Source organism: Thermobia domestica, chromosome 12 (assembly GCF_964235325.1).
Source record: "Thermobia domestica chromosome 12, izTheDome1.hap1.1, whole genome shotgun sequence".
In the NCBI taxonomy this organism is placed as follows: domain Eukaryota; kingdom Metazoa; phylum Arthropoda; class Insecta; order Zygentoma; family Lepismatidae; genus Thermobia; species Thermobia domestica.
Genome location: NC_137465.1, coordinates 102,885,856 through 103,030,034, shown reverse-complemented (window position 1 = coordinate 103,030,034; position 144,179 = coordinate 102,885,856). Strand labels below are relative to the sequence as shown.

Here is a 144,179-nt window from a genome sequence, read left to right as displayed (position 1 = left end):
CTGACAAGTGATGTATAGAAAGAGACTTGCCACAATAGGGAACAAATGAAGGCCACCAGTGGGGTTAACAGTGTTGCCAACTGCAATGAAAAGTACATGTTTTGCAAAGAGCACTATATGAAGTGAGTACAATATTCAGTGTCAACCTGTCATGTAGAACATAAGATATGGCGTGTCTAATCAGTGGTACAATCTAACAAAAGAAAATAGAAAAAAAAACAGAAGTATGAAAAATACGGAAAAAACGGAGTTGGCCATAATGCGCCACATTTGATCAGGGGCTGTACATATTAGAATGAACAAAACAAGAAGCACCGAATATGCAGGAAACCGACGTACCTAGAGTCGAAAAGAAAAACGAGTTCCAAAGTTGGCAAGACTGGCCATGGACAAGTCTAATATAGTTAGGCCACTCGCTTCAGAAAAAGAAAATTCCGGCAACAGGCATCACTCGGAATGCATCAATGTTAGAGTGATTGAGGCAATGTCAAGTCGGGGAACATGAAATGGTTGGGTTGAGCCAACAACCGATAATAGAAGTAGTGAGCATTATGTCATGGTTGGGTCGTATGTGGGAATATGCAGGGTGTCCCATCAAACTTTGTGACCTGAAAGATTTGCGAAACGAACAAAAATGTGACGGATCCAGTTGTCCAGGAATGTACCAATGTCAGGGGGTGATAAAAGTCTGTGAGAAGCAAGTGCCCCCAGGATCCCCAACATAGGGCCCCAGGAGCCAACTTCAAATTTTCAAAAGGAAACATGGACCGAGTGTTACCTCTCTCGATTGATCATGGAATGTGCAACAACATATATAGGAAACATTTGCTATATGAAGCATGTTTTTCAAAATGGACGCCACAAATATGTGCTGCCTTAACATGGCATCGAACAATGTGATCTTGATCTCAAATTGCTGCGAAGCGAAAAGAGATGTTGCAAATCCAATTGCACAGGAATGTACTCATGTCGAGGGCCAAGAGAACTTTGTAAGAAGCAAGTCCCTCAGGGCCCCCATCATAAGGCTCAAGGGGGTCAACCGCAACATTTCAAATGGGAACAGGGGCGAATGATATTTCTCTGGATAGATACAACACCGTCTATATATATATATAAAAAAAAAAAAAAACATTTGCTATATGAATATGAAACAGATGTCAGGCAAGGACAACTAGCGGTGTTTCCCATATGATCAGACGATGACTTATTTATGGCACGAGCCATAGTAGAAGGCGGCTTAGTTGAAGAAACTACACCCTCTCAGTAACCTAAATTGCACGAAAATTTCCAAAGCAGGTTCATTGACCTGACTACCGCATGTTGCCCACTTTGTCCAAGAGCGGGATGGTTTGTTTCTAACTTTTCTACCGAAAAGCATTTGTCTGGAATGGTGTTTCGGAAACAATAAAATAAAGAAAATATACTAGGCAGAGAGAGAGCAGGAAGGAGGGAGTGTACCAATTATTCTTTCCTCTAAACCAGCGTTTCCCAACCTTTTTCAACTTGCAGCACACTATGGGTGTAACATGGATTCTCGCGGCACACTTATAGATATTATTATTTGTAAATATAAAACACACTGGTATTTTTTTTTCTTTGATTACTGATCTCCTTCGCACAGAGAAGAAAGCTCGATCACTGGGTTTTCCTCGTGGTAAATCACTATGCTTATTTTTCATTCTAATTTAAAAGGAGAAAACAACTGCAATGAAATGTTGGACTCAGGTTATTAAAAATACGCTTACTCTTTCGAAAACTGTATCCAACCTTTTACTAAGAATGAAGATCATTAAATAACGAACGAACAAATAAATCTATTTTACTTTTAAAACACAAATGTAAATAATTTATCGAAAGGATTGAATGATATTTTAAATTTTCAAGTTACGAAATAGTCTGTAACGATAAAGAAGCAATAATGGTCATAACAATAACAAATACTTTTTTCAACATTAGAAATGTACAGAAAAGTAACACGTCATGAAACTTAAAATTGTAGATTCATAGTAGAGGTTCATAGTAATGTGCAATACAAATATACATTTTCCCCTACGTTTTGCAATTTGATTGCTATAGAATTAATAATTTTGTTTTGATATCCTCGCGGTACATCAGTGGCCCATTCACGACACACACTTTGTCGCGGTATTTTCACTGCTAGCTTCTCATTTTAGACAGGTATATTTACAACAAAGGGGGTAGCGTGCACCTTTGCACCCCTTTAAATCTGGCCCTGTCCAGAAGTTATGTAGCCCTCTATCGTTCATGGAAATAAAAACACAATAGTTATAACTATGCTAAATTACTATAGACTGCCAATTGCTCATTCAGACAATTTATGATGTTCACTTTATTGCAATGTTCTTATACAGACTAGATATAGGCTACGGATAATAGTTTTATACAAACTAGATAATCAATTATTATTATTATTATTATTATTATTATTATTATTATTATTATTATTATATTTGAAGTAAATCAAATATCACGACATTAATTACTAGTTTTAATTAACTGAATTTGAGCTGAAAATTAGATCTTGATCTCGGAAGATTAACTATTAAATTTATACGTTCTGTACCTTTCTAAAGAAATAAATGCTGGAATTGGTTTCAAGGCTGTTCCTGAGTGAATAATTTCTTCATAATAATATTAAAAGTTTTAGAAAAATTTTCGAGACATTCGAGTCGAGTCGAGATTTTTATGAGCTGTCTCGACTCGACTCGTGTCTCGACTCGAAAATTCGAGTCGAGAAACACGTTTGTCTCGACTCGTCTCGAATTTTACGAAGTGTGTCTCGACTCGAATCTCGACTCGAATTCGAGTCGAGTCGAGTCGAGATTCGAGACATGTCTCGACTCGTGCGCATCCCTACTGAGGTGCCGGCTTCTTTAGATATTTCTTCGCTGTTTCTCGATTGTTGTTTTTGGACATTTGCCAAATTAACACCGCTACTGTCTTTTTTCCCGTTCTAGCCACTTTTCTGCAGCGTTTTTTGAGTCTTTCTCTGAATTAATACCTTGTTTAGATTTATCTCCGTCTTTTTTTTTTTTGTTGTTGTTTCTTTGCATATTTTTCTCACCGAAATTAACACAACTTTTTTCCACTTTAACTACTTCTGTAAAACGTTTTTCGACATTTTGCAATTGCAAACTAAGTTCTTATTTCTACACCCTAAACACATCTAACTCAACAAATGTTCTGAACTGCTCTAACTGACAAACATCCGAGATTGCTGTGACCTAGTCACACGCTACAAGTCTTTACTATTGTTTTCGACGCTCTCCTGTTAAAATTTTACCTCAATTATTTTTCATCGGAATGAAACCAAAGCAATAAACAAATATCTTTATTTTTAGCCTTTCTTTCTTTCTTTTTCTTTTTTGTAAGTTAAGGAAACTAAATTAGCTGCTGAACATTTACCCAAATAAATTGATCGCCGCTTTCTTTGATGCCAATTCAGTTAGAATTGAATGGTATGAAACCGAGGTTTCTTGTAGTTAATCCTATTGCAAACGGCGGTAAATGATTCAAAATAGACGATGATAGGTCACGTGTTTTGTTATTTTTATCGAGGTCAATGATTTCTTGGGTTCAAACATGTCCATTCCGTCTGGTAAAGTTTTTTTTTTAATTTTTCCTTTTATGATCAGAAAGAAATTAGGGTGGTTACAACTATAGTCGACCTACCTATAGTAATCGTCCACCCCAAAAAGAATTACTCGTAAGATCACTATTTATTACCGCTCAGTATCTAGCACTGCATTTTCGAACGCACCTAAGTATTGTGGTTATTCAGTTTTTTGCGTAGGATTACTATCCTTGCGATTTGGCGGAAATGTGATTGTTCGATGTTCGTGAAGTCGTATGCAATTGTAGCTGGAGAGCACAATAACGAGATATTTTTTGAGGATCTTACAAAAGGTAAGCAAGCTTTAGTTTTATTACATTAAAATGAACTGATCAATTTGAATTTCTGATGCGGTAATATATAATCATTAAAGATTGTATTAATTAATGTTTTATTCTTAAAACATTTTTCGTTATGTATATTAAGGGGTAGTTGAATACTGTATTGACGATGTGAATGCATATTTTGAAGTCGACCACCCTGATCGACTACTGTTTTCCGATAGCCATTAAATATTGATACGATTCTTGCCTCAAGGTTAAGCGAAAGAAATAATAAAGCATATAAAGTGGGAAATATTGTTAACTTTTGAATGAAAACAGTAATCGACCTAGGGTGGTCGACTTCTGTATCTTCGTGGTCGACTACTGTATTTGAGCTAATTATTGAAAGTCTAGTTTGAAAAATACTGCTAAATAATTTCCTAATCATCAACTGTTACTGGTTGTCGTTATGAATTGTCTCGTAAAGCATTTCATTAAACACTTTATTTCTTGATTTAATTATTTATTTTAGAAAAAAGGCGATTTAATGTAGAAACTTGGAAAGTAGTGAGATTGAAAGTATTTCTAGCGATAAACACATCATTAAATGAAAAAATATGAAATGAAATCTTTAAGCTTTACGTCCAACGATTATGCCGGTTACGATAAAGGAGACGGTGCTGATGAGAGAAATGGTGGAATGAAGAAAGTGGGAGGAAACGGGAGAACCCCGAGAATACCCACGAGCACGGTGTTTCTCCACCACAAAGTCCACACGGCGTGAGCTGGGATCGAATCAGGGACCCCAAGCACCGGAGGTGAACGCTCTACCACTGAGCCACCCGCGCCCCCCTACATCATTAAATGATGTTGTAGCTTAGTTCATACCCATCATTTCCATGATAGGCCCTACCTTTCCATTCATTTAAATTACAGGCAATACTCTCTAACGTAGCCAACTTTGAAGCCGATATGCAGTTTAGGTATGATCACGCATAGCTGCTAACTGAGTTCAAAAGTGTTAAGTGTTAGGCTCAAAAATTCATCCTATTTCTTTAGGCAGGAAACAATTTATTCCATTTTTCATTATGTTCGCTTGCCTGTTTCCCCTAAGTGATTATACACACCATTCGATTTTTGTCGTATGACTCATAAAAATTACATTTAATAAGCCAGATATAGTAATTACTTTGTTAGTTTCATTCGATTCCGAATCGTAATCCAATGAATGGGAACAACCTTATTTAAATCAATGTAGGATAACATTGTAGTACGATAATTAGAGTACGATAAAAATCGAATGGTGTGTACAGACACTAATAGTTTTCTTGCTGTGTAGTTGTACATACCATTCTTATCATGACCGAAAACCTAAAACAATCTCTCTCTTGTTTTCAGGGAAAGCGGTCTAAGTCAAAGCTCCCATGGCTCCAGTCAACAAGAAACGTTTGTTTAACTACACTGAAGATGCTGTGAAGAGTGCTTTGGAAGCCGTAAGGTCGAAGGGAATGAGTGGGCGAAAAGCCTATAGTACGTTTGGTGTGCCAAAAACAACACTTTTAGATAAATTACACAACAGGCGTCCAGAAGGAATAAAAATGTACCCCTCAACTATATTGTCAGAGAAAGAAGAGAAACAACTTGCAGACTGGTTGATTGCTGTGACGAAATTAGGGTTTCCTAGAAAAAAGGATGATCTAAACACGGTGCAAAAACCTATTACTTCTGGTGGTAGGCCTAGGCCATCCCCTTTCAAAAACGGACGTCCTGGTGTTGGCTGGTATAATGCGTTTTTTGAAAAGACATCCCGAACTGTCTGAGAGATCGCCTGAGATAGTGTCGAAAGAGCATGCTTGTGTATCTGAAACAGGGATAAGAAACTGGTTTAGTGAACTGAAATATTATCTGACTAAATCAGGATGTGAAAACACTTGGAAATCCTACACGTATACTAAATGTTGACGAAACGAACTTCCAAATGTGTCCAAAGAGTGGAGTTGTATTAGGCCCTAAAGGATGGAAAAATCTTTACGAAATTGCACCAGTTCAGAAAAAGATACTATCACAGTACTAGCTTGTTTTACTGCTGATGGGAAAGCTTTACCAACGATGGTTTTATTTCCATATGTAAAACCTCGTAAAAACATCGTGGAGTCGGTTCCGGCAGGATGGGGCTTAGGTCTATTCGATTCCTGATGGATGAAGTCTGAAACTTTTTACGAGTATGTTGCAAATTTACTTCTACCATGGTTGAAAGAACAACAAACCATGTTTCCCGTCTTGTTCCTTGTTGATGTGCATGACCCACTTACCTTTCACACAAGCCAGTTCTGCTCAGATAATGGTATTATCTTGTATGCCCTTTGCCCTAATGCTACACACATATTGCAACCTGCTGATGTAGGAGTTTTCAGAGGCTTGAAAACTGAGTGGAAACGAATTGTTCATGAATGGCAAGGACAGAATCCTAACCAGGTCCTATCTAAACAATATTTTTGTCCACTTCTCTCGGAAGTAATACCACGTAGAGCAACACCAGAAGTAATAAAAAAAAATGCCTTTAAAAATGCGGACTTTTCCCATTTGAGCCCAATAACGTTGATTATACGAAGTGTTTCAAATCAAGAAACGATGATTCCTTGCTCAGTAGTGTATCTGAAGATAGCAGTATATCTACAATTATTAATGAGAAATATAAGATTGCGCTCGAGGTTGTGAACTATGAACTTGGGTTGGATGTGACATAAAAGTTTCAAAAACTAGCGGAATCTTGTGAAGAAACGAACGTTTCTGATCACGAACTTCCTATATTTACACTGTGGCGAAAACTTGGGAAAAAGGTGTTGAAAACAGACCCGATGGTTTGTGTCAGTGTTGGGAAGTAACGTAACGCAAGTAACGCGTTCGCGTTACTTTTTAAGTAACGTTTCCTAGTAACGCGTTACATTTTTTCCAAAGTAACTGTAACGGTAACGCGTTACAAATTTTTAAGTAACGTACCTAGTTTGCGTTACTTTTTTCGCGTTACATTTCGGATGAGTAACTACAATATATGTATATTATTTTTTGGAAACAAACGCTTCTTTCCTGTAAGTGAATTTCTCGGAATGGAGCAATGGAGCATGAACGATGTCACTGACCGACAGTCAGTCACCGGCACTCAAAGAATCAGATAAGATCATAGTACCACTTGCTGTTTTTGGAAGATGAGGACAGCCTCAGGGAGATCACGTGTACTGATTGCAAGCGCCTGGGAAGTTTTGTCATAGATTTTGAAGCTCCAATCCATTCATTGAGTGAACTACGAGTCCAATTGTACCGATAGTCTATTTTACTTTGATTGGTGTTGTTTTTATAAAGATGGAGAACGAAAATATTTTACCATTCGAACATTTGAAAGATACTTCTTCTTAAAAGCTCAAGATGATGGTGGACAGAATTTAAAAGTAAAGTGATGCCCCGGCGGGAAATTTTGTCAACAACTAGGGTGCCATAATTAACGATATAGAGTAAGGGGATAATATGAATAAACTGTGTTCCGATGAGCAGGCTTACTTTATTACTAGAAAATAGTTTGTTGATCGGTTTGTAATATTGGAGTTCCTTCAGATCAGTTTGCGGATCCTAGAGTCCCGTGGAGGTGTAGAGTTTGGAACAACTAGCTTTAAAAAGCATGTATCGATTTTAGAATTACTGGCAAGTTTTGATTCACCTTCAGTTAATGTGTTTTCATTTTATTAGTTGTAGTGTAATTTTTCACCATATTCTGTATTTTCAATATTCCATAACAACATTGTTATTATTATATAATTAGTTTAGCAAAAGAATAATAAGCAATCATTTTTTCTAACGCATATTGATGGGCAAGAGTCGAGCTAAAACTCGACTCAGATTCGAGTTTTGAGTTGAGTCGAAAGTAATATTGTCGAGTCTAGTTCCGAGCCGACTCACTGTTTTTGGCGTCTAGTTTCGAGTCGAGTTGAGTTTGATAAATGGTTCGCTCGTTTTAACTCGTTTTGAAATCATGGCCTGATTACACTAGAAAGCGAAAACCATGAGAAATGTAAGCTAAGCAGTAATATGGAATACTTTTAGTGTTGCTCACGAGAGGGGACACTGCTCGCATCTCTTCTCGTCTCAACATCGAGACCACAAGAGATTTTTTTTATAACAAGCTCAGCTCGGCTCTTCTCAACTGAGCCGATGGCTCAAGCCGGCTTGCTTGGGGTGAACCATCGGCTCGAGCTGGCTTGGTTGGGATGAGCCATCTGCTCGGTTCGGCTCATCTGGGTCGAAGGCTCTAGCCGACTTGGTTGGGTGAGCTGTTGACTCGGCTCACTTCTCAGTTCGGGTCGATAGGGAATGAGCTGTGAGCCGAGCTGCTCAAGTCGTTGACAATTCTAAATCTGGGCCGAGCAGTTTTGAAGATATTTGGCCAGTGCCCTATAACTTTTAACAATGTTTGGCTCGAGCCCGAATACTCAAACTAGATCCTCAACCCAAATTCAGAAGCTCGTGAACAATGTCCTTGACTTCTAGACTTCACGACTACCGAGGTTGGCAATCAAATAGCTTTTTAGTATTCAAATACAAACCGCCTACCTTTCATTTTTAAACACAGTGTTGTTATAATTAATAATAATAATAATATAATAAAAGTAGTAGTAGTATCATTGATAACCTATATTGTCTATGCAAGATACTTGAAGAAAGTACTCGAAACTACACACCAGATTTGGCTCGATTCCACTTGAAACTCGATCCGAATTCGAGTCGAGTTGGAGGAAATTTTTCGAGCCGAGTTCTCGAGTCGAGCTCAAAGGTGTCTGTTTCTTGTCGAATCGAGATTCAAAGAAAACTCGCCCATTCTAGAGTGACCAGATTCTAACAAACAAAAAGTAGGACACAAGTATAATAGTATATGCAGTAGCGTACGCAGTAATTTATTTCGGGGGGAATCCAAACTCAAGTGGAGGCTATTTTATATTAAAATTCCTAAAATTGCCCCTAAAATTAGGCTATATTTACACAAAAGTCAAAATTTCGGGGGGGGGAGGTCCGGACCCCCAGGACAGACCCCCTGCGTACGTCCCTGAGTATATGGTAGTTTACTGCGTCGGCAATACGCATATTCTTATTTCATTAATGTTAACCTTAAGTTAATCAACATTTTTTTAAAAAAGAAGAAGAAGCACTGAACTAAAGTATTCCAGGAATTCAACACAACTCCAAATGCTTTGATGAATGACAAAATGGTTTATTTTTATGAACATACATGAAACTTCGTGTTGGGCTAAAAAAAAAAATGATTTTCGAATCGTGGTATTATTTTAAGAAATGCGAGAAAATTTAAACCGGCACAAGGGAACTTCTACAGATACTTAACTTGATCATCACTAACATAAGTTGAAAAATAAACTTTTCCTATCTTACCGATATCTCAACAAGCCTTTCTCAGTAAAAGCAATGTATTGTAAAAAAAAAAAAAAAAAAAAAAAAAAAAAAAAAGTTTGTTGATTGTTCTGCAACCCTAGTCTTTTGAGGAGTGTTAAAAAAACAGCGGTTCATCATTCAGGAAAAGAGTGCATCTGATTCAGAATGTTGTGAATAAAGAATGAAACATTAAGATATTGGAAATAAATTAACTCTGGACATTTCGTAGAACATTTAAAAGAAGGCTATTTCTCGATTTTCTAGGCATCTTCGCAACACGCAACACAGCTGTTTGAAAAACAGTACTGTACTGCGAAAATCAGTACCTCTGATCACCGTAGCCCATCCCTATGAGTAACGCAGTATGGCATTTTAGTCAATGTTACATTATATGAAAATATTCATATAGCTGTCAGTCAAATAAAAATTTACATAAAGCAATTCAGAACGTGCAATAATAATAATAATAATAATAATAATAATAATAATAATAATAATAATAATAATAATAATAATAATAAAATAGCTGTAGTAGTACGGAAAATTGAAGTATTAAGATTTTTTCACATATTCAAAGTTTCGGACCTAAAAGTAACAGTTACCTTTTTGGAGCAAGTAACGCGTTAGTAACGCGTTACATTTTAAGAGAAAGTAAAGTAACTTGTAACGCGTTATATTTTTACAAGTAACTTACCCAACACTGGTTTGTGTACGGGAGGAATGGAAGCTACAAAAGAAAATGCATTTAAAGTGCTACGTCGGAATTACTTGAAGTTGATGCTAGTGACCAAAATACTAGTCAAGTTGAAAATCTTGCTCAGACTTGTACATTTCAACCTAGCCCTACATCAAGTTCTTTTCAAGATCATTTGTGGTGGCCAAGCGAAGGAACATCAGCGAGGAAAAATAGCAACAGAAGATTTGAGAAACTTCCTTATGCCGTGTCTTCTTCTGAATGGATAAAGTACTACTCAGAGAAAGAGAAAGCTAAAGTCTTACAGGAGAGAAAGAAAGAAGAGCGTAAAAGTAAATCTACGGAAACAAAGGAAAAGAGAAAATCTAAAAGCAAGCCAGTTGCTTTGGAAGGAACGTCTACTTTGAACCGAGACAAAAGTAACCAAAATGAAGTTGAAGACAGTGCAAAACGTTTTGTCGAGGATGTGCAAGACAATGACGAAAATGTAATTCAAAATAACATAGGCCTAACAAATACCATTGGAACTTCTTTCAGTGTAACAGACCTGTGCGAAACAGATAGGGAGAAAAGCAGAAGCACAAATGATGTTAGAGATGATGCTGCAAATGGAAATATTGAGTGTATGCAATGTGAACAGTACGTTGACACTGAATTGAATAACCCGCTAAAGTGCGTTACGTGTAACCAATGTTCCGGAAAAATGCATTTGGTATGCATTCCCAAAATACACCGAGCATTTTATCCTGATTTAGAAGCATCAACTGCACACATGAAGAATTTCAGTGTTCTCGATGCTTTTATAGACAAAGTGACTCCAGTGATGAAGAATTTCTGTTGAACTGTAGTAGGATGTAAGCAAACGTATTACTAACATTAGTATTACAGTTCTTTGCACTATACTAGTTTATTAGAAGGGACAAGATACAAGAAAAATGTATTTAAAAAAAAACAGTTTTGTAATATATTGTGAAGTGTTTAGGCATATCTTTCATATTTTAAGCATATAACTGTCTCATATTTTTAGTGGTCGACTACTGTAACAAACACAGGTCGACCACTGATTTTGTGTAGTCGAGCACTATACGTTATAGTAGTTTTCACGAAATTTAAATTTAAAACAACATTAGAAGAATTTTACTCAACGTTTGATCCATTGTATTTTTGAAGAACATTGCACTCTATAAAATGCATGTACTTTTTTTCTTTTGTAATAAACCAGTCAGGACTAGCAAAGTTTCAAAGTAGATAGTTATCAAATTCGGTCGACTACTGTCGCATTTACCCTAATTCTTTTCAGTATTGGCTGCCTCAGTTTGCAAAGGCTTTGGGTCAAAGAGGATACGTGAAAACTGTGGTCATTGTTATGCCAAACAGTAGAGCAATAACTTCAAGGTTACCATAAAAATATAGGCCGTCCACTCTCTTGCTTTTCTTAACTTTGCACAGCAGGATTCCTAGAAAAAACGATCTCCACACTCCCGAAAATGCAGACATTTTTAAAGAATGAAGATGACGTTAGCTAATTTAGCTTTCTAGGAACTATTTAGTGACATATTTTGTTTTGAAATATAGTACATGAAAGAGAATTGTTGTTTCTTCAGAGAAAAATTACGAATATGAAAGTAGCAGAGTACATTGTTGGAACCTTTGGGGGAGGAAGCCCTCTGGGCCCACCCTTCCCTACGCCACTGGTTCTTAGGTAATTTCTCCATTTTGACATTCCTACCAGTGATTTCCTATTCAGTGTTCTTAAACGCATTTGCAGCATTGTAGTTTTATAGTCCTCATATATATATTTCGATTTTTTAGTTAACAAAATCTTAACCCTGAAAGAAGTTTTACGATGACACTTGATTTGATTGCGAATTTCGATTTTTTGTTTTTCATTCTTCTTCTGTATTCTTAATAAACTCAAAAGGTATATTATCTACCTTTTTGTTCGTCATTTCCTGTATGCTTTTGAACTTGTCCAATGATCCATCCTCGTTTACTTCGTTTTCCGTTTTAATGTTTCAAATGTACAGTTTATTCTTGGTGTCATCCGGCTCCTCAATATATTCTTTCCATCTTCCTCAAACTCAATTCGCTCATTTCTATATTTAGTTTCCTTATTGTCATAGTAGTTGTCCCTTGCTGCCCTTCTACAGTATTCACATGAAATATACTTTCATATATAATATTCAAATTTCTTTATCTTTTTAAATTCCTCTTGTCACCTTCGCTTCTATTCTAGCTATATTTTCCTGTCTTTGTAGATTTTCCTTCTTAATTCGCAGATAAACTTTCTATACATCCTTACCTTACCTTCTTCAGCCTACCTTTGTCATGGAAACCAATTGTTGCTGGTTAAGCAATGAAAAAATTTTGTGCCTGCAACCGAGACTACTTTGACTAATCAAGAAGCGTAACTAAAAAAAAAAAAAAATCCTTCTTTGAAAGTGACACACGTCAGGCGAACATTCTAATCACAATAACCTAATGTTTAAAAACAGACACAACTTTAATTTGTTCTGCCCATGTTTTTACTTCTTCCATATAGATCTAAATACTTTCAGCATTGATCCAGTTATCTCATACCACAAGTATTTGGGGGAACGCGTCTCCCATGTCCCCCGCCAGAGACGCCCGTGCTTAACATGTATTTATAAAAGTCACACTGATCAAAGTACTAAATATATTAAAAACACGTGTGTAACAGTTTTGGTAATGTACCATTTCATTCATTCATTTAGTAATATTATGTGGTTTTAAGATTACAGTCGAACACTTTGGTTAAGTCGACTATTACATACACTATTATTGAAATCTGTTGTGTTTGCTGTGCCAGTTGCTCAAATTTAGTATTCATTTGCTGTGATTGCAGTGTCAGTTGCTCAAATTTAGTATTCATTTGCTGGGTAATTTGTTCAAATTTGCTATCCATTTGCTGAAATCTAGTATCCATCTGTTGTGTTTCTTGTCAGTTGCTCAAATTTAGTATTCATTTGCTGTGACAAGGATTGACGTAGCAGTTTTATAAGGTCAGCCACATTCGTTGATGTATCCGATCCTGGTGTTTCAACATCTCCAACTTCATCATTATTACTTTCGACTGGGTAAATCCATTTTAATATTCCTATAAATTTTCCTTTTACCTCTTAATAAAGTGTACTCCGTGTTGACGGTTATTTATGAGATTGCTTATTTTACTTCACACAAATCTCAAGGTTCCTTGGCGGAAAACACCATCTAAAAATATGTAACGTTATTTATGACTCCTTTTGTTACATATATTTGCCCACAGTTCGAGTAAGTCAACACGATTCGGTACTTTAATTTATACTTAATTGCAAAAACTAACAATTGAAATTAGGTTCATCAAATACAGGGTGTTTATAAAAGAACTCCGGGGTTTTAAAAATTCATATCTTATTAACGATAAAAGAGAGCAAAATTTAGTTAATTTCTCTGAAACGACTAGCTCAAAAAGTTATAGTCATCCTAATTGGAAATGTTTTTATCAACAGGTGGCAGCGCTGCGGAGCGCTGACCCTGAGACGACGTAGCGGCTGCGGTAGTCAGTGAATCAGTGCTGTGCCGTGTGGATTGTTGCGCTTCGCGCTATGGTGACGCCACAAGAAAAGGCTCAATGTGTTATTCAAGAAATAGAGTACCGTTACGATGTGTGCCGTGCCACTCACGGGGCTCATATTGAACTTTATTAAATTGTTAAAAACAAAACTTGAAAATGTAAGCTTTCCAATCATGTAGAACACATGTATGTACGTTTTTTACTTAATTAAAATATTTTGCCTCAAAACCCCGGAGTTCTTTTATAGACACACTGTATATAGGACAACTAACTTTTTATTCTCAAAACTCCATGAATAATAATCTTTTTGTTGTCATAGCAACACGAAAACAAACAATTATCTCTAGTTATAGCCACTACCGTCAAGGTTCGTGACTACCATTACATGAATATCAATCTATCTCAACATGTCTTCTACATTTTTCTTCTTCTTCTTCATAACATATTGTGCACTTCTAAGCACCGTTGCCCAAAATAGCTACAATTAGAAATAAAAGTAATTCACAGATGTCAGATATACAATACCGTTGTAAGTTATCATCAATTAAGTCAGCCAATCGAAATGCAACTAAGTTCTGTTAAACAACAAGAGCAGAAAATAGCTAAACAGTGCCTTCTAAAAATACTTAATTCGGTTAGATTTTTAGGTAGGCAAGGTTTGGCAATAAGTGGTCATGAGTCAGATAGTGGTAACCTATATGGCTTATTAAAACTGCGATCAGAGGATGTTCCTGCTCCGAATGACTGGATAAACAAGCAGAGAGAAACGTTCACTTCTGGAACAATTCAGAATGAAATGCTTAGTATGATGTAAGTGAAATTGTTAGGTGTATTTGTGACAGTGTTCGTTCCCAAGATCCCCCTATTTTTCTGTTATTTGCGACGGTACCCGCGATGTAAGTGGTGTTGAACAATTAAGTATATGCATTTGGTAGGTGGACGAAGATCTTGAACCACATGAAAGTTTTCTTGGACTTCACAGTGCAACAGATGCAACAAGTCACTCTTTAGCATCTATTATATTGGATGTAATAGCTAGACTAAATTTGCCCATCAGTATGCTTCGGGGACAGGCGTACAATGGCGCTGCCAATATGAGTGGTATCTATAATGGAGTGCAACCTATAATTTAAACCAAACAGCCATTAGCATTATTTGTACATTGTGATGCTCATTGTGTCAATTTGGTGATGAAAGAAAGTTGCGAAGTTTCTGCCGTTTCGAAAAACGCAATACAATGGGCTCATGAGTTAGGTGTCTTGTTTTCTCAATCACTTATAGCACGAGGAAAGTTTGTTGCTGTAATTGAATGTAAATCTGAAGGTCCAATGGGCACTGTCACTATTGCGAAGAATGAAATGAGTACCAAGGAGGTACACAGGGCCGGTAGAAGATTGGGTTCCTGAAGATGTCAATGCATAATGCATATTATAGGAAAGAATATTATGTCATCATTGATGCAGCTGTGAAAGGCCTAGAATCAAGATTTACTCATTCGAATTTCCTGCGACTTCAGCAACTAGAAGATACGCTGCTATCAGGTGTGGTCGAACAAGTGACATACTTGAAAATTATCCAGAAATAGATGTCGCATCATTTTCTCTTAAGGTGAAAATGTTTCTCCAGAAGACTGGTGTGTCTTATGTCAGTGATGCTCGCAAAGTATTACGAGAAATGGAACCAGAAGTTCGGGCTATGTTTAAAAAGATTGAAAACTTATTGCGCCTTTTGATTGTTCTGCCAGCTTCTTCATGTGAAGCTGAACGGAGCTTTAGCTCCCTTCGAAGACTGAAAACGTATTTAAAAAGCACAATGACTGAATCATGTTATTATCTGTCACACACATATCCTGATTTACTGGACCATCTCAGCCTAGACGAGTTAACGGACAGATTTATTGAGCCAATGACCGTCGCAGGACGATCTTTGGTACGACCACCATTAAAAAATAGGTAAGTAAAATAGATTAAGATGATTCTGTATTTCTTACGTCATTGTATGTGTGACTTTGCTTTTTCGTGTTGTTTTTTTCTTTAATTTTATTGTTCAATATATTATTGAAGAGTTGCGAGATAATTTAATTTTGTTTAGTCTGTCACGGACATCTGTTTAATAAATCAATAAAAAATTCACGTGACATAATCTAAAATGCCATTGAGATACTAGCAGTTAAATCACTTCCTTTGATGTCCTCCCCAAATTTTACATGCCAGAGATGCCAATGAGTAATCCTACACTATTAAATATAAAACACAACTGTTTTAGTTACTATTGGAATAAGTCGTTTGCAAAAATTTGGTCTTAAGAACAGTAGTCGAACTGAGACGGTATGCGCTAGTATGCCATACCGCCTCTGGTTTTTTGATGATCAAGACATACCGTTACAGGAGAGTAGATGCAGGGCCGATTCATGATATTTCTTAAGTGTAAGCAAACAATATTTCGGCGCCCTCAGATAAATAATTATAAAAGAGTAGAAAGTTATAATGGACCAAAATTCTTCAAATTACAATTGCAAATTTCTTCAATATCTGTAATATCTCTGTGAATATTAACGAAAAATGGCTCAATTATAACTAACTGACTGTGGATGAATACTAAACAAAGATCCAATTTTAATAATTAATAGCATTTTTTATTAAATAAGCATAAGACACAACTAAGATATATACCTAAGATGTATTTTCACAAGTAGGTCTACAATCGAAACATAAAAGTCGAAACAGAATAAAACTCATGAGCTTCAAGTCTAACATTAACACAGGTTTGATTTTGACAAAGAGATATGCTCTTATCTTCATTAAAACCATATTTACTAACTATTCAAATTTTGAAATACATTCAGTAGCTTAGCTAGGATTTTTGTTTTGCGGGCCATAGTGTTGGTGCATATATATATATATATATATATATATATATATATATATATATATATATATATATATATATATATATATGCGTTTGTTGAGTCAGAGTGTTTAGTTATAATAATAATAATAATAATAATAATAATAATAATAATAATAATAATAATAATAATAATAATAATAACTCTTTCTCTGAAGTGCCGGCTTCTTTAGATATTTCTTCGCTGTTTCTCGATTGCTGTTTTTGGACATCTTCTTCGCCAAAATTAACACCATTACTGTCTTCTTTTTTTCGTCCTAGCCACTTTTCTAAGACGTATTTCGAGTCTTTCTCTAAATTAATATCGTGTTTAGATTTTCCTCCGTTTGTTTGTTTGTTTGTTTCTGCCAACGTTCTGAAAGGCTATGGATTCCATCCCAGTAGAACTTGATGGGCCGTGAAGCGAAGAAGGTATCATGTGTATTTTGCACCTTTACCAGTGAATTGAACTGGTGTTCGGGCCGATCGCCCTTCCTTGAAGATCTGGTCCTTAAATAGTATTTTTTCCTTCCTGCAGAAAGCTCAGGGGTTCACTTTTGTCAATCCTCGGAATTTCTTTCTTTTGGGCGGACAAGGGTATGTTTGAAAAGGAGCCGTTAGACCAGTGGCTTTTGTGTGTACGCGTCTCTATGATGTGAGCGTGTGGTCCTCTAGTGAGAGAGAGACGCGACAAGTGTTTCTTTGTAAGTGTTTTTACATCTTTCGAGTGAAAAATTATCTATCTAAAAACATTAAGAAACGCGAACAATTCAAAATTGAGAAGCAGACAATAGAGTATATCGTTTTACATATTCAACTTCTATTCTTTCTTTAGCTGTATAATTTTGCTTCTATTATTAATTAAAGCTTTAAAATGACAAACTGTCGTTTGGTGGGAAGCTTATACATGGTCCTACTTTAATCCCGGATTAAGCAAAAAGTGAAGCTTTTGTGAACTTTTGTGAGTGTTTGTTTTCTTTAGTGTGAGTGACATTCAAAATCAATGGAGAACATAAAAACATCAAAAAACGTACTTTGAAAGCAAAAATTACACGACAGAAAAAGGCAGTGAGCTTGCTGTCTCAGAACAATGTGAACGCCATATTGGTTCATAGCGGGAAGGTCCACGAGCTACAACAAGACTGTTCTCAGCTTTTGAACGAAATAGCTGTAGTTTCCAATGATGAAGAGTTTATCAAAGAAGAAGAAGAGCTCGCAGAAATGGAAAGTAGACTTGTAGCTCTAAGTGTGTCCCTAATGGATTTGCAAGCAACGACACAATCCCCTCCGAATAGTGAAGCTCAAGTGTGTAGTGAAATGAAATTACCGAAATTACAGTTGCTAACTTTTAGCGGGAACTTATTCGAGTGGCTATCATTTAAGAACTTGTTTACTGCACTGGTGCACAACAACGAGAAGCTGTCGGGAGCTCAAAACCTGCAGTTCTTGAAAACAAGTTTAAAAGGTGAACCCGCGCAACTATGCAAATTACTGACACTGGAGACTGCGAGTGCGCGCGATGATCTAAGAAGTCCGTTAAATCTTTAAATGAGGGTTGCTCATTTGATTTTTGCGCTAGGTCCCACTGCCGACGCGACTCACTATCGTGTTTTTCGGTAGTGTGGTAGACAAGAATAGCGTCCCAATGCTCTACGGCTTGTTCCATCACTTTTAACGAACGCGTACACTCGACCGTCGTATCGATTAATTTCCGCACTGCGGTAGCCGATTCTTGGTGAATGACCGGTTGCGTGATTAACCGCTTTAAAATCGAGTTCACTATTTCGCGCTTGTTTTGATAGCGAGAGTTCAGAATGTTCCACGTTCCCTAATTATCAGGGAACGTGGAACATTCTGAACTCTCGCTATCAAAACAAGCGCGAAATAGTGAACTCGATTTTAAAGCGGTTAATCACGCAACCGGTCATTCACCAAGAATCGGCTACCGCAGTGCGGAAATTAATCGATACGACGGTCGAGTGTACGCGTTCGTTAAAAGTGATGGAACAAGCCGTAGAGCATTGGGACGCTATTCTTGTCTACCACACTACCGAAAAACACGATAGTGAGTCGCGTCGGCAGTGGGACCTAGCGCAAAAATCAAATGAGCAACCCTCATTTAAAGATTTAACGGACTTCTTAGATCATCGCGCGCACTCGCAGTCTCCAGTGGCAGCAGAGGGAAGGCTATGCCATCGAGTGATACAATGAAGCAACGGGAAAAGAATCAAGCAGTGACACATCACACAGTGACCCAGAGTGAACAAAGCCCCTGTGAGTTATATAAACACTCTCTTCATAAGTGCCCTGATTTTCAAAAACGCTCTGCAGCAGATCGTGTGTCGTTTGTGAAGAGTAAATAGCTATGCTTTAATTGTTTACGCGGATCCCACAAAACTACCCAGTGTTCCTCATCTAGTTGTCGTGTGTGCCATAAGCGACACCACACATTACTCCACTATGATCGCAGTGAGCCTCAAAGCGCGTCGGTTTCATCTGACGGAGAACAAACTGTTTCTTCACATGTTGCAGCCGAGAGAAACGCTCCGCATGTGTTGTTATCAACAGCAATTATAAAGGTGAAAGATAGAAACGATGTTTGGCGCCCATTTCGTGTGATGCTCGATTCCGCTTCCGAGACGTCATTTGTCACGGAAAGTTGTGTGCAGAAGCTAGGACTAGCGAAACATAAGACAAAAATAGTGATTTCCGGAATAACGGGTGCAGGTGTGGGCACCTCTGGTGCAGTGACTGATTTAGAATTTCAAATAGTAGGCGATGCCAGCGAAACTTTCAGCACCAGGGCAGTGGTTGTGCCCAAGGTTACATCTAATCTACCTAAGGCATTGGTTCCTGACCCAAGCTTGTGGAATCACTTAAGCGGTATCAAACTCGCAGATCCAACGTTCAATGAGGTGGCCGTGGACATACTGCTAGGTGGAGACGCGCTTCCTTTATTATTATGTAGTGGAAAACGAGTGGGACCTATTGGGTCGCCCGTAGCGATAGAAACTGCCCTCGGTTGGATCGTCGCAGGGAGCATCGCTTCCACTGGACGTAGTGTTACCGTTACATCACACCATGTCTCTTGAGAGGTTGAAACCAGTCTGCAAAGGTTTTGGGAAATAGAAGAGCTTCCGCCCCAGAAATATCTCACACAAGAGGAGAAAAATGTGAGCAACATTTCAAAGATACACACTACCGGGACGAATACGGAAGATTCACGGTTAATCTACCCTTCAAAGATAGTACAAAGACTCTTGGTGCATCTAGAGACATTGCTGTTAGGAGACTTTTGCTGTTAGGGAAACCAGCTGACTTCGTCCTACTTGAGCGAAAAGGGCATAAGATGGCATTTCAATCCCCTCCTCTTTCCCTCTTTTGGTGGTTTGTGGGAGGCTGGTGTACGTAGTGTGAGACGTCATCTTTAAAGAATTATGGGTAATGCAACTGTGAGCTATGAGGAGATGAATACCATTTTGATCCAGATTGAATCGATTTTGAATTCACGTCCGAATATCCCCCTATCTGAAGAATCTAATGACCTATCTGCGCTAACACCGGCATATTTCCTTATAGGAGAACCAATGCTTGCTGTTCCGACACAAGATTTCCCCTTGTCGAAAATGTCTCACGTGAAGAGATAGCAATTAGTGCAGCGAATGGTACAACACTTCTGGCAGCGCTGGTCTCAAGAGTATTTAACCCGCCTACAGCAGAAGCCAAAGTGGTGAACCCAACGTGATAACCTCAAAGAAGGAGACTTGGTGCTATTAAAGGAACCTCATCTCCTCCTCTTCAATGGAGGCTGTGTCGTGTCGAGGACATCCATAGTGGTAGTGATGGACTTGTGCGAACTGTCCCCGAAGAACACCTGCTGGGGATTTAAGGCGAACCATTGCGAAGCTCTCTCGTTTACCGTTTGATGCGAATAGATATACTCGTGTCTTCAAGTATCAACTTTTCATATTGTACCACACCTTTCTCTCATTACAAAAACCAGGAAGAAAATTTAACCAACCCTAGCTGCTGTAGCCAATTTTGTAAACGCTCTTTCCCAGGAATGAGAAAATCTCGAAAACAAATCAAAATCCTGGATCGGATTGTCAATTTTGTAACGACCTTATTTTGGATTTAAAAAAAATCATGGATGTAGTCACCAATTTGTAGCACGTTTCATTTGTTATGTATCAACATAAAAAAATATAAATAAAAAAATAATAATTTCTGATTTACATGCGCAACGGAATTTTAAAAGCAATCGCAGATCCTTGCTAAAGTGGGAGACCAATAATGAGACTTTAGTTAGTGTGCCATCTAGCACATTCTCGACATGAACTTACAATGTACATTTTTATTCTCACCTAATCTATATTTAAATGTTTAATATGACTAATTGGAAATCGAATTATAGATACAAATGTGGAATTATTATTTATTGTTTCGATTCAAAGGTTAGATTACAACTTATGATGGTTGATGTGAAAATTTTTAATTGTAGTTTCAAATAAATTTTGTTTCAAGTATCTTGACTTTGCACTGTTCCAGTTCGTATATTCTGCCATTACATAGGTTCAATAACATATTATTATTATAGTAAGATGTGCCTATTAATAGCTTCCTGGTACAAAGAAGAAAAGATGAATATATACATGATACATTATTAGTAGCTTCTTTGGCAGGTCAACATAGATTACTACTCTTCAATGAAACAATCCTCATCAAAACACAATGTTTGTCTACTAATGTTTCTTATAATTATACATTGACCCATCCATCTTTCATTCAAGATTCTGGAAAGTGCGAGAAATAGATAAAAAAATGAGAAAGAGAAAAATGCACTTCCGTCACGCATTACGTATGTGCCCATATTTACGTACCACATTATTATTCCCCTTCGGAAATCATTTCATAAATTATATGTTTGTAACATATTGTAAATTGGCTTATATGCCATGGGATCACATTTTACTACATAACAAGCACTATATTAATTATTAATTATTAGTATTAATGAACATGTGATATATACAAATGAATATGAATGAAGCAAGAAAAAAAATATCATGTTTATCACTTTTCTGATTATACTTTAAAAATAACATTTAATTACATGGATCAATACATCGAACACTAATCAAAAGAGAGTGACAAGTTGATCTTAACTTAGCTAACCTAACGTTTCAAGTTACATGATGAAATCAAGTCACTAGAAATCTGTACCGGAAGCTAATCCTATAATCGTACCGGAACGTTGAATTGTGCTAAACATATGCATACTAAAATTTTGATACCAAGATTAGCGGAAGTATCACGATAAGACTGTGAGATGCGTAACGCAACACAAGATACTATTTGCACATGTTCGTCATACTGCTGTTACGTATGGATAAAAATTTTAAACAATTAATGTTTTCCAATGTTTCAAAGTTCACCACACGAATGGTACCATGTATTAGGTTGTTTTCAGTTTGAATGCTTCGATGAGGATAACTGTGAACTAGTTTACCTGCTTATACGTTGTTTGACGAGTCCAGACTCCCTTGGGTTCTACCTCTCCATCAAGCTGCAGCGGCCGGTCCCAAAACGTGTCTCGGCAAAGAAAACAACAGATTTACAATCTCCTTCGGTTCCTCACAGCGAAGCGATGATGGTAACCCATGGTGACGCTTCGTTTTCCGAACAAGGTTAATTATAATTTAGGTCAGAGCCTCCAATCTTTTCGTCCAATATAATATAGGTTATTCCGAATTAAAATTTTATAATGTTCTGCCTAAATAAGCAATTTGTGCTTTCGAATTTCAAATTTTCTTGGAGGTCTCTGACTGAGTCACCTACTTCATATCACTACACAATGGTGGAGCGTCATCCAATACCTGGCCACTACACACCTGGCTATAACACAATATCTCATATTGCAAAACCTAAATTTCCTTATCATATTTAATCTACCAAATTTGAAAACCCAACAAATTAGCAACAAATATAAAACTTTCAATGATTTTAATAATTCCGTAACTAAGAACGAAATATTTATATACTTCGCGATTACCTTTGTCCACCATTTCCGTATTCTTTTCTCCAATCCGCTGTCTACAACTCACCGTCAACTAACTGATTTTCGCCATGTTTAAATTTTTCCACTTTTCATGTAACAAAAAACTGATACTCCGCAATACTAAAAGTGAATGTTGCATGGCACGGGCGAGTCCTATTAAATAACATGATTTCCAAGACCATTCTAACCAGATCAACAATCCGAATGAATTACAAGCCTCAAGCCAAAATTCAGAGTCTGATATCAACCCCTATATATAGATCCACAAGGCAACCACATCCGTAACCAATCCTGATTCAACGCAGCACCACCCCTGATCATAGTGCTCAGACATAATACAACCTCACCATCTAGAGGCCTACATTATATTACAATTAACATTTCAATAAATAAACGTTACCAATCAACATTCAAAAAAAAAATAAATCAAATTGAATACATATCAAAACCAATGGCACGATTCTACCAAACGGGGGCCACTCAAACAAAACAACGGAAACAACAACAACAATGTGAGGTACCGTAAAAGGGTACGTCACATTTTTCCCAGCGGCCTCGAAGACATTTTTTCTCATTTGAAATCTTTCAATAACTCATTTCGTTTCTCTTCCGAACAATTAAATAATTTAACATTTATTAAATTTTAGACTGGCACTTCTCTCCCCCTTAAATATTTCAAAAATACTGAATTATGCTGTACTTTCGACACGAAATAAGGTCCAGTAAACACAGAAAAATATTTGTGTGTTATCTTTTTGAAAGCGTCCGAAAGAAAATGAGTTTTAACCATTACGAGACTCCCCTCCTTAATTTCGACTACATTCTTTTTCGATTTCCTCTTCCTTTTTGATAATAATCGAGGTTCCACTTGTATATACCTCTTTGAATTCTCTACATTTTGCAGTTCAAGAGGGCAAGGAAATTTCTCCCGAAATCGATCTACAGCTGAGAAAGAAATGAATACTTCTGCTGGCGTACAATTGATGGAACTATTGTAAGAATAATTTAACAGATCTTGGGCAACTTTCAAGACATTTTTCCATTTGGTATGGTTACTGCTACATAGTAATCTGATGATCCTATTCAATTCGCGATGCGATCTCTGAAGGATCCCATTCGCCCGAGCGTTGTAAGGAGAGATCAGAATATGCTGAATTTGATGATCATTACAATAATCTTTCCACCTCTGGGAAGCAAACTGTGGGCCCTAATCGGAGACGATATAATTTGGACAAGGAGAAAGATAGAAGTAATCTTTCTCCAAAGTTCGAATAATTTCAGCAGTGATCACTGTTCTTAACGGTAAGTAACAAAGGAATCTGGAGTAAAGATAAACAATTGATAGTACATAATAGAATCCGTGACTACATGGAAGCCTACCTACGAGATCAACGCACACCTTCTGATGTGGTTTATCTGCCTCAATATGCAAGTCTTCCCGAGCAATAATTCTATTTGAAAATTTTGTTCGAGCACATAATTCACAATTATTTACATGTTGCCGAAACGTTCGTTTTTGACCCTTCCAAAAGAATAATTTTTGTACTAATTTCATACATTTAGCAACGCCAAAATGTCCCGCCTCATGGATTTGTCTTACTGTTCTTTCAATTAGAGGTTCCGGAATTAGTAGCAGCCAATTCTTTGTTTTTGAATTTTTAAGATAAATCAAATTATTTATGATCCGAATTCTAGAATTCATAGGTTCCGAATTCATTTTAGCTCTCAATTCACGACAATATTTGTCAGATGCTTGCATCCGTTCCAACTCATTTACATCAAACAAAGTATTCGGATTATAATTAATGAAATTTACGTGATATTCTTCCGACTTAGCAGGGAGTTCAGGAGTGTTTCCACTCAATATATCTGCAATTTTATTATCTACTTCCTTGATATGCTCAAATCGGAGATCAAATCTTTGGAGTTTCAACAAAATTTTGGTAGTTCTAGGATCGAGATTTTGTAAAGTAAAGGCATACGTCACTGCACTATTATCGCAGTGTACCGTAACTTTTCTGCCTAATATGTAATACGAGAAATGCTCACATAAAAATGAAACAGCTAATAATTCCAATTGAAAGATCGAGTAAGACACTTCATAGAGTTTTAATTTTCGACTCGCATATTCGATAACCAAAAGATCTCCATCATCGTCATATTGAGCCAGATATCCCGCCAAACTTTCTAATGATGCGTCCGAAAATAGATGAAAAGGCTTGTTGAAATCCGGTTGACTAAGTGCAGGAGGTTCACTTAGCAACTCTCTTAATTGTTGAAATTTACTCATTAGTTCCTCTGTAAAGTACTTCCTATCTTTCTTCAGAAGATCAAAGAACGGAGGTGTTAATGTAGCGAATTGAGGAATAAATTTTCTCCTCCACGAGAGAATATCTAAAAAGGATCTTAATTTCTTTTTATTTTTAGGAACCGGAAAGCATTTGATGGCTTCATTCTGTTTAGGATTAGGTTTCAATTCCTTTCCATTCACAACATGCCCGAGAAATGAAATTTCAGTTTTTACAAATTGACATTTCTTAAAATTTAAAGCAAAGTTTCCAAATTCTAGAATTTTGAAAAGTTTTTCCAAATGGTTAAAATGTTCAGTCAGGTTCGAACTAAAACATAACAAATCATCGAGATAGACTACAACAAACCTTCTAGTGTCTAAACCGAAATAGGAATTCATAACATTTTGGAAAATACTAGGACTAGATTTAAGTCCCATTGGTAAGACGCATAAAACATAGTGTCGTCCTTAATAAATGAAGCTAGTGCATGGAAAGGAATCAGGTTGAAGCCTAACGCCATAATAGCCCATGGTGGCATCCATCGAGCTAAAAATTTTTGCTCCAGAAATTCGAGAAAGTATTTCTTTTATAACCTTAGAATTCAGGGATCGAAGATCGATCACTGGCCCCACACCCCCCGAAGACTTTCTCACGCAATGGATGTGGTTCCTGTAGCTACTCGCTTGTTCTTTAGCTATCCCTAACCTTATCCATTTATTAAGTTCTTCCTCAAATTCTTTATGCATGGCTTGAGGAATTGGATATATTTTTCCCACAACGGGTTCTTGATCGCTAAGCTGGATCCTATAAGGCTCACAATTTATCGGCTTAGGGTACTGACAAAATAAATGTTTATATTTTAATAACAAATCTTGTAGTTTTATTTTAGTATCTATATCCAAATCAACACGATTATCTATATATTCTTGAATTTCATTTTTCGAAATTTTACCAAAGTCGTTTTTTTGTTCCTCAGAGGGAGAAGGATCTTGATTTGATTCAATTAAAGTTTTAGCATTTTCTACGTGAATTAACAATATCTTCGGATACGAAATATGTAAAGTCACTTCTTTCCGATGATTATTTTTCAAAATTAATTTCCTATTGCTACTGTCCAAAGTGACTTGGAACTTAGCAAAGAAATGTGAACCCAATAACAACCCAGCTTTCATGTCTTTTACTACAAATACAGGGACGTCAAAAAGGTTATCCTGTATATTTAGAGTTAGTTCCAACAATCCTTTCACTGGAAAACTATCCTTTCCCGCAAATGCGTTTAAATGTACACTGGGCACAGGTTTCAGCTTAGCCGAACGAAAAGAATTTTGAAGGTTTTGCCAAATATTATATTATAATTTAGAAGATTCAGTTCAGCTCCTATGTCCAGGATACATTTTATTTGTATTTCCCCCCACCTTACAATTTAAAGAAGGGGAAGGAAATATTTCAAAATCTTGATTAGATATATTTCCTTCTTCTTCCTTCAGAACAAAGTATGTCAATAATTTTAAAGAAGGCAATCCAAGCTCATTTTGTTTCGGAGAGATTTCAGGTTCAATTCCAAAATCTTGATTTGGGGAGAGAAGTTCAGTCGAGCAGCCATAGCCTCCCCTTAATGACGACTGCTCAATATGTTTTCCGAATTAATAACAGGATTGCTAACGAACTGGGAAACATTATTGTTATTGTTGCCAATTGATTCCGCTGCAACCGAAGAATACGGCGGATTCAATGAAGATGTGACCGTAGTCACTATAAGTACATTTGAAGAAAACGGAGATGTCATCATTGGACCCGAAAGGAATTGACCAACAGGTGGTTTTATACTGTTAAAATTATACATTCCTGGTACCGCGTAGGATACCGGTACTTGTCCGTACATCATGGGGAATGGCGGCATAGGTCTACTTATATTACGATTTTCCCAACTGGGTTTGAGATTCCTAGTTTTCTTCCCATTTAAACGATTAAATTTTCGAGGTTTATTATTATTGTCAAAATTATTATCTTTTCCTAACCCTTCTCTTTTCATAGGCTCCGTTTGCACCGCATTATGTATTTTATTAGAGTGGGTTGGCGAGAGAAATATTTTCCTAATTTGTGGTTTTCTCTTTTGGAATTTCGCACCCCCATAACTTTCCGGAACAGAATTTGGACTACACTCTAACTCTGCAATTCTTAAGATGAGATCTTGTACTGTACTAACTGAACCTAACTTCAAGATTTTAGATTCCTCCCCAGGAAGACAATCTAAAATAAAATCTTTTAACTCCTGGTCAGATGGAGAAGTTACAATCGAATTATACTTTTCAACAATATGACGAACAAACCCAAGAAGCGAAGAATGTTTTGTGTTATCATATCGCAACGAATAGAGGTGACGTTTCTGCGCCCTCTCCATTCGTTCCGATACGTATTGCATCTTAAATAATTTTACGAAATCAGCAAAGGTTTTTATTTGCGATGCAATACTTCTATACCAGATCTTGGCTGATTTTTCTAAAAACCCGTCCTATTATATATAAACGATCCCTGTCGGTAAGGACATACATATTCATAGTTTGTAATAAATCATCCAAAAAATTTGTGCCACTCCCTGGGTCAGCTGTCCATCAAATTTCGGAAAGTGATGCAGTTCCTTCAAATAGGTCCCTGCACCCCTTTTATACGAAGGGATGTTGTCCCAGTGTCTACTCTCGCGATCTAATTTAGTCATTTCATCGGTTTCATGATCATTAGCAACAAGATCTAATGGAGGACATTGTTTAGTGCACGATTCACACTGCGATCCTTTCCCTTTTCTTTGTTGTTTCACTCTTTTATGTTTGCGAGAGGATTCATCCCCAATTTCTTCCACATCAGATGAGGAAGATACACCGGTCATATGTAGGATTTCCTCAAATCGAATTCTATCAAATTTTGGAACTGGTGGTTCCATACCATCCTGACAACTTCGGTTACTATCGGCCAAATTTCCTTCACGAGGAGAGTTTTCATTCTTTGTATATCTATCACCCGATTCGAGTATCTTTCTCAAATTCTCGGCTTTTCGTTCACATCTTTTCCGGTTCTGTCGATATGTATCGATCACATCGCGCTCCAGTACCTTTATCATGTTCACTGTTCATTCACTTCACGAAATTTTCTATAATCATCAACTTGTCGCTCTTTAACATTCTGTAACTCAGATTCAAATTTTGAGGTAATATTTCCAAATTCACTTTTTAACATTGTAACCTCTTTAGTAGTAACTTCTAACTTACAGTCTATATTCTCAGTAAATTCAGTGAAATTTCTAGTTACCTTATCTAAATCTAACCTAACGTTATCCATACCCTGATTTACATTGTTTATTTCCGTCATACAATTTTCACGTACACTTTCTAAAGTTTGACCTAAATTCTGTTTCGTTTCATCAATTTCATTTCTTAATTTAGATACTTCGGTTTTTAAATCCCCCTTTACGGATGCAAAAGGTTCTTTTAAAGATATAATTTCATTGCTCATCTTATTTAGTTCAGCTTTCATTTCTGACTTCAAATCATTCTTATTAACGGTCATTTGATTAATAAGTTCTATTCGCACAGCCGAAACCTCAGATTTTAGTTCCTTTCGCACCTCAGAAACCTCAGACGTTAATTCTTTAATTATATCTACCAATTTTTCTAAAAGTGGACCTCCCACAATTTCGATTTCCGGAACAACTTTCTTTGGTTTTTGTGCACGACTCACTTTCTCAACACCTGATTCTACAGACTGTTCACCTACACAGTTTGCACACAACCATTTTTCCTCCGATTGTTTTAGCACCTCTTGTTCCGCTTCAGAAACATTTAGACACTTCATATGGTACCATTTCTCACAACTTTCACAGCAAATTGCTAAAGTGTTCTCAACACTGTAAGCACCATAACAACAACTATATTCTTCAGATTCATTCATCATAGTTGTTTCATTCATCTCGCATGTATATTAATTGAGTCACGCATCTCTCACCTTCATACCAATACTTCCGCTAATTATTCTAAAATCTCATTTCAGTCTTACCTACTATAGCTAACATTTCACTTTTGAAAAAAAATGAATAATCCTGAACCAGAAGTGTCGCCAATTTTGTACCACACCTTTCTCTCATTACAAAAACAAGAAAGAAAATTTAACCAATCCTAGCTGCTGTAGCCAATTTTGTAAACGCCTTTTCCCAGGAATGAGAAAATCTCGAAAACAAATCAAAATCCGGGATCGGATTGTCAATTTTGTAACGACCTTATTTTGGATTTTTAAAAAATCATGGATGTAGTCACCAATTTGTAGCACGTTTCATTTGTTATGTATCAACATAAAAAAATATAAATAAAAAAATAATAATTTCTGATTTACATGCGCAACGGAATTTTAAAAGCAATCGCAGATCCTTGCTAAAGTGGGAGACCAATAATGAGACTTTAGTTAGTGTGCCATCTAGCACATTCTCGACATGAACTTACAATGTATATTTTTATTCCCACCTAATCTATATTTAAATGTTTAATATGACTAATTGGAAATCGAATTATAGATACAAATGTGGAATTATTATTTATTGTTTCGATTCAAAGGTTAGATTACAACTTATGATGGTTGATGTAAAAATTTTTAATTGTAGTTTCAAATAAATTTTGTTTCAAGTATCTTGACTTTGCACTGTTCCAGTTCGTATATTCTGTCATTACATAGGTTCAATAACATATTATTATTATAGTAAGATGTGCCTATTAATAGCTTCCTGGTACAAAGAAGAAAAGATGAATATATACATGATACATTATTAGTAGCTTCTTTGGCAGGTCAACATAGATTACTACTCTTCAATGAAACAATCCTCATCGAAACACAATGTTTGTCTACTAATGTTTCTTATAATTATACATTGACCCATCCATCTTTCATTCAAGATTCTGGAAAGTGCGAGAAATAGATAAAAAAAATGAGAAAGTGAAAAAATGCACTTCCGTCACGTATTACGTATGTGCCCATATTTACGTACTACATTATTATTCCCCTTTGGAAATCATTTCATAAATTATATGTTTGTAGCATATTGTAAATTGGCTTATATACCATGGGATCACATTTTACTACATAACAAGCACTATATTAATTATTAATTATTAGTATTAATGAACATGTGATATATACAAATGAATGTGAATGAAGGAAGAAAATAATCCATCATGTTTATCACTTTTCTGATTATACTTTAAACATAACATTTAATTACATGGATCAATACATCGAACACTAATCAAAAGAGAGTGACAAGTTGATCTTAACTTAGCTAACCTAACGTTTCAAGTTACATGATGAAATCAAGTCACTAGAAATCTGTACCGGAAGCTAATCCTATAATCGTACCGGAACGTTGAATTGTGCTAAACATATGCATACTAAAATTTTGATACCAAGATTAGCGGAAGTATCACGATAAGACTGTGAGATGCGTAACGCAACACAAGATACTATTTGCACATGTTCGTCATACTGCTGTTACGTATGGATAAAAATTTTAAACAATTAATGTTTTCCAATGTTTCAAAGTTCACCACACGAATGGTACCATGTATTAGGTTGTTTTCAGTTTGAATGCTTCGATGAGGATAACTGTGAACTAGTTTACCTGCTTATACGTTGTTTGACGAGTCCAGACTCCCTTGGGTTCTACCTCTCCATCAAACTGCAGGGGCCAGTCCCAAAACGTGTCTCGGCAAAGAAAACAACAGATTTACAATCTCCTTCGGTTCCTCACAGCGAAGCGATGATGGTAACCCATGGTGACGCTTCGTTTTCCGAACAAGGTTAATTATAATTTAGGTCAGAGCCTCCAATCTTTTCGTCCAATATAATATAGGTTATTCCGAATTAAAATTTTATAATGTTCTGTCTAAATAAGCAATTTGTGCTTTCGAACTTCAAATTTTCTTGGAGGTCTCTGACTGAGTCACCTACTTCATATCACTACACAATGGTGGAGCGTCATCCAATACCTGGCCACTACACACCTGGCTATAACACAATATCTCATATTGCAAAACCTAAATTTCCTTATCATATTTAATCTACCAAATTTGAAAACCCAACAAATTAGCAACAAATATAAAACTTTCAATGATTTTAATAATTCCGTAACTAAGAACGAAATATTTATATACTTCGCGATTACCTTTGTCCACCATTTCCGTATTCTTTTCTCCAATCCGCTGTCTACAACTCACCGTCAACTAACTGATTTTCGCCATGTTTAAATTTTTCCACTTTTCATGTAACAAAAAACTGATACTCCGCAATACTAAAAGTGAATGTTGCATGGCACGGGCGAGTCCTATTAAATAACATGATTTCCAAGACCATTCTAACCAGATCAACAATCCGAATGAATTACAAGCCTCAAGCCAAAATTCAGAGTCTGATATCAACCCCTATATATAGATCCACAAGGCAACCACATCCGTAACCAATCCTGATTCAACGCAGCACCACCCCTGATCATAGTGCTCAGACATAATACAACCTCACCATCTAGAGGCCTACATTATATTACAATTAACATTTCAATAAATAAACGTTACCAATCAACATTCAAAAAAAAAGAAATAAATCAAATTGAATACATATCAAAACCAATGGCACGATTCTACCAAACGGGGGCCACTCAAACAAAACAACGGAAACAACAACAACAATGTGAGGTACCGTAAAGGAGTACGTTACAATATTGTGTTTATGATACTCTTATTCATATTTAGTATCTCGATTTTTTTACTTGTTTATTTGTATATTATATTGGTGTTGTTTTCTATTTTGTTGCATTACATATCTCGTTTTAATATTCATGTTCTTGAAACGCGAGCATTTCAAGGTGGGGGCTATGTTCCGGCCGATCGCCCTTCCTTGAAGATCTGGTCCTTAAATAGTATTTTTTTCTCTCCTGCAGAGTGCTCAGGGGTTCACTTTTGTCAGCCCTCGGAATTTCTTTCTTTTGGGCGGACAAAGGGTATGTTTGAAAAGGAGCCGTTAGACCAGTGGCTTTTGTGTGTACGCGTCTCTATGATGTGAGCGTGTGGTCCTCTAGTGTGAGAGAGACGCGACAAGTGTTTTTCTTTGAGAGTGTTTTTAAATCTTAAAATTATCTATCTAAAAACATTAAGAAAACTTGCGAACAATTCAAAATTGAGAATAGAAGCCAATAGAGCATATCGTTTTACATATTCAGCTTGTATTTTTTCTTTAACTGTATAATTTTGTTTCTATTATTAATTACAGCTTTAAAATGACAAGCTATCGTTTGGTGAGAAGCTTATACAACTGGTGTTTTGTAAGGTGATTTCCAAGGAATAGAATAGGTGATAATCGGACGGTGCAATGGCCGGGGAGTATGGTGGATACAATAGTGTTTCCCATCCAGAATTAGAACGGTATCCCGGGTCATCCTAACCACGTTGGGTTTAGCGTTTTTATGTAACAGGAGGGTCCTTTTGTGATTCAGAAGTGCTGGTTCCAGATTTTGAGTTTTTCTTGAACACGGCTCAGCTACTGACACTACACAGTTGTATTGATGTTCTGACCAGGTGGTAGCAGTTCCCGATGCACGAGGCAGCGACCAGTCCATCAAACACGCAGGAGGATCTTCTCGTGCAATACTGGTTTCGACTGTTTTGGAACTAGTTCATTTAATGCTACCAATGATGACGGCGTCACGGAGCTTCGTACAGGACCCACTTCTCATCGCCTGCTAACACCCTGTCCAGAAAAGGTTCCTTCCTTAGGCGAGACGGCAAAGAAACAGGTATCGGTTCGCGTTGCCTTGTGGCCCGGAGGCAAATCATGTGGGATCTATGGACCCAACTTGTAGTGCTTCCCAAGTTGATGAAGATGCTACCAAATGGTTTCTCCACTCACATGGAATTGTAGTTCCAGTTCGTCACATGTCTAGTCACTGTTCGCCTCAATTGCTGTCTGAAGATCTTCATTTTGTACATGTGTTTGTCTTCCGGCACGTGGTGCGTCTTAGAGTGTTTCGTCACCGTCCTTAATCTTGTTAAATCACCACTGCATTGTCTGCGTAGTCACGACACCCTTATCAAAGCCTGACATATCTTCCGCCCCGCTGCAGTGGCGTTTGACCCCAGTTTGAATTCGTAAAGTATACACGCCTATATGACGCTCTGTGGAAGTCCCATGTTCATTCTGTCCTTACGCACGTTCACGGTGTAACTGAACTGCAACAACCAGGTAGTATGTTGGATATACCCACACCAAAAACTGACCTTCCCCTTATCTTCATTCGCATTCAACTCACGGTGTGAGGACCAATGTAACACAAAACTCCACAAAAAGCGACTGAAATTCCTTGGTTACCTTTATACTATAACTGATGAAACATCAGAGATTGCTGTGACATAATCACACGCTACAAGTCTTTACTGTTGTTTTCCATCCTCTCCTTTTAACAATTTTTCTTCAAATATTTTTCATCTGAATGAAAACAAACCAACAAAGGAAAATCTTTGGTTTTAGCCCGACTTTCTTTCTTGTAGGTTGAGGAAACTATATTAGCTGTTGAGGATTTACCGAAATCCGATTGATCACTGCTTTCGCAGGAAGTGAATGGTATTAAACCGAAGTTTTTTCTTTTTTGTTAATACTATCGGGAACAGTGATGAATGATTCAAAATAGACGACAGGTTACGTGTTTTTTTCTTATTTATTCATATCGACATCAAGAATTTCTTGGGTTCAAGCATGTCCATTCCCTCTTAACCGTGCAACTAAAGTTTTTTTTTTTTTAATTTTGCTTTTATGATCAGAAAGGAACTGATTCTTTTCAGTATTGCCTGGCTCAGTCTCGAAAGGCTTTGGGTCAAAGAGCACACGTGACAACATTGATCATTGCTATATCAAACAGTAGAACAATAACTTCAAGGTCTCCATATGTATATAGGCGAATCTCCTTCCTTCCTTTCCTTTGAACAGCAGGAATTCCTGGAAAACTCGATTTTTCCCCAAAATGTGAACATTTTTAAAGAATAAAGACGACCATGGTGAACACAGCTTGTCTAGGAACTGTTTAGTGACACATTTTGTTTTAAATAGAATACATGAAAGGCAATTGTTAATTCTTTCCAGAAAAAAAATACGGATATCAAATTACCATAGTACATTGTCGGAACCCTTTGGGGAGGCGACCCCCTGGGCCCACCCCTTCCCTACGCCACTGAATACATCAAATTTAACTCAGGCCCGTAACGGAAGAGGTCGTACGTATTCCATTTTAATTTAACAATTAAATAATTGTAATCAAGCAAAATAAATTTACAGTTTCAAAAGTGTATCGAATTGTAGATGCTTCGTTAACAGTAACTGGTATTGGCAACTTCCCAACCTCAACACTTGTATGATGATCACTTTCGAAATTTTGTTCAGAAGTCGAAAGAAATATTTTTTTAGAGCCTTCGCATGCCTCTCATCTTCTTTCAAGTTGCGTAGATTAAATGCTCCACTTGTTCTTTTTTTTTTTTTAAATCATCGGCTATTGTTATTACATGAAAAACAAAGTACTATTGAAAAGTAAAAGCGCACATCATTTAGGTAAATAAGAAGACTCAGAAGAGAAATGAAAATGAATGATAAATGGACTAATAGATATTAAGAAAGTGTCCATTAAGCAGTGGGCAGCGATTGTGAGCCAGTGATATTAGGAACTTAAAATCTCCCTCAGGAATGATCAATCATTTCATTTGCCCTGCCCGTCTTTTCTTACGTTAGTATTCGCCCCCGTTCTTGGACGAAGAACAACCAAAGTCTAATCGCTTGAATTTCGATATTGCGCATTTCATTCACGCTAACCTTTCTCAACCCCTAATTGTTGTCATTGAACTGAATCATTATGCGGAAACAATGTTTATGACAGTGGTGCCCACCCTCCCTTATGTCCATGACGCAACCCCCTAATTGTCTATCCGTAGGTATTCTTCCATGAAAAAAAAATCTTTTCGATTAATTTTTACACCCCCTCAAACATATTTATATATATTTTAACCCCCCCAAATATTTCAATGACGCAGTTTGCGTCATAGCCACCCTTTGTGGTCACCTCTGTTTATGACATGGCGGACCATCCTTGAAGACATTTCTTCTATTGTGATAATGTCACCCAATCCATAAGCAACACGTGCAGTTGATTTCCTTTTGTTTGTTGAACTATTCCCATTTCAAAGACATATTCTCTAGCAAGGTCGCAGAAGGATTGTTGGGAGAGGAATGAAGAGTCTGCTACATTTGTATTTTGCGCATAAGGTGGGATTGTGGAAAGAATGTCGCTGTCTTTAGTCGTACTACCGTAATGCTTACTATAACATCTATTAAAAACTAAATTTCCCTACATTTTATCCCATATTCGTAAAATCTCTCTTTTTGTCCTCTTTAAAAAGTCTTTCCTAAATCGATCTGCACCGTGGGAAGTTTCCCTCAAACTAGCATAGCTTGCGCCAGTTGATGTACAAGTCCATTTCAATTGAAAAGGAGTGTTTTACAACCAACTACGCAGAGATTATACTTTATTGTTCTTTTTATGTATTTTATTTGTATTATACCTCAGTCTGTACAATATTTGTTTGAAAATATTTGGAAAATTTTTCATCACAATATTTTTTCTAATAAAAACACATTTGAAACACAAAATTCCTTTTCCACTTTGACGCCCTCTTCAACTGGCGCCTCGTGCGAACGCGTAGTTCGCAGGATTCAAGATCCGGGCTTGAGTAGATGCTAAATACCTTTAATAAATCCATTTTTATACACAGTAGTTGACGAATAGTTTTGCACCTAAAAAGATTTTATTTCTTATGTAGAAATAATTTCTAAGCTGACAACTCCGACATTTTTGTTCTTTTTCCTACCTTCTGTTTTTAAAATGTGGTGTCTTCAAAGAAGCTCATCTAGTTTATATTTTGATGTGCCACATTGAATTGTTTCTTTCGTATGTATGTGTGTGTGTCTTCTTGTCTTAATTCATATAAATGTCGTGTTTTGAGCATAAGTGGATTTAGGGGATGTATGCTGTGGGGGCGATTCTTCCGGGGCTTGGAATAACCAAGCCGACTGGGGAGTCCGGGAGCTATGTCCCACAGGAAATTGTTAATATAAAAACTCGTTTCTTCAGCACTTTCATGTAATAATTCTCTATAATACAACATAAGAGGATATTTTTTTTCAGAAAGTTGTTGGCGAGGAATCAAAGGTTCTCCATGGCCCCTTGTAACTAAAGAGAAGCTCTCCAGCAGGGGCGGACCGAGGGGGACGATCGGCTTCCCCCAGAAGAGGAAATTCTCTTATTTTATATATAAATAAAACCCATCCCAGAGTTTGGAGCTCTTAAAAGTCCAAGTCCTGTAAGTAGCAGTATTACAACTTCCCGCCCACCGCAGAAGTCCATCTTGGATTCGTCTCTGTTTATTCAGTCTTATATGAATAGAAATCCAATCTTTTAGGGAACACACCTTCACTATATTTCAACATTTAGATAGCCGGTGTGCTGAGCTAAAATATAATAAAACATACCGTCTCTGCTTTTTTTTCACTTCGAACACTGCTTAAGAATATGTTTTCCTATGCAAACTGTTCAGTTTTTCTCTGTAAATTCTGCAAACGTAATGTATTAAACTCAACCTGCACCACTGTAGTGTCACTCCTAGCAAGTAAAAGCCCAAATTTATAATTATTTTATATATTGACACATACCATTATGGAATGCTGCCCTGTATTATTAAAAGAAAAACACTGCTCCGTATGAGAAAGAGGAAAGAGATTCCTTTTCTCCTCCGTATGTAGAAAAAGATGATAAATTCAGTAGCAGACAGTGGTTGTAGACATGGATGAAAGTTTTTGGATTTGCTTTCGCTTCGAATGGATGTACACCTGTGACAGGACTACAGCAGATTCCGAGTGATTGATTCAAAAATGTTACTTTTGTGGATTTATAGTGTACTTGACTTGTGTAGTGTTCTTCACCTTTTATTTTCTCTGTGTGTTGTGCATTAGTACAAGGTTCTTTTTTTCTCTTTCGTCGCTGCCTAACATGGCAGCCTCATCAGACGGACACGTGCTTCGATCCACTAATATGGATACTTCTCCGCCTACTAATTCTTCAAATTCTCATGTATCAAATGTGCCCTATGCACATACTAACAATAATAGTTATAAAGATCACCATCTTGGACCTTATGTTGTCCATGTTTCTTCCACTTCTGCTTTGAGCAAACAGAATCCTATGAAACTAGTAGACTCTTATACAATAATAATCTAACAGATATAACTGATATTCATACTCTTGGCCCTCAGGGCTTAAAGGTCTTTTTCGTACTGGCAAAGCCGCCAACGATTTCCTTCAACATCCTTTACTGATGGCCCATAATTGGCGTGCTTACATTCCGAACTATGTCGTTTCTTGTCAGGGCATATTACGAGGAGTCGATCCGTCCTTAACGGACGATAAACTCATCACTGCGTTTCAGTAGGAAATAAATGTATGTTCTAGCGCACTTTCACCCCCACCCCTCAATAACATAGCGCACCCCTGCTTCCAAATATCTTCTAATCTACCCCCTAATAATTTTTAACACTTCCTATGCCCCCAAATAACTTCTATCACATCTTAAATAACTTCTATCTTACTCATAATAACTTCTAATGCATTCTATCACTAAATCTAGTTACAAAAAAAATCATTAAATCTGGTTATAACCGGTTTTGACTTCAAAAATCACTAAATCTGGTTATAACCGGTTTTGACTTCAAAAAATCATTAAATTTGGTTACAAAAATAAAAAATCACTAAATTTAGTTATAAAAATCACTAAATTTAGTAAAATAAAATTACAAAAACACTTTTATGATTTTACCATAAAAGTTAACTAAATTCTACATAATTACATAATAGTTACAAATTAGTATATTGATAGTTACAAGTTCGGATACTCATAATGGAATCTTCTGCTAACCTCGTTCTCTATAGGAAACAATGACTTCTTAAACTCGTCCACTGATCATAATTCAAGCTGAATAGACAGCCGTTAATATCAAAAACAACTTGAATTTCGGTTTGCACATTTTTCACAATTACATAGAAATTATTAGTAAGTATAAATTTCTTTTGAGGATCCATTCTATCCACTCCATTTTTTACTTCTGACGACATATTTTTGGTCATTTTTATTATTTTTTGGATTCACAAAACCGATCATCATTTGAAATTTACATACAGAACTCAACAGTTGGATAATTATCTTTTAAACCAGTGTATTTGATTTTTATTCCATCTTTAACCATCTCATCAATCATTTTATCTGTTAAGTGTTTTGTAAATCTAGGTGGAAGAAATAACTTAAACTCCTCACACTCAACTAAAATACTCTTTCCAAACTTAGTTTTAGTCTTTTCCATTTTCACAATCTTATATTCTGTATTTAATTCTAATTCTCTTAATCAAATAACCTGTTTTTGTTCAAGACTTCCAAGTTTATTTAAAAAATCAACGTGTTTTGCCATATTTATTATATAGAATTTTTTTCTAAGTCTCGAATATCGTTAAGTATGTCATTGATTCTGTTAACAATATCTCTTACATTTTCATCTGTTAATTCACCATTCATGAGCTTAATTACATTAAGCTCATCTTTAAACAGCCCAATTCGATTCACCATATTTTTATAATATTCTTTCTTTGAAGCTATATTAGACCGTGTTGAGAGACCAGTGATAACAGCAGAAGCCGAAGCAAATGCAGTTGTAATAATTGAATACACTGTAACAGGAATAAATACATTGATGAACCCTGTAGTAGCTGATAATAGAATTGATAACGTAATAAGAGTAGTATAAACACATTTTATTCTCTTAAACTTCCTTTTGTTTTTCATTAATAACTTCTCAAGATTTAATATAGTATCTTCAATTAACGCAATTAAATTCTCACGTGGAATGTTATCTGGAATAGTCATTTTATTAAATAAGTTTTTATGATATTGTCATAGAAACACAAACTAAACAAATCTAATAAACATATAATTGATTTATATCTTCTCAATTATTTTTTCTTTCTCAACATTATACTCTTAATTTTTCTTACCAATCATAACAACATAGCAAATTGTTTTATCTGGTACATCGCTTTCAAAATTAACAGTCAGTTTCAAATTAGTTCTATCACTTACAGTTACTGATTTATGTTTGCATGTATTAATTACAAACATCGGTCTATTTTTTTATAAACTCTTTCGGGTAATAATACATCTCAGTGTTTCCAATTGTAGCTCGCTTATATACCGTATACATTTCATAAGTTTTCAAATACTTATGTTTTGCAAAATCTAAGTTTAAAGATTCTAATGGGAAAGATTCATTTCTAGAATTACGAAAATGGATATCCTGAACTTTACAATGATCAAAATAACTTGAATCTTTTTCTTGATTATCATTTCTATCAGTTTGGAAAAAGGCAATCACGAAATTAGGCATATCAAATTCACTTGAGTTAAATTGTGTGGTTAAATCGAATTCTAAATACTTCCCACTAACAGTCTTCTGCAAACATTGATACGTGTTGAATGAAATAGGAATCTTACCTTCTTTTAACATATTAGATCTTAACAAGGTGGCATAGTTAGGTTCATAATTAGCAATAGGCATTCTTAACTCCATATTTGTAATCTTAACTTTACCTGGATGCGGTTGATTGTCTTCATATGTTCCATCCTGCTTTTTTGTTTTCCAAATAACAAATGCATTATGATCAGAACCACTTCTTTTAAATGTATATTTCAAACCTCCTTTCCACATAATATCTTTAAAATCTGAACAAAATCCTGGCAAAAGTCTGAGCAAAAACACTATTTCTTCATCTGTTCTTGCCCACGTAATTCCTTCCCATCCACATTCATCATAGTGATTTGCCTCTGGTATTGAAATCGTACATGTGTTTACAGCTGTTGAAGTTAAACCAGGATAATCTATAATATCTAATATCTGTCCATGCTTACTAACTTGAATTTGAGAAAACAAATGTGGGAAGAAATTATTAATAAGTCTAATATTTTGACCAGCAGCATATTCTCCATCAGCGTCTCTACCTCTAATTTCAAAAGTTACATAAATATCACCATAATAAGGATGCATGAAGCCCTCACCTACGTCAATATCAAATTCAATAGACCTGTTTGGCTTATTTAAATTCTCGATTGTTTTTTGATTAGGTTTAAAGGATTGTAATTCATATGATTCTATCTTATCCATATTTATTATAAAAATATTTGTAATCGTTTTATGAATTAAGCTCATAAAATAAACCCATAAAACTTAAATATAACTTCTCCAAATATCCTTATTCCTATTCACCTGACTAATAATTTCTGAAAAACTATACCCATCTGTAAACATTTTTAACACTGTAATGCATAAATATCCACAAATTATCTTGTTAAAATGTTGTATACGGCTGCTATTGTACTCTATATTATGACCAAGATATTTTACGAGTGTTTTTGGTGGATTACCTCCAAATGAATCAAACACTTACTTTCTATTTCCTTTTTTCAATAACAAATCCAATGCGTTCCTATATTTTTAGACGTATCAAAATTAACAATACCACACTCATTCTTCCTTGGTTGTTTAGGCAATTCATCACTCATAAATACACCTCTAAAGTTTCTTATCTTAAGTTTTTTAACAAATTGTATTAGGTCTAAATTACTTAAAGGTTTAATTTCTTCTTTTTCTTTACTGTTTTGGAGTTTACGTTTTTTGAAAGCTTACCACCTTGTTTTTCTTCCATTGCTAAGTTATGTCGCTTTTGTTCCTCTAATTCCATTTTATTCTTTTTTGTATCATCTACAGTCTTAGCAATAGCAGCCACACCTCCAGCAACAGAACCTAGAGCACCTATTAAAGCTAAAATCGTTGGAATAGTAAATATAAAACCACCATAATGAACTTTATTATCATTTGCCTTCATTTCTTTGTTTATTTTTTTAAGTTGTGGTATAGAAAGAGATAGAGACATACATTACCCTTTACTTAGTTTTGCTTCCTTTTGTTTGAGTTGTTTGTTAGTTAAAATGTGATCTATATTTAATTTTTTAAGTTCCTGATTAGGAATCGTAAATGTAAAACCTTTTAACTGCATATTTATTATATAATTAAAAGCTTTTTATGAAAAATTTCCATAAAAAGTACATATAAACCTAAATCTAAAAAATACTTATAAACCTAAGCCAAATCTTCCTTTTGTTACTTATAAACCTAAACCAAATCTTACTTTTGTATTCATCACTAAAGCAATTCCAAGAGCATGTAGTTTTTCAGTTATTAAATTAGCATCTTTAGCAAAAACTCTTTCCCAAGCTTTATTTTCTAATTCCTTATCTGCAATATGTCTTGATTCTGTATCTTTATTATCCCTATAGTATATATCATGTTCTTTACAAGCCTCATCTAATGGGTTAATACCTTTATCACCTTTTTCTAATCTTTCTTGAAGTTTTGTACCCGGACCACAATATTGAAATCCTGGAATATGCAACTCAAATGGGAGTTTATTAATCAAATCATTTACTAATCCTTTTCCATACTTTTCACTATTCCAAAATTTTGGTGGCAGCGTATTCAATATCTTTATCAAATAACCTATACCTTTTGGATCATTAGGTATAAATTGTATGAGTTTAGAATTAATCATATCCATAATACCTACTTTCTCATTATAAAAGTTATCATTTCCAGATTTTTCTTCTCCATCAATAACAATCAAGCGATCAATCAGTTTTCTCACATCATCCATCCATATGTATTCTTTTGATAATTCGTTATATACCTTTATTCCTTCTCCAGATTTTGGTGTCTTTTTTGAAGGTTTTGTTGGTTTTATATATTCATCCCAAATAGGTTTGATAATCTCTTTATATTTTTTACCTTTACTAGATTTTTGTTTTCTTGTACTTGGATCATTATTATGAAATGCAACACTAGAATCAATTAGTATTTGTTTATATTTTTCTAGATCATCATCATTATAATTTGTTGGATTATGTTTTGTCAATAATTCCCATGAACCTTCTGTTCCTGTATAATGTCGATTATTAATAACTAAATCATCACCATGAATTTTAACCTCTGCATTTCCTATCATATGTATAATTTTCCCATCTTCATCATATGGTTGTATTCCAAAACTTTTATCATCTCTAGTTGCATAATATCTTGGGGCAATCTTACCAAAATGAGTTGTTGCTAAAGATTCTATTCCTTCTACATTATATTTAATTTGTTTTTTCATGTGTTTTATTTCTTCTGTTATAGGCGTATCACTTTCATTTATAGGACTATCATACATAGGTGGTGTTTCTAATAAGCTTGAATCCACTCTCGCACTTTTATGTACAACTGGAACAAACTCTTGAATTAGATTTTTATTTTCTTGTGCTACTTTTGATATATCTTGCCCTAAATCTTTAATTGCATCAATAACAGGCTGATCTTGTTCTTTAAATTTCTCATACTTATTTCGATTACTTTGTTTAATTTCCTTAAATCTTTTAATAAGTTCTTCTTTTAACTTAATATACTTTTTAGCTTTATTAACATCCATTTATTATATAAAGAAAAAATAAAAACATACCATAACATAACATAACATAACATATACGTTCACCTGCATTCATATACGTTTTGTTTACACTTTTAGAAATTCTTTAATTTTATTTCTCTATTTACCATTATTCACCTTCCTAGTCATATCTATTGTTAAGAAACCATGTTCTTCACTCCAACACTTGCTACATAATAATTGTAATTTTTCAAACGACATATCAGATGCAACAAATTCATCATATATATGTTTTAAATTTACATTGTCCTGTCTAAATATACAAAGAAAGTTTAAGTTGTCCCTAATTAATTGTTTTGGTACTTTAGAATATGTTTGTCCAAGATAGAAACAGTTCAAACCCTTATGACGACCTCGAGTAAAATATTCTCCAACGTGATTTTGTTCTTCTAATATGAAATCATCAAATACTACCACAGAATAGTCCTCACATTCATCTAATGGAATAATCTCTTCATTGTTTCCTTTTATTATTGCTATTGTGTCTTTAATATTACGTTCTATATCTCGAAAAAGTTGTATTAAGTGTTGGTATTTAGGTTGATTTAAACTTTTAGAATAGATATAAACATTTACATATTTTAACCATTTAGGTGCCAACAAAAATTATCAATCATTAACGTCGTTTTACCACAACCACTAGGTCGAACTATTAAACATCTTATATCATCAGGTAACAACTCACCATTCATCTTTCTCTTCGATGTTTCTTCTGTTAACCTTACTTTAATATCCCAATTATCCATATTAGTTATTTATTATATAATAAATGAAGGTATTTAATTTAAATGGTTATTCATCTGTATTAAACATGTCATTGCATTACCCATTTGAAAACGATTTAGAAGTAGCTGTTGCAGGATTTTACACAACATACTTAACTCCAAACATTACAGAAAAGAACAACAAATTAATATTTTGTAATAGTAACTCAAAATTTAGAAAACAACTCATAATTCAGCCTGGTCAATATAGTTTACAAGAATTAGAAGAATATATTAAATCAAACCTTCCATATACCAACGACCCTTTTAAAAATATTTAATTTACTGAGAATAGAAGGAAAAATAGAGTTAAAATATTTAGCCAGCAATGTGATATAACCTTAGATACCATTAATACTGTATTAGGTTTTAGTGAAAAGAACTTGACTGAAAAGATAGAACATGTTGGAGATAAGCCACCAAGGTTTCATCCGTTTGATACTATAAATATTCACTGTGATTTAGCAGAAGGTATCATTTTAAAACACGATGATACAACACACAACGAAACAGACTTAATTGCAACATTTAGAACAAATGAAAAGTTTAGAGAACCAATTATATATGAATCTAAAGAAAAGATATTTTTCCCAATACATCACAATAAATTTAATAATTTCAAAATTTCAATTAAAGATGGGAATGGTGATTTGATTGGTTTTGGTGGAGCTCGTATAACTGTTTTACTTGCTGTTAAATAATTCAAATTATTATATAATAAATATGGATATTTTTGGTAATGTTAAAAGTAAGGTAAATGATATTAGTGAAGAGCAGCTGAAACAGTTAAGGAATTTACATAATGTTGTTAAGAATGAAGAATTTGAAAAATATAAAAGAGAAAATTATTACACACATCAAAATTTAATGAGTCGTACAAATTTTAAATCTGAACTAAATAAAATTTTCACAACAAATTATAGATCCTGGATTGATTTTACACAAAAAAGAATAGTTAATATAACTAATGGTATTGATCAACAAGATGCTATTACGTTAAACCAGCTCGAGTCAGTGAAAATCGATATTAACAACCAATTAGAAAGTGATAGAAACAAATTTGAAGATGTATTAAAATCATTACAGGACACACACATAAAGAAAGATGATATTGAGGTTTTAAAAGGTGAATATATGGAAGAATTTAGAAAGACCAATAATAATGTTACTATTCTATTTAAAGCAAAAGTTCCTGTTTCAGAATTTAATCAATATAAGTCAGAAATATCATTCCTGTTAAATACACTTACAACAAAAAAGATTTCCAAATGATGAAGAATGAAACTTTTAATCTAATTATGCAAAAAGAAACTAAAAATTTATTATGTCGATTGAGAACTAGAAATGTTCCAAATCCAATCTTCAGAATATTTAATTTATCTAGTGATTATGAGTTTCTCTACAATGGAAAAATAATGCATATGGAATTAAGTTTGGATAGATACTTTTTAGATATATTTTTGAACAATACTTTAGTGGTAAATTTTCCTTTAAACATTAAAAAGGGTGATATAATCATGTTTCAAGCACAAAAAAGTTCAGCTATGGTAGGACAATCATTGCAAGTTATTATGAATATAGAAAGAGAACCTTAATGATTTTCTTTTAATAAATAATGATGTATTGTGTTAAGTGTAAGAAGTCAACAGGTGCAATGAAAGGTACCATTAGAGTAGAACAGACAAAGAATGGAAGATATATTAAGAAAGGTATATGTGTTGTATGTGGTACTAATAAATCCTAATTCATTAAAAAGCTCAATTGACTATATGAAGGTGAAGGTATTAGAGAAGACATGATAGAAGAAATTCATAAACCATCTAGAAAGAATTATTCTAGGTTAAGTGTTATTGTTAAAGGTATAGATGATTTATGGCAAGCAGATCTTGTGGAAATGGATAGTGGTGTGTTAAAAGGTGTTTCAAAATTAAATAAAGGCTATAAGTATCTGCTAACGATTATAGATGTGTTCTCAAAATATGCGTTTGCTGTTCCTGTTAAAGATAAGAGTGGTAAGAATGTTACAGAAGCATTTGAATCAGTGTTAAAAGTAAGAAAACCTAATAACTTACAAACTGATCAAGGTAAAGAGTTTTACAATAAAGAATTTAAGAAGTTGATGGAGGAAAATAGGATTAATCATTATTCAACCTATAGTGGTAAAAAAGCTTCCGTTGTTGAAAGATTTAATAGAACACTTAAACAAAATATGTGGAAGAAATTTACTGTTCAAGGTAATTATAAGTGTTTAAAAATATTGCAAGGTTTGGTTGATGAATATAATAACAAAGTACATAGAACAATTGGTGTGAAACGTGTAGAAGTGAATAACAAAAATGAGCATGTGATATTGAAAAAAGTGTATAAGAAAGAATATAAGTCTGTTAAGTTAAAGTATAAGATTGGTGATTATGTTCGTATAAGTAAAATTAAAGGTTTGTTTGAAAAAGGTTATACACCAAATTGGTCAGCAGAAGTGTTTGTTATTAATGAGGTTATACCATCTAATCCACCAACATATAAAATTAAATATTTAAACAATGAAGAAGTTAGAGGAAGATTTTATGAACCAGAATTATTGAAAACTAAATATAAGGATGAGTATTTGGTTCAAAAAATATTGAGAAAGAAAGGTAATAAAGTGTTTGTTAAATGGTTAGGGTTTGATGATTCACATAATAGTTGGGTAGATAAGAGTAATGTAATATTATAAATGTTATATTTTATGGTTTAATAATTCACATAATAATTAAATAAATAAAAGTAATATAATATTATAAATGTTATAATTACGGTATAATAATTCATATAATAATTAAATAATATACTATTATAAATGTTATATTTTATGGTTTAATAATTCACATAATAGTTTGATAAAATAAGGAAAATGTTGTAGTGTAAATTTAATGTGTTTAACTTTTATGAATATTTTCATAAAAGGTAATAAATTGTTTGTTAAATGGTTAGGGTTTGATGATTCACATAATAGTTGGATAGATAAGAGTAATGTAATATTATAAATGTTATATTTTATGGTTTAATAATTCACATAATAATTAAATAAATAAAAGTAATATAATATTATAAATGTTATTTCATTAAAGGTAATAATGTGTTTGTTAAATAACTAGGATTTATTAAATGGTTAAGGTTTAATAATTTGCATAATAATTAAATAAATAAAAGTAATATAATATTATAAATGTTATCTTTTATAGTTATTTCATTAAAGGTAAATAGGATAAGAAGGTGAATGATAATTATGATGATGAGTGAGTTTATGAAAATGATTCAGTTTTTATCATATTAATAATGAATTTGATGGGGTTATCCCATAAAAGCCCTATACTAACACAACACACTAATATATGTAGACAATGGCAGGAGTGTACAAGTATTAGCAGTTGTGTTAGGAAAAAAGTATGCTAATGTTGGTATATATAACATGAAAAATATATTATGAAAATGATCTAAAAAATTTGGTAAATATAAAAAAACGATACAGTATTTTTTCATATAAGGTGAGTATAAATAATGTTAATTTTACTGGTGAGAAGATGAAGGAGATGTTGATTACAAAACTAAAATTAATATGTAAAGTCAAGAAAATCCGTAACTATAGTTCTTTAAATAAGAGTGAATTAATCAAAAAAATCGAAAAATATCAAAATGAATCAGATGAATTGAAAGTTATATACACAATGAAAGTTGATGAATTAAAAAAACATTGTAAAAGGAAAGGAATAAAAGGTTATTCTAAATTAAGAAAGGCTGAACTTATTGACTGTATTAAAGATATGAAGATGAACAAAACAAATCACAAATTAGAAACATATTTCCATTTAAACAAGATGTTTTTGAAGAATCGAAACCACAACGAATACCAATTAAAGTAGAAACAAAGGAAACAGCAGTACAGAAACGATTACAAACTATCACAATTGAAAACATAGGAGGATATAAAGATCCGGTGAAGTTTTTAAATATAAGTGGGAAAGTAGTTATTAACAAAATCAAGGAAGAATTAAAGCACCACCCATTAAAAGTCAACCTTGTATTCATTTGTGATTATATTAAAGATAAAGAAGTACAGGAACATAATTTTAAAATTATGAATGAAAGAATATTACAATCAACTGACTTAGATGAATATATAACCTATGCTAAACAAAAACTATGTAGAGAGATGGAGGAATTTCAAGTTAGAGAATCAGGGTGGACATTACATCAAATTAAACATTTAGAAATCAGACTAAATAAATATGTACCATTACGAGCTTCTTCCTATATTGACCTTCCGAAACCAATTAAAGATAAGAAATCAGTAATTAATGCTCAAAATAAAGATAATAAATGTTTCTTATATTCTATTGCAAGTTATTTAAAACCAGCAGAAAAAGATCCTCAACGACCTTCACATTATACAGAAATTGTGGATGAATTACAAAAGAAATATTGGAATAGTATTGAATTTTCCGTACAGTTAAAAGATATAGTAAAGTTTGAAAGGAAAAGTAACATATCGATTAACGTGTATAGCTATGATGATGAATAAAATATATACCCACTTCAAATCACAAAAGATAAGCAGGACAAACACGTCAATTTATTATATGTAAAAGATAAAAATAATAGTCATTTTTGTTAGATAAAGGATTTATCGAGATTAATAAGAAGTCAAGTAACAAAACATAAGGAGAAATTGTACTTTTGTGATAGATGTTTGGTAAGACATTTTAGAAATGAGAAGCAATTACAACAACATGAACTATATTGTAAGGAGCATGAATCTGTTAGAATAGAACTTCCAAAACCATATGACAATCAAATACAATTCCAAAATTATAATAGATCATTAAGAGTACCATTTACGATATATGCCGATTTTGAATGTTTGTTATGTAAAATGAAAGTAGACCATAATTGTTCTAAAACTGTGAAGTATCAAAAGCATTTACCAATGAGTTTCTGTTATTACATCAAATACTCAAATGGTATGTATAAAAATCCTGTTAGTTATTTTGGTTTAGATGCTGCAAAGGTGTTTGTGAAGAAGTTAAAACAAGAAGCAATAGAAATAAAGAAAATATATAACAAAAAAATTGAAATGAATAATCTAACTAAAGATGAGAACGAGATATATAATAATTCCAATAGTTGTCATATATGTGAGTCGATTTACCACCAGCAATTGAAAAACAAATAAATATGTTAAATAAGAAAATACAATTCGCTAAAGATAATGATAGCATGATTGAAAAGTTAGAAGAATGGAAAATGAATTAGGAAAATGTTTAAAGAATATAAATAAAAATAAAGCAAAAGTAAAAGATCATGATCATTTAACTGGAAAGTTTAGAGGTGCAGCTCACAGTTATTGTAACTTAAGCTATCGAAATCCTAATTTTATTCCAGTATTTATTCACAACTTAAGTGGTTATGATACTCACCTGTTTGTTAAAGAACTTGCTTATGATAAGAATGAAATAAAACTAATTGCAAATAATGAGGAAAAATATATAACATACTCAAAATATGTGAAGGTTGATAAAAAGAATGGAATTAATTTACGATTTCTAGATTCATTTAGGTTTATGTCAAGGAGTTTAGCAGAACTAGCAAATAACCTTACAAAAGAACAATATAGAGAAACGTCAAAGTACTTCCCTAATGATTTGTTAGATTTAGTAATTAAAAAAGGTGTGTACCCATATGATTATATTGACTCAATTGAAAGATTAGAAGAAACAAAACTAACTTCAAAAGAAATGTTCTTTAATAAACTTACTAAAACCCACATCAGTGATAAAGATTATGAGCATGTGGAAAATGTTTGGAAGTTATTCAATATTAAAAATCTAGGTGAATATACAGAACTTTATAACAAGACAGATGTATTAATATTAGCTGATGTATTTGAAAGTTTTAGAGATGTGTGTTTAAAAGCATATGGTTTAGATCCTGCTTGGTATTTCACTGCTCCTGGTTTATCGTGAGATTCAATGATAAAGATAACTAAGATCAAACTAGAAATGTTAACTGACTATGACAAAATATTAATGATAGAGAAAGGTATAAGAGGTGGAATTTCACAATGTAGTAAGAGATATGTAAAAGCAAATAATAAGTATATGAAAAGTTATAACAAAGACAAACCTTCAAAGTATTTAGCTTATCTAGATGCAAATAATTTATATGGTTGGGCTATGAGTCAGTACATGCCTTACAAAGACTTCAAATGGGTTCAACCTTATATAAATATAATGAATATTCCAGATGATTCAGAAACTGGCTACATATTAGAAGTTGATTTAGAATATCCAGAACACTTACATGATAAACATTCAGATCTACCATTAGCTCCAGATAATGTGTCCACCAGGGTCAAAACATTCAAAATTATTAACAACGCTTTATAATAAAGAAAGATATGTTATTCACTACAGAAACTTAAAACTATGTATGTCACTTGGGATGATATTAAAGAAAATTCACAGAGTATTAGAGTTCAAGCAATCAAACTGGTTAAAGGAATATATTGATCTAAATACAAATATGAGAACAAGAGCTAAGAATAAATTTGAGGAAGATTTTTACAAGTTAATGAATAATAGCGTATTTGGTAAAACAATGGAAAACATTAGAAAGAGACCATCTATTACCTTAGAATGTGATCCAATGAGGATGGAAAAGTTAATAGCGAAACTGAACTTTGATTACAGAACAATATTTACGGAAGATTTGTGTGCGATACATATGAAAAAAGAAAAATTGACCTTCAACAAACCAATATATGTTGGTATGAGTGTGCTAGATTTCTCAAAACTATTAATGTATGACTTCCATTACAACATTATGAAACCTAAATATGATATTAATATAGGCTTATGTTATATGGATACTGATAGTTTTATATATGAAATTGAGGTAGATGACTTCTACAAAGACTTAAAAGAAATGGTTGATTTATTTGATACAAGTAAATATGGAAAGGATAATCAATATGGAATACCACTAGTAAACGAAAAAGTATTAGGAAAGATGAAGGATGAAAACAATGGTAATATAATGAAAGAAAATATTGGGTTAAGATCAAAGATGTATGCCTTTAGAAGATAAAGAGAAGAAAAAAGTAAAAGGAATAACGAAATGTGTAGTAGCAAAAGAGTTACAATTTGATGATTATAAGGAAACCCTATTCAATGTGAAAACATATAAAAATATAAATTTAATTCGAAGTTGTAAGCATGATGTGTATACCATAGCTGTAAATAAGTTAGCATTAGATTCAAATGATGATAAAAGATATATACTAGAGGGTGGTGTAAGTACATTAGCTTGGGGGCATTATAAGATATAGTTAAAATGTATTTATGTGTAGTTTAGTTTTAAGTCATATTTAATTAACTTTTATGTATATTTTAGTTTTAGGTAAAATTTAATTAACTTTTATGTGTGGTGTAGTTGATAGGTGTTAGTGAGTAATTATGTATAGTTTAGTTTTAAGTAAAATTTATATTTTTAAGTCATAAAAGTTGTTTTTGTAATTTTATCCTTAGACATAGGCAACCAGTAACGCGTTAGAAAAATTATAAGAAAATAGAAACCATTTACCGTTTGAATTTTGAAAATCGGTTACTATTTGATGGTTATAACAAATTCGAAATTTCGGGAATTTTTTACGGGTTTATTTTTGAGTTTTCGGGAAAATGTTATTCTTTAAAAAAGTCTTAAAATTTTATTTAAATTATGGAAGTATTTTTTATTTTTTCGATTTGTTGAAATTTTGTATAGATATTGAAAAAGGGAAAATATTCTGTGGGTTATGCAACCATTTATGCATTTTATAAAATTGGCTATGTTATTAGTATTCATTTGCCGTTTGAATTTTTGAAATCGGTTAAATAGGGGCCGAGCTATTGAATTTTAATGTTATTTAGGGGTAAGGCTGCAGTGTTGCCAACTCACTTTTAACAATTATCATATTTATTAGTAATGGGGTGTATTCATCCCTATATGTTTTAAAGCGATATCTTGAAAAATTAAAATCCCGGAACGTTCCGAAAAAAATATTGAGTTGGCAACACTGACTTTTTCTTTTTTGAACATTGGTGTTTTAACTAAATTTGCCGGTTATGTGACCATATTCAAACAGTTACTCACTTATTCAATATATGGTGTTGTATATTATTTAGTTTATCATTGATTGCTGATGGGAAGGAAAGAGAGAAAGAGACTCGAGAGATATTTCGTCACGGATTCAGTGACGTCATGTATTGCGTTGTCTCCCCAATGGAGACTGCGTCATTGATATACGGCGCCCTCTGTCCACTGCTAGCTAGAAGTTCTGTTGAAGGAAGAGAGGCTAATGTGTATATATGTATGCTGATGTGAGGAGAAGGAAAGAGAATTGGATTTAGACGGTCCTGTGCTGGTACTGGAATCGTTCAAATGAATCAGTGACAGGTCACCTATTCCAGTAAATGCCATTTTATTATACATTCCTTCTCATCAACTTTTTAAAGTTAATTTTTGACGGATTTTAATGATTCAAGTGTGAAATGAAAGCTTAAAAACTGGAGATTAAGATGCAGTAAATTTTTAGATGTAAATTGTTTATAGTTAAGTGCTATAAAGTTATATTTGATTCTTATGTAAATCCTTTTGTAACTAGATTTAATGATTTTTTTGTAATTTTTGTATCTAGATTTAGTGATTTTTTGTAATTTTTGTAACTAAATTTAGTGATTTTTGTAATTTTTGTAACTAGATTTAGTGATTTTTTAACCAGATTTAGTGATTTTTGAAGTCAAAACCGGTTATAACCAGATTTAGTGATTTCTTGTAACCAGATTTAGTGATTTTTGTAATTTTGTAACTAGATTTAGTGATTTATTTGTAATTTTGTAACTAGATTTAGTGATTTTTGTTTTTGTAACTAGATTTAATGATTTTTTTAACCAAATTTAATGATTTTTGAAGTCAAGACCGGTTATAACCAGATTTTTGTAAGCAGATTTAGTGATTTTTTGTTTTTGTAACTAGATTTAGTGATTTTTTGTAACCAGATTTAGTGATTTTTTGAAGTCAAAACCGGTTATAACCAGGTTTAGTTATTTTTGAAGTCAAAACCGGTTATATCCAAATTTAATGATTTTTTGTAACTAGATTTAGTGATAGAATGCATTAGAAGTTATTATGAGTAAGATAGAAGTTATTTAAGATGTGATAGAAGTTATTTGGGGGCATAGGAAGTGTTAAAAATTATTAGAGGGTAGATTAGAAGATATTTGGAAGCAGGGGTGCGCTATGTTATTGAGGGGTGGGGGTGAAAGTGCGCTAGAACATACATTTATCCCCTACTCGTTTCGATGTAGCGCTCCAATTTTACATGTTCGCCGCATGTTTCGTAAACGTTCTTCGTCTGATGATTCTTCTGTTCCCTCCACATCTGACTCTTCTTTACCTCCAACCTGCCACTCTCACCCTTCTGTTACGGATTCTACATCCTCTTCCATCCCCACCTGAACAATCGTAGTTGCTTTCGATGCCAATACTCTCCCCTACCATTGAACCTTTTTCTAATTTCACCTTCCCGTTGAAACATATATCCCCCGACTAAAGCAATGTACTAACTTCCTATTTTACGGCCATTTTAAGCAGGCCTGCCGTGGTAAACAATCTTGTGCCACGTGCGGCCTACCCGGCCACCCTTCCTCCTACTCTGCACCACCCAAGTGCAAGCACTGTGCTGGTGACCACGTGGCTACCTCACCTCAGTGTCCTGAACGCCTCATACAAATTCAAATTAATACCCTGATGGCTACAGAACATCTATCCTATACCGATGCTAAACGACGCTATTTGACCACGACCCCTTCACAACGCTTCTTAAAGGGAGATCCACCTCCCCATTCTACTTCGTCCTCTCTTGCCACTTCTAGCTTCACTCCGTCCTCTATCCCTACCTCTGCTTCCTTTTCACATTCAGCTGCTGTCTCTCGGCCTTCCACTTCTCATTCTCCTTCCTCTCCTTCCGGTGTTAGAAAAAAGCGCTCTCAAAGTCCTCACTATTCGCCTTCTATTTCTGCCCGGCCCCCATCTCTTCCAACTGAACGATCCCCTTTAGAATTTTCTCCCCTTCCCAGCACCGCTACAGCTTTTCAGAAACCGTCACATGCGGCAGATCCTACACCTCATTTTTTCTCCGATGTTTCTTCTTTCTATTTTATAAAATTCTCAAATAAATTTTCTCCCCCCGGCTATAAATCTTGCATCACCATACTGAAGCTATTACAATCACATTCACTATAACATCATCTGGTTCACTCTTTTCCAATATCTTACAAATGGAACATGAGGAGTTCTCTCAGTAAAATGTACGCCTTACATCACCTCATATCTTCATTCCATCCGTCTTTTCTCCTAATCCAAGAAACCTGGCTTACAGATTCCTACCGCTTTAACATCCCTCCCTACCATTAGCTTCATGATGTTCGCTCAGACGGTCGGGGGGACTTTCTCTCAGCATTCATAACACTTTCCCTTCCGTTCTACACCCTCCTCCCATCCAATACTCCGAAGTTCAATGCCAAATGGTCACCGTTCACTCTCTCACCCTGGTTAACCTTTATATTCCCCCTCACGTTTACCTTCCTGATCATCTCTGGCTCTATCTTTTTTATTTCCTTTCCCCTCCCTGGATTGTAGGCAGTGACGTAAATTGTAACCACTCGTTCTGGGGGCTCCCTTTTCCAACCCAGCTGGCTCTGCCCTGTATCGCCTACTTCCCACCTTACTCTGTACTCTTCTGAATACCGGCACTCCTACACGTCTTCCCCGTCCCCGCGAACTTCCTACCGCTCCTGATCTTACCTTTTGTTCTCCTGCTTACTCTAGCCACCTCACATGAACTGTTTCTTCCGGCCCCTACGGCAGTGATCACATTCCCATCATTTTACATAACTCTACTTCTCCTCCCTTTCCTTACTTATCTCCTACAGCTTGCCCTTATTCTACTAACCTCGATTGGTCCCTTTATTCTTCCTGCTTTGGTCATTTCTCTCCCTCTCCCTCGTCCCGCGATCCTTTACATCTCCACACTGCTTTATGTTCTCGCCTTTCCCAAGCAGTATCACACTCCCACACTGATCCCCCTCACTCAATTCGATTCTCCATTGTCCATTCTTCTTATCCTAAATGGTGGACTAGGGAATGTCAGCAATGGCTCTTCCGAAGGCGTCAAGCCCTTAAAAGATACCTCGCCACTCGCTCCTATTCTAATTTCTTAGTATATCAACAAACCCAAGCCATCATGACCCGCATTCTTCAACAAACCCGTCGTAATACCTGGCGACAATTTTGTTCAACCCTAAGTTATGGTTCCTCTTTCTCCTCCATTTGGAATTTTTACCGGTCCCTTCGTAACAAGACGTGTCGTCCTCCCTCCGGTGAATCTATTTCCTCTCCCTGGCTCCATCAATTCCATTCCCAATTAGCCCCATCCACGTGCCTCTTCCCTCCTCTCTGGCTCTATCGTCTTTATTCTCCATTAACCATCCACTCCTATCCATCTTCCTTTCACCATGTCTGAACTCACTCTCGTCTTATCCCGTCTACCCAACTCTTCATCTGGCAAAGACGGCATACATTATCGACAACTACAACATCTTCCTCCACTGTACCAGCAATTCTTACTCACCTTAGATAACACTGTATGGTCTTCTGAACGAATTCCCCCTCCGTGGAAAGACTACCTTATTATTCCCATCCTCAAACCCACAAAACAACATGGTATCGCTGAACATCACTGCCCTATTGCCCTCTCCTCATGTCTCTTAAAGGTCTTCGAACATCTGAAACAACGCCTCCAATGGTTCTTTGAACACCATCTTTTATTTTACAAACAACAATACGGTTGTCGACTTGGTTCCAGCGTTTCCAACTGTCTATCCGTTCTTATCTCCGATATTTGGCTTGCTTTATCCCGTACCCAGTTTGTTTTTGCCGTATTCATTGTCCTTTCTCAGGCTTATGACTCTGTTACCCTTTATGACCTCATAGACATACAGATAGCGATCAGAAAAATGGAAACACCTGTACTTGGCAACACGTCAGATGTATGGGTTGGCAGTGGTGTCGTGGCGCCCGCAGCGCCAAACCGCTGGTGGTGGTGTGTTAGGTCGGTCTCCATACTACGTCAGGCGCAGTGAAACAGCAGTGTCCAGTGGCTGCAGCAGACGGTTGTAATGTAAAATGGGAGACCTCTCAGATTTTCAAAGAGGGCAAATTGTTGGTGCGCGATTATGTGGAGTGAGTGTGACGGCAGTGGCTACTGTGTTAGGTGTGTCGCGTGGGACAGTGTCGAAGGTGATGACGGCCTACACAACACACGGGAAAACCACATCGGGGAAACGGAACAGTGGGCGGAAGAAAATAATGAGTGACAGGTCACGCCGGGTATTAAAGCGCATTGTCACGCAGAACCGTCGTGCCACTGCGGAGCAAGTGACGAAGGAACTCAATCAGCACCTCCCCACCCTTTTCGACAATCACAGTCCGCCGCGAATTACATGACATGAACTTACGGGGTCGTGTTGCACGGGCCAAACCGCTCATCAGGGACCATAACGTTTTCGCACGCCGCAAATTGTGCCGCGACCATGCAACTTGGACCGTTGAGGACTGGAAACGTGATATGGTCGGATGAGTCATCCTTCACCCTATTCCCAACCACGGGCCGTGTGGAGAACGCCCAAAGAAGCTTATGATCTGCAGTGTCCCTTTTATCCTTCTCAAAGAATAAATATATCCTTTCAAAATAAACCATTGACAATTAAATACTGTATATGTTCAATATGCAATGATACTGACAACGAATACGTAAGCACATGTAACAAAATATAGCTGACGTTTGCTTCTAAACATATGATTATAAGCCAATGCACGAAGAAGCTTTTTTAAACTTTGATACATTTTTATTTAATCTGCGAACAAAAACGATATAAATTAATGTTGTTAACCAGGTCCGGAATCGACCCTGTTTTACACATCTTAGAAATATTCAATAAACGAACTGACATTATACTCTTCGTAAAAGCAGATTCTGCAATTTCACAACAAACTCGTATGTGTAACAACGAGCAGAAATGTGTAATGTAACATAACATGTCCATGTTCTTTTCATACGTGAAATTGCTCACACCGAATGGGGCACGGTGGCTCAGCGCTTGTCTCTAATGTGTGAGGTCCCTGCTTCAATCCGCAAGCAAGTTCATGTTTTCTCCTGTTTCGTCCTATCATTTCTCATCATCGTTTCCCTTAGACTCAAGGGGACTTAACATTTCCTGAAACTAGCATCAAGGATCGAACTCGGACAACTGCAATGTCTATAACATAATAATCAGCATATGTAAGGTATCTCTGTTCATTACTGAGGTGGAACAAAATGGATCACGAAGTACATATCAAATTTAAGGAAATAATCTTCAGTACACCTCCAAATAATCATATAACGTAATAAGGCTCCAAAATCAATCATTGATAATCATCAAAGGAAACGGAATATACATACAACCTATAAGGTAAGAAAAGAAGATAGCAATCTCCAAAATTGTATACCCATAAAAGGAAACGAAATAAACTCCTCAGTGAAATTACCCCATAAAGGTGGAGCATAGCCTAACATCACGTGATCCCATGACGTAATCCTAAAGGTAATGCTAAGGTGTGCGCAGGGGCGTATCAAAGGGAACAAAAATAAGGTAGGCTATATATACAACCTATAAGGTAAAAAAAAGAAAATAAAGTTCTTCAAATTTATACCCATAAAAGGAAACAAAATAAACCCATAGGTGAGATTACCCCAGGAGTATAGGGCCCTTATCTCACGAGAATTGGAGAACAGTGCAAGATTCTTACGAGAATTGGTGTAAATTCCCCTCATTTTTTACGAAAATGCTGCAAATTTCCTTTATTTTTACGAGAATTAATGTATAGTACAAAATTCTCACGAAAATGGGTGTAATTCTTGAAAATTCATGCAGAGACCGAAAATTTCACGAAAATGGGTGTAAATTTTCTCTGATCTATTTTATCACATATTTTTGATACAATTTATGATGATTTTATACAATTTATGGTGATTGCTCACTGTTTTTTCCCCAAACCTTTAAGAAACTTGTTTTTTCCTTTCTTATTCCTCCCTCAAGTGGTGAACAATAGTTGAAAGAACTTCAGAAGTTCTCCACAGAGGTTTTTTCTTAATCTTAAATAGAATTGGTGTTAGTATTCAAAAAAACTAATTCAAAGAAAGAAGACACATATGGTGAAAGAATGAGAGGTCCTAAGGTGAAATAACCAGTGGGGGAAGAGCACAGGAAGAGGGGAGGCAGTAGTCATGATGCTATATTAGACCAAGCTACGCACCTATGTGGTCGTTTTAGACAATGGAGACCCATTGTATTCGAAATAATGGACCATTATTTAACTGTAACATAAATTTCACTGTTGTGGCTTTAATACAAAAGAAGCTATTGACACTTGAAATTGACAGATAGCTTTGGGTGAATGCTGTACCGTAGGAAGTCAAAAGTTAGCAGAATAACCTTTTATGTATTTGTCACATATGTTACTTGCTTGTATTTAGAAACAACATAAATGTAGATAATACAGCAATTGTTTAAAAGGACATAGAATGATAGCTAAGAGGTGGTGGGAGACACTGAGGAGATGTAGAAAAAAATCCTTTGACGGTATGTAAAGAAAGGAAAGACAGGCAGATGTTAGGTATTTTGGGTGGTCCAAAGGATTGGGGGCGAAGTGTGAAGTTGTTTTGTGAGTAAAGGACCGCTCTTTAATTGGGTTGTGACTTTACACCCAGTTGTTAACGACCCTGCCACCTAAAGGCAAAGGAAGACTGACCCTTTTTACCTGAGTTTCAATGGGATAAAGAATGAATGATATCTTTACGTAAGGTGACTTTCCTTTTTTTTGCTTTTGGAAGAAGTTTTCAAACAAGATTTCTTTAAGATATTTTTGCATAAATTAGTTTAATTTTTTTAAAAACTAGATTAATGAATTAATTATTTATGAATATTAATGAGCTGGGAATGAAAGGGTTAGAAAGAATGATTTTTCTTGTTTTTCGTATATTTTAGAGGTATATTGGGATATATGTAATATAGAGTAGTGCATATTGCACATAAATGTATGAGATATTGTGGGAGGAAACGGACGCAACCTTAAGAAACGTATTTTATGTATTGATATGGTATTTTTACTAGCTGATATGGGATTTTAGCATAGAATATCATCTTTTGGATGCTGTAGGAGTCTAATGGTGTACGAAAGGCAGATGAATGACAAATTAGATGTATATATGAATATATGTATATATGAATATATGATTAGTTTGTGAATGGGTGTATGTAGGTATATTGGTTCTGATATTTGGACAGGAATATATGTACCATATTAAAGACATATTATCTTTCGTTTTCATGTAAGTGTTTAAGCATGTGTTGTTGGGTTGCATAACTTTAGGCGATATGCTAGGATGGATAGCTTGTACCTCTTGGTTTGTATTGTATTAATATTGGATTGTATTGTAGACAGGGTGGGAAAAAATCATGATTTTTTAAAAAAAATCATTTTTGTTGATTTTTTGATTTAAATTGATTTTTTTTTATTTAAATCAAATCTTTCACCTCGTATAATACAAGTCGCGAACTGAAGAAAAAGCATTAGGAATTAGTATTAAATGTAGTGATGAAAATTTTCCGATTCATAAAAACATACTCCACTTATTCCTACATCGTTGTTCAGCAGTGATGTGAGGTGGAAATTTTTCTTCTATATTTTTCTGGAAAATTTTCCGTTCTTAACAAATATCAGTGATCAAGTAACAATTCCTCAGTATTCATAAAATCGACAGAATTCATGTATAGAAATGTTAAAAAGTGAAAGATCGTTTAAAGAATCTGAAAATTTTCATGGCTCAGTCAATTTTCAGTACTATGTAGGAACAAGTGAAACTATTTTTCATGAATCGAAGAATTGTCTATACTGTACAGTGATGAAAATTTTCCGGAAAATTTTGAAACGGAAAATTTTCCGATTCATAAAAACATACTCCACTTATTCCTACATCGCTGTTTAGCCGTGATGTGAGATGGAAAATTTTCTTCTATATTTTTCTGGAAAATTTTCCGTTCTTAACAAATGTCAGTGATCAAGTAACAATTCCTCAGTATTCATAAAATCGACAGAATTCATGTATAGAAATGTTAAAAAGTGAAAGATCGTTTAAAGAATCTGAAAATTTTCATGGCTCAGACAATTTTCAGTACTATGTAGGAACAAGTGAAACTATTTTTCATGAATCGAATAATTGTCTATCCTGTACAGTGATAAAAATTTTCCGGAAAATTTTGAAACGGAAAATTTTCCGATTCATAAAAACATACTCCACTTATTCCTACATCGTTGTTTAGCCGTGATGTCAGGTGGAAAATTTTCTTTTATATTTTTCTGGAAAATTTTCCGTTCTTAACAAATATCAGTGATCAAGTAACAATTCCTTAATATTCGTAAAATCGACTGAATTTATGTATAGAAATGTTAAAAAGTGAGAGATCGTTTAAAGAATCTGAAAATTTTCATTGCTCAGACAATTTTCCGTACTATGTAGGAACAAGTGAAACTATTTTTCATGAATTGAAAAATTGTCTATTCTGTACAGTGAAAATTTTCCGGAAAATTTTGAAACGGAAAATTTTCCGATTCATAAAAACATACTCCACTTATTCCTACATCGCTGTTTAGCCGTGATGTGAGATGGAAAATTTTCTTCTATATTTTCCGGAAAATTTTCTGTTCTTAACAAATATCAGTGATCAAGTAACAATTCCCCAGTATTCATAAAATTGATTGAAATTATGTGTAAAAATATTAAAAAGTGAAAGATCTTTTAAAGAATCTGAAAATTTTCATGGCTCAGACAATTTTCAGTACTATGTAGAAACAAGTGAAACAACCTTTCATAAATCGAAATATTTTCTCTCTTGTATGAAAAAATTAAAGAACTCTTTATGAGTCGGAAAATTTTCATCAGTTTGAAGCAAACTTTTTGTGAATCGGAATGTTTTATTTCTCTGTAGAAACAAGTAAAAGGAATTTTCATAGATAGGAAAATTTTCATGACGATGTAGAAACAAGTGGAAAAAACTTTTCATAATCCGGAGAATTTTGGATATTATGTATAGTGATGTTAGGTGGAAAGTTTTCCACTATATTTAACTGCACATTCAGCTATAAAAATCAACGCCTGTAAAAGGTAAGTTAGACAGCAACAAATTATCATTTTCCAATTAGCTTTCGGAAACCAGAAAATTTTCTATTTCAAGTTGGAAAGTAAAAATATACAGTTTCTCTCTCTTTCTCTCTCTCTCTCTCTCTCTCTCTCGCTGTGTGTGTGTGTGAGAGAGAGAGAGAGAGAGAGAGAGGTAGAGAAGTTGAATTGAGTTGATTTTGAGTTTAATGTCCCTCTCAGCAGCGAGACTATATAAGACGGGACCAACTAATTAATTTTGAATCCGAACTACATGAGCTCCCGCTGGGAATCGAAGCCAGGTCTTACTTGCCAAAGGCGCGTATGCTAGCCGCTTAGCAACGAAGGAGCTCACAGAGGATGAGAGAGAGAGAAACACTGTGTAAACTTTTACTTCTCTGCTTGTAATATTAGAAAATTTTCCGGTTCCAGAAAGCTAATTGGAAAATGATAATTTGTTGCTGACTAACTTTCCTCTACAGAAATTCAATTTTGTAGCTCTATGTGCAGTTAAATATAGTGGAAAATTTTCCACCTAACATCACTATACATAATATCCAAAATTCTCCGGATTATGAAAAGTTTTTCCACTTGTTTCTACATCGTGATGAAAATTTTCCTATCTATGAAAATTCCTTTCACTTGTTTCTACAGAGAAATAAAACTTTCCGATTCACAGAAAGTTGTTTTACTTTTTGCTTCAAAATGAAGAAAATTTTCCGACTTATAAAAAGTTATTCAATTTTTCCATATAAGAGAAAATATTTCGATTCATGAAAAACTATTTCATTTGCTCTTATATAGTCCTGAAAATTTTCTGAGCCATGAAAATTTTCAGATTCTTTAAACGATCTTTCACTTTTTAACATTTCTGTACATGAATTCAACCAATTTTATGATTGCCTTGGAAATGTTACTTGAGTACTGATATTTTATTAGAACGGAAAATATTCCGGAAAAATATAGCGGAAAATTTTCCGAAATGGAAAATTTTCCGCGGAAAATTTTCCACCTCACATCACTAATTAAATGCTAATTATGCCATTTAAATGAAAGTATTGGGGTTGAATTTTGAATTATCCCCTATCGTTAATCTATATCAATTCGAAACAATGTTTCTTATCCCTTTTAAATTATGGCTCTTTTAATGGTAAATTATAGACTTTCAGTCAAGCTGCTACAGCATCATCCCTATTTATCCTAGGATCATGGTACATACATCACTCTCTCTAGAATAGAATAGCTTTAGAAACGGTAACATTTACATTACCGTATCATGTCCCTGAAGCGAGAAATTTTGAGAGTAATCGGCATTTTTTTAAAAATAATTTTGATTCCATCTGGATTCCTTTGTGTTAACGTACAGATTTCAAAATCAACTGGGAAATACTAAGGGGTGTACTAAATGTGTGTACAAAATTTCAAGCTTCTATCTTGAGTAGTAAGGGTGAGGAAACTATTTAACAATGAGCTAAGAACATTCCCACAATACCCCAGATGACCCGGATGTAATATAAAAATTTCCTCAGACATCCCTATTTATCCTAGGATCATGATTTGTACATTATTATCTTCAGAATAAAACATATTTTCAAACGGTATTCTTCAGATGTCTCCATCATGTATCTGGGACGGGACGGAAAAATGGTATTTTCTGTTAAAAGTATTTTTTTAAAATTTTTACCTCTGTGGACCCTCTCGCTGTTTCAAGGCAGAGATCTGAAACAAATCTGGAAAATACTGAGTGCACTGAGTAAATGTGCAAAATTTTAATCTTGTAGGTGCAAAAGTAACCCCGCGAAAAATAGTATTCCCCAAATACCCCAGAATCCCGTATAAAACAGGATCTTAGGTAACAGTTTCCTAAAACAACCCTATTTATCTTAGGAGCATAGTACATACATCATTTTCTTCAGAATAGAACAGCCTTTCAAATGGTACCATTCATATGTCTCCATCTGAGACGGAAAAATCACGAAAAAAGCTATTTTTTGTTAAAAAAATCTTCTTTTTTTTTTTTAAATATTTTCCTCCTCTGGACCCCGCTGTTTTCACGCAGAGACCTGAAAACATCTGAAAATTAAGAGATGCACTGAACGAGTGTGCAAAATTTCCGTCTTCTTAATGCCAAATGTAACCCGCCAAAAAATTATAATACGCATAACAAAAAATATCTTTTTAAAATTATGACGTCATCACACACTACGCCTCAACGCAGAAAGGCGTGAAAGCATGTGTAACGTGTTTTAAAATGCCCCCAGTCTTGAAGAAAACGAAGTAAAAAGCCTTATTGGCACTTTTTAAATCGAATAATGAAGACCACCCTATCACCTACAAATAGGTGATATATTTTAAAAGGTTAAGCATTAAGGAAAGAGTACAGCAACGTTTATTAAAATGACACTTTTTATCACAAAAGTTACTGATATTTGGCAGGGGCCTATTTTTAAAAACTCGGAACTAGCTTGCGGCATGAAATACATAAATTTCGCCTAAAGTTATAAAATTAACAAAAAACTGGATAGGGAATAGGACCCCTCTAAATACGCCCTATTATCCGGGAAGAAACAGACATGCACAAAAAAGAATTTTCGTCTTAAATATCGATGGTGATTTCCCCGTTGAAATAGTTAACGATTTTAAAACCGAAACCCAGTGTTACGAAAAGAAGAAAGTAGGATTGCTCCGTTACTTGTTCAAAACGGGATTTTCCCTAATCATCCTCTGCATGACACTTGTTTTCATACTATACCGTACATTTGGGTCTCATTGTATTATGATTATTAACTTCCGTAATCGAAATAACAGAACAGAAACCGGATTTTACTTATTCTCACTTTAAATTAATTTATTTCGGAATTCGATTTAAATCAATGATTTTTATTTAAAAAATCAAGTGATTTAAATCTTGATTTTTATCGTGATTTGAATCAGACTGATTTAAATCAATCCACCCTGATTGTAGAGTTATATATTGTGACTTTTTATGCATGTAGCCTTATTTTAACGTAATGTAGAGCTGTATATTTTGTTTTGGTGATATGCTAGGTTGCATAACCTCCAACTTTTCGATTATATTGTATGGTTATATATTGTGACTCCTTATGTATATAAGTGTTTTAACATCACCTTGAATACAATGTTACGATATATATATTGTGATTTTTACGTACGTAGATACTTGTTAGACATGTCCTAGTGGTATTTGAAGCACAAAGGATATCACTCTTGTATAAACCATTTACTTATTGATATCTTTTAACTAAAGTATTCTAATGAAAATATTGGTACCTTTACTTACTTATAAGATGCTTGTTCACCTTGTAGAAGACATTATGCCGTCAACATGGTTTCCAACTTAGGATGATTTATTGTAGGAACATAAAATATTATAAATACGTATAAATAGCCTTATATGAAGCATACGTATTCTTCCTTTATCTTATATAAAATACACATACTTGGTAATATATCAATATTTGTTTGGATATAGGTATAGGAATAAAACATATTATTGTAAATTGTAACGCTTTATTGTGTTTATATAGTCTACAATATTTTATTTCCAATATTGGCATATATATATATATATATATATATATATATATATATATATATATATATATTTAAATAAGATATATACTATACTTAGAATATTCTTTAATAACTTATTCCCATATTTACGTTATATATACGTAGAAGTACCAACTGATAGGTCTTGTGAAAAAACTTATGGACATATTTGATGATATTATGACTATGTTACGACATCATGGTACCTTTAGACAGTCTACTATTTACATATTTACTTATATACACAGAATACCAATCATTTAACACACTTAATATTTTGATAACCATATGGCAATGTCCTATAGTCAGTAATACTGTTATGATTTAATCGTCGTCTTTTATTTTGAACTTTGTGATGTCTTTTAGTTTCAGACTTGGATACGATGACAAACCCTGGCTTACGTACAATTCTTCCTGGATTGTGTAACTGTTTTTTTTTCAACTTTATCCCGAACTAGTTGATAAAAATGTTCAAAGTTAATTTCTTGTCGTGTACGATGATTTAAAGTTATTCCTCTAATTTTAAATACATAATCTACTTTCCCTGTTTGAACTTCTTTCATTCTATAGGCATAATTTTTTGGCCCTAAGCCTATAAATGCATCAATTTCCGAGCCACCAGGAACTTCATTAGTTAATTCCCCCAGATAGGAACCCAAAGAAAATGGAGGCTTTTCATTACGTCTCTGTACAACCTTAATACTATCAGTGTCACAGTACAATACACGATCAGGATGTACAGCTGTTAGTAACTCGTAAAGTTTTAGACGCGCCCACGAAGTGATGAATGCTGCAAGGACAACATTGGAAAATTTCCATGGTTTGTTTTTGTTCTCAATTTTTTTATATGATACAATGAGATGTTGCTCTCCAATAGGTAATACAGTTTGTACCTCATATTGTGGTTCCCATAGATAACTCAAAATTTTTTCTGGAGTATCTACAATTACAGATTGAGATAAATCTGTTCGCTGTCCCCATTTTCCGTATGAGGAATTGAGGAATATTTTGGAAATATACCTTAGACCAAGATTTGATTCAATGCTATTTTCCGTTAACTGAATGCATTCATGAACATAATAGTCTTCAATATATTTCTTTTGGTCTTGTTTAGTTTTGCACCAGCTAGGAAACCCTGAAGACTTGTTTCATTTTTAAGAAGGAATTGACATAATCTTTAAATAGGTTATTTTCTGATCCGGATAATTTGAATTCCCAAATTTCGATAATTTGTAGAATTTTGTATCCGAGATCTAAAGCTACATGAAGTTCAGGAGTACAGTATGTACCAGTAAGGACACACTCGGTATCATTATGCACGCATTTGTTATTACTTTGTTCCATACGTACGACATAACCCAAACAAAAGGCGTTCATTACATGTATATGGTAAAATTGGAAAATATAAGTCTTTGGGAGGTAAGATACTACATTTAACTAATCCATGAATACTTTGCACTTGTGGAAAGTGAGGCCCCTTGTATATTTTAGGTTTACCTATAGGCAATGGCTTACGTGCCATCACCCAAGGATATAATGAAGTTACATCATAATATGCCTCAAACTCTTCGCTGGTACATTCGTACAATGCATTAAAACATTCGGTACGTCCACCATGAAAACTATCTTTAGGTACCAGATGATCGATAAGATCATGACACTGTGTCTGAATAAACTGCTGTAATTTTTTGTCATTTTTTACCATGTGGTCCCATTCACATTCCCACATTTCTACGACATTAAGATTTAATTTTTTAAGAAATGCTATTTTTGTGATGGTGTTTTCATACCGATCTTGTAGTGATGTACCTTGCTTAGAGGTGGAATCTAGGGACACGTGTCGTAGTGTAGGATAACAGTTTAAACACCCGGGATAGTAATACCCATGAAATTCGTAAACTGTATTTGTTTTACTTTCAAATCCATCGACCTTATACCTCCCAAATCGTTTTTCCAAGCCATTTCCAGAATGAAGAATTTTATAACCAGTAGTACGTTCTAAGTATCGCAGCCAGTACATTGCCTTTAGACTTTGACGATCACGATGGTCAAACCCATAGGGTGGAATAATTGGAATAATTTCTTTGGGTAAATATAAGGTACGATACGTTAGTATTACCAAACTAGCAATAGTTGGCGCGACGATAAAACATTGGATACCATTTGTTTTGTCTTCAATTAAGTTTGAAAATTTAATGACAGCCTCCGCTAAAATTTTAACATCATTTCGACAATATTCCATCATTTCCTTTTGGAGATTATACTCCTCATTACTTGCAACACGTTTTTCGTGCCAGATGATAAGTTGGTCTCGACCTTCAGTGCTCCTTGAATCAGGATCAAAATACTTTAGCTCAGGAATTTTGCCTATATAATTTTGGTTTTCTAATGTATTAAACAAGTACGGGAAATCTCCCTTTCGTAAATTTGCAGAAAGACCTAACGTCTTAGGTAATTTTGATAATTTAACTCCCATATACAAATATGTCGCGGAAGTAAATCTTTTGTCCTAAACGCATTTCAACAATTTTTTGCCCCGACATTATTACTTCAGGTGTAAAATGATGGTTTATTATCAAAGTTTTAGCACAGAATTGCATATCATAATTACTGCCGTTATGGGAAAGTACAATGATTTTTTAAACATTGGTCGAGTTATTAATACATGATTAACAAATTCATCAATGTTGTGGAAATCAAACAAACGGAGTCCATTTTTATCGCCGCATACAAAGCATGTATCAATAAGTTTCATGTCCTTACACTTGTAACAGGCATGAATACAATTTACAAAATTCACGTGATGTTCTTGTTCTCCCTGTTCATTTTTAGGAAGCAGCATTGTTTCTACATCAAAGATAATGTACAAAAAGGTATTTACATGCTGCATCATAGCCGTTTGAACAAAACAAATATGGTCATCGCTTACATATGTATAACATGTTTTACAATAACGTTCACCACATTCATGTTCAGACTTGCGTGAACGCATGTCAACCATATTACCACATTGGACACAAATTTTCTTTGTTTCGCATAAACTTTTCCGCAAACATTTATGGTTTTATGATTAGCAAAACATTCTTCTGAAGAAAACAGTCTATAACAATCAATGCACTCGACTTTAATATTATTATTATTACAAACATTGTGATATTTTTCACACATTGTGCATTTGAAGTTACACTTATGATTTTCTGTATGATGATAACCTTCCAAGCAATACTGACAATATCTCCGTTTGTTTAATAGTGTTGTAATGTTGGTAATTAATTCGTAGTGTCGTTCACTGTACAAAATCAAAATTTTCTTTGATGCATGTATTCCAGGATAAATTACAGTATAGTTTCGAGTCAAACCATTCTTTTCGTAAACAACAATTTGATATTGAGGTGCTAGTTTATTTTGAAACTTTTTTTACATCATTAATAGTACATCCATTATGGATTTCAATGTCAACTTTAGCACTGACACACAAATGCTTTGCTTGTTTCATCAATCGTTCAGGATGATTTTTCAACTCATACGTAGTTATAACGATGATCAGCCCTACCCATTCCAAGAATAATACTCTTGGGAAGACAATATACATCCTTTTCTATTGGGATAATACATTGTTGCATGTGTGTTACAAGATTAACAAATTTTGATGAACCCCTAGTTCGTCCCCTATCTTTACGTGAATCAACAATATGAATTTTGAAATTTACTTTATCACCTAATAAATAATTTTCATTACTATTTAAAACATTTTCAATATTACGAAATAAAATGTCGGAGCTTAAATCTGACTTTTGATGCCACGAAATGTATATTGGTTTATTAATCGTGGAAGCAGAACTTTCTATTGTTATACCAACATACATATCATCATCGGCATCATTTAACACATGGTCCTTTACAAACTCAAATAATAACTGAATATATTTTTCAGGATCATCTATTCCGCTAGTTTGCATACGTTCAATTGTAACTTCCTTTCCTGTAAGTCCAAAATAAGTATAATGTTTGGTTGTACTATTAACAATACGAAAATATTCATTTGTTTTACCACTCCCATACATGGCAGGTTGTGATACAGAATTAGTATTAGGACTTGGAAAGTTTATAAAATTTTCCATGAACACGCTAAAGTTAAACTGTTAGTTTTTCCTTCAGACACAAGTTCCATAAACTTTTCACGAGCTAAATTCCTTATATTATTTTGGCGAAAGAAGCCTACATGATATAAATCAATAATATATTTTGCAGACTTACATTTTTTCAAAAGAACATGAGGATCACAAGCAAAATGCATAAACAACGCTTGCAATAGCTTGGAATAAGCTTCATTGCTTACCCTTGCACCCGTAGCATGACATTGTGTTAACACTTCCCACCTAAATAAAACTTCATTTGGATTTTCATATCCACGCGCTTCTTGTGCTGACAGCATCGTAGAGATCACAGAGTGTCCTTCCATTGTATTACTGTTGCAAAAAATATGTAATTGCAGTTTGAATTATTGGATCTTAAACAGTAAATATTTTACACAATGATGTACTATAAATAAATTATTAAGGATATTTACTGTACACATAGAAATTTTATAATTGTTTTTGTAGTTTTGAAATGAGAAGCTTTCGTAACTAGACTTTTATGGCATGATTCACAATGTGCTGACAAAAGATACACTTTTTAAGAATTCTTTTACACTTACCAGTAACTATAATAATAATAATAAAACTTCCCCGAACTTGTTTCAGTTCACAACAGATTTAGTTCTAAGTTTACCGACAGTACACTCCAAAACGCTTGTCGGCAATTGCACTAACACTTGCCGTTAACTATAATAATAAAACTTCCCGTAACTTTTTTAGTTTAGTATCGGTGCACTAACACTTGCCACTCACTAACTATATTTTTAGTTCACCGAAGATATACTTTTAAGTTTATCGGATAATCCTTCACTACTTTCCGATAATTGTAATTTAGAAATTGCCGTAATAAAATTCTCTTTATGCTAATTGCACCACTCAGTGTAAACTAGAATCTTGTTTACTTTTTCATTGATTGGTTATTATCAACACTAATAAATGGAAGTTCCAAGAACTCCACACGAAGATTTCCGAAGATTGATGAAGTTTCCCGAAGCTTGCTGAAGTTTTCCAACATTGTCGAACTTAACCGAAGATGAATATAAGATTTTATCCACAATTCCAGTACATGTTGGTAAATGTACCACACGAATAGTTCCGAAAACTGCCGAACTTAACCGAAGATGTACATAAGAATGTATCAACAATTCCTGTACACGTTTAGTAAATGTAACTTCCAAAAGACTTGTAACTTTAAAGATCACCAAAGATATACTTCAAAGTTTATTATTAGATGTACGTGTACTTTGCAATAATTGTAACTTTGTAACAAAATTGGTATTTTAAAATAATTCATCTAAGAACACAGACTATAACGATAAACAGCTTTACTTTAACACTACTAATTCTATAGTGCGCCGCGCGGCTTGCTGCGCTGGATTTATACTTTCAAAATTTAATCTCGTACCCAAAAGCAATTAGTTTGTAGTCTCGTACGCAGGTGCTTCAAAATATATAGAAATATTTTAAATTAGTAACATTAATATTACAAAATGTGTCATAATTTATTCAAACAATTTGTAATTGTAGTATTAAAGTTTGTGATTTTTTTGCTTTATCACGCAGGCTTTTTAGTGTATTAGAATTATTGTTGCTTGTATTTTGTAAGTTTTTTTCGTGTCTCACTGGTTTTAAAAATTCCTTTAGTAATGCTAGGAATTTCTTTTGTTTGCCTTGCTGCAGGTGTTTAAACTGGTTTAAACTAGTTTTATTGTTTTTTGTGAAAGACCCATTTGCTGTGCAAACTCGGAAGAAAAACGGCGTTTCGAAAATATTAAAAGTTGTGTGAACCTACAAATAATTCCGATAGAAACTCAAAGTATCATAGTTGCAAACTGTAAAAAAAATTCGGAATACTAATTAAGAAAAGTAACTTGAACATAAGAAAGTTATTTTTAACACAACATACGTCGGTTAAACTTAAAATTTATTACATGAAGCTCTTTGATTGTTAAATGGAGAAGTAAAATTTAAGTCAGTGTTGCAATTCAATATACAAACTAACAGTTACAGTACAAGTTAAGAAATAAAAGTGCAGAAACATAACTTAAAACACAATGCTGCAATCCAAATTGCAAAAAGAAAATTAAAAGTACAAGTTCCGAAAGAAAAAAACGTAAACTGGAAATAAAAAGTGCAGAAACAAATTAGAAATACTGTTGCAATCCAAAATACAGAAACGAAAAGTAAAAATACAGAAAGGAAAATATAAAAAATGCAGAAACAAAATTAAAATTACTAGAAATAAAAAATGCAAAACCAAAAATAAAAAATACATAAACAAAATTAAAAACAACGTTGCAATCCAAATTGCAAAAAATAAAAAATAAAAGTACAAGTTAAAAAATTGAAACATTCAAAGCTAAAATAAAAATACAGAACCAAAACTTAAAACGTAATTTTGCAATCGAGAATGCAAAGCAAAAAATACAGAACCAAAACTTAAAACAGTGTTGCAATCAAAAATACAGAAACAAAAATTTAAAAACACAATGTTGCAGTCCAAATTGCAAAAAAAGAAAAAATTAAAAGTACAAGTTATGAAATAAAATGTTGAACTAAAAATAAAAAATACAGAAACAAAACACAATGTGGCAATCCAAATTGCAAAAAGAGAAATTAAAAGTACAAGTTAAAAATTAAAACATGCAAAGCTAAAAATAAAAATACAGAACCCAAATTTTAAACGTAATGTTGCAATCGAGAATGCAAAGCTAAAAATACAGAAACAAAAAATTTAAAAACACAATGTTGCAATCCAAATTGCAAAAAAGAAAATATTAAAAGTACAAGTTATGAAATAAAATGTTGAACTAAGAATAAAAATACAGAAAAAACACAATGTTGCAATGAAAATTGCAAAAAGAGTATTAAAAATGCAACTTAAAACAGAATGTCACATTTCAAATTTTGAAACAAAATAAAAATTACAAGTTAAAAAATGCAAAACTGATAAAAAATGGAGAAGCAAAATTAAAAATAATGCTGCAAGCAAAATACAAAAAACGAAAAAATAAAAATACAACATGAATCATACGAACATTACGTAGTAGTATAGAGCCCTTATCTTCCGAAAATGTGTTGCAAACTCATGTCATTAAAATAATGACGGTAAAAGTCCAGGCCTCTATACTACTACGTAATGTTTGTATGATTCATGTTTGTATTTTTATTTTTTTCCTTTTTTGTATTGAAATGTAACAATCTGTTTTAAGTTGTATTTTTATATTTTTTTGCAATTTGCACTGCAATATTGTATTTTGTTTTTGTATTTTTTATTTTTAGTTCAACTTTTTATTTCATAACTTGTACTTTTAATATTTTCTTTTTTGCAATTTGGATTGCAACATTGTGTTTTTAAATTTTTTATTTCTGTCTTTTTAGCTTTGCATTCTCGATTGCAACATTACGTTTTAAATTTTGGTTCTGTATTCTTATTTTTAGTTTTGCATGTTTCAATTTTTAACTTGTACTTTTAATTTTTCTCTTTGCAATTCGGATTGCAACATTATTTTGAATTTCCTTTCTGTATTTTTTTTCACTTTTCATTTATATTTCTTAACTTTCAGTTTTAATTTCGATTCTACATTTTTATTTTTCCTTGTGCAATTTTATTTTCCTTTTGTATTTTGGATTGTAACATTGTTTTTAATTTTGTTTCTGCACTTTTTATTTTATTTTCCATATTAATTTTAACTTGTACTTTTAACTTTGCTTCTGCATTTTTTTATTTTCAGTTTTGCCTTTTTTACTTTTAACTTGTAATTTTTATTTTGTTTTGGAATTTGAAATATAACATTTTGTTTTAAAGATGTACTTTTAATATTCTTTTGCAATTTCGATTGCAACATTGTGTTTTGTTTCTGTGTTTTTTATTTTTAGTTCAACATTTTATTTCATAACTTGTACTTTTAATTTTTTCTTTTTTGCAATTTGGACTGCAACATTGTGTTTTTAAATTTTTGTTTCTGTATTTTTGATTGCAACACTGTTTTAAGTTTTGGTTCTGTATTTTTAGCTTTGCATTCTCGATTGCAAAATTACGTTTTAAGTTTTGGTTCTGTATTTTTATTTTAGCTTTGAATGTTTCAATTTTTTAACTTGTACTTTTATTTTTTATTTTTTGCAATTTGGATTGCAACGTTGTTTTTAATTTTCTTTATGTATTTTTTATTTTCGGTTTTGCATTTTTTATTTCTTAACTTGTAATTTTAATTTTGTTTCTGCATTTTTTATATTTTCCTTTCTGTATTTTTACTTTTCGTTTCTGTATTTTGGATTGCAACAGTGTTTCTAATTTGTTTCTGCACTTTTTATTTCCAGTTTACGTTTTTTTCTTTCGGAACTTGTACTTTTAATTTTCTTTTTGCAATTTGGATTGCAGCATTGTGTTTTAAGTTATGTTTCTGCACTTTTATTTCTTAACTTGTACTGTAACTGTTAGTTTGTATATTGAATTGCAACACTGACTTAAATTTTACTTCTCCATTTAACAATCAAAGAGCTTCATGTAATAAATTTTAAGTTTAACCGACGTATGTTGTGTTAAAAATAACTTTCTTATGTTCAAGTTACTTTTCTTAATTAGTATTCCGAATTTTTTTTACAGTTTGCAACTATGATACTTTGAGTTTCTATCGGAATTATTTGTAGGTTCACACAACTTTTAATATTTTCGAAACGCCGTTTTTCTTCCGAGTTTGCACAGCAAATGGGTCTTTCACAAAAAACAATAAAACTAGTTTAAACCAGTTTAAACACCTGCAGCAAGGCAAACAAAAGAAATTCCTAGCATTACTAAGAAAGGAATTTTTAAAACCAGTGAGACACGAAAAAAAACTTACAAAATACAAGCAACAATAATTCTAATACACTAAAAAGCCTGCGTGATAAAGCAAAAAAATCACAAACTTTAATACTACAATTACAAATTGTTTGAATAAATTATGACACATTTTGTAATATTAATGTTACTAATTTAAAATATTTCTATATATTTTGAAGCACCTGCGTACGAGACTACAAACTAATTGCTTTTGGGTACGAGATTAAATTTTGAAAGTATAAATCCAGCGCAGCAAGCCGCGCGGCGCACTATAGAATTAGTAGTGTTAAAGTAAAGCTGTTTATCGTTATAGTCTGTGTTCTTAGATGAATTATTTTAAAATACCAATTTTGTTACAAAGTTACAATTATTGCAAAGTACACGTACATCTAATAATAAACTTTGAAGTATATCTTTGGTGATCTTTAAAGTTACAAGTCTTTTGGAAGTTACATTTACTAAACGTGTACAGGAATTGTTGATACATTCTTATGTACATCTTCGGTTAAGTTCGGCAGTTTTCGGAACTATTCGTGTGGTACATTTACCAACATGTACTGGAATTGTGGATAAAATCTTATATTCATCTTCGGTTAAGTTCGACAATGTTGGAAAACTTCAGCAAGCTTCGGGAAACTTCATCAATCTTCGGAAATCTTCGTGTGGAGTTCTTGGAACTTCCATTTATTAGTGTTGATAATAACCAATCAATGAAAAAGTAAACAAGATTCTAGTTTACACTGAGTGGTGCAATTAGCATAAAGAGAATTTTATTACGGCAATTTCTAAATTACAATTATCGGAAAGTAGTGAAGGATTATCCGATAAACTTAAAAGTATATCTTCGGTGAACTAAAAATATAGTTAGTGAGTGGCAAGTGTTAGTGCACCGATACTAAACTAAAAAAGTTACGGGAAGTTTTATTATTATAGTTAACGGCAAGTGTTAGTGCAATTGCCGACAAGCGTTTTGGAGTGTACTGTCGGTAAACTTAGAACTAAATCTGTTGTGAACTGAAACAAGTTCGGGGAAGTTTTATTATTATTATTATAGTTACTGGTAAGTGTAAAAGAATTCTTAAAAAGTGTATCTTTTGTCAGCACATTGTGAATCATACCATAAAAGTCTAGTTACGAAAGCTTCTCATTTCAAAACTACAAAAACAATTATAAAATTTCTATGTGTACAGTAAATATCCTTAATAATTTATTTATAGTACATCATTGTGTAAAATATTTACTGTTTAAGATCCAATAATTCAAACTGCAATTACATATTTTTTGCAACAGTAATACAATGGAAGGACACTCTGTGATCTCTACGATGCTGTCAGCACAAGAAGCGCATGGATATGAAAATCCAAATGAAGTTTTATTTACGTGGGAAGTGTTAACACAATGTCATGCTACGGGTGCAAGGGTAAGCAATGAAGCTTATTCCAAGCTATTGCAAGCGTTGTTTATGCATTTTGCTTGTGATCCTCATGTTCTTTTGAAAAAATGTAAGTCTGCAAAATATATTATTGATTTATATCATGTAGGCTTCTTTCGCCAAAATAATATAAGGAATTTAGCTCGTGAAAAGTTTATGGAACTTGTGTCTGAAGGAAAAACTAACAGTTTAACTTTAGCGTGTTCATGGAAAATTTTATAAACTTTCCAAGTCCTAATACTAATTCTGTATCACAACCTGCCATGTATGGGAGTGGTAAAACAAATGAATATTTTCGTATTGTTAATAGTACAACCAAACATTATACTTATTTTGGACTTACAGGAAAGGAAGTTACAATTGAACGTATGCAAACTAGCGGAATAGATGATCCTGAAAAATATATTCAGTTATTATTTGAGTTTGTAAAGGACCATGTGTTAAATGATGCCGATGATGATATGTATGTTGGTATAACAATAGAAAGTTCTGCTTCCACGATTAATAAACCAATATACATTTCGTGGCATCAAAAGTCAGATTTAAGCTCCGACATTTTATTTCGTAATATTGAAAATGTTTTAAATAGTAATGAAAATTATTTATTAGGTGATAAAGTAAATTTCAAAATTCATATTGTTGATTCACGTAAAGATAGGGGACGAACTAGGGGTTCATCAAAATTTGTTAATCTTGTAACACACATGCAACAATGTATTATCCCAATAGAAAAGGATGTATATTGTCTTCCCAAGAGTATTATTCTTGGAATGGGTAGGGCTGATCATCGTTATAACTACGTATGAGTTGAAAAATCATCCTGAACGATTGATGAAACAAGCAAAGCATTTGTGTGTCAGTGCTAAAGTTGACATTGAAATCCATAATGGATGTACTATTAATGATGTAAAAAAGTTTCAAAATAAACTAGCACCTCAATATCAAATTGTTGTTTACGAAAAGAATGGTTTGACTCGAAACTATACTGTAATTTATCCTGGAATACATGCATCAAAGAAAATTTTGATTTTGTACAGTGAACGACACTACGAATTAATTACCAACATTACAACACTATTAAACAAACGGAGATATTGTCAGTATTGCTTGGAAGGTTATCATCATACAGAAAATCATAAGTGTAACTTCAAATGCACAATGTGTGAAAAGTATCACAATGTTTGTAATAATAATAATATTAAAGTCGAGTGCATTGATTGTCATAGACTGTTTTCTTCAGAAGAATGTTTTGCTAATCATAAAACGATAAATGTTTGCGGAAAAGTTTATGCGAAACAAAGAAAATTTGTGTCCAATGTGGTAATATGGTTGACATGCGTTCACGCAAGTCTGAACATGAATGTGGTGAACGTTATTGTAAAACATGTTATACATATGTAAGCGATGACCATATTTGTTTTGTTCAAACGGCTATGATGCAGCATGTAAATACCTTTTTGTACATTATCTTTGATGTAGAAACAATGCTGCTTCCTAAAAATGAACAGGGAGAACAAGAACATCACGTGAATTTTGTAAATTGTATTCATGCCTGTTACAAGTGTAAGGACATGAAACTTATTGATACATGCTTTGTATGCGGCGATAAAAATGGACTCCGTTTGTTTGATTTCCACAACATTGATGAATTTGTTAATCATGTATTAATAACTCGACCAATGTTTAAAAAAATCATTGTACTTTCCCATAACGGCAGTAATTATGATATGCAATTCTGTGCTAAAACTTTGATAATAAACCATCATTTTACACCTGAAGTAATAATGTCGGGGCAAAAAATTGTTGAAATGCGTTTAGGACAAAAGATTTACTTCCGTGACATATTTGTATATGGGAGTTAAATTATCAAAATTACCTAAGACGTTAGGTCTTTCTGCAAATTTACGAAAGGGAGATTTCCCGTACTTGTTTAATACATTAGAAAACCAAAATTATATAGGCAAAATTCCTGAGCTAAAGTATTTTGATCCTGATTCAAGGAGCACTGAAGATCGAGACCAACTTATCATCTGGCACGAAAAACGTGTTGCAAGTAATGAGGAGTATAATCTCCAAAAGGAAATGATGGAATATTGTCGAAATGATGTTAAACTTTTAGCGGAGGCTGTCATTAAATTTTCAAACTTAATTGAAGACAAAACAAATGGTATCCAATGTTTTATCGTCGCGCCAACTATTGCTAGTTTGGTAATACTAACGTATCGTACCTTATATTTACCCAAAGAAATTATTCCAATTATTCCACCCTATGGGTTTGACCATCGTAATCGTCAAAGTCTAAAGGCAATGTACTGGCTGCGATACTTAGAACGTACTACTGGTTATAAAATTCTTCATTCTGGAAATGGCTTGGAAAAACGATTTGGGAGGTATAAGGTCGATGGATTTGAAAGTAAAACAAATACAGTTAACGAATTTCATGGGTATTACTATCACGGGTGTTTAAACTGTTATCCTACACTACGACACGTGTCCCTAGGTTCCGCCTCTAAGCAAGGTACATCACTACAAGATCGGTATGAAAACACCATCACAAAAATAGCATTTCTTAAAAAATTAAATCTTAATGTCGTAGAAATGTGGGAATGTGAATGGGACCACATGGTAAAAAATGACAAAAAATTACAGCAGTTTATTCAGACACAGTGTCATGATCTTATCGATCATCTGGTACCTAAAGATAGTTTTCATGGTGGACGTACCGAATGTTTTAATGCATTGTACGAATGTACCAGCGAAGAGTTTGAGGCATATTATGATGTAACTTCATTATATCCTTGGGTGATGGCACGTAAGCCATTGCCTATAGGTAAACCTAAAATATACAAGGGGCCTCACTTTCCACAAGTGCAAAGTATTCATGGATTAGTTAAATGTAGTATCTTACCTCCCAAAGACTTATATTTTCCAATTTTACCATATACATGTAATGAACGCCTTTTGTTTGGGTTATGTCGTACGTATGGAACAAAGTAATAACAAATGCGTGCATAATGATACCGAGTGTGTCCTTACTGGTACATACTGTACTCCTGAACTTCATGTAGCTTTAGATCTCGGATACAAAATTCTACAAATTATCGAAATTTGGGAATTCAAATTATCCGGATCAGAAAATAACCTATTTAAAGATTATGTCAATTCCTTCTTAAAAATGAAACAAGTCTTCAGGGTTTCCTAGCTGGTGCAAAACTAAACAAGACCAAAAGAAATATATTGAAGACTATTATGTTCATGAATGCATTCAGTTAACGGAAAATAGCATTGAATCAAATCTTGGTCTAAGGTATATTTCCAAAATATTCCTCAATTCCTCATACGGAAAATGGGGACAGCGAACAGGTTTATCTCAATCTGTAATTGTAGATACTCCAGAAAAATTTTTTAAGTTATGTATGGGAACCACAATATGAGGTACAAACTGTATTACCTATTGGAGAGCAACATCTCATTGTATCATATAAAAAATTGAGAACAAAAACAAACCATGGAAATTTTCCAATGTTGTCCTTGCAGCATTCATCACTTCGTGGGCGCGTCTAAAACTTTACGAGTTACTAACAGCTGTACATCCTGATCGTGTATTGTACTGTGACACTGATAGTATTATGTTTGTACAGAGACGTAATGAAAAGCCTCCACTTTCTTTGGGTTCCTATCTGGGGGAATTAACTAATGAAGTTCCTGATGGCTCGGAAATTGATGCATTTATAGGCTTAGGGCCAAAAAATTATGCCTATAGAATGAAAGAAGTTCAAACAGGGAAAGTAGATTATGTATTTAAAATTAGAGGAATAACTTTAAATCATCGTACACGACAAGAAATTAACTTTGAACATTTTTATCAACTAGTTCGGGATAAAGTTGACAAAAAACAGTTACACAATCCAGGAAGAATTGTACGTAAGCCAGGGTTTGTCATCGTATCCAAGTCTGAAACTAAAACACATCACAAAGTTCAAAATAAAAGACGACGATTAAATCATAACAGTATTACTGACTATAGGACATTGCCATATGGTTATCAAAGTATTAAGTGTGTTAAATGATTGGTATTCTGTGTATATAAGTAAATATGTAAATAGTAGACTGTCTAAAGGTACCATGATGTCATAATCATAATATCATCAAATATGTCCATAAGTTTTTTCATAAGACCTATCAGTTGGTACTTCTACGTATATATAACGTAAATATGGGAATAAGTTATTAAAGAATATTCTAAGTATAATAAATATCTTATTTAAATATATATATATATATATATATATATATATATATATGCCAATATTGGAAATAAAATATTGTAGACTATATAAACACAATAAAGCGTTACAATTTACAATAATATGTTTTATTCCTATACCTATATCCAAACAAATATTGATATATTACCAAGTATGTGTATTCTATATAAGATAAAGGAAGAATACGTATGCTTCATATAAGGCTATTTATACGTATTTATAATATTTTATGTTCCTACAATAAATCATCTTAAGTTGGAAACCATGTTGACGGCATAATGTCTTCTACAAGGTGAGCAAGCATCTTATAAGTAAGTAAAGGTACCAATATTTTCATTAGAATACTTTAATAGTAAGACTATTCATGGCTTTGGATTAATTGTTTTAACAAAAGAGACACTGACCAAAGCTTCAAACTTTACTTTATTTTAAAGTATAATTTGTAACTGTTTCGGATATCTAGCATATCCTTCTTCAGACACGATCGAAATTAATGAAAATACAGACATATATATAAATGTTGTTATAACAGAGTTTAAATTCTTTAACCGTCATATATATATATTCATTGTTATAAAAAATTTTAAATTCTTTTAACAGTCATATATAGAGTCATTGTACTTTTTTATTTTTATTTATTTATTTATTTTTCTTATTTACCGAGGCCTTCAGCCCATCCTATAAGTCTTCGTTTTTACTTTCCAATTAATCACTTCCTTTATTTTTGGTTCTTATAAGGGTCTTCTATTTTATTATTTTTTATTTTTATTTATTTATTTATTTATTTATTTTTCTCTATATTATTCAAACTTCCTTGCCATGATTCATTAATTGGTAAGCCCCCTGTCCAGTTCATCAGTTTATCTCTTCCTACCTTCTTTATCCAATCCGCTTCTTTCCACTTCCTTATTATCATTCTTTTCTCCATCTCCAATACTTCCGTCTTATCCCAATTAATTGCGTGATTCGTCTCCTTAACATGTTTGTATATGGCATTGGTATCTTTTTTCTTCCTAATATCATCTTCATGTTGTTTTATCCTTTCTTTCATTCTCTTTCCTGTCTCTCCTATATATGACATATCGCAGTCCTCACTCCGTACCCTGTAAATGACCCCTTCTTCCTCTTCATTAATCTTTTAGTTCCTTTTTTATTCTTCTTCTTTATTGATCTTAATAAAGTTTCTCCACTCTTTCTATAAGTTCTGACCCCTCCTTTCTTCAATAAATTCTTCAGTTTCTCCGTTTCTTCTCCCATACTTTCTATGCCATGCCATTTTCCACTCTCATCCTCTTCATTCTTCTTTCTCCCTCTCTTCCTCTTCCTGCTGTTAAAAGAATTTAATTTTTTTATAACAATGAATATATATATATATGACGGTTAAAGAATTAATCTATGTTATAACAACATTTATATATATGTCTGTATTTTCGTTAATTTCGATCGTGTCTGAAGAAGGATATGCTAGATTTCCGAAACAGTTACAAATTTTACTTTAAAATAAAGTAAAGTTTTAAGCTTTGGTCAGTGTCTCTTTTGTTAAAATAGAATACTTTAGTTAAAAGATATCAATAAGTAAATGGTTTATACAAGAGTGATATCCTTTGTGCTTCAAATACCACTAGGACACCTCTAACAAGCATCTACGTACGTAAAAATCACAATATATATCCTAACATTGTATTCAAGGTGATGTTAAAACACTTATATACATAAGGAGTCACAATATATAACCATACAATATAAGTGAAAAGTTAGAGGTTATGCAACCTAGCATATCACCAAAACAAAATATCCAGCTCTAAATTACGTTAAAATAAGGCTACATGCATAAAAAGTCACAATATATAACTCTACAATACAATCCAATATTAATACAATACAAACCAAGAGGTACAGGCTATCCATCCAAGCATAACGCCTAAAGTTATGCAACCCAACAACATATGCTTAAACACTTACATGAAAACGAAAGATAATATGTCTACAATATGGTACATATATTCCCGTCCAAATATCAGAACCAATATACCTACATACACCCATTCACAAACTAATCATATATTCATATATACATATATTCATATATACATCTAATTTGTCATTCATCTGCCTTTCGTACACCATTAGACCCCTACAGCATCCAAAAGATGATATTCTATGCTAAAATCCCATATCAGCTAGTAAAAATACCATATCAATACATAAAATACGTTTCTTAAGGTTGCGTCCGTTTCCTCCCGCAATTTCTCATACATTTATGTGCAATATGTACTACTCTATATTACATATATCCTAATATACCTCTAAAATATACGTAAAACAAGAAAAATTATTGCCTTTCATTCCCAGCTCATTAATATTCATAAATAATTAATTCATTAATCTAGTTTTTAAAAAAATTAAACAAATTTATGCAAAAATATCTTAAAGAAATCTTGTTTGAAGACTTCTTTCAAAAGCAAAAAAAAAAAAAGGAAGGTCACCTTACGTAAAGATTTCATTCATTCTTTATCCCATTGAAACTCAGGTAAAAAGGGTCAGTCTTCCTTTGCTTTTAGGTGGCAGGGTCGTTAACAACTGGGTGTAAAGTCACAACCCAATTAAAGAGCGGTCCTTTACTCACAAAACAACTTCACACTTCGCCCCCAATCCTTTGGACCACCCAAAATACCTAACATCTGCCTGTCTTTCCTTTCTTTACATACCGTCAAAGGATTTTTTTTCTACATCTCCTCAGTGTCTCCCACCACCTCTTAGCTATCATTCTATGTCCTTTTAAACAATTGCTGTATTATCTACATTTATGGTGTTTCTAAATACAAGCAAGTAACATATGTGACAAATACATAAAAGGTTATTCTGCTAACTTTTGACTTCCTTCGGTACAGCATTCACCCAAAGCTATCTGTCAATTTCAAGTGTCAATAGCTTCTTTTGTATTAAAGCCACAACAGTGAAATTTATGTTACAGTTAAATAATGGTCTATTATTTCGAATACAATGGGTCTCCATTGTCTAAAACGACCACATAGGTGCGTAGCTTGGTCTGATATAGCACCATGACTACTTACCTCATAAAGGCGGAGCGTAAAACTATGTAAACTAGAGGGGCCGGGGGCGCAAAATTTCAGCGGGCGTCACACTCGAGGGGCGCAAGACTTAAAATCAGGTAACACAAAATAAGCTAAACATACACCTGTACTTCATCATAAGGTAACAATCCCTTAATTTTATGCCGTAAAAGGGAACAAAATAAACAACCTACCCCATAAAGGCGGACGGGGAATGGCATAGGGGCGCCGGGGGCGCAAAAGTTAAAATTAAATCTGCAAGGTATACTATACATACACCTGTATTCCATCAAAAGGTTACAATCTCCAAAATTTTATGCCGTAAAAGGGAACAAAATCAACAACCTACCCCATAAAAGCGTGACCTAACACCACGTAACCCAAAAAGGCGTGGGCTAACACCTAGTGATGGGTAAATTCCCGGGAAGATATTTTTCGGGAATATTCCCTGGGAATATTCCCGGGAAGATTCCCAAAATGGGAATTTATCCGGGAATTTATGTTCAATCAGAAAGAAAATTGCATTCTATTGCTATATTATGATTTCAAAGTTGAATTAATTTTTATATCACAGCATATGATTACTGTTGTCCACAAAGGATTCTTTAAAATGTATATACTGAACTGTACTATGTTACTTTATTAACACTTTATTATATTTAGAGAGTACGCATAAATGTATATTTATTTACAATATGTTCTATCAATTAAATATGTGTGAAAAAATTATATAGTGACTGTTTAAATTTATATGTAAGTGCATTTGCTCAACTTGACTCTCTTAATGATATTATAAACACATTAAATTTATAAATGTTATAAACCAATTAGATTGAGTAAATGCTAGAAGATACATGTCTCACCAATTTATCAACATTTGCGCCTACATATTTATGTTCACAAAATTTGCAAGATACTTACTTATCTTTATATTTTAGCACGTAACATTGCCATACACGACCTTTCGTTCTACCTATTTCTCGAAATTCTATACATTAATTCACATGCAAAAGAAGTCCGAGTACTTCTTCAGAAATTCGAGTCAGAGAGAGGAGACAGACCGAAGTCCATTACTAATGGTGGTTCAGGGGTTTATTAATAGTACTTCATCTCTATTTCTACATAATTCTAAATTACTTTACAAAATGGTTCCTTTTCGTCATTTGTAAATTAGTACTTTGCTAATTTTGGCTGTTCTTTAGCTTTGGCGGCCAGCTTTTGCACCTACTTTTTTGCGATATTCTATTCCGATGCTGTTATTTTATGGTTTCATACGTTAAATTACGATACCAACATTAAATTAAGACAGGATTGCAGAGCGAGCGTTAGCGAAAGAAGGCGGGCACGTTGTTTTCTATCTTCGTTACCACCAATTCACTTTCTTTTCTCACATAAATCACTTCCACTTACCTTTACGGTTTGTATTTGGTCTAGGAATTAATTCGTGCGGGTGGACAAGAGATGGCGCAACGAACGGAGCGTCCCACAGTTCCGTGTATCCACACATGTGTTGCAAACCCCTGTCATCGCGTATAGTTCGTAGTATAGGGCAGTGGATTAAAGCGTCAACAACACCAGTTTGTAGTTAAGTGAACATGGCGCAATTTGTGCCTGATAAAGTGTTTTTGCGGGGTGTCCTGCTGCATTACTTTAACATGCAGAATAGTGCGACTGAAAGTCATCGTATTTTGGTGGAAGTGTATGGTGACCATGCTCTAGCTGAGCGAACGTGTCAGAAGTGGTTTGCACGGTTTAGAAGTGGTGATTTCGGCTTGGCAGACCAAGAGCGAGCTGGACAGCCAAAAAAATTTCAAGACGAAGAATTGACAGCATTGCTCGAGCAGGATTCGTGTCAAACGCAGGAACAACTTGCAGCAGCATTAGGCGTTGATCAAACAACAGTCTCCAAACGCTTGAAAGCCATGGGAATGATTCAAAAGATGTCACATTGGGTTCCACATGAATTGAAAGACAGAGACGTTGAAAGACGAAAAACCATTTGCAAATTGCTGCTTCAACGACAGAGCAGAAAGGGGTTTCTGCATCGAATTATTACGGGTGATGAGAAGTGGATCCATTACGAGAACCCTAAACGAAAAAAGGCCTGGGTGAAACCAGGTGAACCAGGTCCATCACAACCAAAACGAGATATTCACTGTGCAAAGGTTATGCTGTGCATATGGTGGGATATGAAAGGTGTGGTGTACTATGAGCTGCTGCAACCGGGTGAAACTATGAATGGAGAACGTTATCGACGACAATTAATGCGTTTGAAGCAAGCTCTGGCCAGAACACGACCAGAATGGGAGAACAGACATGATAAACTTATTGTTCAACATGATAACGCTCGCCCACATGTCGCAAAACCGGTCAAAACCTATTTAGAAAATGTCGGATGGGAAGTTTTACCCCACCCGCCGTATTCACCAAACGTTGCTCCTTCGGACTACTACTTGTTCGATTGCATGAACAACGATTTGATTGGACAGCGGTTTACTTCTTCAGAAGATATCGATACATGGGTCTCTGACTGGATCGCTTCCAAGGATGAGGACTTCTTTCGCCACGGAATCCGTACATTGCCTGACAGATGGGCGAAAGTGGTGGCTAGCGATGGACAATATTTTTCTTAAGGTATTTATGTATTTTGTGTTTGTACTACAGCTTCAATGTGTGCGTACCAACCGCACGAATTAATTCCTAGACCAAATATAAATCGCCTACTGCCCTAAAAAAATGTGTTCGATACTTTCTTGACTACTTGAACATCACTATCAACTCATTTCTTCCGTAAATTATCCTACTTTTTGCTAGGATCAAAATTGGATCATAATGGAACAAAAAAATTATATTATTAGTTATATGAAGCAGAGTCAAAGAATTTTAAATTTTTTTCCTCCAAATTCTTTAAAACCTAGAATTAAATCATAATATATTAAAATAAAGTAATTAGTCATATGGGTCTTATAATTTGGAAGATAAAATAAAGAAATGGAAATAAATTCCTTCCCGGGAATTTATAGGTCAGGGAAAAAACCCGGGAATATTCCCATTTTTAAATTCCTTCCCACCGGGAATATTCCCACTGCCCATCACTAGTCATATGGTTCTTATAATTTGGAAGATAAAGTAAAGAAATGGAAATAAATTCCTTCCCGGGAATTTATAGGCCAGGGAAAAAACCCGGGAATATTCCCATTTTTAAATTCCTTCCCACCGGGAATATTCCCACTGCCCATCACTACTAACACCACGTGCCCCAAAAAAGGCATGGCCTAACTTCACGTGACCCTATGACGTCATACCACATTACCCCCAAAAATGGGCGCCGGACGCCCGGGGCGCAAAATTTTTTCGGCGGCGGTGGGCGCCATGCTCCAGGGGGGCGGAAAAATTTGCCTCAGGTGGGGCGTGTACTACTACTATCTGTATCGCCACTGTTTCTAAATCTCTCCTGCAATCCCTACAATCTTCCCCCTGGACTTCGAAATCCTCCTGGATTCTTTATGAAATCCGTCTTCTATACCGTCGGACTTCCCTCAACTGTACTACTTGCTTAATTTGGTCCACAGGTCATGTAGGCATCCTCGCGAATTTTCTAGCTGATGCCGCAGGCCGTTTCGGAGCTCTGTATGGCACTCCCATAGATCTTTCAGTCTCGGCTACTGACCTTTTTCCACGACTTCATACACTTCATTATCAACGCTGGATTGCTTAAATGCCTCATGTACAAAGGCACATTGGTACTGGTAATATCCTTGTTCTCTCCGGTCTCCATCTTGGTTCATTCAACATACTTTCTCTCCCTCCTACCTCCATTTTCTGCTCCGTAACAGACTTCACATTTTGTATATTCCCCAACGCTTATATCTTTTCCAAAAACGCACTACTCGACTTTGAAGCTGTGGTCTCAATACTGGCTCCATCAATCATCTCATTTTCTCTTGTCTTCTCTACCAAAAATATCGCCAGCCATTTCTCTCTATTCTTCATAAATTTCACGGTTCTGGTCCATTTAATGTAGATTCGTTAATTTTCACCTTATCCCACCTGTTCTTACTGCCTATTATCTTTATTTACAAAGATCTGCGTAAATAAGATGCTTATTTAGCATCTTATAAGCATCTCTAAGATTCTTCTCATTTCATCATCTGTTTCATTTGAAAACACCGTCTATAATTGCCAGGAGAGCGATTTGCTAAGCAAATAGCATCTGTAGAAGAAGAAGAAGAAGAAGAAGAAGGAAAAGAAGAAGGAGAAGAATGTTTTTGACATTATGACGTATTGCTGTTGTTTTTAGGAAAGAATATGTAAAATCAGAGATGAATTATGTAACGAATTTCAATTATACAAATTTGATATACTTAATAGTATTATTTTTCTCTTACATAACGTGGAAGTTGCTATAATCAATGCAAGTTACGTTAGTGTAAACTAAGTTACCAGAAGGTGAGTAGAATAGTGAGCAAGAGAGGCAGGTAATTGTAAAGATAGGACTAAATATAATTGGTTCACTAATTATTACCTACTCATTTTTATGTAGGCGATGAACAACTGATAGGACATTAGCACACCTCGCAAAGGTGAAGTTAGTGGAATTTCCAGGGATATAGTATACGTAAAGCCGCGTCAGTTCCCGAAGGAGCTGGACGCTCATACTTTCAGGGATTATTGATTGAGTATCTACGAACTTACCAAGGGGGTAACAAAGCGACTTTGACTTACTTATCGTCTGATACGAAAATAATACAAAACGTACCTGTACTTCATATCTGCATGTGTAGTGCCCTTGTACTTTATCTATGACTATGTGTGTGTAAGGGGGGGGGGGGGAATTTAACGCATATCGCATGTCTTGTGCACATAGATACTTCTTACTATTGCACTACGTAGAAAATTTATGGTATTTCATGTAGAAGTGGTAATAGAACACAGAAGAAACGCACATCACGACGTTCTCATGTATACTATTACCATTTCCAGAAATATTGCCATAAATAGCTTTCGTCCAAGTAAATTTTTTTTAAGATAAACTATACAACAAAACTGGGATATAGTATACGTAAGACCGCAAGTATCCTGGAGCACCGAAAACAAGGGCGGTCTCATGTATACTATTACCCAAAACGGAACGGTTCAAAAGATCCTGGTTAAATTTAGGAACACATTTAGTTAAATTTAGAGGAAAAATTGGGTGCAGGCTTACAATACTTCGTCAAAAGATATGTGAATTTCACGGTTAAAATGAAAGAGGACTATATTAGTTATTAATGTCAGTAACACTGTTTCCAGTAGGAGTCATATTCGTAAAATTGACAGAAGTATGTAAGGCGCAGGGCCAGAATTGGGACGCTATATAAATTTGTAATATATTTACTTCTTCTCTCAAGAAATGTTCTCTTTTACCTTTAAATATTCGGCTAAAGTCTTGCAGAAGTAACCTAAAGTAACTAAACCTACTATATTCGGCTCTAACACACCTCTACTAACTTTTAATTCGGTGATAAAAAGTAAATATTTAACATTATTTACAGTCCCCCTTCTGTAGCGGAATAGCCAAACATTCTTTCTTACGTAAGGAGTTGCGGCTTAAGTTTAGAGTTGCCCCTCCAGTCTGAAGGTGCCCTTGGACTTTGCAACACACAAAAAACAGTGCTTAAAGTATTAAAAATTGTTACGTTTTACTTAACTTCAGTACTCCGTGGCCTTCACAAAAATTTAAAAGGTTTTCTTCATTATTTTTGCGTATCCGTTACACCTGTTCGCCATATTTTACAACTATCATGCTGGTGAAACCTTCCGCGAATGCTTCCGCATCCGGCAAATAGTACTAACTTTCACATATCTTTTCTCGTATTAAACATAACTCTCCTGCCGAACTTACATTCCTAAACATCAAATAAAAACTTCAAATTATCATTTCTTACCTCATTTCTTCTGTAAATTTTCCTGATTTTTATAAAAAGCGGAGGGGTGACTCTAAACTTAACCCGGAGTTGCATTCCCAAATGCACATTCACGTGAGGAGTGCTTAACTGTCATGGGTATTAATATATCTTTCGGATAAAACACCATTACCCCATAGAAACAACCCACTAAGTTACGCTAACTGACCAATAAAGGCAAGGAAGTTATTGAATGGAGTTAGGGCATGGTGAAGTTGGTGGGTCAGCATGGGGTACGTCCGTAGAGAACACGCGCAGCGACAGTGGGTATGCGCTTAGTGGAAGACTGAAAAAGAAGAAATTTACGTATTGTTGTGTAGATTCTAAACAGCTTTCGTCGTCTGACAAAAAATCATGATTAAAAAAAATTCATTTTTGATGATTTTTTGATTTAAATCAAATCTTTCTCCTCGTATAATACAAGTCGCGAACTGAAGAAAAAGCATTACTAATTAGTATTAAATGCCAATTATGCCATTTAAGTGAAAGTATTGGGGTTGAATTTTGAATTAATCCCCAATCGTTAATCTATATCAATACCAAACAATGTTTCTTAACAATTTTAAATTATGGCTCTTTTTTTTTTTTTTTTTTTTTTTTTTTTTTTTTTTTTTTTTTTTTTAGTGAATTATAGACTTTCAGTCAAGCATCATCTTTATTTATCCTAGGATCATGGTTCATACCTCATTCTCTTCAGAACAGGGTTGGCTGGTTTAAACCAGCTTTTTTTTTTTTTTTTTAAAGCTTTAAATCGTGTGAACTTTATGGTGAACTTCTTCATTTTTCTGTAAAACATACCCGAACCACCAATTTCCTTCATAGACAGCGGTGACAACCTGATGTGTCTTCTAATTGAAGGTTAATTGGAGATTGTGACGTACTTCCTTTTCCCAACCCTGCAAACCATCTGAAAAGTATTTCACCAATAATGTTGATGTAGTTTTGGGAATGAATGCATGATATTGCTTGTTCCTTTGATAGTCAATGCTTGATCGAAGCGACTTTCCAGGAACATTTCAGCTTAAGTATATTCCTCTTGGGTTGAGTAGGCAAAATTTACTTTGGTAATGTTTTCTACTACCCACTTAAAAAGTTATCTTGAGGTTTGAGTTTGATTGTCATAGGGTCCCTTTACTGAACCACCTACTCCCTTGCAAGGCTCTTTTCCATGTATAGCCGAGAAGTATCACCCGTTTTTCACTTTAAAAGCTGCCTCATGAAAGCAGAGGTTCAAAAAGTTTTTCTTATTTTTGTATTGAGCGGTAGACCTGTCGGGAAAATAAAAAACCTTGTTTGGAAGTTTTTGAAATTCGGATGTCAGAAATGATATGAGTTTTTTGAAAGATGTAAACAGCAACTGTATTGTGCTCCAGGCAATCGGAAACAACTACATATTTAACATATTGAATTTCGTTTTCCTGTTTGAAACACGAAACAAAAGGATGGATTGTGACCTGTTAGCTTGTCCAGTGGTAGCTCTGTGCTTCATCTTGTAGCGTTGTGCTATAATTTTCAGAAAAATCACAGATGACAGCAAATTCTGATTCTTTAACATTTTCTTTTGCGTAGTTAAGGAAGGCTCCCTGTTGCTTGGCAATGAACTCATGCCTATTTCCTAAAGCTGCTTCAATTCGTTTCGTTTGTTTAGGCTTAACTCCTTATGTAACGACGAGGTTATGAAGGATTGGTCATATTACTTGAAGTGGCATCTGAACCACTACTCGGTTTCCACCTGGGAGAAATTTTGTGGGCTCATCGGGACTTCTTAATTACAAAGGGAATATTAGATTCAACTATCACAGATGATTCGACATATGTGAAAACGTCACTATGAAATTCACGTGACATTTGTGATTACGATTTGTGGCATTCTCTGCATTGTTTTTTTTACACCAATTGTTTTTTCTATATAAAAAGAACACCTGGTTTAAACCAACCAACCCTGCTGTCTTACCAGTGCTGTATGTATACTTTTTACAAACCACGTTTAGTTACAGTAACATTTTTAATTGTGAAACTTGTATTAATTCAAAGATATCAGCACTTTAACTTGCTTTAAGTTAGTTTTTAAAGTATGAGGTAATAAGTATAGCCAGCAGATTACAAGTCGGTATGATATGTTTTAGACCCATTACTGTACTCTTTATGTTGTTGTTCAGATTTATTCCCACAAGTTCAAAAAAAAAAAAAAATAAAAAAATCGTGTTTTTCTTTTCTGCTAGGTACAGGGTATTAATGAAAACTATAGTGTTAGTTTTATTTTTATTTTTTTTAAGAATGAACCCATTATCACTCCAAATTCATATTTTGCCAGGTGCTGTACAACAATACTATCTATTCATGGAATTAATTTCAAAATTTTAGAATATGTACTTTTTGAAAAATTTTGAAAATAAACATTTGTATTAGCCTATATACTTTTGTATACCACAGGAAAGGGCATTAAAAATGCTGTAAAATGACACCTCAACCAGCTCGCTAGCTCAATTAGGAGAGCTGCAATTCCAATTTCAAAATACATTGAACATACTATTTTGGGCATTTTTTTCAAACTTTACATAACCCTATCTTCAATACCGTTCGGTATATAAAGTTGAAATTTGGCATTTTTCTTAGTCTATATGAATAGTACCTCTGTGCAAAATTTCACACAATGTGAGATGATAAGGTAAATTTTGTTCTCAAATTGTGTTGATTTGACCTGGTATGGCTCTCACATTAAAAGAAACAGTCAATCTAACTCAAATTTGGCATGCTATCTGACTCAAATTTGGCATGGAGGTAAGCGTAAGCAAGTAAAATATTACGATATAAAGAGTTGTGCACAAAGCTCTAAATCAATACGTTGAGCGTAATGAAAATTTTATAAACATTATTTCAACTGCAGTTAAAGGCAAGTCTTGAGCAGAAAAGAATAATAAATTCTGTTTATCAACCTTGGACAGAAAAAAAAATCAAATGAAGGACTATTTTTTTTTTTTTTTTTTTTTTTTTTTTTACGACTATGTGTATTCATTTGTATTAATTTTGTATTTACTTACTTCGTTCAGCAAATCTGAACTTATATTAGACCTAAGGCCTTTCTTCCTTTTTCTCAGACATATAAACATCTGTCGTATTTTTTCCAGGTTCAAAATGAATGTTCATAGTTGTTCGGACACGAGTGATGCTGTAGAATTGTTTCATCCGCATTTATTCCTGAAACCCATTGCAAGATTAAATATTTCGGTTCAACTTCCTCAGTTGAAATTTCCTGGAAAAACAATTTCCAACTGGGAAGTCATGGAGAAACTAAAAACTATTATAAAACCAGAAGAATTTACTGTAATAAAAGTATCCAAGAGCACTTTAGAGTTTATTCGATTTGAAGCAGAAATAGAGAACAAATGCAAGCTACCTATGATAATTTCTCGACTTGATATGGCAACGATAAAGCTTAGTGGTTTTGCTGATGTATTGAAAGTGCGTGCTGCGGAAGCTAAGGTTGCTTTCCCATCGAGGCATGATTGGGACTCGTATTTTCGTGATGCTAAAAACATGAACGAAATGAAACCAGGAGAAAGGCCAGACACTATTCATCTAAGTAATGTTCCCTGTAAGTGGTTTGCTGTGAAACAAAGCAAACAAAAGGACCAACCCAGTGAATATTTGTTAAGAAAAGTATTTGAGACATTTGGTGAAGTAAGGTGTGTGGACATTCCAATTATAGACCCATACCGCAATAAAATGAAAGACAGTATTTCTGGAATCCGAACGTTCACTTTTGGTGATGATGTAGCGTTCGAAGGATATGTTCAGTTTAAAGAGTATGTGTGTTTCGTTAAAGCAATGAATGCATTGCGTGGAATGAAGCTGTTGTACAAAGAAGGTGACAAAGCGTGGACTGCACATATCAAGGTAAAGTATAATCTTGATTACACACTACTATTCTCACGATCCTTAGGATTGCTAATGTTAATTACGGAATCCAATATTCGACAGCTATATGCAAAAATCATGGCTTGAAGGTTAGAGGGAAAATGTGTAATATTATTGTGTAGAAAGCTAACAAAGTGATAGTTGCGTAGAATGATAATAAAATTAAATTATAATAAGAAGTAAGTTACAGACACTTAGTTTAGACTACAGCTCTGACCAATCCAAAACAAACAAGAATAGTAGAACATGATGCAATTTTTTTACGCCTCATATTTTCCTGCCTTTTTTGTTCTTTTAAGTGCAGCAGAAACGAAACACTGCACACACGCCAGCAGATCAGGGTAGGTGCAAACTCACCTCATCTGAAAGAAGATACCACTGATCATCAACTTTCCAGACTTTCACCCACCAGCCACATGTAAGTCTGACAGTTGTATTCGTGGCTGAAAGGACAGACAAGGAACATGCAGATGAAAGAGTAATAAATCCATGAAAATGAATCCATCCACTCACTCCTTCACAATAAGAGTTTGTTGCTTGAAGGAGGTTTTATTTTCAGGTAGTGGCAGTGATCATTTTCCCGTCATCACTGTTATCGATCCATCTTACCTTTCACAGTGAGTGGAGAACGTTTCGGGAGCTCAGTGAGTTTGATCCTCGTAATGCTTTCCCTATATGTGCCGCTGTAGAGCTACTGGAGTGGACAGTTATCATTGCTGCTTGTGGTTCCATTCCAAATATGGAAGCGATGGTCTACGACGAGTTCCATGGTGATCCGTAAAAATCCGGTCTGACTCGAAAACTTGTTCTTATCACTTTTAATCGGTATATAATTGCCGAGAATCTCAAACAGTGTTGCATTATTTTTGTGTGTATTTGAGCTGTCTAAGAATTTAATAATAGTTTCCTTAATCTAAAAAAAAAGGTATAATTTTATTTTACATTTATATATATATATATATATATATATATATATATATCAAAATCTGGTTATCAAAAGATAAATTTCAAGACTTATCTAATTCTTGAGTAGCAAAGAAGTGGAATTTTATGTTTTATATTTTCCTGCATAACAACAGGCTTCATAAAAAGTGATAAGTTAGAGTCTAACTGTGGAAATTTAATTTAGTGGGAAAAAAAAAGGAAAAAAGAGAACTGAATAAGAAAGAAACAAAAAAGAGATGATTAAATTTATGGTTGAGCGAACGAAAAAGAGATCAAATAATTTTATGGCTCAATCTTTTTAACGAAAATTTTCCAGTACAAAAGCAGATAAAACGAGCTTATTCTTCCTCTTACCCTCCTATGAAGTCAATTGGCATTTACCAGTTTACGTATACCTGTTTTCTTTATCAATTCTGAAAAAGCGTGAAGGTTCACGTTAAATATAGTTACATTTTTAAACTGAATCGACGCAGTATAGTCTTATTCTTTTTTAGACTTTCCAACTATGCTATGCATAAGTGTCGGAAGTCTTATAGAACGGCGTTGTCTGTCCGTCGACAGGTATCAGAGTAAAATCGGTAAGAGTTATCAAGATTCGATTTTTTGCAATCGATTCAGCGTCCCAGAATGGGCTCCATATTCCCCACTAACTGTTTTCAAACCGGAAGTGGTTCTAAATAGTCCTTCCCGGTTTCAACATTTCTCGCCATAGAGCGAAAACAGTAACTGATAGCTATTCTTTGCAAACGATTCAGTGTCTCAAGGTAACGTACCATGACTATCCCAAACACACTATCAAAACCGGAAGAGGATCAAATGTAATATTACTTTCAGTTTCAATATTGATTTCCACAGTAAAAAGCGGTAAGAGATACGAAATTCGATTTTGTGCAATCCATTCATTGTCCCAAAAATAGGTCCGATCTTCTTCATTAACCCTCTATTCAATCCGGAAGTGGTTTAAATTAATTATTTGCGGTTTAAAAACTAAGATCAAAATGGTAATAGATTAGCGGGAATTGGTTTTCTGCAATCGATTCAGTGTTTCAAAAGAGCATATCATCACATCCAGCAACACACAACCAAAACCGGAAGTGGTTGAAACAACTACTTCCGATTTCAATACTGATTTCCATTGGGCAAAACGTGAGAGATTGCGAGATGCTGTTTTCTGCAATTGTTTCATCGTCCTAATAGATTCCATCATCTCCGTTAACCCTCTTTTTAAACCGGGAGTGGTTCAGATTAACGATTTCGGGCTTCAATATTCATTGCTATAGAACAAAAATGGTAATATATAGTGAAAAACTGTTTTCTGAAATCGATTCAGTCTGTCAAGAGAACTACCATGACAACCTGCAACATTACCAAAACCTTAAATTTTTGAAATTGGAAGTGAAAGAAATATTTCTACAAATTAATACTTATAATCTTTAGAACATTTTTTCTGAAGGTTGTATTGAAAGAGAAGAGAAAATGGCTAAGTTGCGGTAAAACATTTATTCTGAAGGTTGTATTGAAAGAGAAGAGAAAATGGCTAAGTTGCGGTAAATTGTAGCTGCAGTAAGTGTATAACTACGATGGATAGAAATTTATGTGACGTAGCCTATCCGTTTCATAGTTAGAAAGTTAAAAAAATCTCTCTCTTTTTCTTTCAAAAAAAAGTTCGAAGCTATGTGAGAAGTAACAGCAGCATGCTATCTTTCCGTAGAATTGAATATGTATCAGAAAAAGCTGAAGAGGAATGACGTAAAAATCGATATTTGTAAGAGGATGTAAACTTTAAAATTTGGTACTCTTATTTTTAGGTTTTTAATAATATTTTTTCTATTTCGAGGTACTTTTTTCAGATTGAGATGCCAATTAATTTTCCAATTTCGCAGGACCGAGGCGGTCTTTCATTGATATACAGTATGTTCAATTTACTACAAGGTTAGTCACAAGTATTGCAATATTCTGCTATACAATCTACCTGTATTTATTACAGTACAATGAATGCAGCATAATATTCAAAGTATATCCCCTCGTGTTGGACTCTCTGTAGCCGCTATTGTGCTAGTCCTCGATTCCACGTCGATCTGCTTACGTCTTGTCCTTAGAAAACAAAGAAATCAGTCTCTCCTGTTTCCATCTCCTGCTGATTGATGGAGCATCGTGATTTCACGAAATGTGCCATGGACCGAAACAGATAGTAATCCGAAGGGGCATGATGAGAACTATATGCTGCGTGTGGCATCAATTAGTGCCATCAAATTCGTGAATTTTCTTCTTAGGTTTTTCAAACCGAGTGTGGTTTTGTGTTATCCTCTCGCAGCAGAGTGCACTTTTGGTTCACCAATGCTGGATATTTTTGGCGCAGTGCAGCAGACATCCGCTCCAACTGTTCGGAATAAAGGTTGGTATTGATGGTACTACCGTTAGGAACGAACTCGAAGTGACTACCTCCTCATAGTTCCACTACAGTGAGCATGACTTTATATTCTAAATGGCCTTGTTTGGTGACCGGTTCCGGAAGTTGGTGTTTGCTCACAACCACTGTTTTTACACACTTGGATTTCAGAAAAAACACCAACATTTCTTCGCATGTGACAATCCATTTCAGGAAACGCACGTCACACGGATTTCGCAGCAGTTGTCGACATACATCCACTCTCCTCTGGGTCAGAGCTGGGATCAACTCATACACACAATGCGACAGCTCCTGATGATTTTCTCCGAGTTCATGAAAGTGGTACACTATAGTGAATTGGGATAGTTCGTTTGGCAATTGTCGTGTACTGGTGGATAGATTTTCGTCAACGTTGTGTCGTATGTCCCTGGAATCTGTTACCCTTGGGTGGCTGGACCTTGGTTGTTTTTCGGCATTTTACAATCTGCACGAGAATTCAGGAACCAGGAGTTGCTGTGCTGTTGTTCACTGCATCTTTCCCTTTCGCGAGACAAATGTACCCGAGTTATACGCAAAGCGTTATACCCGAGTTCGAACTCATACAATAACAGTTCATGTATTAGAGTTGTTGAGCACTCATCCTCACTGTCACTAAAAATAGGCTGAAGATATTGATGGAATGGTGGCCTCTGTGCTAAATAGTCCACTTCACGTACTACTTCTTGTGTCAGTTTGACCTCACACTTACGGTCGATCACGGTGTATATACTCGCCTGCTATTTGGGTTCTGGAAATATTGCAAGACTTATGACTTATCCTTGTATGAACGTAACAATTAGATGTTGCCAGAATTCATAAGTTCAGATTAAAAATTCTTCACTGTCTGATATAGTGCAACTACATATGATTTGGATTTTTCGTCGTTGATTAAACATTTATAATATGAGTTTTTTTTTCTAGTTTGTTTTAATTTATGATTGAATTGTATTTTTATGCTTGTAAAGCGAAATAAATAAATAAATAAACAATAATAATTTTATTATTATTATTATTATTATTATTATGTACGTTCTTCCATTTCAAACACTATCAAAACTCAAAGGAAAAAGAGCCTATGGCTTAAGAAATTGGAAGAAAGCTTAGAGTGATAACTGAGGAACATGTAGTAAAGCACCATATTTTCTTTCTGAGTCAAGTGATAGTGCTGTCAGAGTTCAGTGGATGTCTATAAAAGTTCTTGAGATGGACGAACATACAAAGATCAGCATATTCCCTACATCGACACATTCTGTGATGCGAATTTCTCTTGAATCGGATGATGGAATTTTCTAAATCGATTTCCACCATAGAAGGACTATACATCGTTCACTTTGAACGAAATTTGCACCACAGAATGTGTGGCTCTAAAGAACATGCTGCTAATAGTTGTCGGATGACACGACAAATGCAGGTATGTGTGCTAATTTGTTATGTGTGAATCACAATTTGTGTCTATAATGCTATGATAAAGGCAGTGAAAACGTATGAACGATGTACTCGGTTCTCCCAACTTAGCGATCGAAATTATATTTAAGTACGTGTCTAAAGAAACTTGGAAGAAGTATTGTCAACCTGTCATCATCCTTTCTCTATTCTTAGTCTGTTCATTCAAACAATTGGATGTTCACACTGACATATTTATACATGTTATTTGCTACTTTATATAAGCTTCTTCGACACCTCCAGTGATCCTCACATTGTTACTGCCTTGCCCAATAATCCTTCCCAAGACAGTTTCCTCCCGGAGATCCGAAGGGGGGGGGGGGTATTTTACTTCCGAAACTATATTTCGACTTGCGAAGTCATTACATTATATATATATATATATATATATAATATAACATTTTATATAAAATGTTCTGTTTCTCCTGTGAGCAAACCAGGGAAGAATAGTGGTGGTTTCCTGGTGTTTTTCACCCTGCAGCATTCCATCCTGTGACTATGATTTTCGCTAACTTGACTACTGGAGAACTGTTGCCTTCTCTCAAGACACACTTCATCTGGCTACTTCATTCAAACCAATTCAGTAAGGATGGTTCGTCTGGTACTGAAGTACTGCCTATAAAACTCTAAATTTCACTCTAGCACGCCAGACACGTGTTCGTAAAGGTGATATCTGAAAAGAAAATCGAAAAAAAAAAAAAATCTTTGAGTTTTACGTCCCACGTTTATGCCGGTGAGGCTAAAGGAGACGGTGAAGATGAGAAATGAATGAAATGGTGGAATGGAAAAAGTAAAAAGAAAGCGGAGAACTCCGAGAAAACCCACGAGCACGGTGTTTGTCTATCACAAAAAAAGAAAATCGATAAGATGTTATAAAACGTGAGAAAGGGCTGTGAAGAATATGGTATGAAAATAAATGTTTGAAAAACAAAAGCCATAGTAATTGGAACAAAGCAATCACTGTCAAATATACAAGTAGGAGGAGGGAAAATAGAAGATTAGTTTTCTATACGTGTATAGTATTATTAGTGATAATATGAAGTGCGAACGTGAAATAAGAGAAAGAATAGAAATAGCGAAAGATGCATTTAAGAGGAAGAAAAGTGTATCCTTGAATAAAGAGTTGAGAAGAAGACTCATAGAATGCTTCGTGTGGAGTATTGTACTATATGAGGCAGAAATATGAACATTACGCAAAAGCGATGAAAAAAAGACTAGAACCCTTCGAAATGTGGATTTGGAGAAGAATGAAAAGAATTAGCTCAGTGGAACGGAAAATAAATGAGATATTAGAAATAGTGAGGGAGAAAAGAACAATTTTAAGTGTAATTGAAAAGGGAAAAAGAAACTGGTTGTGACGTTGGCTGAAAACGAACAGTATTATGAGAGACGTGCTAGACGGTATTGTGGCAGAGAAGAAGGGGAGGGGTGAAGGAGGCTGCAGTTGATGGACAGTATCAAAACAAAAATTGTACGTGAAGGCAGTAAGGCTACCTGAAGACCGTGGTGCATAGAAGCCTCTCAGTTGAGGCAAGTGATCTGGCAATAATGTAGGATAATAATGATGATCATCTTCGACACCAGAGTTCTCTCGATGCTAAATGGTAGTGTACACGTCTTCGGCGCAGGAAATCTAAGTTCAATTTCTGGCCGAAGTTATCTAGTTCGGATCCCACGCTAAGCAGTAGGCCCATGTCTCACAGCCTTGGTGCTAAAAGGGATGCTAGACTCTAATATGAACCATATTTTCGTAGCTGTGCAAGGATTTTTCCATTTCATCAGCTTCCATTAGTACATCTAATGAATTCAACCATCTTCTGGCGATTTGCCTCGTTTCGATACTCCTTAGAGCGTATGCAACCTCTTCGTGCAACCCGAAGTATACCTATTTCCTCTTCTTTGTCACTTTGTTCCACTTCTGTTTCATCGCGTGAATAGAACTTTCTGTAAAATTGTTGAATTTGCTTCATATGTTTTTTCGCGGTTTTCAGTGATTGTGCTATCCTCTTTTTTCAGAGCTACTATCTGCTTCCATCTTTTGCTTAGGTTCTGCTTTGCCTTCGTAAGGTATATGTTTCATCAGTTGTTTCTCTTACGAGGTTGCATTGAATTTTCTTATCTTCTGTAACGATTTTATATATTGTCTTGCAGATTTCCACATATTCCATTTTGAATGTCACTTTGTCACTATTAGTATTCCATTCTCTCTGTCTTTTTTTTTTTTTTTTCATTCATCATCAGATTGCATGTTTCTTTGGCATGGCATCTTTTATCTTCCTTCTGTCTTACTTTAGTAACTGCATCCATCAAATTTTTTGTGATATCCTTGTTAGCTTCGTGAATGTCCATATCATCCTCGAATGCAAAAAACCGGTTCTTGAGTTCTAGTTGAAGTATGTTACACTGCTCTTGAAAAATTTTTCTTTCAGTTCGTTCCTATCATCCTTATAAAAGTCCTTCTGTCAGATGCAGTTTATATCTTACCATTCGACAACGACTTTCTGTGTTAAACCTTTTCAGAATATTACAGTCTTCAATAACATATTTTCTGTTCGATATGATGTAGTCAATTTCGTTTGTTCTTTCAAGTGATGTGCCATGTTAATTTTCTGTCAGACTTTTTCTTGAAAACAACATATATACATGTTTTCGACATTACAAATTTTACTAAGAGATTTCCACATTTATCTCTTTCGTTATATCTGAAATTTCCAATTGATTTTGTGTTTGGCTTTGTGCTTGGCTCTTGTCTTGATTTCTTCGTGGAATCTTTTCACTTCCTCTTCTGAATGGCTTGTTTGTGGGATTCCATGGTTGAATAACTCCTGTCATAATGGTGAAGGAAATGGTATATTTGGACAAAAACTGACTGTGGTGGCCAAGCATGTTGGTGGTCAACCCACTTCTCCTTTCCTATTGGTAATGAAACATGTAAGATTTACCATGAGGAGGAACGAGATAAGGATAGTCTGCACGAACGAGATAAGGATAGGGTGACGCAAATTACCTATCTTCCTTCGTTAAATACCTGGTATTCTTCAATTATTGCACTTTTTTAAAACTTTTTTTTTTGGTCTTTTTAGTTCTTTCGTTGTCTATCTGATATGCCAGCAAAAACATGTACAGCATTACTTTCCTTCATGTTTTCTGATAATGTTTTAACTATTTTTGATACTTAAAATGACATTCAAAAAAGTAATATCAAAAGAAATATATAAATAAAATGAAATTGTACTGGCAATGTGACATTCCTGCCATAAATAGAGCCTTGTGGGTGATCTCGCTGACACTTCTCGGAACAGAAGACTTATCAGAAAAGTGTCATGATGCTTCAGTCCAGAGCAGCATACTGCAATGAGAGTGTCGCGGGCAAAGGAGCAACATGCCTTGAAGTGTCATTGGACCTTGAAGTTTACAGGTATCATTACGTTGCGTTAACAGGAACTGTTAGGGTTTTCATTTGAACGTGAAGTTGGTATCCATCTTAGCGATGGGGTGAGGATGCTGACGATGCATAAAAGTCTGACTGTTTGAAATCGTCTCCATAGGGTTTAGTTGGCCTGAGAGTGTCATGGACCAAGTATCGATTGTACCACACTGGAATAGGGTTAGTTACCAATGTGAAACGACAACCTAATATCGAGCGTTGTCTCCTATGGATTGAGTGTATTAATCGGCTTCACTTTAAAACAAGACTAAGAACAAATACTAGGTGCTCTCCGTGTAAAATGAATCTTCTGTCACTATTTGTATTTATTCACTACATATTATTATGTACGAGTAATCTTCCTCGAAGACCCGATAAACATACTCCTAACATTCGCATATTAAATTACTATTTGCTTACATACTTTCTGTCAAATTCCAATCAAAACTCCCTCGTGGCTAAGCGGTTAGCGTACGCGCTTTTGGCGTGGAAGACCCGGCTTCGATTTCCGGCGGGAGCTCATGTGGTTGGGATTCCACGTTAAGCTATAGGTCCACGTCTCATATAGATCGCTGCTGGATGGGACGCTAAACTAAAAATCAAATCAAATGAAATCGAATTCTAATCAACAGTTATAACAGTGTATATTAAGTTCTAACATTAACAATAACTATTGGTTAACTGTATATATATATTACTTTTTCTTTCTTTTCGTCATTTTCATAATCACAGATCAGTTCATTTTTAAGTAACACTTTCAGCAACTAAGTCTATTATTCGATATTATATTATTCAATAAAATTCTCTTCATTTTTAAATGATTACTTTAATATTTTCTTCCATCAGTGAACCTAGCTGATTTAAATTTCATTTTAATCTTTTTCTAGACGCAGCTCCAACTCTTGGTTTTGGCCAAAATAACCACACACAAGATTATTGCAGCGCTCTTTGTGTGCCATGTACCACTAATCTTCCTTTTCCTTAAACAGAGTAGTATCAGTCCTAGTGAGCAAATAAGTTTAACCTTGAAGGGCTTAACTGCTTTTCTAATGTGTCGTATTCTTAGTTTGGTCTTCATTCAAGTTTCTGTGTTGACCTTATCTTCCTCGCAGACAAAGATTGGTTACAAGTAAGTTCTCCGAGCTTTGCGGATACCGTCGTTTGGATTGCTGCATCTTCCAGTATGAATTAACTAAGCAGCTTTGTCTTTTGATTTTCCTGGATCTCATTAATGCTTAGATCCCCACTTTCTTGTGCCAGGGTATCCGTAAATGCATTGTGTGGTTTCCCAGAACTTGTTTGAATACTTCACAGAAATGCCTGGTGGTGTAGGGTTTGACTGTGTTTCCTGGTATTACTCGGAAAATTTATTGGGGCTTTCTATTCCTATTAAAGGGCAAACGTAGTTTTTTTTTTTTTTTTTTTTTTTTTAACATTTGTAGCGACTTTATTGCTAGCAGGTTCTCACCATGACTGAGAAGACAATATTCGCATCGAATAACACTGAAGTATGACTTACGGTAATATTTATAACATTTATAAGCTTGTATTTACTCGCGAAATATTACATTCTTCAGACAATGTACAGTCTTGACTAGACAGCGAATGAGTACATCCCTGTTTTGATGACACACTGTCACCTTGTACCCGTTTTGTCCTTGCAATACTCTCTGCTGTTGATTTTTTTAAGCCGTTAGAATTCATCTTTGTTATTCCTCTGTGAGTTTCAGAAAACACGTCGCCAGTTGTACTACCGTTGACAGAGTAATCAATATCGAACCACAACGCAATATCGATTTCCGTCTCCCATGAATTGAATTAATTACTTCGTAATCGGCGTTACTTATTTAAAACATGATTAAGAACAAGTATTAAGTACTCTCCATGTAAAGTAAACCTTCTGTCACTGCATACATTAATACATAATTGTCTTCTTCGAATAGTCGATCCACATACTCCTAACATGTGCACTTTAAATCACTTCATATATTGCTTACATACTTTCTGTCGATTTCTAGTTTACGATTATACCGGCTTCTATATTAAATTCTAACATAAACGACAGCTATTGATTGTCAACTTTTTATATCGCTCTGTTCTTTTCCTTCATTATACAGTTCAGTTTATTCTTGATACTTCTACCCACTAGATCTATTATCCCAGCATCAGTGAGCACCTAGAATCGAATAGAAAACAATATGGCCTCGGATTCTCTTTACCGATGAATGTTGGATGTGTGACATCTGATCATCGAGTGATTGTGGATGAACCGAAGTACGATCTCAAAGAATCCCGGGAACTCATGGATCCGATAGGAGGGCCATGAAATTCGAACGCATTACAGTGATTCTGATTCCACCGTAAACTGCAAGTCCACATCTCGTATAGCCTTGATGCTGAAAAGGAACGCTAAACTCCAACTAACTAACTAAAAAAAGTCCGTTGGATGAATCCAATAGAGTGGCTGTGCTGTAACACTTTGGGCTACCTTAACGTGAGGACGTCGGATGTCGCACATCACCTTCCATTGTACTTTTATATGAGTTCTCTGCATTACTGGGAGAGGATCCAAAACCTTGTTTGTAATACTTTTTAATAACTTGTTTTTTAAACCTTATTTTTAATATCACCGGATTTGTTCTTTGAGAGGAAATGCGTAGGAAATACGTAAACTCGGATGTCCTGGTGGTGCAAAACTTTTTCTTGTTTTATGCTTGTATCATGAATAGTCAACAGAACACACAACATAAATGTGTCAGTTTACATGAGAAAGTTTTTAATAATCCTGAATTTCTGATACAAAAGTCGAAAGCTTCAAATGTTTAATCTTGTTTAGAGGGAAATTCGTTGCTTTTGTGCAGTTTCTTAAGTTGTGCATAAACTTGATATTAAAGTAATGATAATGACTGAGAGCATAGTGTTGTATGTAGAGACCCTTGAAAATATGTTTTAATGCTAATTTTATTTTTGTTAATCTGTTATAGCATTGTTTTGTGTTTATCATAAAAAATGAGTAATTAGGAAGGTATAATGTCAATAGTAATTAGATGTCACCGAATAGAAATCCGTTAATTATTAGGCTGTAGGCTCTTATGCAGTTATTTGACACAGCTCGAACTTTCATAGTAACAGTACCAAAATGGCATTCATTCTTTCTTTATTATAGTGAGTTCTAAATAAACATAAAATCTTGAAAATCGTCGTCAATATGACTCCTGAAACCACAAATCCAGTGGCCCGTCTTTGTAGAATGTAAGCAACAGTTCTTAGTGTCTGTAGACATAAGTAGGCATATGGTTCATAATGATTAAAATATAGGTGAATATTTTGTTTGTAGCCTGAGTTTAAGGATAACATAAATTTCACAATAATGCGGTCAAAAATACAACTGTCAAGGCTAATTACTGCCAAGTAAGGAATGGTACAGTAACTTCGGTACATAGTAAGAAGTGATAGTCTTCGATATTTTGCATTAAATTTCAACATTGATGATATGTTGAGGACATGGATTGAGTTGCTTCAAAGAAAATTTTGTTATTAATTGTTCCTGTACGTGTCGAAGAGTTCAACATTTTTAGTTACCGCGTTTACATAATTCATTTTTGTGAATTGTTAGTACTCTAGTTATACCCAACTTAAGAAATTAAACTTTTAACATTTCTTCTTTTATTAGATTACGGAGACATTTCGTTAAGTTGTTCCACTATTTCGTAATGTTTGGCAGCATGAAATTCAAGCGTCTCTACTTACATGAGTGTATAGACATATTCCTTTTACATAATTAACTAATACATTCTGAATGCTATTTTCGTCTTTGAAGGGTGGTTCGAGTTATCGTCACAGTTCCAGAGACATGGAAGACGTAGTCATTAGAATGCGTCACTTTGAAACAGAAGATGCTGGAGGAAGAAAAGAGTAATATTCAGAACAGTCAGTTAATTGAGTAATTGGTACTTGGTTTAAATCGAAGCAAAAATGTATTTTACGTGCTTAATTGGAAAAATTTAACAAAATCGCGGGATTTTGTTGGAATATAATGATTGAACATACACAGAAAGTGAAGTACAAAAGAAAGGGTAATTCGAAGTACCTATGTACGTCATATTCATTATTGCCTTCCAGTATTTCATTTTTAACATAGCTGTTTGGAAGCGTGTTGTTAAGTTATTTTACCATAAAATTTAGCCTTCACATTATATCATGTTCTACTTACATCTAAATAAGCGTCAGAGCGCTTTGTATGGCAAAATTCTCTTTAGATTTTCCACTAGTTGAACTAAAAACGGTACATTCACCAGTCATTTGTTCGGTATTTGATGTCCCTGATTTGAGCATAGGATTCATCATGAAAGATATGTATTATGTTCGTCGCTACCGACACGATCCCCTTCTCCTAATATATTATATTACTTTAAGAGTTGTTTTTAGTACAATTTATTTCCAGTTCTTACGGCTGAGAAAGGAAGTGTAAATCCATCGACAAAATTTCTCGTCTTAATATTTTCTAAATAAATTATTCAAGTACAGAATAACATTCCATGCAATAAAGAACATTACTCTCACTTGAGTTATTGAAGATTGTGCTCAGAGCAGTCCATGTATTTTGAAGGTATTGACCTTTAAAGTTGTCTAAGGGAGCGTTAACTTCTTTAGTGCGATGCACACTGACTCCAAAAGTATGCAGTGGAAGCTAATAATGACGTTGGCATTTTTGATTCCGAACTCAATTGCTTTCCAGGAGTCGTTTCAATAGAAGCAAAATTGAAAATAATGAAAAATTTCATACTTGTACCGAATTTGCTTGAAAAAAGGAGAAGAAAAATGGCTCTGTCATCATTGTTCTTAACGGTTTACTAAATTAATAGTATATATTTGCATTTACTAGTTATTGAGGCTTCAGGAAAAATAAATAAACTGGATATTTATTTACTTATGAACATAATTCCAGATACAGCTGAGCGTTAGTTTACACTGGAATGTGTAACAAATCAATGTAACAATAAATTAATGCAAAAGTAAATCAGTAACAGTATTTACAATATTGACAAAAGTTGTTAACAATGGTGAATTAAAATTTGCCCATTAAAATGATGTCGTAATGCAGAGTTATATGCAGTTTCAGAAATAAATAAATCGACGGGTGCATGTGATACTCGTTATATAACGTAGGAAGCCTGTAGAGCACTGAGCGTTGAACTGTTAATAGTCTAGGTCGAACTTAAAAATAAATTATTCAAGAGACAAGGAAACTATCAAGAAACGAAAGTGAGTTTTGTGGTGACATGTACAAGTTAAATCAAGAATTGTCGGAGGGTTGGGCATATTTTAGAAAATACAGTAAACAATGTAACAACGTACAAATTCAATACCATATTTGGAAGAGCTGTAGAAAAGATGTTTCGAAAAGTTTGTTTCGCCGCATACCTAACATTGAACTGTGCTCCAAGCTGAAGAAACTGATTCGTTTACGTGAAAATTCTCGTTGCGGATCACATGAAATGTAGTTTTAATATTTACTACTGGTCTTTTTATCATTATTTTTAATAATGTAAATTTGTAATATCCTTCTAAGTAATTTTAAAATTTCAGGTAGATTTCGATAAAACTAAACACTTGAGCGATGCATCCATTAGAAGACGAAGGATTGAAAGGGAGAAATTGGAAACTCAAGAAAGAGCACGGCTTGAGAAAGAAAGACTGCAGAAAGAGCTTGAAGAGCAGAAAAAAGAGGAAGAAAGGTAAAATATTACAATTCTTTAAATGTATTTCTGACTCCAATGGACATTGTTTGGCTTTCTTATTACAAAGGTAGCTCAAAAGTTTTGCGATGTTTCTGTCATTTTCAAGGAAAGTTTCCGCATACTGAAAGTAGAGACCATAGTGTTGCACCGTTCAAAGTCACTTGTGGGTCAGTTCTTAACTCCACACTGATACTAGCTCTTGTTCCGTGTTAAGCTGTAGGTCCATGTCTCATACAGCCTCGGTGGTGAAAGAGTCGCGAAATCCAAGTCCAACCAATCCCTCAAGCTTCTGGAGTTTATTCCGTGTCGTTTGAGAGTGTGTCGTTTTATTTTATCTTGCTGCAGAAGGGTTCGGTTTCTGATCACTACTATGGGTATGTTTGGCATGCAATGGCATATATCGGCTCCAACTATTCGGAATACAGGTTGTCATTGTTTGTTCGACCTCCGGAACGAAATCGTGAAGAATTATCCCCAGATAATTCCACTAGTCATAGCCATCGCCTTGAATTCGAAACGTCTGTTCGGCACTTAGTTTAAACATTGTCTATGCATTCTAGGATTTCGGATAAATATCCACTTTTTGGCGCACGTTATTATTTTCTTTAACAAACAGATCACATGTATTTTCCAGTAGTTTCTTGCACACTTCAACTCGGCCTCGTGCACGAGATTGTCAATCCATGTATCAGAATTCGACAGCTTCAGATGTTTGCTGAAGTGAAGATAAACTATACAGGCTATGAAAGCTCGCCTGATAAGTTCTGAGTACTAGTCGTTGGATTTGCCTCTATAGCTTGGCACACAGCCTCAGACACTACGTTTTTTGGCCTACCTGGCCTTGGCTGATTGACGAGGCTCTTGGAATTCGTGCCAAATTTCTTGAACCATGTGGTTGCTTTGCTGTGACTAGCTTCCTCTCACCTTTTGTACAACAAATATTTCGGTTTCTTCCGCATTGTTATGGCCCAGTTCAAATTCGTAAGGCGAAGTTTGCGAATTGAACTTTGTAGCATCTGCATCTGCAAGTCTCACGGAAGTAGCACTACGCAGTCTTTTGGAGTACAAACTAGCTATCTATACTTGTGCTGTCTAGCACCTTTCACGTTTGAACTGCTTTGGTTACGTGACATTAACTCCGTACACGATGCACATCTGTTCGTATTGTAAAACTTACGACTGACCCGTGTATATGACACGAAGATCTACCATGTTCCTGTTAATTAGATTTTGGTGTATAGAACTACGTAAGTATGATTTTCACTTATATGTTGAGATATAATTAAATTTAGAGAACAAAGGCTCTTCATCGTGAAATTACAGACGTGGAAAATGTTGATGGAAGTTTCAAATAATAGATGGGGATCATCATTCAAAAAAGTTGGGGAATTGCCATTTTAAAATATTTATCCGAATTTTTGTTTATTACTTCCGAACGAGCGTGGAATGTATATAGCGTTTTGCTTCGCAGTTGAACGAATCGAATTATAATTTTGCGATTCTCCAGGATTGTTTTCTCTCAGGCAAATTCTGAGGTTGTATTGTTAATACGGTTAGAACTTTTTAAGGGCGACAAAGGTTAGAAACATCCAATTGTATACGTATGATAAATGATAAGTAAATATTCTGGATCTCTAAATACTGTGCACTTAACATTTTGATGTGCTATAGCGGTTTTTCTATGTATTCCGTTGACGACATTTTCTACTAGTCCCATTCACATCGTTGCGGAACCTCGTGACTATACCTAATATAGCCAACAATCTAACATGTTCTATTAATTCTGCACCTGGGTCAAAAATATATCCCCTAAAATTTTGAGAATGGCTCAGTGTCAAAATGTGTGGTGGTCCCGAAAATACTAGAAGCAGCACTAAGGTATTCCATCCAAACTTTATACTTTGGGCTACAGGCTATGGGAACCCGTGCGATTTTGAGATAATGAGCCTACTAAGTTCACTCTGGTGAGTCAGCCCATCCTTTATTACAGTGGGTACTTTATTATTGTGTGACCCCACCATCTCGCATCCGAAGGTGGGGGGATAATCAGGATAATGGGATACACTCATCGCACAATAGACCGATACCTTCCCTTAATTATTCCTACTGGTAGAAGAAACTTTCCTAGCTAATGGAAGTCTACTATCATCCAGTGTCAGCAGCAGAGCGGTTAACGCAAGATCATTTCTCTCCAATGGAGTTAAGAGATGTCTCAACCACTAGGGGCTTATTTTCAAAAGTACGAGTTTTTTTTAATTTTAATATGCTTTTTACAAGTCATAAAATATCGTGAAGTAGAAGTACTAGACTAATAGTAGGAGTCATTTCTAAATGGGGGGCGCGGTGGCTCAGTGGTAGAGCGTTCACCTCCGGTGCTTGGGGTCCCTGGTTCGATCCCAGCTCGCGCCGTGTGGACTTTGTGGTGGACAAACCGTGCTCGTGGGTTTTCTCGGGGTTCTCCCGTTTCCTCCCACTTCCTTCATTCCACCATTTCACTCATCTTTCATTATCACCGTCTCCTTTAGCCTAACCGACATAAGCGTGGGACGTTAAACTTAAAAGATTTCATTTCATTTCTAAATGTTAATGCTGATACATCTAATGAGTTTATGGTATACTAGCAGAATACCCGTTCTTCGCACGTTGAGAATATGTTTCATTTTGGACATAAAGTGCAATGGAGTGTTACTGTTCGTCTCAGCGACCCCGAAAACTATGTAACCGACACTAATATCGGTCATTTTCGATCATTTTTCAATATCTTCTCTCCTCCTCCTCCCGTAAGATGCACTGTCAAAGTGAAAAAAAAAAAAAAAAAAAACCAGGACCGAACCTCATCTATGTTGAAAATTTGTGGTTAAGAGTGATTACGTTTTTATTTTTATTTATGTCCCCTTTCCCCCTTCCAGGTTCTTCCGTCAAAGTGAACAGATAAAACCATCCGAGGCCCGAACTTCATCAATATTGAAAATTTGATTGAGATCGGTCGGGTGGTTCAAGAGGTACGAAGTCACAAACTTTCAATTTTATATAATTTATTAGATACTATTGTAAAATATTTGATTTTGAAAAGCATTACACTAGTATTACAAGACTAGTAATATTGAGAAATAGGCCTCAGATACCAAATCGTATGGTTTTCCACAAGCCGGCAGAGTCCAAACTATCCCGGGTTCAACCAAGAAGGGGCTCATTTCCGGACCTCCCTATCTCGTATTAGGGCAGAGGTACAATGCGACATTTGAGAGTGAGACAAACCTCTTCTTCCCCGACAGGGGTACCTTCACATGGACACATTACTTTCCATGAGGGAAGAAAGAAAGACGTTACCAGCAAAGAATTTTGCACTGCACTAAAGATCTCGACCCTGTTATACATTTCTGCTTTCTAGAATGAACTCGTAATTCACATGTACACATGTACAATGTAATAATAATACAACTTGAACACTGTCTGCTCAAATAATTTTCTCCATGAGATTTTTTTAAAAATTGTTTATTTATTATTTACTTTTTTATCGTTACTACATCTCGCAGAATTCACATTTTGAGATTTTCTCTGGTTACTGTCAGCCACATTTCTAAGTTTAATAAGAGTGAAATTTTTCCAGCACATTTTTGTAGTCTTAGAAAGACATTTCAATAGAACAAAATGTAATGGGCACCTGTTTCATTCATGTCACTGCTGGTGGCTTTCACAGTAATGAGTTTCTACGCAAACTTGAGAAAAATAATAATAACAACAGTTAGCCGTTTTGTTTCCTCAAAAAATCTTTTAACCTTGTTCAGTTTCCAATCCTGCTTAATTCTATTGGAGTCAATAATATTCACGTATTCAGATTTGGTGAAAATAAACGGAAAAATATACTGAAATTTTGAAATTACGAAGCAAGAAAATTAATAGGCTGAAAGCTAATTATTCCGATGTCTGATAATCACATGTAGGTAAGAGACAGATTTTTATAATGAAGCCAAAACTGAAATTCATTCCCCTTATACTTGTTGTAAATAGTGGAATTACATTTTCTGTATGGTATAAGACATACCGTCGTAGTTTCTGATGATTTTTGTGTGGTAATCAACAATTTTCAAGATGAGTTTTATGTATAGAGAAAAGGTCAAATTTTAACTCTACAGTTTTGCGATTTCAGGTACAGGCCATTCATCAATAAAAAGCGTAGAAGGTGAAAATTATTATTTATCATGATTAAAAGAGAAAGGGCTTTAGACGCTAGCCTGATTTTAAAGTTTGTGTATCGACATAAAGTATAGTGGAACTATGTAATCTAAAGAATGAAATCGGAAGGAACAAACTTTCGAATCAGATCAATACGATATGCTTTTGTACATGTTTCCTTTCACTTTAAATACTTCGTTTCATCACATAGAAAATATCATCATACATATCTTCATATCTGTTAGTAAATCTCTACATCATACATATCTGTTAGTAAATATCTTCATCAGTAGTTTTTACCGCTTCTATGTATACAGAAAATAGATCGGTTCGTATCCAACTGTTTTGGTAACATTGCTTTCATCTGTGTACTTGCACTAAAACTATTAAACCATCGTCGTTTTCAATGTTGTGCATCAGCGTGCAGATGACGGATTGTCGTGTTGGTGCTAGTGAAATGACACTGAAAGTGAGCTGTTATTGGGAAGGGTATATAATGGCACTTTTCCACGCATTTTTCGTATAACCGAATAGTGAGAGTGCCGGAAAAATGGTTTAACAATTGAAGTAGCCACAGCTAAAGAGGTGGGCGAGTTAACACAAGTGGGGCCTATGAAGAGACATTGTCAACAAAAGAATTCCTTTTGAAGTTACTACCAAAGGTGTTGCTTGATATGCTTTATGGAACTTGTCGATTGTCACCATCCCAACGTAACATGGCTTAGAGATTAAATCTGCTGTAGTACTCCATTGTCAGCCACTCATTCGTCACTATCTTGGCATTTGGTAGATACATAAATGTCGGGTTCACATCCTCCTACCGTGCCACATTATTCCACATAAGACAACACTGTCGCATGCTATATGAAAGACACTGGGTAGGGTCAAAATGGAAGACGATTATCACATTGTATGCGACCGACATTTATCTCGTGCTAATTGTAACGTTCGGGCAGTTGCTTATCGTCACCCTATAGACGAACCGAGTTTTACCGCCAATACTGAGAAAGTTTTCCCGCAGAGAATCATGATTGTCGTGGGATATGGTTACCAGAGATGTTTGAGATATGTAAAGTGGACAAAACCGCTTAGGTGAATGTTGCTTACTTTCAGTTTATCACAAAGCCATGTGCAGTCTAAAGAACCAGGTGCGGAGCGATATGAACAATCTAGCCATACCGCCAGATCATCCTTTTGGTTTCATCACGACATGAAGCAGGAAACGAGAATACGTACGAGGTGTGTTAGAAAAGTAATGAGACTGATTTTGTATTAACTTAAGTTGTTATGTTTTTCAAACAACAATGTTATCCTCTTCAAAGTAGTTCCCTTGGGCAGCTATACACCGGCGGAGTCGTTGTTCCCACTCTTGGTAGCAGCGCTGGAGGTCTTCAACTGGTATGGCTTTTAACTGGTCGGTTACAGTCTTTTGAATGTTCTCCAGAGTTCCAAAATGACGTCCTTTTAGGACATGTTTCAATTTCGGGAAAAGGAAAAAGTCACAAGGACTAAAATCAGGTGAATAGGGGGGTTGAGGAACAACAGTAATGCGTTTTGAGGTCAAAAATCCACTGATGGAAATGGCCGTGTAACACGGAGCATTGTCATGATAAAGCATCCACTTGTCTGCAATGTCTGGTCTCACACGAATCACTCTTTTCCTGAGCCTTTCAAGGACACTTCTATAAAACACTTGGTTGACAGTTTGTCCTGGTGGAACAAATTCTTTGTGCACGATACCCTTACTGCTCCCCTTCCCAAAGAAAACCAACGTAGTCTTGGCCGAGAAAACGTCATTTCTTCGACGGAGGAGATGACGGAGTGTGCCACTCTTCGCTTTGCCGCTTTGTTTCAGGATCGTACTCAAATATCCAGGATGCATCACCTGTGATCACACAATTGAAGAATTCTTGGTCATTGGCAATCCTCTCAAGATCAACGCGCACGTTTTTCCGATTATCCTGTTCAGTTGTGAGGTTTTCGGTACCATTTTGGCACAAATCTTTCGCATGTTCAAATCGTCTGTCAAAATTTGATGTACGGTGAAAGTGTTTAAATTTAACTGTTCACTCATCATCCTTATTGTTAAACGACGGTCTGATCTCAAAAGAGCCCTCACACGTTCAACGTTTTCGGCAGTTTTTGAAGTTGAAGATCTCCCTGAGTGAGATTCATCTTCAACGTGTTCTCGGCCTTCCAAAAATGACTTGTGCCAGCGGGAAACTTGTACTTTTGATAAGCAATGTTCCCCATAAGCCTGTTTCAACTTTTCAAAAGTCACACTCGCGGATTCACCAAGCTTAACACAAAACTTTATTGCACAACGTTGCTCTTAATTCCGATGCTCCATTTCTGTAACATACAACAAAAACAACTTCACTGATGGTGTTGTCAAAAATAATGTATTAGCTGTACGGAGTTCTAACTCAGACTGAGGAAGGGGCCGCGGTGGCTCAGTGGTAGAGCGTTCACCTCTGGTGTTAGGGGTCTCGGGTTCAAACCCTGCTCCCGTCAAGTGAACTTTGTGGTGGACAAACACCGTGTGCGTGGGTTTTCTCGGGGTTCTCCCGTTTCCTCCCACTTTCTTCATTCCACCATTTCATTCATCTCTCATCATCACCGTCTCCTTTAGCCTAACCGGCATAACCGTGGGACGTAAAACTTAAAGATTTCATTTTTTCAGACTGAGGAAGTGGAAGGGATAAACAAGCCAGTCTAGCACAGACCGGTAAACACAACGTTGCTAGATCGCCCGTAGTGTTGCCAGTCTCATTACTTTTCTCACACACCTTGTATTTCTATACATTCCTGTAATATAAACGAGAATACGTATTTCTCTTTCGTTACATTCCTATAAAAAGTCTGACTGACTCTTGTCAAATGAATTTCTGCGTATTTGGACTGTTACAAGGATGCCCACGAACCCTCTGGCCTGCGAAGGTCTATGGAAGGAAAGTGAGATGGACTGTAGTCCATTGTACTTTGTTGCAATTTAAGTTGTGATATCGGGCGAAAGTCCATAATGCTGGTGGTTCGATCAATCACACCTGGTATCGGCGGCACAGCTTTTCATTCAATAAGTACACTTTGAAGATTGGTCGGGTAGAACCCGATCCCTTTTTGTATAAATATAGCGAACTAATTTCAGTCATGATGTTTTCATTGTTGATTTAGTAGGACAAAACTTAATTAGAAGACTGTTGTTCAAGCAAGTTTTCGAACAACAACCATATAGATCTGTTGCTAGGTTGCTATGCAAATTGTCGTTCCTAAACTTATCTGCATATTACAAGGGACAGTCAATTGAGTAATCATTTTTTTAAACATCTTTTTTTACTTTAAGTTTCACCATGCTACACTTCTGTGAATGACATATTTAATCAAAAAGGTTAATGGTGAGAAACCAATATTAAAAAAACAAAGTTTAGTTGTTCAGTTCAGAATTCTTTCTGTCTTCCTTTAATTTTTAATGTTCCATTATATCATTTGAATTTCCCTTTAATATTACATGAGCAGATTGTTATAGAATGCAATTTCGTTTAGCTTGAAGTTTATTGTTTTTAATGTAGTATAGGGCTTTCCTTTCATTTACACGATACAACAAATCGAATCAAAATTCCTTCATACTTGGTTCCCTATATTTACTTATCATTCATTCATTTATTTACTAGAAATATTTCCTTTATATGACACTAGTCATATATAATATTTATTTATGTACACTTGACAGCCTTTTTACTAATTAACTTACGTAATTAGTTGCGTGGTCCTCCTATTTGAATTTTTTTCCTTTAATTAATTAATTAATTTATTTATTTATTTATTTATTTATTTATTTTTTAGCTGGGATACCTTAATTGTAAATGGTGGGTTGCTTCAAGCAGACACTACAGAATGTTGCACACAATAAAAATAGCTGACTTTAATTACCCTTCCGAACTACGCATTTCACCATTGCTGTGTTCTGGTACATCGATGGTTACATTGACACCTTACTTGGTAACAGTTTAGTTAAGCACGTTCCGTGGAACAATGGAGGTAGGATTCGTTTGTGGACTTTTTGCCCATTATAGCCAGTTAGTAATGACATGAAGTGCGAACGTGAAACAAAAGCAAGGATAGGAATGGCGAAAGAAGCCTGTAGGAGGAAGAAAAGTCTGTTTTGTGGGACCTTGAATAGAGAGTTGAGAAAAAGACTCATAAAATGCTTCATATGGAGTGTTGTACTGTATGGGGCGGAAACATGGACATTACGTAAAAGTGATGAAAAACGACTGGAAGCATTCGAAATGTGGGTCTGGATAAGAATGGAAAGAATTAGTTGGGTCGAGCGGAAAACGAATGAGTGGGTGTTAGAAATGATGGGGGAGAAAAGTACACTTTTAGATATTGTTAAGAAGAGAAAAAGAAACTGGTTGGGACATTGCCTAAGAAGAAATTGTATCATGAGGGACGTCATAGAGGGTATGGTGACGGGAAAGAGAGGCAGAGGGCGAAGGAAATTACAATTAATTAATGGATGATATAAAAACAGAAAGATCATACGTGAAGACGAAGAGGTTAGCGGAGGACCGTGGAGCATGGAAACTTCTCAGCTGCTGCAAGTGACCTGCCAGTAAGGGCAGAATACCTATGATGATGATGATAGCCACTGGACAATAGTGAAACGGTTCGAAAAAGAGGGTTTAATCGTCTAATCGTCAGCAATGCTGATGAGAATCTCATCATGCAACGATGTGTCCAACAGAACCCAGCGGTACGTGGTCGGCCTGGAATTGTGAGGAAAATAATCCCTCAGCCCGCTCGAATACCCACTACAGTGCCCACTCTTAGGAGAGCAGCGACACAAGACTATCCTCCAACACAGAGAAGTTTGACAATACGAGATGATATTTCAAAAGGACAGTTTCTAACATCATTCGGAAGAGCCTGGCACTAGAAACTCGTCACAAAGCGGGCGGACCCTGCTTCACAGAGCGCCAAACCCAGGAGAGGTTCGCAAATGCCAGAAAACTAAATGAAACATACCTCGCAGGAAACAAGTGTGAAAGGATGTGTACCCTGGATGAAGGATGGCTGTACCTAGATGAGACCAACAGAGCTCGATCCATTTTCTACCGTCAAAGAGACCTCAGCAGCCGTTCTAGCTTTATGCTGCAATGGAAGGAAAAGTTTTCCAAGGGATTTGTGGTGGTGGCGGGATATTTTTAATCGGAGAATAATGCCACTCGTCGAAGTTCCTTCCAACATGAAAGTCGACGCAGCTGATTTCCAGGAGAACATCGTGGACCTTTTGTATGATACATACACATCCCCCACCTGTACAGTGACGAGACAATAAATGTATGGATCCACATAGACAAGACCTCCAGCCATACTTCTCGATTATCTCACGCATTCTATACAAGAAAGGCGGAATTTCGGCGGACGGGATTTCGACTGATTTCTTTTTCGCCTATTCCGGATACTTCACGAATGGACTAGTGAAAGTTTGGACTCAGCCAACAGACACTTGCTCGACTCCATTCTGTACGTTGCAGGATCTTCGGAAAATTGACAAAGTGGTATGGCGAATCATTTCCCTTTTCCATTCTACGCAGGAGTTTGCTACAGTGGAAACTATGCTGCCTCACGATTATTCGGACCTGTTGCCATCATATTTCATTGTTTACATCTATTTTTGTATTTTTCTGTAGTATTGATCCCAAGTACTTGAATTTCCTTGTCATTACCACCTCTTTTTCGTTCAGTCGTATCGATTACATTTTTACTGAAAGGACAATATAAATATTCTGTCTTGGATTTACTAATTCTAAGCCTTGCTCTCCAATGCTCCTCCTCAGGTATCTAATTTCTCTTGTAGTGCTGCATTGATCTCACTCGTCAGCACGATATGGTCCGCAAATAGAACGTTCCAAGGTTCCAATTCTTGAATATCCTGTGTGAGCTCATCCATCACCATTGTAAAAGTGTATGAGCAAAGACTAGATTCCTAATGAAGTTCTTCTTTAACTGTGAATTATTCTGTTACTCCACACGCGCTGTTAACTCCAGCCATACTCCTTGAACTATACAAATGTCTGTGTTCGGAACACACTTCTTCAGTGCCCACCAATAAGATCCCGTGGCATCCTATCATACGTTTTCTCTAGGTCGATAAAATCAAAAGAAAACTATATTTTGGAAGATGAGATATTGAGCATTTGCAATTGGTGGCAAGTACTTATTGTAGGTATTACCGAGGCCTAGCTACATATAACATAGAGAAAGATGTTTTCCAATTAAACTGTAGTTTAATAACATCATCATTGAGATATATAATAAGTGTTTCTCTTTTTTCTAATCATTTAGACGATTGAAGTTAGAAAAGGAGAGAGAATTGGAGAGACAACGAAAGGAGGAGAGAAGATTAGAAAAGAAACGATTGAAAGAAGAGCGGAAACGTTTGAGAGAGGAAAGGAAGCGTTTGAAAGAACAAAGGAGGAAGAAACGTCTCCAGAAGAAAAGGGAAAAAGAAGAGAAGAAAATGAATTCTAAAATTGCCATTGAAGAAAGAAAGTTACTACTAGCTAAGAGGAGATTGGAAAGTATTCGATTACTTGATGTACTATTTGAAAGAATTAAGAAGGTGAGTCAATCACAAATGATAGGCATTTTAATATTATTGTTCAGTGCATGATGGTGTGTGTATTTCGTAATATTTCAGTTACATTTTTGAGTAGGTTTTACAATATATTTATTCCTTTTGATTTCGACTTTGCGCTTGATCCTGCTCATGTGGATTAAACATAGGAGAGAGACATATCAAGAAATAGAAATGAAACATGCTCACCGGAAAGAGTACTTCATAACCTTTGTCCTTCGTAACTGCTGAAATTCCACCCCTCAAATAACGGTGTGGTTCACTGTGAAACAGAGTGGCCAGACACTAAATTCTTTTATTTGGCAAGTAGAGCTTGTACACTACTGTTAGTGTTATTTTATTGTTTTGGTAATCATCATATGTTTTATTATTTTACTAATCATTGTATTTATTTAATAATTTGTCTTCCGTTTGTTAATTAAACTACATCTTTATATTTTCTATTTTGAGTAAGGCTGCTTTTATAGGATAAATTTCAGAAAGACTTTCTGGATTTTACCTGTGACTTTAAATAACATTCTTGAATCTGATATATTAGGTTGTGTTTCTTCCAAATGTTTCCTCAGACATGAAACCGGTGTTCTGCTTCTTCGCCTCTAAAACATTTCAATAATAATAATAATAATAATAATAATAATAATAATAATAATAATAATAATAATAATAATAATAATAATAATAATAGAATGAGTTGTTGGAGACCTTGCCAAATAAAAGAATCCACACCCGAAGAGTTCGTTCCTTTATTTGTTGATGTCTTTCTGTATTTTTAGAACACGTCACATGGTTTCAGAGATGAGCCAAGGTTGGGTACCGGTAATGCAAAGAATCTGCGGAGATAAAAAAAAATCAAAAGTAACCGAGATAAATAGTAAAACTTTTGCGAGCAAGTTTATTCTGAATGCATTTTTAAATGCAATCTGGCTTGTGGAGCGTATGTCTCTGATACTAGATTTTTAGCTTGACACATTCTTTCATAATAGAGAAAGAAACAGAGAATATTAACCGTCCTCGTGGTGTAGTGGTTAGTACACGTGCCTTTAGGATTAGTACACGTGGGTTCCATTCTCGGTAGGAGAGCATTGAAATTTGAACGCATTATTATGGTGGTTCGGATGTCACCTTAAACGTCTCATATAACGTCGCTTCTGAAAAAGGACACTAAACTTCCATGAACAAAATAAAGGGGAAATTCTGAAAATATTCTCCGTTTGATTAGAATACATCGGAATAGTCATCTCCAAGCAACTCAGCAAGATTTTAGATTATGAAAGAAGGTGAAATAAGTCCTGTGAGTTTGTAAAAGTTACTAGGAAGGTAAAGGTAATCCCCTATAGGAGACATGCCAATGTGGTTCACGGGCTATCATTACCCTGAGGTCTCCACACATACTCATTTGACAGAAGCTGAATTTATCTCTGAGCTGCATTAGAACGAAGTGGAACGAGAAGTAAATCCCGCCCCTACCATGGATTGAACTTGGGCCGTCCGGCTATTAGGTAAACGCAGTAGCGACTACACCACAACGACTCTAAACCTATTTAGTGGTAAGAATAGTTAGATATCTTTTTTAGATTTTATTTAGTTTAATTTGAAACTTTGGAGAAGAGACAAACTTTGTTACCAAGTTGTTTTATGTATTCCTTAATTTTCATTTTTAGAATGTACATATAAATGAGAATTTTCATTCACATATAATGCTCAATGAACGTTTATTTGTTATTTTCCCCAAGAATATCAAGCGGAAAGAACGAAAGAAGAAAAAGATGGCAGAAAAGAAGGATTCACTGTCTGAAAGTATTAATGAAGAGAAGACTTTAGTTGGTGATGAAGAGGTATGTTCATGTTACAGTTTGACCGTAAGAATTGCTTACACACAATATCATTCGAAAGTTATAAACTTAACTGTCAAATCTTCTAATTCACATACACAACGTTTCGGAGGGTTACTAACTCTTCTTCAGCAGATGAAAGAAATAAATTGAGAAGGGCACTTAACAATTGGGAATAAAATAAGATGTGACCAGCTTGTCTGCTGACCACATACTCATTTTTGAGATCCTACTACCATATGAGCGGACGTTACTTGAAATGAATAGTTTTGGATTCTTATCTTAATATTGTCCTCCTATCTGCACCTAGGTCTTCCTAATGGCCTTTTTTCTTTTGGTCTTCCAGTTAAGACTTTATAAGCGTTTTCACTTTTTTCCATCCTAGCTATATGACTTGCCTACCTGAGCATCTTAGATTTGATGACCCTAACAGTGTTCGGAAAACCGTTACAGAACAGTAGACATCGTTTTATGTATTTTAAGCTTCAAATTTCTCGACAATTCGCGACGACAAGAGATTTTGAACTGAATAATAACACGAATTCCCTTTTAACCGACATTTAATTTCTTCGTGAATATGGTTTTGGTCTATTAATATTGATCCTAGATACGTGAAAGTATCCACTTTATCAAACGTATTATTCGATATCTTAACGCATCTGTAATTTGCCCTATTACGATCCCGATAAACTTCCATGTATTTAGTTTTCTCTGCATTTACTTCTAAACCTATGTTCCTGCACGCGTTTAATAAGACCTCTGCATTTCTTTCTATTGTTCTCCTATCATCCCCTACTAAATTTATATCATTAGTATACGCCATAACCTGGTGAATACCATTCAACTCTAGGCTCTGGTTGCTCTTTGATTTTCCTTACAGTGTAGTCTAGGACAAAGTTGAATAATAATGGCGACTACGCATCTCCTTGTTTCAGGCCATTCTCGACGCGAAAGCTGGTGGACATACATACATACACGCATGTCCAAAATTATTGACGCATATCTATAAATATGTTGTTGTAGGAATATAATTTGACAACGATTACCCTGGTATTTCTTATAATGTTTGTATGCATATAATCGTCAAAGACATGTATGTAGTAAATTTCATGTCAGAAGAGCAGTAAATAAGAATAATAAAACGAAAATAAAACCTTCTTGTCCATTTAGCAACATTTTGTTTAACTCATTCTAATTGTCACATTTACAATTCTTTTCCTATGAAACTTACCACAAATATACATTTCCCGATTATACACATAGTATGAGTATTAAAAGTACCCTACAAAATTATTATCAAATTATATTCTTACAAGAAGACAGTTATAGATATGCGACAATCATTTTGGACATGAATGTACATATATATATATATTTTCGGGGGGTTCCAGACAGGGTCCAACTCAATGGCTAGGGAGGGGGGTCAGGTAGTATATCGTTTGAAAGCAATTTTCAAAAGAAAAACGATGGAATAAGTTTCAATACGCTGTAGCAGCGCTGTCCAAATGGCGGCCCGCGGGCCGCTTCCGGCCCGCCAAACCGTTTTCTACGGCCCACAAAGTTTCACGATTTTTATTACTGATAGTATTTTTATTTATATTTATTCATTCGTTTAATGTTTCCACAGTTCTTTCGAAATAACACATCCATTTAGCGCTTCTGTACAACAAAAAGGGCGCAGGCATCCATGGCAACAGCTTTCCCTAAAAACTGTGAATTTGGTCGGAAAAGAGTGTCAGTGTTTGACAGTACTTATTTGGGTGAAAGTACATTTACCACCATGAAAATTGTGAAGAATCGCTTCAGAAACTGCCTTGGAGATTCTTCTCTTTTACATCTCCTGCGGCTCGCAACAATAGGAATGGATGTAGATATCCCAGCCCTTGTAAACGCTGCTAGTCACCCTCATTTGTGACAGATTGAATAGGTAATATTTCAAATACCTTTTTTATATTTTTTGTATAATAATAATAATAATAATAATAATAATAATAATAATAATAATAATAATAATAATAATAAGGCAGCTTCGCGAGGCTTGGTTGTAGAAAGGACCTCTAGTCCAGTGCGACCTCGGGAAGGATAGGTGTACTCCTAGTCCAGTGCGACCTCAGGGCGGTGTAAGTGATTTGATCAGTTGGACTACTGATGCTGGGTCCCTCGGTGGTCCTCCTTTTATTTGTCCTCTTCGGGTCCTTCCGTGAGATCCATCTTCTTTCGGCGTTCCTCGGGGTCTTTCGTGTCGGCTTCTTTTCTGCTAGGTTGTTTATAATCAATAGCACGTGTTAAGTTGACACTTGCGTCTGTCGTGATGTCGGGATCCTTACACCCCCACACTGAAAAAAAAAAATAATAATCTGAAAGATTGAGAAATACACAATTGTTGTGAGAGATATTTGTCGGCAATACAACATTAACACCTGTGGAGATATCGTATAGACACTAGAAAACACTATAAATACTATGATACACCAAAATCACTATGAAAAACTTGTTGTGAAATATACACATAATGGTAATAACACTGTAGTTCCGTCCCAATTAAGCAGGATCAAAAACAGTTTATCATTTCCCTCAAAGTGGGTAGAAGTGATATCACTGTAATTAATAAATATATCAGTTCATTAAGGATCGGTCACATCCGGTATGGGTAGTCTATATTGGTGAAGTCTCTTTCGTTGTATTAGTAGGCGCCAGTGAATTGAGTTTTCCTAATGGTGAGGGGGCACGGTGGCTTAGTGGTAGAGTGGTAGAGCGTTCACCTCAGGTGCTTGGGGTCCCTGGTTCAATCCCAGCTCGCGCCGTGTGTACTTTGTGGTGGACAAACATCGTGCTCGTGGGTTTTCTCGGGGTTCTCCCGTTACCTCCCACTTTCTTCATTCCACCATTTCACTTATCTCTCATCATCACCGTCTCCTTTAGCCTAACTGGCATAACCGTGGGCCGTAAAACTTAAAGATTTCATTTCATTTCATTTTTTCCCCTAATGGTGAAGATATTTTTAGCCAGTTGGTTAAATTTTGTTTTGTAACGGGACTTACGAAGGGTGATGCACAATTTAATTCTTATAAGAAAACGAATGAAAGGAGAAGAATCGGTTTTGGTATTGATAAACTTTTCTTTTTTTTTTTGAAAAAAAAGAAAAAAATAGAGAATGTGAATTTCTGGTCACTCTGGATAATGTTGCCAAGAGCCTGATTTTATGACCATCCTGTATAAGGAGAAAAAATAACGTATTAAGCATTCATGTATTCGTATTGAAGAGACGATGCTAGAAACAAGAAAGCATTGTATTTCGACCTTGCAAGTATTAATGACTTTTGAGACTAAAAGAAAGAAAAAAAATGTTGATCTTGCATTTTGCGAGAACGGAAGCACAAATGTAACGAATTTGAATAATAGAATGAGATAAAGTTTATAGTTGAAATAAAGAAGTGCAGATTTATGTCAGTGCATTTTTTTTTTTTTTTTCGTTTCTTCTGTTGTTGGTTCTCTTCTGTTCCCAGTGAGTACGTGGAATTTCGTTAAATTCTTCTTCCTGGTTTTGTGCCTCTCTTTTCTTAATTTTGTGTTCCCTCAGTTTGGTCCTCGTAAAATGGTTTTAAGCGGTCGATCCAATTTCTTGAATTCTGTCCTTGAATTTAGACGGTAATTCTACTCAATATAAATTTGAATTAATCTTCTCCAGGACGCGTGCCGGGCCGTCGTAGTGAACTGTGAAGTGTTCGGGTAAACCTACTTTCCTTGTGGGATAATATACCAAAACAAGGTCCCCTGGATTATAAGTTGTCTGTCTATGGCGCTTATCGTAAAACTGTTTTTGTCTATTCCAGGTTGTTTTGTACTTTCTTCCTGATGGCCGCTAGTTTATCTCTGTCAATTTGTATATGTTGTCTTGATTCGAGCGTACATTCTGGCGGAGTCCTTGGTTCGTAACCAAATAATAAGAAGCTTGCTGAATATTTGGTCCCTCCTTGTACGTAAGTATTGATGCCAAAAATAACGTGCGGTAACCATTTTTCCCAGTCCGTATGGTGTTCTTGTACGAAAAACTTAAGGCAATTCTGTATGATTTTATTAGTTTGTTCTACTAGCCCTATAGAAGCATGATTATATACGGGTGAGTACTTATAGACGAAATCGTACTTCTGCGCCAAATTTTGTAAACGAATTGCTCCATGTACTGGGTGTCGGACCCAATATAATGTTGTAAAAGTTCCAAATTTGAGGATAATATCGTGTTCCAATAATTTCTCTATATTTTCCGCGTTTATGGCGTCCACTGTCTTTGCAATGACATATCGTGTGGCTAGTTCCGTGGCCACTAGTATGTACTTATTTCTTCCTTCTCTTCTTGGGAAGGGCCCTTAGCTCGTCATATATCCATGTTGCTACTATCTCTCCCACCGGGTGATGTAATAGTTCAGCTTGTTTCTTTTGTGGTAGTTTCTTTAGACGTTGGCAATCTGCACACGTGCGTATCTTGTGAGCAAGATAGTTTTTCAGATATGGCATATAAAAATTTTTGATAGCTGCTTTGTATGATTTTGAAAACCCAAAATGTGGACTGGCCGCCTGGCGGTGGAAGGTTGTAAACCACAAATTGGTTAGGGACTTCGGTATGCATAAGAGATGTAGTAATCCATAACCAGGGTGGTTTTGTTTTCGATATAAGATGCCGTTTTTAAGACAAAAAAATCTTGCTGATCTGACTGTGGAGATCTTGTCCGATTCCCTTCCCTCTAAAACGGAAATGATGTCTTTGTAATTGTCATCCTTGCGCTGTTCCCTTGCGATATTCGGTAAAAGCTCGTTATCTCCTGCTTCTACAGTATTAACTTGAAGGCTGATTTAAAAGCATAGTAGTCTTCCCCCTTTTGTTATTTTCTTCTTTTTCCCCTTCTTTCTTAATATCTTGGGTTTGTTCGAGCCTGCTGATTACCAGGTATATCTGCTGGGTGTTTGGATCCAGGCAAATACTGTATATCAAAATCGTAATCAGCTAAAAATAGCTTATATCGTGTACACTTCCCGACTTTGTCCGACTGGGTGTTCATCGTTGCTATACACTTTGCGTCTATGTACAGATTAAATTTTCTATTTAGTAGAAAGTAGCGAAATTTGCGCAATGTATATATGAGAGCGTACAACTCTTTTTGCCATATGCTAGCTTTCTCTTCAGCTTTGTCAGTCTTCGAGAACAATAAGCCACAACCTTTTCAGTGTCGGTTTTTGGGTCATAGCAGACCAATATTCAAGCTATTTGCATCTGGCTGCTATCGGAATAGACGCGGATTTCTAGCGAATCGTCAAAGTGAGCAAGTGATGGAGCGTTTAATATATCTTCTTTCAATTGTTCAAAGACAACATCGTGCTTCTCCGTCCATTTAAATTTAGATTTAGATGTTACTAATTGCTGGAAAGGCTCAATTTTTATCCTAAAGTCTTTGATGTGGGCTCTGAGGTATGAACATAGGCCGATAAAGCTTTTGAGAATCCGCTTTGTAGTCGATCTCTTGAAATTTCGTATCTTCGTGGCTATTTTTGGAGATATTTTAATGGATTCCCCACTAACAAGGTGTCCTAACACGTTAAGTTCTTGGTAGCCAATGTGTGACTTCTTGGGTGATGCCCGAAAATCGTGTTTCCTAAGCTTCTGGAATAATAATTCTAAATCCTGCAAGTGCTGTGGAAAATTATATGAACTGGTGACAAGGTCGTCAGCAAAACTTGTAATTCTGTCTGGTAGTCCTTCCAAAATCATCCTAGTGGCCAGAGACAAGCTTTAACTCAAAGTACAGTGGCCCATCGTACACTTCAAAAATTTATGTGTCTGTATTTTCATTAATTTCGATCGTGTCTGAAGAAGGATATGCTAGATATCCGAAACAGTTACAAATTATAATCTTATATATAAAAGAGAACGTACAAAATCCTTTGTTCCCTCATCACGCTAATACGGCTGAACCAATTTCTTTTATTTTTGGGGGGTTATTAGGATTTGGACCCTAGATGGTTTTTATCATATCACTTTAATTTTTAATTACCAGTGTCTTGAGATAATTGACCATTCAAGTGTCCATAACGTACAAATCCTTTGTTAGTTCATCATAGGTAAAAATAAACGTATTTATATGCAACCCGCATGACCGTGTCACTCGGCGGGTTAACATAAATGACAGGCGCTATAATGTTAACATGTACTGCAATCACTTGAAAGCGAAAAAGTAAAAATTATCTAAGTAACAAAGTTTATTGCGTTCCGGGGTGACCGCAGCGAAGCGGGGTGAACGCTGCTAGTTTAAAATAAAGTAAAGTTTTAAGCTTTGGTCAGTGTCTCTTTTGTTAAATTAATTCAAAAATTCGTATGATTTTCTACTGTGATTGAGCTCGAAAGTCATATATTTACGGCTCTTAGGATGCAACAAAATTTGGAAGTAGGAATTCGAAAGTTCGACCGTTGTTATGAAGGTTTTCCCCTTTGTAGAGTTTAAAAGTCCTCTGTTGATAGAAATGGCACTGATAAATACTTGGTATAACTGTTACATTTCTGCAGATTGAGGACTATCCGGAATTCTTGTGTGTTGGGCTTCTTGAGCTTCATAAGTGAAGAGGCGAATTCGTTATTGTCTGTGGGCTTGATTATGTTTGCCTTGATAAGGTCTTGAATATGTTTAATGATATTTAATGGAATAGATGGGAGCGGTCGTGGAATACGGCAGACTTAGAAATTCTAATTTTACGAACGTATCCCCTAAAATATCCGATGTCATCAGGGGCATACGTAAAAACGTCTCTATATTTAAATAACAAGTCATAAACTGCTTGCTTTTGCTTTCTGTCCAGGTCGGGGTTAACGTCAAAGAGGTCTTTATTGAAAAGTGTTTTTGTGTATTTTAGACGTTCTTCCGTTTCTTCTTTTGTCTTAAATTGATATGCTTTTTCAAAAAAATATGGTTCTTCTAGGGCGTTAAAAGAAATTTCGTGCCCTTCCTCAAGAGCCGCCACTGGCGTATTCCTTTTTATAGTTACGCTTTTGCCATTTGGATTTGAAATTAAACTTATCATTTTGCTTGTTTCTATCTTTTGATCGAGGGCATTTAACCTATACTTCTCGCGTAATCCAGGAAGCAGTGATACATATAAATATTTTCTGTCAGCTATTTTTTTCTTTCCTGCTACTTGTACATATATATGAAAACGTGGAGGTAAAGTTAGTTGCTTAGTCACGTATAAACAATTGTGGTCTGTCTGTGTTACTATCTGAGTCGTAAAAGCTGACAATGTATTTTCTGTGATTTGAGCTGGTAGCTGCGGCTTCCTCGGTCGTTTAAAAAATGAGATTGTATTCTTGTTTAAATCGATGGTGGAATGCGAACGTTGGAGAAAGTCGATTCCTATAATTATTGGCATTGTCTTGTCAATTACTCTAAAGTAATGAGTGAATGTTGTTTGATCTACTTAAAATTTTATTAATGCTATTTGGTTCAAATGAATATTATTGCCTGAAATTCGTTTTATTATTGTCTGAAATGGAATTAAACTTGTCCCATGGGGAACGGCCTGAGCTGGCCAGAGGGAAACCTACTCCCAGTGTCAATTATCGCATTCTGAAGGTCTAATTTAGTTTTAATTGTTAAATGCGACCTGTTATTTTCGTCCTCGAATGTAATGTTTTCCCGTCCTTCTGCCAATTGTCCTGATTGTTCTTTTATTACAGGAATTTCGTAATTTTTGCCAGTTTCTTTTAGATCTTCTCCTTCCGTGTGATGGTGACTTTCGGCTTCCTTGTCAAGGGGGTGCCTTATGCTTTTTTTGACGCTTGTAGCAAATAGATACACCATGCCCTCGCTTCCGGCATATTGCGCACACCAAAATTTGATCTTCCGTGGGAGGAGCTTGTTGATTGTTCTTCCCATTATTATTATTATTTCTGCTGCTGTTTCCCTGGTTCCTATTCCTCGGGTGGCTTTTGCAATTCGTCTGGGCTATCACCAGCGACAATTCTGCCATTTTATTGGCCAAGGTAGAGAGATCACTTTGTGGAGGATTTTGCTCTTGGTGGGGAACGGTCTTAGGTTCTTGACTCGAGGTTTGAAATTCTTGAGGATTGGGTTGAGACATCGCCATGCGAGGATTAATTTGTTGTTGATATGCAGGTAGATAGTTGTTCATTGGTTGTATAACAGGTTGCGTTTGTACAGGATAGGTATGATGATATAACTGTTGTCCAGGATATATTGATTTTGGCTCGGTTGGTAACCCATAGGATTCTGCAGGTTAGGTATATTATTCTGGTCGTATAACATGTGTAATTTTTGAGATAGCTCTGCGTGTTCCCTATTCCTTAAAAGGTCATTAGCGGCTTCCAGAGTGTTTAATTTAGTCTGTAGGGCGTCTACCGTGGCAACCTTTCCAATTTATTTTATTAAGGAAATCCTTCTGCAAACCCAAAGATAAATGGTGGATTTTTTGTTCTTCATTCGCTTCCGGTAATAACTGCCTTATTGCTCGAAGTTTACGTAAAAAGTATGAGTCTATTGGCTCGTCCATTCCCAATTGTACCTCGAACAATTCCTGTTCTGCTTTATACGATGGTACCTTTGGCCTACATAAAGCTATTAACTTAGATTTTAGATTGTCATAGGTCATCGTATCAAATTAATTTTGATTTTTAAGCTGTAATACGAGATCTAGTGCCGTGTCTTGTAAATATATTGGTAGAATTTCCTTTTTCTTAACCGGTGACCATGCCTGCATTGCTGCCATATGGTCGAATAGCATGAAAAACCTGTCCGGGTCCTCGTGCACGTGTCCCGCATACTTCTTTAAGTGTGGCATATTAAAGGATAAATTAGATGCACCCTCTATTCTCTCCTGATTTATATGTCTGTTTACCCGATCTAGTTTCCGGCATAAATCGCATTTAAGGAAAGTAAGAGAGAAAAAAGGAGACGGAAAGAATTTATATATATTTTAGTTGAATTTTGATAGTAAAACTTAGATAAAATAGATTCTGATACTGACCTTTTGCCTGTTAAAAAGTTAATAAAAAGAGCGTCCCGTACAAAACTCCGGTGCCTATCACCATGTAATGATTTTGGTAGAGCCAATAATGGACCGAGATTTATCCCCTTCACCAGTTTATTATAAAAATTTGTAATACAAAACGTCTTTGATTACAAAGAGTAAATAGTGTTTTCTCTTGTTAATGTCCAAGTAAGAGGAGAATAGGTGTTTTGCACAGTGCCCCTTCTCTCAATGCAGTCTCCAAGGCACCTGAGGATTCCGGTGAGTCTTGAAGGATAGCCCCCTCATCACAGGCAGCTTCGCGAAGCTTGGTTGTAGAAAGGACCCCTAGTCCAGTGCGACCTCAGGGCAGTGTAGGTGATTTGATCAGTTGGACGACTGATGCTGGGTCCCTCGGTGGTCCTCCTTTTATTTGTCCTCTTCGGGTCCTTCCGTGAGGTCCGTCTTCTTTCGGCATTCCTCGGTGTCTTTCGTGTCGACTTCTTTTCTGCTAGGTTGTTTATAATCAATAGCACGTGTTGAGTTGACACGTACGTCTGTCGTGATGTGGGGATTCTTACAATATCAAATACACTTTAGTAAAGGTATATATCTGAATCAGTAATTGTTCATATATTAATGAAGGGCAAAAGAGCTTGGAGAAACAAAATGATAATTGGTAACAATAATGGACTATTTCACAGCTGAACTGTGGAATTAAGCACTCTGTTCATTGTGAATGGATTCTTTGTTAAGAGTCTGAAACGGTAAATAATATTTTTGATCTACAGTTCCCAATTCTTGTAAGCTCAACTGGAAACTAGGAATATTCCATTTTAAGATGTACTTGCTGTGGTTTTTCTGTTACTTATTCACAACCACACTCGTGTCCAAAGTCGCCAGATACTGCTTTCTGTGTAGACCTTTGAAAGTTATCAAATCAGTATAGAACTGTTCACTCGAGTCCCGAGTTTAATCGCAGAATTTTCGCTTCACTGTTAAGGGTCTTCGTTACTTTCTTATATTACAACTGTGTTATGTCATGCAGGTTTGTCAGATGCTGGGATGAAGAGTTTGTTTATAATACCTAATATCTTATATAAAGAACGAAAATGCACTAGTGGGCCGAGATTCCAGCCCGTGTTCCCGGTTTACTGTACCGATGCGTTAACTAGTACACTACCCATTCCGCTCCCTGAATAGTCCTATATTCTATCACTCGTAAAATCGTTGCTCAACCACTCAGGTCACAGGAACTATACTACAACTCCTGGATAACCCCAGTGTTTACATTACAGAACTCTTCTGACTGTTAAAGTTCCATAATCCTAATGTCCACATTTCTCTTAGTATTCCTAGTATAAAATTAATAAAGGGTGTCCCACATAAAAGTAGCCCAGCCATGCAATACCAGAGTGCAACAAATAATAATGCGTAATTCTCTGATTCTACTGACGCCGGTGTTACCGAGCGATTCACAGTTATTTAGTACTGTGCGAGATCTGTTTTTTTGGCGCCGCGATGCGCGATATGCAGTTGTTTAGATGGAATTACTTGCAGTTCAGTTCTGGTAGACAAGTTGCTTCGAAAAGATAGTTTTCTGTGCAGCAGCGAATATGCGGATGGGGGTCAATTAAGAACATATACGAGGCCTTCACTATTAGGCACTTACAAAACACTGTATTCAGAACCTGGTGCAAAAATGATGTCAAACTGGGTCTGTGGCGAATATGCGTAGGCGGAAACCAAATGTTCGAACACTGGAGGTCTGTGATATTTAGCAGCTGATAACACAAAGTCCCCAAAAACCTACTCGGAAACTATTCCGGAAGATCAGTGCGGCACGAACAACGTGTCAGCATGTACTGAAGTTTCTGAAACTGAATAACATGTGTCCAGAAACTGAGAGAGTCGGACACAGGTAAACTGGTTGCGTGATGTAGTTGGTTACTTACAATTATTGCAAACGGACATTTGGACCCTCTGATGTGCTTTATGTCCCATGAAGTATAATTCTACTTTTTGTGTCACGTAAATGCGCAGAGCACTTGACATTGGTCTGTTGAAAATCTACATATCCTGCACGAAACACTCCTCCATGACCTAAAACAATTGGTGTTTGGTGCGCAATTTCAAGGACACATGTAATAGGACCAGTATTCTTTGAATCAATAGTGAAGTATATCGTGGCTTCTTGCAACAGTTTTATGACGAACTGACACAATAACTAAGATTACGCTTACTTCCAGCAAAACGGAGCCACATGCCACACTTCAAACTAATCTGTGGCGTCGATGCATGAACTGTTTATAGAAGTGCGCACAATAAGCAAGGAGTAATGGCCCCTTCGCTCCCCGGATTTGCCCTGCGATGATTTTTATCTGTGAAGATGCTTAAGCAGAAAGTGTATGCAAGTAAACCCCCATACCCTGGCTGTGAACTAACTGCAGCAAAACATTATCCATAGTAACCAGAGCATCACCCGTAAAGAGTTACAGGCGGTGTTAGCCAATATGCTGCGTCATGCTCAGAAATGTGTCGCCTTCAACAGAGGCCACTTTCAGTATCTCTTGTAACATGCAGGACGCCAGTGTTAACATTTTCTTATTCCGTCGGCCGATATCCGGTTTTACCAGTCGTCTATTTTTATGTGAGTCATCCTGTTTAATTGTCCGATGGTTGGTTGGATTAAATTAGTTCGTAACATAGTATAGCGGTAAAATTAGCGGTACAATAAAAATTATGAGGCTTGAAAATAGGTTGGTCAGATTACATGAGTTAACTACCAAACACTTGAAAGAAAGCAGAGAGGAATATTTAGTGGTAGTTGCGGTGCTTTCTATGCGGAAATATCGCAACCGTTAAAGTCACTCTGACAACACTTAAAATGTCGTTCACTTATAAAATCTTTCATCATAGAAGATGTTTTGAACAGTATTTTAAGTTCCATCAAATCACTATTAGATTTATAGATGAACGAACATCATTTTACATCGTTGCATGTTTCTTCTACTAGTTAGTGACTTACGTGCAGTATTTAAAAACGTAAACTTGTTAATAATGGTTTTGGAGTCTTACATTACCAGATTAGATTCCAAATTCGTCGTATTTGTAATATTTAATGTTTCTGATTATAGACTCGTTGTTAATCAATCAGAAGAAATTTGCTTTATATTAATTTTACGTTTTTCTGTTTTAAAATTTATTTTGAATAATCATGGTACTGACCAAACTTCCCAGACATATGTATGTTGCATCTACTGCGTGCCGGTGTAGGTTGATTTTAGTACATACATCGCATTAATTAAAAAACATAGATAGGTAAACATAAACATTACAACAATTAATAGAACAATAAACAGCAAAACAAGAAACAACAACATATACTATATGATCAGCGATAGCGGAAGATTACAGCTACTTCAGTTTGTTCAAATGGAAACAGATCAGCGTTTATACAGTTACAGAAACGGACCATCATGAACTCGCAGTAAATTAACAAACGTTCCTCAGAAGAAATATAGTTTTATCCTCAGTGCCATTAATTCTTAAATCCTTTGTGGAGAAAGTATAGAAAGTATGTTAAATTTAAGCTCATACAAAGAATAGTTGGTTTTGATCTTGCAATTAATGGCATTTTATTAGCTTTCAACTTGTCTCTAATGCGGCTTAAGATTACATTGTTGATTTAAACGTGCTGCTACTAATTAGTTCGATGTGAAGAAATCAAGTAACATTCTGTTTAATAAAGTCTTGCGTTTTCAGGTTTCCATTATTCTCTTTAATTGCATCTTATATGAGATGCACTTTAAATAACCATCATATGTGATATTTCCCTTACATCCATTCTTTGCTTCCGGACGCGACATTCAGCAGACATGTGAAAGGATGAACGATGGAAAAACGGGAATTACAAAAGATAAATGCGACATTAAAGGGAATTATTTTCGTTATATGGACAGCATATTAAACAGCTGATTAATGGTATATATTCCCTATAAATATTTCATGTTAAGTCTTGCTATTTTAAATCGATTGTTTCTTGTTTCTTCTTTTTTATATTCTACAGTTATACTTTGTAAGTTAAAAGAAACACGAATAATCGAATTTATAATTATATTTCTTGTTATTTCTGTTTGTATTTTGTTCGATCTTTATTTTAGCATACAGGCAATAACTCTTAGTGATCACAGTCTTCCTAACAGTGACTTTAAATCGTAATAGTGCATTACTTGCAACAATTTGTTAATATCTTTGGAGACATGATTTGAATGAAATTGCTTTTGTTCTGATTTTAGATTAGTGTGCGTAAGTTTTCATGCCTACTGTGAATATGAATGCTATTGCATAAGTAATCTCATATAAGACACCTGAAGCTTGTTGAGTCTTTTTTCGTGATTACCCATCTGCACTGCATATGATACAATCTATACAAAATATGTCTTGTTCAGAAATAACTATCTTCCTTGGCATCTTATCATCTGTCATCCCATAATAGTCCTTTTGCCTGTTTCTCCTTTCCCTAACCTATTCGTAATTTTCTCCACCTGCGAACAGGTTACATTTATATATATCTATTAATCTTACCTTTCCATGATTATGCCCCGAGGCTAAGGGAAATGATAATGAATGAAATGGTGGGAGGAAACAGAACTCCGAGAAAACCTACGCTACAGCATTTGCCCATTACAAAGCCCACTTTCACGAACTGGGATCGAACCGAAGACACACGCACAAGATATGAGTGCTCTACCATTCAGCCACAGCTGCTCCCTTATTGTAGTAATTGTTGTTTCTTTGTATATTAGGTGGTGTAAAACTCTTACTTAGCAGGGATATATGTAAAAATAAACCGAAAACATAATATGGCTTTTAACTTCGGGGATCTTGTTTCGACGGTGGGGCTCATTAAAGACATGAGGCGTGGCAACAGTGCTTAGCACATTACAAGATAAGCGTCTAACGTAGAACGCAGATAAGCGATACCACAGTTTGGCGTGGAGCAGGTTTAACGTGTGCGTAGCGATCCGTATTCAGCGATTTTTTTTCAGAGTTCAAAAGTAATCGCAGTCTAAATGTTAATAAAAACATGAAACAAAGTGAAAATAGCGTGAAGAAGTAGGAATAAGCACATTAACAAACCATGTAAATAGGTAAAAGTGTTTAATTTGTGCTATAAAGTGAATATGTGATTGTAGATGTTCTGACAGACATAAGCGAGTTACATACGTATGCGTGATATGCGCATTCCTATCATGCCAAGCAGCTAGTAAGCTCACCTCCAATTTGCGTGAATATCCTTGTAGTTACATGGTTAGGGCGCGGGAAATCCGGGTTCGATTTCTAGTGGGAACTCATATAGTTCGAATCCCACGTTAAGCTGTAGATCCACGACTCAGATAGCTTTGTTGCTGAACGCAACACTAAGCTCAAAATCAATTAACCAATCCAATGCGCGTGAGCGTGGTTTGAGAGCCGATGTTGGCAGTATGGTACGTAAGTGTACTTATTTTTATTTCTTCATATAAATATCAATCCGATGTATGTATTTAGTCAGGACATTCTTGTAAACGGTATAACTAATACATATATGATATGTTGATGTAGACTAATCCGATCCTGTGAGGTTGTGGGTTAAAGAAAATATTCTATGAAGCAGTAGAAAAAATATATTGTTAGTGCTGAGAAGATGTCTAGAGAGAAATAGAGGCCTTTAAACACAGCCAGATGGTGCATTCCTTAATTAGTTTAAATTCTTTTCTGATCAATTTTAGGTCATTCTAGAATCCAGGTGTTTACTGTCCGTCACTTCAACTAAATTAATTAATTAATAGCTTTATGCATTTCTCTCTTTCTTTCTTTTCTAAGAAAAAGTGAACAGAATTGAACCGCAGTAGAGTTATTAAGTTTTGCATGAACCTAGCGCTATGTTCTTTCCAAGAATCATGACTTGTACGTATTTTCTGTTGTAGGATGATGAAAAAGAGAAGGCAGAGCTATTGAAACGGAAGGAACTAGAGTTACGAAGAAAGTTAATTAAGAAGTACAAAGCCCTTGAAGAGAAGAAGATGAAAGAACAAGAAGAGAAACTAAAGAGGAAGGGGGAAAGAGAACGTAAATTAAAGAGTGTTTTAGTTTCTCAAAGTAGTGAGAAGAATGACGACTCATCCGCATCCGATGATAGCTCAGGTGAAAATTCATCGGAAGAATCGTTTTCGGGTGAAGATAAAGGTAAGAAATACAATAAATATTGAAATGTTTTATATGTAGAGTCAAATAATGGTCCGGGCGTGTCTTTTCCCTTTACCAATTTTATTATAAAATTCCTAAATACAATGTTTTTAATTATTACAAAGAGTAATTAATGTAGTCTTTTCTCCTAATTGACCAGATGAAGGAAAATGCTGTTTTGCAGGGTGCTGCTTCCCCTCGTGGCAGCATCCAGAACACTTGCAAGGTTATAGGTGAAATTTGTGGATAACCCCTTCAGCTCGCGGCAGCCCCGCGAGGTTTTAATTGTAGTTAGGATCCCTAGTCCAAGGCGACATAGGGTTTAGGAAAGGTGCACCCCTAGTCCAGTACGACCTTGGAGTCGATCAGTGGGCAGACTGATGCCAAGTCCTTCCGTGGTCCCTCTTTTATTTGTCCTCTTCAGGTGGCTCGTCCTCCTTCGGATCCTTTCGTGTGGTCTGTCTCCTTTCGGTTTTCTTCCTGTCTTCCTCATTAGTGTATTGTCTGCTTTTGTAAATAATGGCACGTGTCGTTATACATGTGCTTGTGTTGTGATGTGGGGATTCTTACAATATAAACTCAGCCAGATTATTAAATCACTCATAATATACAAATAGAAACTACGTTTTTATATTATTATTACAGATCCTGTATATGTTTTTATTAAATTATTATTGGCGTAGGAGACCGGGTTCGATTCCTGGCGGGAGCTCATGTGGTTTGGACCCCACTTAAGCTGTAGGTCCACGTCCCATATAGCCTCGTTGCTGAAAGGAACACTAAACCCAAAATCAATCAATCAATCAACTAAATTATTATTTACTTATTTATTTTTTGCTTTCATCTTTTAATATGATTAGCAAAAGGATTGAAGTACAATATATAAAAAGAATTGAGAAGAATTTAACAGTTTTACGTGAGACAACCTAAACTAAATTTAGGAATTAAATTTAGGCAGGATTACTAGTCAGTAAACGAAAATGTACTTAGTAGCTACTTGCATTATTCCCAATATAAACATATCAATAACTTGAAAGACGAAAGACATGTGAAATATATTTTTGAAATATAATTACAGTACGTTTTTGGCCGGGAAGTTAAGTATATCATATTATCAGACTATATTAGCTAAACCGGCTTAACTCCTTTAGGGTAACAGGTGATCTCTTGAATATTTTGATACTTTTTAACATTAAATAGGAATTTACTAGTAAATCTGTGCGTTTTACAAATAAACCAATTTAATAACATTCTGAAAATGAGCATTAAAACTGAGCTGATATGCAGGAAAGAGGTACGCTGGTCAATGATTACTGAGACATTAAAACAGGAAGCAGTTAATATAAATGAATTTCGCTCATGAAGAGACGATGCTAGTTTCTGTGGTTTGACGCTTACTGTAATTATAGTTCATCATCAATGATGTGATTGAATCACTTCGTTATATCCATTCGAAGCAAATATTAATAAGGATTTCGTATTTTAAACTCTTGGTGCTAACAAAGATGGAAAGAGTTCTCAGATTTTTTTCTCAGTAAGTTTGGCATATTATATTATCAGAACACATTAACGTAATAAAATGTCCCAATTCCATCAGTATTACGCAAGCGATTCCTAGTATTTTGAAATCTTTTGACCTACAGTAGGTATTCACGTTTAAAATCAGTACTGAAAACTAGTTTATGGGCCGAAAGTAAGGTACAATCTTATTAATTATAGAAGGTATTTATTTGAAAGTCATGAGCTTAATTGTTTAAGTAGCAAGCTTAATTGTTTACCAGAATAGAAGGTAAATAGTTTGCATATTTAATATTTGATGCAATTAACCAAGGATGTGTAGAATCAATTTGTTATACCCAGCATCAAGAGAACAACAGTACTTGCGGAGTTTACTACAATTTGTCAGCAAATTATACTGAGTAGAAAAACGTGTACAAGTGAAAGGATTATTAGGCTAATTAAGTGCGTCATTCATTATTACATGAGATTAAATGACAGAAGTCAATACCAATGATGACATTTCAATCAAGAAGCACGTGATAACTATTAAAGAACCAGAAAGACGCCTGCAGTTGTATGTTTGTTACTAGGGTTAGAGATATTTTCGAACAATTCCGTCCCAATAATTTTAGTTCATGTGCTGACTATATCACAATAACGAGTGCAGTTGCGTAAAAGCTTGTGAGATCTATTCATGAAAGAATTGCTTCTAATAAGTACAGTGAAAGTTTTTTCGTGCTAATTTAAGTGGATCACTAGGTGTTCTCGGTGCTTTGTGAAACGTTGCTTGAACAGTGCGGTGTTGCCAGATAGTGTCGAGTGTTTACTGATGCCAGATAATAAAGGGAGTAGTCATGAAATTCTGCTTGGATACTTAATGGAGAAATTTTCGACCCTTACCGCAATCTCGCTTCTCAAACTGCAACGCTAGAATCCAGGAATTTTCTTATTGTGACTACTACAGTAAACGTACAAATTTGGCAACAACGCATTATGGCGTTCTGCCCAAGTTTCGTCTCAAAATCTATTTCTTTAAATGTAAATTGGTATTTAAATAAAATGTGAAACGTAACACGAGAAACGGTCAAACAATATATGTATTTCGTAATAAGATCGTTACTTTAAAATACTTTACACATACAAATAAACATTTCATAAAACGGAGCACTTCTAGTAAGATCTAACAGCAAGTGCCATCTTGTGTGCTCATTGTAAAACGAATCAAATATTTTCTTTTATTTGTTACATTTTTCGATATCAGGAGAGACAACCAAATGAATCAGTGTTTTGTGCTGTAGCTGAAACATTACTCTATCTCAAAGTACAATATTTATTATATGTGACGTTTCATTGCGCAGTAGTTAAAGCAATGAGCTAAAATATGTACTGAGTTCCGGGTGGGGATCCACCTTAATCTAAAACGGTAGCTGATTGTACACTTTTATCCTATCTTTTTTTTCATGATTTTTTTAAAGCTATCTTTGTAAGTTTTTATTTATTTTTTTATTTTTATGATAGTGCTACTTGTTAGCACAAATTAAGATAAAGCTCAGGAATGTTCAGCATCGTCAGAATCATGTTTCGTAAATATAGTTTTATTATTATTATTATGTTGAATATAAAGAAGACGCATTTAACAACCACCTACCAGCTTTTTTATGTGCCCTGAAAGGTGTGTACTATGTACCTTTTTCCTAAAGATGTATAGATTAGTATCGACTAAGGAAGATGTAAATAATCAACGCGAGTTTGTATTTGAATTAGCTGAAAAGAATGGATATCCTATGTTATGAACAAAATAAGATACGAATTGACATTTGAAGGAACATATGTTGCCCTGTTGCCACGGTGTGAATATTCCGCTGAGGCGTTCACTCTGATCCTTCAATCTCGATTGACAAACACTTCTGGACATGTGCTGCAGGGTGGTTGCGTTGTAATGTTGTTGTCTCTCTCCACAGAAACTTCATTTGTAGGTACAGAAAACCCGTCCGTGATTGCTCCCTCTCTCGGTGACCGTAATAACCCCGTGACGTACCTCTCTTCTTAACATAAAAGTCTATGTGGTTTAGAACTGTCAATTCGTTTCTAATTTTGCTTCATGTATAGATCTTCAGATAAATTAAGAAAAAGGAAAGTTAGTTGTTTTCTAGATCTAGCGTTATTCTAACACTGCTCTCGAATAGTTGAAGGAAATGCAAAAAGGAAAGTAGTGAACTTCATTAACATACTTGCATTGTTATCTAAGTCTTGTTCTCACTTATTTCAGAGTCTGAATTCTTGCTCTGGCTTTAATTTGTGTCCTAATATTCTTTGTCAGTATGGGAGTGACCATTGTACTGTCGTCCCTGTTCCTTCTACAATTATACAAATTCTTTGTGATAACTGCCCTTTAGTATCATTCTAAGTAGAGGATTTGTAGCTTTGTAGCTTTACATAATCGTATGTACTTCATAATTGAAAAGACATGTAACTTTATTTTCGTGAGAGAGAGGAGCCCTTCGTCACGTAATGCCTTATACAACATACGTCTCATATTCGGAAATATGTCTCAGTATTGCAAATTGAAGTATGCCCAATAACGAGCATTACTTTGATAAATATCTTCTTTTGATATCTACGATTATTCTTGAAAAAATTCCTACATTCACTGCAATTATCAACCATCGTATTTATATTCTTTGACTTTACAATATAAGTATCTTCATTACAGATCTTCTTTATTTTCAGATTCTACAGACTAATTTCTGCTAAACAGAGTTAACATAGTCATGTGCACTTTTACCATACACTTTTTGCCGAACACTCAGAAGAAAATCACGCATTGTCTTTTCCTTCCCCCATTATTTGAAAACTTAATAAATGAGCACTATGTACGGGTATTTTTAATGTGTTCAGTCACACATTGTTCTAAAGATTTGTACTCATAATTTAAGAACATCATTTTTCGCAACTATCAATTTTTTTATCATTTTATTTCAACAATACCATATCATGGTTCGTACCTTTATATCATTCAGTAATATACGTACCTCATAATTTAAAATAAATATGCCAGCAGAGTGGAACTATGACACCACAAAAATATTTACCTTTATATATCGTATATTTCTGAATCCAAGACGAGCCCCGTTTTTTATTAAACAAAGATTTAAAAAAAAAAAAAAAAAAGGCTGCACAGCACATACTGAAAAAAATGTATGTGCAAAACTTAATACTACAATCAAATAGATACATACCTCCCTTTGTCTTTCTTACTGAAAGAGTCTACTGAATCTTTAGTGTCACAGCCAGTGTCATTGTGATTTTGGTTTTCTCCCCACAGAAGATCGCCCTCAGTCCCAAATCATATGTTGCAAAAGCAAGACGACTCTGTACTTTTGGGCACGAAATCGCGGCAAAAGATCCTCGTCTTGAATTCAGAAATATACGGAGAAAATATTTTGTAAACATTATGGGCTAACCAGAAATCTATCTCACTTCTAAATCGGGTAAGCAGACTTGCTTTTATTGTGCAGACAATGTCTGTTTCGCATACACAACCTGAATTTCCAGTGTACTCAGCAATAGAAGTAGAGGCACCTAGAGTTGCCCAGTGGAACCAGTCATATATATTATTAGGCGTAGTACATCGAAATGAAGCAGTGATGCCACTAAATAAATCGAATCTTTCGTTTTAGTTATAATAATACTTATCAAAGTTGATATTTCGAGAGCAAAAAACCGACCCATCTTCACAACGTGAGAAATCAGTGGTGAATGGTACATTAGATGTCTCAAGAATGAATTAGTGAAATGCCATATGTATTTATATGCTTCACTATACTTCGTTTGCATTTATACAATTAAAGATTGCTTTATGACAGATTGCTATATAATCTTCTGTATTCTTGAGACTATCTATGAAACACACCTATCATACTTAAATCTATTTTCATCGCTACGGACTCTTCAATAGTGGTAACATCTACCCATCCTGAAAGTTTATCACACCCAAGCAGTTTACATTTTAATTAATTTGGGTGAAAGTTAAGTGATTAATGTGAACACAATTCTTCACTTACTGTTTATGATTTAGGGTAAAAGTTATGATCACTTTGTGAAGTCCGACGTGACCAATGTCTATTGAACATCTGTTTCCAATAAATTGTCTTCCTATTTATAAGTTAAATACTATCCGCTACATCCTTTCTTAAACTGCACATCGTTCTTTTGTGCACAGTGTGTTGTCCATCATGGTATGGTGTTTGAACAATGCGAGCTACATTCTGCTTACCCGACCTCGAAGTGGAATAATTTCCTTGTAATAGAAAATTTCGATATTACACAGTATACAGATGTGATAGGAACAAAATGAATTCATTGACTCGCCAAAGTAAACCAGTGATCAATTCCTTTATATCCAGGATTTATTTAGTAAATAGCACATCATTTCATTAAAATGGTATTTTGCTTCTTTTTTTTAAAAAAAAAAAAAAAAAAAAAAAACAACTCTCATAAGTGTATGTGAAAGGAAGTATGCAAACTATGTTTAAATCTGAGCTTTACTGAAGCGAAATAACTTTTTGAACCTTATCCATAATTTCATCTTGTATCAACAGTTTCAGCTGTTGAGCTCTGTCGTTTGTCCACGTTGGGTTCGTTACACACTTGTCCTGCCCAGTGATGTATACTAGCTTGTTAAGTGCCACCTTTACACTCTCATGTCTATGTCTGTCGTACAATGTATTATTTCTACATTTTAGGTCATTCTTCCCGACGGAGAAGTTACCAAGTAATATATCAATATGGAGATAATCTGTGGTGTCAAGAAAATAATTATTATGGTGACTATTATGATGGACGAATGTATCAACGAAGACGGCGTTTACATTCGTGGTTTCGTGGTCGAAGTAACTATCCATACAACAGACGACATTGGATCTCAGAATACAGAAGAGGCCGTAGAGGCGGATTCTATAAATATCACATGGGTAGGAGTGACTGTTACAACAGTTTGACAAGTGAATATGAGAAATACTTTCGCAGGTTAGCGAAAAGAAGTGAAAAGGATAAGAACTCAGATTCAGAAGATAATGGTAGTTACAGTGGTAGCGATAGCGCTAGTCTTACTAGAAGCACTAGCAGTGAACGGGAAGTGAAGCAGAAAATCAAAAAAGAAGAAAGTGACGCGAATAATATAGAAAGTAAACCAAAGAAAAAGCGGAAGAAATCTAGGTAGAAAAGTGGAGAGATTTGAATTTTTCCGTTAATTTCGTCTGTGATATTTGTGTTGCTATTTATTTTTATGATTTCCTCAACTTTGATATGTATAAATGCAGAGGAAAAACTTTTTATTTTACGCAACGATCAAAGCCGAGTTTCTGTGGCGCAATAAATTATTTATAGTTAAATAATGGGTTTCATTGTCAAATCGATTCTAGTTGCTGTGTGATACTTATTTAGTTGCTAAGTTGTTGTTAAGTTCTGATACTTATTTTAATATGTGATCGAGAACTTTTGGCCATACATTCACACACACACACACACATATGCTCACGTGTGTTTGCAAACACACACACACAAACAAATAAAAAAAATCAATATAGTAATCTTTGAAGAAATGTCTATTTTTGTATGAGCACAAACGAATGACAAATTGACAAGAATATATTTTCTAACACACTGTTTTATGAACATCGTTCATAACAATGTATTTCACATCAACACACTTGTCTCTGACAATGTATTTTCAGTATTTGGATATGTGAAAACTTTAAAACATTCGACGTACAATCCAACATTGCTCTTTCCACAGTATGGGAACTGCTGATGAATTCTTCTTGCAAGCATCACCAGCGCACTTTCTTTTCTTTTCAATGTTTTGTATCAGATTGTTCATACTACCAAAGCAGATACTATCGGAAACTCGAGAACATGAGGCAGTAAAATGAACGGTTGGGCGTCCAGCTCTTTTTAGAACAGTCCCATATTTGGAGCAAACCCACTGAGATTTATCTGCTGTTCTCCCAGCGTCTTCATCTGCAAAATCCTCATCACTCTGCACAGCAGGATCAGGTGGAGAGATGAAAGATGAATTAGCTACTGGAGCATCTGTATGCTCCTGTCTGAAGAATATAACTACTGTCTCATTCACTATTACTTCTGGAACTAGGCAGCTCTGCAATCCACTGAAAGAAATATATATATAATACAGGGGCGGATCCAGGATATGATCAAGGGAGGGGCTAAACCATATTTTGCCGTTTTGTCCAGTGTAAAGCAGGATTGAAGCTCATTTTATCCAGTGTATACCTCATCGTCAAGGGAGGGGGTTATAGCCCCTATAGCCCTCCCCTGTATCCGCCACTATATATATATGTAGGTTACATATAGTTTAGTTTCACAACAGTAATAAAAGAGAATTACAACTAAAACACTAGAAACCTTTTAAATATTCTATGACATATCTACTACATTATGCAAAGTAATTGCTCTACTAATTAAAAAAAGAAACAAGTCTTTAGTAATGCATTACGCATTTTCCCTTCCAGACACGTAGTGCATCCAGGAACGTCCGCGAGGGTTCTAGCTCGGTCTGCATGTGAAATATCTTGAATGACCTACGACTAAAAATTAGGCCTACATTTTTAGTAATCTTAAAAATTGCAATGACCTCTGGGGACCTAACTTGTTCCGAAACCTAAACCCCCAAAAAACATAACTGTTTCCATTGTAATAATATATTGCTTTAGATTCATTAAGGCCAGATGCTTCTCTGAACATTGGTTACAATAATTTAACTAGACCCAAATTCTACTTAATAAAGTCCAAGGGTTACGCACGTATTTTTATACTTCATATACAAGATGGCAAACTAAATTTACAGTTTTTTTATGTTGCAACTAGCACAAAACCAATATGAATCGAGAAATTAACACTTATGCATAGTGTACAAGTTTTCTATTTTCTGGTAATCTTACATGGAGTGCATCATATAAGGTACAACCTCCAGTTAGTTTCGTTCATAACTAGACCAAATTGACATCATTACTGCCTAGCGTGTCCATATGGACACGCATCAATTTGTTTACGTGCCGAATGCACAGGATTATGAACAAGCTGTTTCCAACAATATAACATGTTAGACTACAATGTTGGTGAATAACATAAACAGTTATGGCCCAATAATCAATTGTAATAATTACATAATAAATACATACCTGGTATCTATACTCATACTTTTCCAGTGTAAAGGAACGTCGCCAAAAGTATTCAGCTGGACTAGTTTCAACTGCTTTATATCTAGACTCTGCACTACAAAACAAAACACACACATGTTTAGCCACTTCTAATAGAGTAGCCAGGTCACAAAATTACACACACAAGATCTCCCCAGGCATAGAAAGTTTTCCCTATTTGCGTGTCCATATGGACACGCTGGGAAGTTATGGGTTAATTTCACACAAATGTTAATTTCCTTATTCATATTCTGGTCAAATTTTGCCCGATTCAAGTTTGTTTATCTAGTTCTTAAAAGTTTGTAAACTGGACACTACTTTTCTTTTACCTTTTTAGTGAAAACAAAAGAAGGCGAAAAAAAAAATATTTCAGCGCCAATGCTGTGAAATAACTATGCAGATGTGTCATTTATAAACTTCTTATTCCAGAGCTTGAAACAACTGAAACAGAAAAGGGAGTACTTTTATAGTCCTCCAAAACCCATTGAGGCGCTTTATTTCCATATTCTATGTCGAAGTGCACATGGTCTCTTTGTTACCAATTCTACGGCAAGTCTAGAACGTTTCTCTATTCACAGGAACTGTCTGTATTATTCAGAACAAAGAGGCACCAAAAGAGAAACGTCGGGTTTTTGAAGAAAGATTCTTTGCAACTATATGAGGTTAAAAGAGAATCCTTCTATCATGACGAACAACTATAATATGCAGTTTCTTTGTAAAAATAGCTCACCTCGATAATAAGTTAGGCCATAGATGCATCGCAATTAAAGATGCAACTTTTTGTTTATATCGCAATTTTATGATTTTGTGTAGCAAATTACGATGCGATATCAGTTTTAAAAAATACTGATATATAAATACAATTTTTGCTCTGTGAAATTCAATATTGAAACTGGAAATTGAATGGATTTCAGCCATTCCCAGTTGTAACACAGAGATTCGAGTGCTGAAACGAAACATATTCTTATATCCCCAATTATAGTATGAGATTCGCCGGTTCTTCCATGTATGTGAGACTCTACGGTTAGACCGTTGGACCTCAATATACAATACATAAACTGTTTCTCGTTATGTGTTCAGTTTGTTTTTTAGAAGGAATATTAAAACCAGAAGTTGTAATACATTTCTATCACATCTGGTTTCAGTAGAAGGATGAGGGTAGAGATGAGATGCCGTCTGTTTTTGGATCGCGAATCCTGCCAAAAATTGTATCTTGATGTTACTGTTCTTGCCCTGTGGCGATTTATTAAAACCGAAAGTAATAAAGAAAAACGGGGGTTTAATCCTTTTCAGACCCTGCTAGCTATTATTTCTTAAGCCACTCCGCTACTTCCACTTCTGGTTATAATAAAGGAACTAAATCTGAAATTGAACCAATTCTCGTGCTGCCCATTTCTCGCTACTTATTACCGTTTTTACTATATCAACATTGAAACTGATTTCTGGCACTTCTGGCTGGAATACAGGGATAGAAACGAATATAGAGCTTATTCTTGGAACGCTGAATCCATATGTGACGATCGCTTTTCGCTATCCTTGCTGTGAGAACTGTCGATACAGACGGACAGACATAGTATATAGTATATTTTGGAAGTCTAACAAAATTCAGATTTGACGAAGATTGAAACAGTTATAAGATTTACGTGGGAAAATCTTATGCACACGTACATTATGTGATCAAAAGTATCCGGACATCCCCCAAAACATCATTTTTCATATTAGGTGCATTGTGCTGCCACCTACTGCCAGGTACTCATTATCAGCGACCTCAGTAGTCATTAGACATCGT

The 144,179-nt window shown here is 35.1% G+C and overlaps 1 protein-coding gene across 1 annotated transcript; it reads left to right on the top strand.

Moving 5' to 3' along the window:
• Window positions 1–86,136: 86,136 nt before the first annotated feature.
• LOC145666562 (uncharacterized) lies at window positions 86,137–140,566 on the top strand. The gene is made up of 7 exons (XM_081733905.1): window positions 86,137–86,381; window positions 91,006–91,774; window positions 105,628–105,776; window positions 116,307–116,583; window positions 118,332–118,433; window positions 133,412–133,670; window positions 139,916–140,566. Exons 2-7 carry the CDS (start codon window positions 91,013–91,015, stop codon window positions 140,389–140,391), a joined length of 2,025 nt encoding a protein of 674 aa, XP_081590031.1. The 5' UTR covers window positions 86,137–86,381; window positions 91,006–91,012; the 3' UTR covers window positions 140,392–140,566.
• Window positions 140,567–144,179: the final 3,613 nt, after the last annotated feature.

Bases quoted from the DNA above. Each gene is read 5' to 3' on its own strand.
- LOC145666562 (XM_081733905.1), top strand. From the start codon at position 91,013: ATGAATGTTCATAGTTGTTCGGACACGAGTGATGCTGTAGAATTGTTT. The intron at 91,775-105,627 runs GTAAAGTATAAT...TTAAAATTTCAG, and splicing joins CGTGGACTGCACATATCAAG to GTAGATTTCGATAAAACTAA. The intron at 118,434-133,411 runs GTATGTTCATGT...TTTCTGTTGTAG, and splicing joins CTTTAGTTGGTGATGAAGAG to GATGATGAAAAAGAGAAGGC.